The sequence below is a fragment of the Rattus norvegicus genome, chromosome 4, assembly GCF_021556685.1.
Source record: "Rattus norvegicus strain SHRSP/BbbUtx chromosome 4, alternate assembly SHRSP_T2T, whole genome shotgun sequence".
Lineage (NCBI taxonomy): Eukaryota > Metazoa > Chordata > Mammalia > Rodentia > Muridae > Rattus > Rattus norvegicus.
Window position 1 is genome coordinate 176,766,331 of NC_141537.1, and position 144,179 is coordinate 176,910,509.

The 144,179-nt window shown below is 40.2% G+C and overlaps 1 protein-coding gene, 1 long non-coding RNA gene and 1 pseudogene across 3 annotated transcripts; 1 reads left to right on the forward strand and 2 right to left on the reverse strand.

The window, feature by feature from the left end:
- Positions 1–35,933: 35,933 nt before the first annotated feature.
- Slco1a4 (solute carrier organic anion transporter family, member 1a4) lies at positions 35,934–90,676 on the reverse strand. The gene is given in 15 exon segments (NM_131906.1): positions 35,934–37,647; positions 39,742–39,859; positions 44,493–44,557; positions 47,733–47,905; positions 48,120–48,285; positions 50,503–50,698; positions 52,221–52,385; positions 57,743–57,964; positions 59,069–59,167; positions 64,173–64,319; positions 68,081–68,184; positions 72,263–72,395; positions 74,494–74,635; positions 79,552–79,669; positions 90,617–90,676. Coding segments are annotated over 14 exon segments (1,986 nt in total). The 5' UTR covers positions 79,612–79,669; positions 90,617–90,676; the 3' UTR covers positions 35,934–37,451.
- On the reverse strand, positions 38,807–38,998 carry LOC120102773 (U4 spliceosomal RNA; annotated as a pseudogene).
- Positions 90,677–106,473: 15,797 nt separating the features above from the next.
- On the forward strand, positions 106,474–113,118 carry LOC108350790 (uncharacterized). Of its 2 annotated transcripts, none has more exons than XR_015687139.1 (6): positions 106,474–106,527; positions 107,800–107,895; positions 110,049–110,231; positions 111,140–111,308; positions 111,900–111,998; positions 112,875–113,118. It is a non-coding gene; the product is annotated as an uncharacterized LOC108350790 (long non-coding RNA). The 2 variants fall into 2 exon arrangements; XR_015687138.1 differs by having other exon boundaries at positions 106,491–106,597.
- The last annotated feature ends 31,061 nt before the right edge of the window (positions 113,119–144,179 follow it).

Here is a 144,179-nt window from a genome sequence, read left to right on the forward strand (position 1 = left end):
CAGACGGGTTTAGTGCAGAATTCTATCAAACCTTCATAGAAGACCTCATACCAATATTATCCAAACTATTCCACAAAATTGAAACAGATGGAGCCCTACCGAATTCCTTCTACGAAGCCACAATTACTCTTATACCTAAACCACACAAAGACACAACAAAGAAAGAGAACTTCAGACCAATTTCCCTTATGAATATCGACGCAAAAATACTCAATAAAATTCTGGCAAACCGAATTCAAGAGCACATCAAAACAATCATCCACCATGATCAAGTAGGCTTCATCCCAGGCATGCAGGGATGGTTTAATATACGGAAAACCATCAACGTGATCCATTATATAAACAAACTGAAAGAACAGAACCACATGATCATTTCATTAGATGCTGAGAAAGCATTTGACAAAATTCAACACCCCTTCATGATAAAAGTCCTGGAAAGAATAGGAATTCAAGGCCCATACCTAAACTACATAGTAAAAGCCATATACAGCAAACCAGTTGCTAACATTAAACTAAATGGAGAGAAACTTGAAGCAATCCCACTAAAATCTGGGACTAGACAAGGCTGCCCACTCTCTCCCTACTTATTCAATATAGTTCTTGAAGTTCTAGCCAGAGCAATCAGACAACAAAAGGAGATCAAGGGGATACAGATCGGAAAAGAAGAGGTCAAAATATCACTATTTGCAGATGACATGATAGTATATTTAAGTGATCCCAAAAGTTCCACCAGAGAACTACTAAAGCTGATAAACAACTTCAGCAAAGTGGCTGGGTATAAAATTAACTGAAATAAATCAGTTGCCTTCCTCTATACAAAAGAGAAACAAGCCGAGAAAGAAATTAGGGAAACGACACCCTTCATAATAGACCCAAATAATATAAAGTACCTCGGTGTGACTTTAACCAAGCAAGTAAAAGATCTGTACAATAAGAACTTCAAGACACTGAGGAAAGAAATTGAAGAAGACCTCAGAAGATGGAAAGATCTCCCATGCTCATGGATTGGCAGGATTAATATAGTAAAAATGGCCATTTTACCAAAAGCAATCTACAGATTCAATGCAATCCCCATCAAAATACCAATCCAATTCTTCAAAGAGTTAGACAGAACAATTTGCAAATTCATCTGGAATAACAAAAAACCCAGGATAGCTAAAGCTATCCTCAACAATAAAAGGACTTCAGGGGGAATCACTATCCCTGAACTCAAGCAGTATTACAGAGCAATAGTGATAAAAACTGCATGGTATTGGTACAGAGACAGACAGATAGACCAATGGAATAGAATTGAAGACCCAGAAATGAACCCACACACCTATGGTCACTTGATTTTTGACAAAGGAGCCAAAACCATCCAATGGAAAAAAGATAGCATTTTCAGCAAATGGTGCTGGTTCAACTGGAGGGCAACATGTAGAAGAATGCAGATCGATCCATCCTTATCACCCTGTACAAAGCTTAAGTCCAAGTGGATCAAGGACCTCCACATCAAACCAGACACACTCAAACTAATAGAAGAAAAACTAGGGAAGCATCTGGAACACATGGGCACTGGAAAAAATTTCCTGAACAAAACACCAATGGCTTACGCTCTAAGATCAAGAATCGACAAATTGGATCTCATAAAACTGCAAAGCTTCTGTAAGGCAAAGGACACTGTGGTTAGGACAAAACGGCAACCAACAGATTGGGAAAAGATCTTTACCAATCCTACAACAGATAGAGGCCTTATATCCAAAATATACAAAGAACTCAAGAAGTTAGACCGCAGGGAAACAAATAACCCTATTAAAAAATGGGGTTCAGAGCTAAACAAAGAATTCACAGCTGAGGAATGTCGAATGGCTGAGAAACACCTAAAGAAATGTTCAACATCTTTAGTCATAAGGGAAATGCAAATCAAAACAACCCTGAGATTTCACCTCACACCAGTGAGATTGGCTAAGATCAAAAACTCAGGTGACAGCAGATGCTGGCGAGGATGTGGAGAAAGAGGAACACTCCTCCATTGTTGGTGGGATTGCAGACTGGTAAAACCATTCTGGAAATCAGTCTGGAGGATTCTCAGAAAATTGGACATTGAACTGCCTGAGGATCCAGCTATACCTCTCTTGGGCATATACCCAAAAGATGCCTCAACATATAAAAGAGACACGTGCTCCACTATGTTCATCGCAGCCTTATTTATAATAGCCAGAAAATGGAAAGAACCCAGATGCCCTTCAACAGAGGAATGGATACAGAAAATGTGGTACATCTACACAATGGAATATTACTCAGCTATCAAAAACAACGAATTTATGAAATTTGTAGGCAAATGGTTGGAACTGGAAAATATCATCCTGAGTGAGCTAACCCAATCACAGAAAGACATACATGGTATGTACTCATTGATAAGTGGCTATTAGCCCAAATGCTTGAATTACCCTAGATCCCTGAACAAACGAAACTCAAGACAGATGATCAAAATGTGAATGCTTCACTCCTTCTTTAAATGAGGAAAAAGAATACCCTTGGCAGGGAAGGGAGAGGCAAAGATTAAAACAGAGACTGAAGGAACACCCATTCAGAGCCTGCCCCACATGTGGCCCATACATATACAGCCACCCAATTAGACAAGATGGATGAAGCAAAGAAGTGCAGACCGACAGGAGCCGGATGTAGATCGCTCCTGAGAGACACAGCCAGAATACAGCAAATACAGAGGCGAATGCCAGCAGCAAACCACTGAACTGAGAATAGGTCCCCTATTGAAGGAATCAGAGAAAGAACTGGAAGAGCTTGAAGGGGCTCGAGACCCCAAAAGTACAACAATGCCAAGCAACCAGAGCTTCCAGGGACTAAGCCACTACCTAAAGACTATACATGGACTTACCCTGGACTCTGACCCCATAGGTAGCAATGAATATCCTAGTAAGAGCATCAGTGGAAGGGGAAGCCCTGGGTCCTGCTAAGACTGTACCCCCAGTGAACTAGTTTTGGGGGGAGGGCGGCAATGGGGGGAGGGTTGGGAGGGGAACACCCATAAGGAAGGGGAGGGGGGAGGGGGATGTTTGCCCGGAAACCGGGAAAGGGAATAACACTCGAAATGTATATAAGAAATACTCAAGTTAATAAAAAAAAAAAAAAGAAATACTCAAGTTAATAAAAAAAAAAAAAGAAAACCAGGTTCAATGTTTTAAAGGCATATAGGGGAGCAGTATATTATTTAGCTTGCTAGAGAAAGTATTATTTGCTGATTGGTTCTAAATGAAGCAAGAAGAGTGGTGGATAGGGGATTTATGGTATTTTAAAATAGAGCTTGAGTAATACAGCCATAGCCTTTTCACCTATTAGTAGCATTCTGTTGTGACAGCTTAATAGAAGATGCAGTTGGTTTAATTCTTCTGCACAACATGGAGGTTATAAAGTAATGGTTACAATCAACAAATGGCTACAGTTATATTAGATCATATTGTTCATGCCTCACCCCCATCCCTGACCTTGTACCTGAGCCAAACCATTGATTTTGAATTTTCCTCTATGTCTAAAGGTGCATATTGAGTTTCTTCTCCAGCATCTAGGAAGTCATAGTCAGCCTCATCTCTTGAAGCCAAAGGCTCATAGTGGGTTCTTAAGGACCATGAGTTTAATGGCAGAGATCATTTTATTGATAAAGGACCTAAGAGCATTGAGGAGACATGATCCACAAGGGAGAATTAGTACCAGTATACATAAGGGGCCACTAGAGCAGTAATCAAGGATGTTAGCCAAGGACATGAATTAAATAATTTTTCAAACTAGTTTGTGTCTTGTTTTCTCCCTTGTTCCCTTTTGGGGAAATTAGTTTAACATCAGTCAAAGTGCTTCTAATCATCCCAGAATGACTGGCAGAAAAGCAGCATTGTTCCCCTTTTATAATCCACTTTCCTTGAGGAACAAGTTTAAAGCCTGTCCATATTGCAAAACCATTTTAGCTAAGGAGTCTATTTGTTATTCTAAAAACGAGGTGTCAGAATGTTGTTGGGCCAGATCTGTATCCATTTGTTCACTCAGAAATTTTATTACCCTGTGATCCTACCCTACTGTCCCTCTATACTGACTTTTCCAGTTTTATACCAGTTCATTGAGGTGGCACATGAACAAGCACACATAATTAGGGCTTTTGTTTATTTGTGAAAGTCAAGGGGGAAGGGCCTGTGGTTCATGCAAACCAGGTGCCTTAAGGTGCTGCTAGAAGGATTATCTTTTTAATTCCAAGGGAATTAGATGATATTATCACATGAGTATTAAGAGCATCACCTACATCTGAATAATGTGATATAGGTAATGAATATCTTTGAGACTTAAAGCAAGTTCCACTTCCCTGTATGTCCCCCAGGGAGATCAAAGTCTCCCATGGACAGGAAAGAGTATCATTGGGGAGACTACTTTGAGGAGTTGGAAATGTTCAGGGTTAATGGTAACTGTTCCTATATAATAAGGTGGTCTGCAATCCAAATAGAACCAATAATCATTGGTCATGTTTTGCCTAGAAGCATTAAGAAACTTAAAGGTGGCTTCTATTGCATTGACTAGGGAAGAGCCATAATAAAGGGGGCTCAGGGACCTCTTAAGAAGGAAGCACAGAATGGTTGAGAGAATACAGCAAATACGTAATGCGAATGCCAGCAGCAAACCACTGAACTGAGAACGAGACCCCCGTTGAAGGAATCAGAGAAAGGAATCAGAGAAGAGCTTGAAGGGGCTCGAGACCCCATATGTACAACAATGCCAAGCAACCAGAGCTTCCAGGGACTAGGCCAGTACCCAAAGACTATACATGGACTGACCCTGGGCTCCGACCTCATAGGTAGCAATGAATAGCCTAGTAAGAGCACCAGTGGAAGGGGACGCCCTTGGCCCTGCCAAGACTGAACCCCGAGTGAACGTGATTGTTGGGGGGAGGGTGGTAATGGGGGTGGGGTGGGGAGGGGAACACCCATATAGAAGGGGAGGGGAGTGGTTAGGGGGATATTGGCCAGGAAACCAGGAAAGGGAATATCAATCAAAATGTAAATAAGAAATACTCAAGATAATAAAGAAAAAAATCCACTAAAAGAAGAAGAAGAAAAAGAAGAAGAAGGAGGAGGAGGAGGAGGAGGAGGAGGAGGAGGAGGAGAAGAAGAAGAAGAAGAAGAAGAGGAGGAGGAGGAGGAGGAGGAGGAGGAGGAGGAGGAGGAGGAAGCGGAAGAAGAAGAAGAAGAAGAAGAAGAAGGAGGAGGAGGAGGAGGAGGAGGAGGAGGAGGAGGAGGAGGAGGAGGAGGAGGAGGAGGAGGAGGAGGAAGCAAAGTCTGAGGTGGTGGCATAGTTTGAGGAAATGCCCCGGAAGTGTTTACATTTCTCCCTGAATTTTCCCCTGAGACTTGGGTGTGTTTTAGGTTACTTTTGTCAAAGTACTTTGTTTTGGAACTTTTGCTAGAGGTCCCATTGGATGTAGGACCTTGGGTTTTGCTAGTTGCTAGATTTTAAAGGTATTCTAGAATCTGGTCTTGTCACAGAAACTCTGAATCCCCAGGTATGTCCAACCTCTCACTCAGAAAATCAAAGAGTCCCAAGATTTGAGAGTTATAACCAAGGGATTGTAAGTGTGAGGAATTTTACAACCTCAATTACAAGCCAGTTTCATTTCAATATAAGGAGCACATTCCATTTTCCATCCTGTGGGCCAGGTTTCACATCTCCAATGATGGCAATTGTAATTAGCAGGAGACTGAGTAAGTACATGTGAACTCTGTTTCTGTTAGACATGCATAAAATTGATCTTGTCCTAAGTGTTCTTCTAACACATTGTTAGCCCTATACCTAGTACCTTTATGTCCAGGCATATGTGGCCTAGCCATGAAATCATAAGGCAAAGGCTGGTAAATGTGAGCTTCTTGAGGCTTGTTGCCTAGTTTTGACCTTAAGTAACAAAGGTCCGTAACAATTCTTCAAGGTTGAGGGTAATCATCATGGCATAGATCAGTTATGACTCTCCCTGTTTTAGTATCAGACAGCTTCATAGCTAAGTGTTTTCCTTATAATTATTAGGTCTGATTAGCCCTAGGATTAGACAAGAGTTATCATAAGTATGAAACAAAAGGTAATGGTCAGTTTGTAATAAGTCTTATCTTTAGAGGGTCCTCTGTGTATTGTCATACATTTCATCATCACTCTGGATCTTAATGTCTTTTGGCTACAACTCTTAATTCAGTGGGTTCTGTTGATGAGGCTGGATGATCCATAGTTGTTCTGTGTCCTGATGTTCTTGAGGAACAGGCTTCAGATGGAATGGTGAACCCATGACTACTATGGGGATCATCAGGATTATAGTGTAAGGTCCCTTTGAGGGAGAGGACAGGGGTTCTTTGTAGTGTCTTTGAACCAGAACCAAATGTCCAGGCCAGAATCAATGAGGGTTGGTTGGTGGTGGGTTCCTGTAGGTGCCAAACATAGGTGTGCAGGCCAGTTTGGACCCTCTGGGGTACCTGGATTGACTTAAGGACATCATGATTAGAAATTTCTGCTAATAAGTCTGCCGTACAAGAGGATTATTAATTCTGCCCTTTGGGCCAAAGTCCTGCTCAGGAGAGGAGATGCCCACAATGATTTTTCCAAATCTATCACTGCTACCCTTACACACTGGTGCTATCTTCCATGAAGCTGCTTCCGTCTGTGCACATGGTGAGATCTGCAGATCTGCATTAGGTCAGGGATGGTCAAAGAGGTCTGGAGAAGGGTGTGAGGGGGTTTTCCATACATTATCTCTTAGAGAGTTATCCCACCTATATAAGGAGTATTTCTGACCACAAGGAGATAGAAGGGAAGGATGGATACCCAGTCGTCACAAGTTTCTAAGGTTAATTTATTAAGGTCTCTTTAGGAGTCCAATTCATCCTCTCTTCCTGATCTGAAATTTGGGCACAGTATGTACAATGAAGTATCTACTTGATTCCCAATGTTTTTGCTAAAGTTTGACTAACCTTAGAGAAAAGGTCTGGTCCATTGTCAGATCCAGGATTCACTGACAAATGTGGGAGAGGCAATTTGGCTGCCTCTTTAGCCATCAGATCTGCATCATGATTACTAATGGCCTCTGGGGTCTGTCCCTGTTGGTGCCCAGGACAATGCATAATGGCCAATTTCTTTGGGAACTATAGAACACCTAGGTGTACAGGATCTTGTGTTGGTTTTCAACTTTTTCCTTCTTCAATCAATAGTCCTCTTTCATAATATATCATCCCATGTACATGTGAAGTTGCAAATATGTACTGTCTATCAATATAGATGTTAACTACTTTGTCCTTGCCCAATTTGAGTGCCTCAGTGAAAGTTATTAATTCTGCCCTATGGGCCAAAGTCTTGCTCAGGAGAGGAGATGCCCATAATGTCTTTTTCAAATATCACTGGTGCCATCTTCTATGAAACTGCTTCTATCTGTGTACATGGTGAGACCTATGCTAGGCCAGGGATGGTCAAACAGATCTGACTGGGTCCCCTTTACATACTGCAGGGTTTCTAACAGTAATGTATCAGTGGGCTTTCAAGTCCAGATCAGGTAGCAGTGTAGCAGCTTTCAATGAGGTACAAGGGGTGGGGAGCAATGGAAACTCCAGAGTGGAAAAGCAACGTTGGGGGTACTTTTGAGAAATCAGTCTATAGAATGAGGAATCCTGTATGGGTTATTGTCACAGGCTAAAATTAATTTGCATCTTTGTGAGCAGGGTGGTAGCCACTATAATTCTCAGGTAGTTGGGTCATCCTGCCACCAGTGGGTCGAATTTCATGGACAGGGAAGCCACTAATAATTACTAGGGACCCAAGATTTGTACCCAGTACCCAGGTGGCAGTGACTTGCCTGTTGTCCACAAACAGATGAAAAGGCTTTGTCATGTCAGGCAGAGCCAGGGCAAGGGCAGATTTTAAACCTTAGAAAGCTTTGGCATTTTCCTCAATCCATGTGAAAGTTTCTCCTGCCATCTGATGGTCTTGTAGACTGATTTAACTATGTCAGCAAACACCAGTATTTAGACTCTGCAGAAACTAGCTGACCCCAGAAATTCCCATACTTGGTGACTGGTCTTAGGTATCAAGCTTGAGAGGCTTTGTTGACCTCCCTTGGGCTAAAATCCCGAGTATGTTGCTTTAGATACACAAATCTGAGTCTTCTTGACTGAGACTCTATATCTTGGTCTTTGCAATGTTTCTAGAAGAGACCTGTTGTTTTCATGCACATGTCAACTTTTGTGGCAGCCAACAGTAAATCATCCACACACTGGAACACTGAAACAGTTTCTTCTATTGTATCTTCTATACCTTGGACTCTTTTCTACTTCTGTATTCTGTTTGTGATGCTTGTATCTGTTGTTCATGTTCTCTTCCCTAGGTTTTCCATCTCCAATATTTCCTCACTTTGTGTTTCTTTAATGCTTATACTTTCACTTTCAGGTCTTGCCCAGTCTTATTTATTTACTTCACTTGTTTAATTTTCCTGTGTATATTTAAGAAATTAGTTTGCTTTCTATTTAAAGTTTTCTACCTGTGTGATTGTATTTCCCTATATTTCTTAAGGGGTTTACTCATTTCCTTTTTAAAAATCCTCTACCATCTTTATAAGATTGGATTTAAGGTCATTTTCCTGTGCTTCAGCTGTGTTAGGGGGTCATATGTTGGAATGAGGTTGTTTGCTAACATATGTTGAAAGTTTGGATTTGTTTTTATATGTTTTTTTAATAAGAAATATTCTGGAGGATAGAATCCAAATTGGTGGATGAGATAGGAGTAGTCCATAGGTTAGGAGTTAAGAGAGTTGTATGAATGGACCATGATGGGGGATATTTTATTGAGGGCAGAAATAAGGAGTGGAGATTAAAAACAAGTTCTAAAATAAGGTATTTATGGTTTGGGATGAGAGAGAATCCAAGCTAGGTGACTTGGGGAGAGCAAGGTGGAATTTCAAAAGGTGAGTTATGGTAACCTTTGAAATGGAAGAAATTAAGGAATGAGTTACTGTTAGATTGTGTATCAGAGAGAAGACCGTGACTGAGGAAGGAATTCATCTACTTACTGAAGCATTAGGGAGTGGGGCAGTAAGGCAGGCCAGGTACATAGGGCCTTGAAGGGGACCATACCATATGCGAGGAGATCATAGGGTATATTAGGAGAGTATCAGTGTTCATGGAGTGATGGTTTTAAACTAGGCCAAAGGTTTGGTTAGGTGTCTGGCTGTCAATATGTGAGCATTGTATGACGTTATGTGGGTCACAGGAACTGCTTAGATAAAAATGATTAAATGCTGGCTTTAAGGTCTCTGAGGCTGGTTAAGGGTAGGGAGTTTGGAGATGAAGGCAGAGGGGTCTTTGAGTGTGATAGAAGGGGATTCAAGATGTATAGCAAGGGAAAGAATAGGATTGACCACAGCCAGAGACAGAGAATAAATAAGAGTACTTGGGGAATTTTTGGAGATTAATAGATGTTACACCCACATGAAAATCAAGAACGATGACCAAAATGCGAATGCTTCACTACTTCTTTAAAAGGGGAACAAGAATACCCTTGGGAGGGAATAGGGAGGCAAAGTTTAGAACAGAGGCAGAAGGAACATCCATTCAGAGCCTGCCCCACATGTGGCCCATACATATACAGCCACCAAACTAGATAAGATGGATGAAGCAAAGTGCAGGCTGACAGGAACCAGATATAGATCTCTCCTGAGAGACACAGCCAGAATGCAGCAAATACATAGGTGAATGCCATCATTAAACCACTGAACTGAGAATGGGACTCCCTGTTGAAGGAATCTTAGAAAGGACTGAAAGAACTTGAAGGGGCTTAAGACCCCATATGAACAACAATGCCAACCAACTAGAGCTTCCAGGGACTAAGCCACTACCCAAACACTATACATGGACTGATCCTGGGCTCCAACCTCATAGGTAGCAATGGATAGCCTAGTAAGAGCACCAGTGGAAGGGGAGGCCCTTGGTTCTGCCAGGACTGAACCCCCAGTGAACGGGATTGTTGCGGGGGAGGGCGGTAATGGGGGGAGGATGGGGAGGGGAACACCCATAGAGAAGGGGACAGGGAAGGGTTAGGGGGATGTTGGCCCAGAAACTGGGAAAGGGAATAACAATCGAAATGTAAATAAGAAATACCCAAGTTAATAAAGATGGGAAAAAAGGAGATGTTACAGCATATTTGATTATTATACATAGAAAACCTAATTGTTAGCAAAATATAAAAGCTTAAATAGATCTTGCATCTGTCAGATGTATTTAAAAAGATGCAGTTTGGTGTGCCTCTAAAAGTCTCTGTAGAAAATAATGCTAAAGAATGGAACATTCTTTCCTTTTTTAAGGCAAGTTGCTTGGGAGAAGCCTTGTAGTAAATCTTTGCTCCATGACTCAAGGCAAAGTTCGCTCAGTGACCCACTGTAAAGGTAAAATGCTTTGGACTCCTACTAACTTGTCTTGGATCCCTACCCCCACTCATGATGAGGACATGATTCAGCCTGCCAAGAATGTAGTTGAAAAACTAGAAATGTCTTTTATAAGCAATTAGATATTTGATAGAGCTCTTTCTCTCTTGTTATCTTCCTTTTGGCTAGGAAGAGCCTTATGGAAGAAGCTACTGATTTCCTACTTGGACTTGCAGGAATAACAGAGAAGCAGCTAGCAGAACACAGGTAAAAGTGTATTCTAAGAAAAAGTGCTAAGAAGCCTTTGCTGGTTTGGAGGAGCTCAAAAGAAAGGCAAACAACTTCGGTGGAATGACTCATACAGAAATTTCTAAAAGAGACAGTTTACTTGTAGAATCAAGGTTATAAAAGATATTTTGTATATAGTTTAGAAAATATAGTTACCACACTGAGCTAGCAAGTATTAAATTTGGTTTATGCTTCCTGTAGAAATATGATTTATTCCTGTAGAAATATGATATAAAAATAAGTAGAAATAATATTTCCTGTAGAAATATTGGTAGAAATATGAGATAATTTAAATGGTTACAGAGATAGAACATATAAATAAAGGCTGAGGAAAGGAGGAAGAGGAATGTAGGGGTATTTGAAATTTGCTTAGCATTGAGAAAAATGTCTTTGCAAATGAATCATATGCTGCTTAAGACCAATGCTTATACCATCATAAAACTCTGAACAGACTTTATATGGAGAATTCAATCCACTGATAAATTAAGTTCATTTAATAATCCTTTGTCTCTTTGGGTTCCACATCTCACTAGCCCTTTGGTTTAGGTTGTGTTCTATTTTAATCCTTGTTTGATCAAATTTTTTAAATGACATATAAGTAACATCGCAAAGATCACTGCTAATCAGATTCTGGCTCAATACCAAGCCATCCTTACCATAGAGAGGCTGAGGGGTATGATTATTCTTTACCATTATAAAATAAATCATGGGGAGATGTGGGAAACTATGATAATTAAGTTTGAAGTCTACTATTGTCCAGATATCATTCTGCACTTGGTGCGTAGTGGAGGACTCCCTTCATTCACAGGGCTTCTCTATCTCTGAGCTTGTCTGGGGATTTTAACACCCTATCCCACATATCTCTACCTACAAAATGTTCATAGACTTAGTTAGATTACAGTTTCAACATTCTCTCAACAAGAGCATTTTTAGCTAGCACCTAAGATTTTTGAAATGCTTCCCCATTTAATGAGTCATCTCAGAACCCTAAGCCTTCAGCCAATGACCTATGCCCATCCTGTATGTTTCTATCCCCATCCTCGAAATTATATAAACCTTGAATCACCACAACAAAAGTTGATCTCCCTTACTGCAAATGGTCCTGGTTTATCTTCATCACTGTACTTACTCACAGGGCATCTGAATTCCTGTCCATCATCTATGCTCCCTTTGCCCTCTTGGACTCATATTGGCCAATGATGCCTAAAGGTAGGGAGCATCACAGCCAGTGTCCAAAGTGGGGCTCAAATCCACAACCCTGAGTTTAAGATTTTTGAAGTGTGCCAGCAGAGCAAAACAGCTATTAGCTTGCTTATGCAGACATTCAAAGTATTCTTGTGGTTTCACCTTTAAAAATCTTTTCCTCAGGGACAGCAGGCTGCTCAAGGTAGGTGGGTATGCTCCAGAGGATTCAGTGGACAAGAAAGATGGCTGTAGAAAGGGACTCTAACCTGTATGGATAAGCAGACCTGATGAAGGTGAGTAGAGAGGTGGTGGGACAATGGAGGTGATGCAGGGATAACAGACTGCTCAGGGAAGCTAGGCATGTTCCAGAGGACTCAGTGGACAGGGAAAATGAGTTCAGAAAGGGAATCTAATCTGTCATACCTCACACATGCATTGCTCATCTACCTTTCTACCTGTCCCCCACTCTTTTCCTGAGGTGCCTCCAGGGGCATTAAAGGCTGGGAGACTTGCACTGTCCCCTAAGTACCATTGTCCAACCCAAGGATACCTAGAAGATTCCTGCCACATCAGGATCATGGAAGTTATGTCTCCTTCCAATACCGACTATAACAGGAACATCCAGGGCAAACAGATAGCTAAAGGCCCGTGAAAGAACACAAAAGCCAGGCCAAATATAACACCTCCAGAGTTCAGCTATCATACTGCAGCAAACCCTGGATTTAAACAAAAAGAAAAAAAAGAACAAATTTTCAGAATTACAGCAACTTCTCTACTGAAACTCTAAAAGCTAGAAGGGCCTAGACAGGTATCTCACAACCTCTAAAATCCACAGGTGCCAACCTAGAGTTCCCCCCAGCAAAACTCTCCATCACCATAGATGGAGAAAAAAATATTTCAGGAAAAAAAAAACAAGTTTAAACAATATCTATCCACAAATCCAACCCTACAGAAAATACTAGAAGGAATAACCCAACCCAAGAATGTTAACGACATCCAAGAAAACACAGGAAATAAGTAATCCCATATGCGAAGAAACAAGGGAAGCACAAGACACTAACACTAAGAACACTATACAAACACTAACATCACTAATACCAAAAGAACAGGAATTAACAATAACTAGTCATCAATTCCTCTCAACAACAATGGAATCAATTCCCTAATAAAAAGACATGGGCTATGTCCATCATTCTGCTGCATACAAGAAACACCTCAGCAAGAGAAATAGACATTAACTGAGAGTAAAGAGCTAGCAAAATGTTTTTCAAGCAAATGAACCTAAGAAAGAAGCTGGAGTAACAGCTTTAGATATTAGTAACTCTAATATCTAAAAAAGTAGACTTTCAACCAAAATTAATAAAAAAAAAGACAGGGAAGGATATTTAATATTCATCAAAGGAAAAATCTACCAAGACTATATCTTAATACTGAGCATCTAGGCCCTAAACTCAAGAGCACCCACAGTCGTAAAAGAAACATTGCTAAAACTCAAATCACACATTGAACACCACATGTTAACAGGAGACTCCCGCTTCCCATACTCACCAACTGAAATGTCATCCAGACAAAATCTAAACAGAGAAATAATGAAACTTATGCTATAAATCAAATGGGCCAAACAGATTACTCAAACACAAAAGAATATATCTTCTTCTCAGAACCTCATAGATCCTTATCCAAATTTGACCATATAGTCCATCACAAAGGAAGCCTCAATAGATACAAGAGAATTAAAATAATGCCTTGAATCTTATCAGACCACCATGATTAAAGCTGGACTTCAACAACAATGGAAACTCCAAAAGAAACATACTCATGGAAACTGAAAAGCTTTCCACGCAATGATCTCTGGGCCAGGGAATATATAAAGATAGAAATTAAGGATTTTCTAGAATTCAATGACAATGAAGGCACAATGAAAGTGGTGCTAGAGGAAAGCTCACAGTACTAAGTGCCTCCATATTTATATTAGGATGTTCTCATACCAACAACTTTAATGCACACATGAAAACTTTAGGAAAAAAATGAAGCAAGTACATAGAAGAGGATTAGAAGACAGGAAATAATAAAAAATCAAGGCTGAAATGAATAAATTAAAAAGAAAACAGTGGAAGGAATCATTGAAATGAAGAACTGGTGCTTTGGTAAAATAAACATGCTAGAGAAACTTTTAGCTAATTACCAAAAAGTTAGCCAGACCGTATCCAAATGAACAAAATCAGAAAAAAGGGAGAGACAACTAGGAAATTCAAACAATTATTAGGTCTTACTTCAAAAGTATGTGCTCCAAAAAAAAAGGCAAATCTTAATAAAATGCATGATTTTCTAGACAGATACCACTTACCAAAGTTAAATTAAGATCAGATAAACTATTTAAACAGCCTTGTAATCCGTAAGAAGTCACTATTAAACCTCTCTCAGCCTAAACAAACAAACAACAACAAAAAGCCCAGGGCCAGAGAGTTTTAGTGCAAAATTCTACCAGTTTTTCAAAGAAGAAATTATACCAAGATTACTCAAAGTATTTCACAAAATAAAAACAGACTGAACTAATACTATGAATTCAAAGTTACCTGATACCTAAACCTTACAAAGCCTCAACAAAGAAAGAGAATTTCACAAAATTTCTCCTATGAATATTGATGCAAAAATGCTCACAAAACTGACTATGTAAGATATTCATAAACTGAATCCAGGAACACATCAAAAGCATCATCCATCATGATCAAGTAGGCTTCATCCCAGGGATGCAGGGATGGTTCAATATATGAAAATTCATCAATATAATCCACCATATAAACAAACTGAAAGAAAAGAATCATTTAATTATATCATTAGATGCTAGAAAAGCCCTTAATACAATTCAATAGCCCCCTCATGTTAAAGGTTTTATAGAGATCAGGGATACACACCTACCTAAACATACCTAAACATAATCAAAGTAACAAACAGCAAAGCAATAATAGCCAACATCAAATTAAATGGAGAGAAACAAAAAGCAATTCCACTAAAATCAGGGACAATACAAGGTTACCCATTCTTTAACTATCTATTCTATGTAGTACTTGACATTTTAGCTAGAGCAAGGAGACAACTAAAAGCAGTTTAAGTGGATACAATTTAGAAAGAAAAAAGTCAAATTATTGCTATTTGTGGATGATATGATACTATACATAAGGAACCACCAAAATTCTACTGTATAACTCTTACAGCTACTAAACACCTTCAGCAAAGTAGCTGGATACAATATTAACCAACAAGAATCAGGAGCTTCTTTATACAAATTTTACACAGGCCATAAAAATATAAGGGAAAGAACAACTTTCTCAATAACAACAAACATTATTAAATACCTTGAGGTAACTCTAGCCAAGCAAGTAAAAGGCCTATATGATAAGAACCTCACTTTACTGAAGAGAAAAATAATGAGCAAGATACCAGAAGATAAAAAGATCATTCATACTTATAGATCTCTAGGATTAGAACAGTGAAAATGGACATCTTACCAAAATCAATCTATAGATTCAATGCAATTCCCATCAAAATATCCCAACACAATTCCATACAGACCTTAAAAGGGCAATTCTGAGCAATTTGGAACTTCATATGGAAAAATAAAAAACCTGGGATAACAAAACAATTCTGAACAATAAGAGAACTCCTGGAGGTATCATCATCCATGATTTGGAGCTAAACTACAGAACAGTAGTAATAAAAAACTGCATGATATTGGTATAGGAACAGACAGGTTGATCAATTGAATTGAAACAAAAATGGTGAAATAAGTCCATACACCTATGGACAGTTGAATTTGAAAAAGTAGGCAAAACCATACAATGGAATAAAAGAAAGCATCTTGGAAAAAACCTGTGCTGGTCATATAGAAGAAAGCAAATAGTTCCATATCTGTCACCCTACAGAAATCTTATATACAAGTAAGTCAAACACCTCACCATAAAACTGGATATACTAAATCTAATAGATTAGAGAGTGAGGAATAGCCTTGAACTCATTGATATAGGCGACAACTTCCAGAACAGAGCACCAGCGGCTTAGGATCTCATGAAACTCCAAAGGCAAAAGACACTATCAATAGGACAAAATGGCAGCCTACACATTGGGAAATGATCTTTACCAGCTCTACATACAACAGAGGGCTAATATCAAAGTTTATAAAGAACCCAAGAAATTACAATTCAACCACCCAAGTGACCCAATTTTTAAAATGGCATACAGAGATAGACAGAGAATTCTCACCAAAAAATCTTGAATGACTGAGAAGCACGTAAAAAATATTCAATGACCTTAGCCACCAGGGGAAATGCAGATAAAAATGACCCTAAGATTCCATCTTAGACACGTCAGAATGGCTAGGATCAAAATCTTAAGTGAAAGTACATGCTGGTGAGGAGAGTAAGGGGGATATTCTTCCACTTCTGGTGGGAGTGCAAACTTGTATAACCACTTTTGAAAACAATTTGGCATTTCTCAGATAACTGGGATTGACTACCTTAAGACCCAGGTATACCACTCCTGGACATATACCAAAAGCTAATCCGTTAGACCACAGAACACTTGCTCAACTGTGTTCATAACAGCTTTATTCATGGAAACAACCTAGATATCCCTCGGCTGAAGACTTGGTAAAGAAAACATGGTACATCTACATAAGGGGTTACTATTCAGTGATTAAAAACAAAGACATGAGGGCCCAGGAGCGGCAGGACCCCTGCCACAGACACCGCCGGACCCTGAAGGAAACAGACCGGATAAACAGTTCTCTGCACCCAAATCCCGTGGGAGGGAGAGCTAAACCTTCAGAGAGGCAGACAGGCCTGGGAAACCAGAAGAGACTGCTCCCTGCACACACATCTCGGACGCCAGAGGAAAAAGCCAAAGACCATCTGGAACCCTGGTGCACTGAAGCTCCCGGAAGGGGCGGCACAGGTCTTCCTGGTTGCTGCCGCTGCAGAGAGCCCCTGGACAGCACCCCACGAGCAAACCTGAGCCTCGGGACCACAGGTAAGACCAAATTATCTGCTGCAAGAAAGCTGCCTGGTGAGCTTGGGACACACGGAAGCAGAATTTCTCTAGAACCGGGCACGTTCTGTGTTTACCGGAAGTCCCACACCCGCGGATCCCGGCCCGCAGCAGCTCTCTGCTCCCAGACCCGGTGAGAGAGAGACCCAACCGCCTGGTCAGGTGGGCACTCCTGAGGCTGCAGAGCGGAGGAGACCACCAACACTGCTCACCCCTGCCCACATCCCTGGCCCAAGAGGAAACTGTATAAGGCCTCTGGGCTCCCGTGGGGGAGGGCCCAGGAGCGGCAGGACCCCTGCCACAGACACCGCCGGACCCTGAAGGAAACAGACCGGATAAACAGTTCTCTGCACCCAAATCCCGTGGGAGGGAGAGCTAAACCTTCAGAGAGGCAGACAGGCCTGGGAAACCAGAAGAGACTGCTCCCTGCACACACATCTCGGACACCAGAGGAAAAAGCCAAAGACCATCTGGAACCCTGGTGCACTGAAGCTCCCGGAAGGGGCGGCACAGGTCTTCCTGGTTGCTGCCGCTGCAGAGAGCCCCTGGACAGCACCCCACGAGCAAACCTGAGCCTCGGGACCACAGGTAAGACCAAATTTTCTGCTGCAAGAAAGCTGCCTGGTGAACTCAAGACACAGGCCCACAGGAACAGCTGAAGACCTGTAGAGAGGAAAAACTACACGCCCGAAAGCAGAACACTCTGTCCCCATAACTGACTGAAAGAGAGGAAAACAGGTATACAGCACTCCTGACACACAGGCTTACAGGACAGTCTAGCCACTGTCAGAAATAGCAGAACAAAGTAACACTAGAGATAATCTGATGGCGAGAGGCAAGCGCAGGAACCCAAGCAACAGAAACCAAGACTACATGCCATCATCGGAGCCCAATTCTCCCACCAAAACAAACATGGAATATCCAAACACACCAGAAAAGCAAGATCTAGTTTCAAAATCATATTTGATCATGATGCTGGAGGACTTCAGGAAAGACCTGAACACACTTAGGGAAGCACAGGAAAACATTAATAAACAAGTAAAAGCCTACAGAGAGGAATTGCAAAAATCCCTGAAAGAATTCCAGGAAAACACAATCAAACAGTTGAAGGAATTAAAAATGGAAATAGAAGCAATCAAGAAAGAACACATGGAAACAACCCTGGATATAGAAAACCAAAAGAAGAGACAAGGAGCTGTAGATACAAGCTTCACCAACAGAATACAAGAGATGGAAGAGAGAATCTCAGGAGCAGAAGATTCCATAGAAATCATTGACTCAACTGTCAAAGATAATGTAAAGCAGAAAAAGCTACTGGTCCAAAACATACAGGAAATCCAGGACTCAATGAGAAGATCAAACCTAAGGATAATAGGTATAGAAGAGAGTGAAGACTCCCAGCTCAAAGGACCAGTAAATATCTTCAACAAAATCATAGAAGAAAACTTCCCTAACCTAAAAAAAGAGATACCCATAGACATACAGGAAGCCTACAGAACTCCAAATAGATTGGACCAGAAAAGAAACACCTCCCGTCACATAATTGTCAAAACACCAAACGCACAAAATAAAGAAAGAATATTAAAAGCAGTAAGGGAAAAAGGTCAAGTAACATATAAAGGGAGACCTATCAGAATCACACCAGACTTCTCGCCAGAAACTATGAAGGCCAGAAGATCCTGGACTGATGTTATACAGACCCTAAGAGAACACAAATGCCAGCCCAGATTACTGTATCCAGCAAAACTCTCAATTAACATTGATGGAGAAACCAAGATATTCCATGACAAAACCAAATTTACACAATATCTTTCTACAAATCCAGCACTACAAAGGATAATAAATGGTAAAGCCCAACATAAGGAGGCAAGCTATACCCTAGAAGAAGCAAGAAACTAATCGTCTTGGCAACAAAACAAAGAGAATGAAAGCACACAAACATAACCTCACATCAAATATGAATATAACGGGAAGCAATAATCACTATTCCTTAATATCTCTCAATATCAATGGCCTCAACTCCCCAATAAAAAGACATAGATTAACAAACTGGATACGCAACGAGGACCCTGCATTCTGCTGCCTACAGGAAACACACCTCAGAGACAAAGACAGACACTACCTCAGAGTGAAAGGCTGGAAAACAACTTTCCAAGCAAATGGTCAGAAGAAGCAAGCTGGAGTAGCCATTCTAATATCAAATAAAATCAATTTCCAACTAAAAGTCATCAAAAAAGATAAGGAAGGACACTACATATTCATCAAAGGAAAAATCAACCAAGATGAACTCTCAATCCTAAATATCTATGCCCCAAATACAAGGGCACCTACATATGTAAAAGAAACCTTACTAAAGCTCAAAACACACATTGCACCTCACACAATAATAGTGGGAGATTTCAACACCCCACTCTCATCAATGGACAGATCATGGAAACAGAAATTAAACAGTGATGTAGACAGACTAAGAGAAGTCATGAGCCAAATGGACTTAACGGATATTTATAGAACATTCTATCCTAAAGCAAAAGGATATACCTTCTTCTCAGCTCCTCATGGTACTTTCTCCAAAATTGACCATATAATTGGTCAAAAAACGGGCCTCAACAGGTACAGAAAGATAGAAATAATCCCATGCGTGCTATCGGACCACCACGGCCTAAAACTGGTCTTCAATAACAATAAGGGAAGAATGCCCACATATACGTGGAAATTGAACAATGCTCTACTCAATGATAACCTGGTCAAGGAAGAAATAAAGAAAGAAATTAAAAACTTTTTAGAATTTAATGAAAATGAAGATACAACATACTCAAACTTATGGGACACAATGAAAGCTGTGCTAAGAGGAAAACTCATAGCGCTGAGTGCCTGCAGAAAGAAACAGGAAAGAGCATATGTCAGCAGCTTGACAGCACACCTAAAAGCTCTAGAACAAAAAGAAGCACATACACCCAGGAGGAGTAGAAGGCAGGAAATAATCAAACTCAGAGCGGAAATCAACCAAGTAGAAACAAAAAGGACCATAGAAAGAATCAACAGAACCAAAAGTTGGTTCTTTGAGAAAATCAACAAGATAGATAAACCCTTAGCCAGACTAACGAGAGGACACAGAGAGTGTGTCCAAATTAACAAAATCAGAAATGAAAAGGGAGACATAACTACAGATTCAGAGGAAATTCAAAAAATCATCAGATCTTACTATAAAAACCTATATTCAACAAAATTTGAAAATCTTCCGGAAATGGACAATTTCCTAGACAGATACCAGGTATCGAAGTTAAATCAGGAACAGATAAACCAGTTAAACAACCCCATAACTCCTAAGGAAATAGAAGCAGTCATTAAAGGTCTCCCAACCAAAAAGAGCCCAGGTCCAGACGGGTTTAGTGCAGAATTCTATCAAACCTTCATAGAAGACCTCATACCAATATTATCCAAACTATTCCACAAAATTGAAACAGATGGAGCCCTACCGAATTCCTTCTACGAAGCCACAATTACTCTTATACCTAAACCACACAAAGACACAACAAAGAAAGAGAACTTCAGACCAATTTCCCTTATGAATATCGACGCAAAAATACTCAATAAAATTCTGGCAAACCGAATTCAAGAGCACATCAAAACAATCATCCACCATGATCAAGTAGGCTTCATCCCAGGCATGCAGGGATGGTTTAATATACGGAAAACCATCAACGTGATCCATTATATAAACAAACTGAAAGAACAGAACCACATGATCATTTCATTAGATGCTGAGAAAGCATTTGACAAAATTCAACACCCCTTCATGATAAAAGTCCTGGAAAGAATAGGAATTCAAGGCCCATACCTAAACATAGTAAAAGCCATATACAGCAAACCAGTTGCTAACATTAAACTAAATGGAGAGAAACTTGAAGCAATCCCACTAAAATCAGGGACTAGACAAGGCTGCCCACTCTCTCCCTACTTATTCAATATAGTTCTTGAAGTTCTAGCCAGAGCAATCAGACAACAAAAGGAGATCAAAGGGATACATATTGGAAAAGAAGAGGTCAAAATATCACTATTTGCAGATGACATGATAGTATATTTAAGTGATCCCAAAAGTTCCACCAGAGAACTACTAAAGCTGATAAACAACTTCAGCAAAGTGGCTGGGTATAAAATTAACTCAAATAAATCAGTTGCCTTCCTCTATACAAAAGAGAAACAAGCCAAGAAAGAAATTAGGGAAACGACACCCTTCATAATAGACCCAAATAATATAAAGTACCTCGGTGTGACTTTAACCAAGCAAGTAAAAGATCTGTACAATAAGAACTTCAAGACACTGAGGAAAGAAATTGAAGAAGACCTCAGAAGATGGAAAGATCTCCCATGCTCATGGATTGGCAGGATTAATATGGTAAAAATGGCCATTTTACCAAAAGCAATCTACAGATTCAATGCAATCCCCATCAAAATACCAATCCAATTCTTCAAAGAGTTAGACAGAACAATTTGCAAATTCATCTGGAATAACAAAAAACCCAGGATAGCTAAAGCTATCCTCAACAATAAAAGGACTTCAGGGGGAATCACTATCCCTGAACTCAAGCAGTATTACAGAGCAATAGTGATAAAAACTGCATGGTATTGGTACAGAGACAGACAGATAGACCAATGGAATAGAATTGAAGACCCAGAAATGAACCCACACACCTATGGTCACTTGATTTTTGACAAAGGAGCCAAAACCATCCAATGGAAAAAAGATAGCATTTTCAGCAAATGGTGCTGGTTCAACTGGAGGGCAACATGTAGAAGAATGCAGATCGATCCATGCTTATCACCCTGTACAAAGCTTAAGTCCAAGTGGATCAAGGACCTCCACATCAAACCAGACACACTCAAACTAATAGAAGAAAAACTAGGGAAGCATCTGGAACACATGGGCACTGGAAAAAATTTCCTGAACAAAACACCAATGGCTTATGCTCTAAGATCAAGAATCAACAAATGGGATCTCATAAAACTGCAAAGCTTCTGTAAGGCAAAGGACACTGTGGTTAGGACAAAACGGCAACCAACAGATTGGGAAAAGATCTTTACCAATCCTACAACAGATAGAGGCCTTATATCCAAAATATACAAAGAACTCAAGAAGTTAGACCGCAGGGAAACAAATAACCCTATTAAAAAATGGGGTTCAGAGCTAAACAAAGAATTCACAGCTGAGGAATGCCGAATGGCTGAGAAACACCTAAAGAAATGTTCAACATCTTTAGTCATAAGGGAAATGCAAATCAAAACAACCCTGAGATTTCACCTCACACCAGTGCGATTGGCTAAGATCAAAAACTCAGGTGACAGCAGATGCTGGCGAGGATGTGGAGAAAGAGGAACACTCCTCCATTGTTGGTGGGATTGCAGACTGGTAAAACCATTCTGGAAATCAGTCTGGAGGTTCCTCAGAAAATTGGACATTGAACTGCCTGAGGATCCAGCTATACCTCTCTTGGGCATATACCCAAAAGATGCCTCAACATATAAAAGAGACACGTGCTCCACTATGTTCATCGCAGCCTTATTTATAATAGCCAGAAGCTGGAAAGAACCCAGATGCCCTTCAACAGAGGAATGGATACAGAAAATGTGGTACATCTACACAATGGAATATTACTCAGCTATCAAAAACAACGAGTTTATGAAATTCGTAGGCAAATGGTTGGAACTGGAAAATATCATCCTGAGTGAGCTAACCCAATCACAGAAAGACATACATGGTATGCACTCATTGATAAGTGACTATTAGCCCAAATGCTTGAATTACCCTAGATCCCTAGAACAAACGAAACTCAAGACGGATGATCAAAATGTGAATGCTTCACTCCTTCTTTAAATGAGGAAAAAGAATACCCTTGGCAGGGAAGGGAGAGGCAAAGATTAAAACAGAGACTGAAGGAACACCCATTCAGAGCCTGCCCCACATGTGGCCCATACATATACAGCCACCCAATTAGACAAGATGAATGAAGCAAAGAAGTGCAGACCGACAGGAGCCGGATGTAGATCGCTCCTGAGAGACACAGCCAGAATACAGCAAATATAGAGGCGAATGCCAGCAGCAAACCACTGAACTGAGAATAGGTCCCCTATTGAAGGAATCAGAGAAAGAACTGGAAGAGCTTGAAGGGGCTCGAGACCCCAAAAGTACAACAATGCCAAGCAACCAGAGCTTCCAGGGACTAAGCCACTACCTAAAGACTATACATGGACTGACCCTGGACTCTGACCCCATAGGTAGCAATGAATATCCTAGTAAGAGCACCAGTGGAAGGGGAAGCCCTGGGTCCTGCTAAGACTGAACCCACAGTGAACTAGTCTATGGTGGGAGGGCGGCAATGGGGGGAGGGTTGGGAGGGGAACACCCATAAGGAAGGGGAGGGGGGAGGGGGATGTTTGCCCGGAAACAGGGAAAGGGAATAACACTCGAAATGTATATAAGAAATACTCAAGTTAATAAAAAAAAAAAAAAAAAAAAAAAAAAACAAAGACATAATAAATTTTGCAGGCAAATGGGTGGAACTTGAGAATATCATCCTGGTTGGAGTAACCCAACCCAAAGGCAGAAAGACACATAGGGCATATACTCACGTATAAGTGGACATTAGCCATAAAATGCATTACAACCATGCTACAAGTCATAGACTCAAAGAAACTGTGTAATAAGGATGTCCCAACGGAGGATGTATGAGTCTTACTCAGAATGGGGAACTAAATAGTTACTTGAGGTAGATAGAGGGAACTGGGTAGCAGAATGGGTGAGGAGGGGAATGGGGAAGGTAATTGGGTGTGGGGAGAAGTGCAGCAAGAGAAGCCTGGGATTGGGAATGGATATGGGGTGGGGACATCTCTAGTGACTAGCTAGAGGCTTAGGATGGGAGAGGATATGGGGAGTGTACAGGGTGACCCTAGCTTAGATTCCTAACAGAGGGGGATATAGAGACTGAAATGGCTACCTCTTGTAGCCAGGAAAGATTTCCAGAGAAGGGTGTGGGACCTTGATCCATCCTTAGAACCCTTGACTCAAAATTTGTCTTGCCTACAAAATGTGCATAGATAAAGATGCAGCAGATACAACCTACCTGTGACTTGCTCAATTTGAGATCCATTCCATTTGAGAGAATGTAATGGCTATTCCTGGTTGTCAACTTGACTTTATCTGAAATGATCTACAATTCAGAACTGGGGGACTCACCTGTGATACAGATCTTGAGCCTGAAGACTTGGATCTTGGCATGGATATCTTAAGGCATAGTTGCCATGAAAAGCTTTGTCCCAGGCAAGGTAGTAAATTTCTTTAATCCCCAGAGACTGAGGCAAGGGGATCTCTGTTCAAAGTCAGCCTGGGATAAAGCAAGTTTCAGATCCAGGCATAGTACACACCTTTAATCTAGGCCACACTTTCTGCTGGAGGCCTACATAAGGACATTAGGAGAAGGGAGATTCACTCTTCTTTACATGCTTGCACTTACTTGCCAACTCGTTTGTTTGAACCACTTCTACAAAAGACCAGCTGAAACAACTAGCCTTGTGGGACTGAGCAACTACCAAATTCTTGGACTTCCTTTTCACAACTGACCATTGTTAGACTACAGACTGTAAGTCATCACAAAAAAATCCCTCAATATAGAACAATATTCCATAAGTTCTGTGACTCTAGAGAACCCTGAGTAAGACAGAGTCAACTCCTGGCATTATTAATGATACTCTGCTATGCATATCTGTCTCCTGAGAGGTTTCATCTAGCAGCAGACAGATGCAAATGCAGAAATACACAGACAAATTTCAGGTGGAACCAAAGTAATCTTGTGGTAGAGTAGGGGATAGAGATGAGGGAGAGTCAAGGACACCACAAGTAGAGCCACAGAGTCAAATAACCTATGCCAATTAGTTCCCATGCAGGGAGCACACAGGAGCTGGAGTTAGACCACTACGCATTTGTAGCAAATGTGCAGCTCGGCATTTATCTGGTTCCCCTAACAAGTGGAATTGGGGTTTTTTTGGTCTCTGCTCCCTGCCATTGGATCCTATTTTGTCCTACTTGGACTACTTTGTTGGTCTTCAGTGGAAGAGAGTATGCCCAGATCTGCTGGGAATAGATTCCCCAAGGTGGGAATGGTACCCAAAGGGGATGTACCTTCTGTATGCTTAGATTTTTCACATCCGACCTATGATAAAGATTCTTCAATGCTTTAGCAACCCTTCTAGTCCAGCACCCACCAAAGGTAGTGGGAAGGAAAGGTTAATAGAGCAAAAGTAGATGTAGATCTGTTTAGAAATAGTTCTTTGGAACAAATCCAATCTGCTCAAGAAATCAGCAGCTGAGTTCATATGAGTCAGCAGTGGCAGCTTGATCCACTTTCAAACACCATTCACTAATCAGGAATGGTAGGTCGATTCAGAAGAAACTTTGAGGCTCTGCCAATTGGCTGCATCTGAGGTAGTGGCAAGAACCTGCCAGACCACCACCAGAAGTCCTTTGATGGTGTTTCTTTCTACAAAGTCAAGACAAACAATGACCCACAAAGAATGGCAAGGCGAACCAATATCATACAGTGTCATCAGCGAAGACAATGATGACCAGCAAAGGACGGTAAGGTGTACCAATGCCACACCAAGTAACCCACAGTCTGTTGGATTATACTTATATCCTTTCCAAACGTCACAAGTTCTCTCAAGCATCCACACATGTACATTATGTACCCTTTATCCAGGCTACTTCCGGAAAAACAACACATGTCTGTTCTCAGCAAAACATCCTCTCATAAGAGTTTCCAGAAAAACAACACATGACACAAATGAGGTCTGCAAAAGAAACCATATATTTCCACTTCACCCTTCTCCAAGGAGAAAGGTGTGTTATGAGCCCATAAAAGAAATTAAATTGAGGGGTTGGGGATTTAGCTCAGTGGTAGAGCGCTTGCCTAGCGAGCGCAAGGCCCTGGGTTCGGTCCCCAGCTCCGAAAAAAAGAAAAAAAAAAAAAGAAGAAGAAATTAAATTGAAAGACCAATGTATAGGCCTTTGTTCTTCCTGCCTTTTCTCACAATGGCCCAGACAACCACTTGTGAGCTTGTAAACTTCTCATTGATTCCTTTGTAGTGAACTGAACTGTGCTAACAAACCCATGTGATAGTGAGATTCTATCATGCATGTTAAACGAGACACAATTATTGCTTCTCCTTCCCTTCCCATTTCTTTTTCCATCTTTCGTGTTTGACAAAGGTGACTTTTTCACTTGTAGTGTTGGTTACATTGGGATTACCAATGACAAACTATTAGGTACTCTGTTGAGTTAAAATACATAACAATGCTAAATGGAAAACTTTTCACCAGCAGGTCTCTATCCCTCTTCCCTCTTCCCTCTTCCTCTCCTTTACATCTATCTGCTGAGCTATCAGACCCAGATGAGAATAAAGCTCAGAATAATGACCTACCTCCTCAGACCTCAGGGACACCAGGAGGACATCCCCAAGCACTCTACTGTCTATGTTTTTGGTCTGCATTCCCTACTAAGAAATATAAACAAAGGACACTTGCCCTTAGACTGCAAAATAACCTCCTTCACAAGGGTGAATCCCAGGCACTGGAATGTGCACATGAGCACAGGTATCTGGGAGGACAGAGGCATCAGATCACCCAAAACTGGGGTGGTGTTGTGGTTTGCCTTGGAGTTCTCTCTGAATTTGTAAAATAAAGGCAAGAGCTGGAGATTTGGGCAGAGGGAGGAGTCGGGAGCGAGAGGGGAGGAGTCAGGAGAGGGGAGGAGTCAGGAGAGGGGAGGAGTCAGGAGGGGAAGGAGTCAGGGGAGGAGAAAGGAAAGAAGCGAGGAGAGAGTTGTCGTGGGAGAAGGAGAAGCTGGAGATCTGGCAAATGAAAGGTGCAAGGGATGAGGGATTTGGGAGCTAGGAATAGGACAGTGTAGGGTGGATCTGCCCAATCTAGACGCTAGATTGTTTTCATATTAATTGAGTTGCATTTTCTTTGTACTGGCTGATTCGGGTTGGAGAGGAAACTGCAATAAATTGCAACAAAATGGTGCCCAACGTATCCATTAGAACTCAATTAACCTGAGATAAAAGTTTACTTACCTCTCACCCCCAGAATAGGGCTCTGATAGAGATCTAGGCAGGAGTACTGGTGGATTGGGAGTTGACTGGGTCTGAGGGGTCTACAGAGAACTGCAGAGAGGCTCCCTGCCCCAAACCCCAGACAGAGAGCTACAGCCGAGGGCATCATCTAGAATCGAGGAAAGGGATAGGAGAACCTAGAGCACAACTGCCTGTGAGGGAGTTTTCTGGCCGGCACATTGAACAGGATACCTGAGATCACCACACGACCAAGCAAAGCCAGAGACAACCCAAAGAGGCCCCTCCCTGGGAACAAAGAATCGAGAGGACTGCATGTGTTCTGAGGCGGAAGGAGAAAAAGGTATAAAGGACTTCAGATCAGGTACTACTTTGATGTAAGAGAGATATATAACCTTTTGATACTTAAAGATGATAAACACAATGAATATCTTTTGGGCCTTATGGAATGATATTTTGAATGGTCTGACGGTTTTGAATTTTGAGGAAATAGACACTTTATCATTTACCAGTATTGCAATATTCATTCTTCTGATTTACTATATCTTCTCAAAAGACAGGGCCCTAAATAGCAAATTTCTAGCCTTAGAAAAGAAATTACAAGTAATGCTAGAACAGAAATTTCTGAAATTTATAGATGACTCTGAACAACAAAGAGATAAGCTTAAGTCTTGGCAACAGGAGCTAGAAGAGACACTAGAAAAAAGAATTTGACAATTCATAGATCAAATTGAACAGCAGGGAGATAGAGCTAGAATCTGGAAGCAAAGTCTAGAGGATAACTTACTAAAACTAGCAAATTAAAATAAGGCAGAGGGTGCAATGTCAGAATTACAACATAAAGAGAAGCTAAGATTATGGAAGCAGGACTTAGAACAGAAGATACAAGTAATTATGGAACAACATGAACAACAGAAAGAAAATTAAGTCTTGGCAATGTAGCCTAGAAGGAACACTAGAATTGAAGACACAGGAAATTATAGATCAGAATAAGAGACAGAAAGATGAAAATGAAGGTGGTAGACAGGAACTAGAAAGGATGTTAGAACAGAACATACAACAGCTCACAGGTCATACGGAACAGCAGAGAGAAAGTAATGAGGTTTGGAAGCAAGACTTGGAGAATAACTTTTTTAAATTAATCAATCAAAAGATAATGGATAGCAGATTATTAGAAGTACAACATAAAGAAAAATTCAAAGTGTGGAAGCAAAGCCTTGAACAGAGAATTCAGGAACTCAAGGAACAGGGGGAAAGACAGAAGGAGAGATATGAAGCATGGGTACAGACTTTAAGAGAGGAATTTAAAATTACAACTAAAGAAAAAACTCAGGTAGAGACAGAAGATAAAATTAGGGAAAGCCAACCTAAGGTTATTAGGAAACAAACTTTAGTCTATCCAGTTAGTGTACAACAAAGGCCTCCAGATGATGATCATCCACAGGGTTATGAAGAATTTGAATGGCAACCCATGGATGTGTTAGAATTGAGGAAATTTAAGGAATGTGTAACTAATTTTGGAATGCATTCACCATTTGTAAAACAAATCTTGATTTCTTGGGCTATTAAAAATAGAGTAATCCCCCAAGACTGGAAAGATATGGTAAGAGCAATTCTAGAGCCTGCTGAAAATTTACAATGGATTTTGTGGTGGAGAGAAGAAGTGAGGGAGATAGCACGACAAAATAGAGCTAGGGGCAGAGAGATTTCCACAGATCAACTGCTTGGTGAAGTCCAAGGCCGCTTTGCTGAAGTAGAGGTGCAGGCTGTATATGATGAAGAAACTCTGGCATGGTGTTGATTGTCAGCCTTAAAGGCCTGGGACAAAGTCGCAGAATCAGGGAAAAGACTTGAAACATTCACTCAAGTCATACAAGGTCCTAAAGAAACCTTCCCTGACTTTTTACAAAGACTTACCTCAGCTGTGGAAAGGAATGTATCAGATTCAGCAGCAAGAAAGGTGATAATTGAGTCTTTAGCCTTTGAAAATGCAAATACCGAATGCAGGGAAGTAATCAGACCACTGAAGGCGAGGTCCGCACCAATAGATGAGTGGATTAGATATACAGCTATTGTTGGATCTTGTTCTCCTGATATGACTGTGATAGGAGAAGCTGCCGTTGGGCAGCTAGAGATGACCCAAGATTTCAAATGTTTTAATTGTAGTGAGCAGGGTCATCTCAGATATTACTGCAAGAAAAACCAAGGTAATGCCAAAAGGGGGACTATGCCTCCTAGAATGTGTCAAAGATGTGGCAGAGGTGGACATTTGACTAAGGAATGTAGAGCAATAACAGACAGATGGGGTCGCAACCTGCCAAAAAACTCCCAGGGGGGCCTCTCGCAGGCCCCATTGCCAGACAGGGAGAGTTCTCTTCCTCAGAACAATTAAACGGCACGACTTCAAAAATAGATGTTCTGGGACCAGAGGAGGCTGAGGGAAGTCCTATGGACAATTCCAAAAGCCTCAAAGGGAGCGAAAAATGAATATTTTGGCAAATGTCTATAGAGGACCAAAGGCCAAAACTAAAAATACTGGTAAACAATATTGAAATTGAAGCAATGGTTGACACTGGAGCAGATGTTACCATCATCTCTCCAAAATCTTGGCCCACTAGTTGGCCACTTCAAGGAGTGGATATGCAGTTTCAAGGTGTTGGCACTTTATCCCAAATAAAACAAAGCACCAGGTGGCTTAAATGTATAGGACCAGAAGGTCAGGTAGGAAAATTGAGGCCATAGGTGGCTGATATAGCCATTAACTTATGGGGAAGAGATCTACTACAGCAGTGGAAAACTCAAATTAATATCCCCTCAGTTTCAGGGTCTGGCCCTGAAATTCATCAGGCTCCTAATAAAAACTTTAAATCAGTCAGGGAATGTTATCAAGGACAGTTAGAGACTGTCCAAGCTGTCCATAAGCAAGATACAGCAGAGGCTGACAATTTAGTGCTACCCCAAGGAGCCACTGCTGTTAAGACAACAACAGCCTTGCCACTAAGGTGGCTGACTGACCAACCCATCTGGATTGATCAGTGGTCTATGACAAAAGAAAAACTACAGGCATTAGAACAGCTAGTCCAGGAGCAGCTGGAGGCTCAGCATATAGAGGAGTCCACCAGCCCTTGGAATTCTCCAGTATTTGTCATTAAAAAAAGGTCTGGCAAATGGAGGGTGATGACAGATCTCAGAGCAATTAATAAGACTATTCAGCTGATGGGTTCCCTTTAGCCTGGGATCCCACTGCCTTCTTTGTTGCCTAAGGAGTGGCCTATTATAGTGATTGACTTAAAAGATTGTTTTTTCACTATTCCTCTACATGAAGGCGATAAGGAAAGGTTTGCCTTTTCAGTGCCTACCCTCAATAGAGGTCGCCTCATAAAAAGATATCAATGGAAAGTCCTGCCACAAGGAATGTTGAATAGCCCTACCTTGGGTCAATATTTTGTACAGCAGCCATTGGAGATGATTCGCAAACAATTTCCCCAATCTATTATTTATCATTACATGGATGACATTTTATTGTCTGATTCAGATATAAATATCCTGGAAAGAATGTTTGATGAAGTGAAAAAAACCTTACCTTGCTGGGGATTACGAATCACCCCTGAGAAAATACAAAGAGGGGATTCTATTAATTATCTAGAGTATAAAATAAGTCTACAAAGGATTAGGCCACAAAAGGTGCAAATCAAAAGAAATCAATTAAGGACACTTAATGATTTTCAGAAACTATTGGGAGATATTAACTGGTTGAGGCCTGTGATTGGCTTGACCACTCAAGAGTTGAGCAATTTATTTCAAACGTTACAAGGTGATAAAGATTTAAATAGCCCAAGGAAACTCTCAGCTGAGGCTGAGAAAGAGCTAGCTTTGGTAGAAAGGAAATTGCAGGACACACATCTAGATCGTATTGATCCAAAGATGGCCTGCATATTAGTCATCTTACCCTCTACTCATTCCCCTACAGGAATTCTCATGCAGAAGGAAGATTATATCTTAGAATGGATATTTTTAGCACATAAACAGAGTAAGAAACTGAAAACCTACATTGAGAAGGTCTCTCAATTGATACTTAAAGGAAAATTGAGACTTTGACAATTAGTTGGAATGGATCCGGCTGAAATTGTGGTACCTTTTACTAATGCAGAAATCGCCTCTTTGTGGGTACAAAATGAACATTGGCAAAGAGCATGCAGTAACTTCTTAGGAGAGATTAACAACAGATACCCTAAAAGCAAGCAACTTTAGTTCATAAAACGAACTAACTGGATCCTCCCTCGAATAATAAAGGGAACTCAAATATCTGGAGCCCCTACATTTTACACTGATGCCAGTAAGTCAGGAAAGGCAGGATATAAATCAGAAAATGTAAGCAAGGTGACTGAGAGTCCCTATAAGTCAGTTCAAAAATCTGAATTGTATGCAATACTCATGGTGTTGTCAGATTTTCAAGAGCCTCTTAATATAGTAACTGACTCTCAATATGCAGAAAGGGTTGTTTTACACATACAGCTGAACTTATTCAGGATTATTCTGAATTGACATCACTATTTATTCAGCTACAACAAAAGATCAGAAATAGGAGTTACCCACTATATATAACACACATAAGATCCCATACAGGTCTGCCAGGCCAGGCCCTCTGGCACAAGGTAATAATGAAATTGACCAGCTACTGATAGGAAGTGTACTAGAGGCTTCAGAATTCCATAAAAAAACACCATGTTAACAGCAAAGGCTTAAAGAAAGAATTCTCTATCACTTGGCAACAAGTCAAGGAGATTGTGAGGCAATGTCCTACTTGCTCGTTATATAATCAAACTCCATTGCCTACAGGAACTAACCCTAAGGGCACCCAAAGAAATGAAATTTGGCAAATGGATGTTCTCCATTTTACAGAGTTTGGTAAGCTGAAATACATACACCATACTATAGATACATATTCAGGATTTCAATGGGCAACTGCCTTAGCGTCAGAAAAGGCCGATTCTGTTATTACACATTTGTTAGAAGTTATGGCTATAATGGGAATACCCATACAAATTAAAACGGACAATGGTCCAGCATATATCTCTAACAAGATTAAGCGCTTCTTTGAATATTATAATATAAAACATGTTACAGGTATACCACACAATCCTACAGGACAAGCGATTGTGGAGAGATCTAATCGAAGTCTAAAGGAGATGCTTAACAGGCAAAAAGGGGCAACAAAAACTCCCAGAGTTAGGCTACATAGAGCTTTGTTAACCTTAAATTTTTTAAATGCTGATGAACAAAACAGCACAGCTGCTGAAAGACATTGGATTGTGGAAAAGACTACTGAACTAAACCAGCCTGCTTATATTAAGGATATTCTGACGTCAGAATGGAAAATGGGAAATGTGTTACGCTGGGGAAGGGGTTATGCCTATGTTTCTACAGGAGAAGAAAAGCTGTGGGTTCCTTCCTAGCTGATAAAGATCAGACATGACAAGGGGAGACCTCCTGAAGTCCTTGGCAACACAGAAGAAAAGGGAGACTAAGACAATCAACAAATAGGTGATGTATATATGAGGATGTTTAGGTCTCCGTGTATGAACTGGCTGAGACTAAAATGTCTATGAACAGCCAGTAACATTTTGAGTACGAATTTCTCATAACTTGTTATTACATGCATCCTGTAAAATGGCATGTATTACAAAATTATGTTACGGTTTGATTATATGATCAAACTGACCTGAAGAAAGGCAGTCACCTTCCTTTGTTGATCTTTATTAACTAAGCTGTGCACCCTGCTTACTCCATGTGGATGCGCTTACAGAACTATCTGATGCTTGTAAGTCTTGTGTGCTGCAGGATGAAAGAAGAGAAAGACAGCCCTGAAATGATCCACACTCTGGGATGCTGAGATTCCGGGACCTTCCAGTCCAACTTCGTGTTTGATTCTCCCTCAATTACACTGAAGCTGCTTCATTTAAAGGCTTGCTTTCAGAACTTTCCCAGAATGGCCAGCTTACTTATCCAGCCCTTCAGACTGTCTTAGTCAAGAGGTCAGCTAAGCGAGGAACTTTCTCAGCACAGAGTGACTGGCAGGCAAATCCCAGCTAGCTCTACTTCGACAAAGCCAACTCTTCCTAATTCCCCTTGGGCCCCAGAAGGGAATTCTTCGCCCCAATTCAGCTGGAAGCAGACGAGGAAGATCATCGTCCCCGTTCCTTCTGTTGGGGTGGATGGCTCTGGTTATTCTAAGAACTGTGGATATGTTTTCTTTTAAGGGATACTATACAAATGTAGCTTTGGGCAGGGGGAACTAGAGAATTTAAACTCAGGGATTGCTACCTTTCCTTTCCTCTTTTCTATCCTTCTTAGTTTAAAAAAGGGGGGGGTGATATAGTAATACATAGAAGTTAGAGAAATAGACAAACAGGGATAGATTAGCTTACTCTTAAACACAATTTTACAGCTATATCTTACATTGATAGAAATGTTTGTAATTGATACAAAGTTGAAGCTGCAATCTTTTCATTGGTATAGAATGCATTTTACACAAATGCGAGGTTTTCATTGGTATATTTTCTTATTGATTTATAATTGAGATTAATATTGCTACTTTAACATAAGCATTGTGCCTCCACTATGCATCTAAGAATACAAGTCTTAGACCCAGTCCTATAACTGCTATTATACATTATTTTTAGTTGATTAACCAGTACCAGCTAAAGACCAGATAGCAAAGTCATGGTTCTGATTCAGTTTAGATGGGTTTTGGAAATACTTCGATTAGAGAGGGCCAACGGTAGTCTATGCTTAACAGTTCAGAAACGCCTATGTAGATAGGAAATCTTCAAGGGCGTCAGAAGTCCACAAAATAACCCATTTATGGACATTTCTTCATCTAGATCATTTGACTAGAGACCTGTCTGCCCCTGACAGGACCCCTTAGACTCGAAGAAGAAATTGAGCATCAATGGAGTTGCTCAAATAGTGGTTACACAGCCGCTGAGCAAATTGCTTCAATTCATCTACAGACAAAACACTGTCCAGAAAAGGACAAATTATGCAGAATAGTCGATTGATAATCTCTGCCAAGGCAGGGTGATCAGCCCTTCAAAATCTGCATTACAAAGGTCTGTCAGATGATCCTGGGCCAGAAGGCTGAAGACTGATGCTCCGACATATTAAGGAATAGGGGGACTGTCCAGGTGATCAGCAGTCTCTATAAATTGGCTAAGCTTGGAAGCCATGTTTTGTGCTTCCCATATTTTCAGGTAATATTAATCATTCTTGGATTTCTGATGTGGTTGGAGACTGGTAGTCTCATAGACAACCCAAGCGGTTTAGTATTGAGAAAGATGATAAATCTGTTAGGGTGGTTTTCAGGTGGCATAGGATCTAGAACCAGGATATAGTCAGGTATAGTTTTTAGTATAGATGACATGGTTAATGAACAAAATTGATGGACTGGGTGATGAGTGTATTGTTGGTTTTATAAATTGCAGAATGGTAATAATACTTAGTTCACATATGTATATGGAAAAGGTTTTTTAACTGGACAAAAAGGGGGAAATGTTGTGGTTTGCCTTGGAGTTCTCTCTGAATTTGTACAATAAAGGCAAGAGCTTGAGATTTGGGCAGAGGGAGGAGTCAGGAGAGGGGAGGAGTCAGGAGGGGGAGGAGCCAGGAGGGGGAGGAGTCAGGGGACGAGAAAGGAAAGAAGCGAGGAGTTGTCGTGGGAGAAGGAGAAGCTGGAGATCTGGCAAATGAAAGGTGCAAGGGATGAGGGATTTGGGAGCTAGGAATAGGACAGTGTAGGGTGGATCTGCCCAATCTAGACGCTAGATTGTTTTCATATTAATTGAGTTGCGTTTTCTTTGTACTGGCCGATTCGGGTTGGAGAGGAAACTACAACAAATTGCAACAGGGTGGCAAGTGCTTGTGAGACTCTTGATGTGGGCGATGGGAACCAAACTCAGACTCTGAGCAAGAGCAGCACATGCTCATAACTGCCGAGACATCTCTCCATCCCCATGACACTTTTCTTTTATAATACACATTAGCTAATTCAGGAAACTGTAACAACCTTGAAGATAGCTGTAGAAAGCCTTTCAGTTATGCTGTCTTCTTTCTCTTTGTTGTTATTTGGATTTACACCCCAACAGCTCCTGTGTTAAAATATTAGCCTTCAGCAAGGTGCCATTAAAGGAAATAATAAAATATGCGGTCTATGGGGGAATGTAGGTGCAGGGTGATTAACCCTTGGAAGAGATAATAGTCCCCTAGCCCCTCCAATACCTTTCTCTTTGTTCTCCACCACTGTAACAGCAGCAGCTTCCCTCCTGAGTTTCTTCCCCAAAGTGCTGTACAGGCACAGGTGCAAAGCAGCAAGGACAAATGATCGTAGCCTGAGACCTCTGGAAGCTTGAACAAAATATTAACTTCCTTCTTGAAAGTGGGTTGGCCTCAGTTCAAGTAACAGAAAGCTGTTGATATAACTCTCCCGCAAACAATCTGGTTCCCATAAAGAGCTATTGAGATTGTACCTGCCTTTATTCTGCTCTGGCCTACAGATATTCTCACTTCACTACGCATAAATAACCATATGTGTGTGTGCGTGTGTGTGTGTGCGTGTGTGTGTGTGCGTGTGTGTGTGTGTGCGTGTGTGTGCGTGTGTGTGCGTGTGCGTGTGTGTGTGTGCGTGTGTGTGTGTGTGTGTGTGTGTGTGTGTGTGTGTGTGTATATATATATACAACCTATTCTCTTGAGCCACAGCTCTAAAACAACAGAAATGCTTGTTTTTCCTTAAAACACTTTGTTTTATCAACCGCAAAATAAGACGACTTCTGTATCAGTTACTTTTCACTGCTGCAATAAATAAAACACCACAACGTAGCACATTAAAAAAAGGAGTTTATTTTAACGCATGACTCCAGGGATGGAAGTTCATGAAGGCAAGCACCAGGCATGGTGGCTGGAGCAGGAAACCATGATTTCATATCATCAACCAAAGCACAAAGCAGAGAGTGTACTGGAAGTAGGTGAGGCTTTTAACTTTCAACCCATCTCAGTGATTCACCTTTTGTCTTAGGGATGCACATCCAATCTTCCCTAAGCAGAGTCATTCATTAGAAACCAAATATCCAAATGCCTATGCCTAGGAGGGATATTTCTCATTAAAACAACCACAACTTGATTTTATTTTTGATGTGTACCTTCACGTTTATGAGCTATAATTTTACAGCAAATGTCGGTCTTAAACCTTTTAATGCTTTTTTTATTAATTGATTTGCAATGGGGCATGCACAATTAAAAAGAGATATAGCACAACTTGTGAGAGTTTGTTCTCTCCTTCACGTTGGTCCCAAGGATCACAACAACCTTTTCAGGTTCGGTGGCAAACAGTTCTTTCTATCGAACTTTCTATCTGGTCCCTCTTTAAAGGTTTTACTCTAAGTTTATTATGAATGTTAATAACTATGTGCTCCATGGCCCTTGAATAGAATGAACACTAAGCCATTGAAGCCCCCTGAATATGAGAATAGCCTTTTAGAATATCTGATGATGCATCTGGACTTACGTTATTTTTATTACTTTATTGGTTTACCCTACGTTGTGGTTGAACCTGGGGCCTCACATACATTAGGTAATAACTATTCCACTGAGATACAGCCCATCTCTACAAGGAGCCTTTGAAAGGACTAGTTTTCCCCTACTCTTGATTTTTAAAAAAGAGTTTCATGACCAGCTTTGAATTGTTAGAGAAAAAGAGTCCCAATCATCTTTGCTACATGACTGGTTAACAACCTGATTAAAGTTTTCAGTGATGTATGTGAAATGATCAACTGTGTGACAGAAGTAATGATAGAAGGGACTGAAAACAGGAGATGGCACACTCTGAAGAGTCTAATCTTAGAAGTAAAAGAGAGTTACCACTCCTAAGTACACAAGACAGATGCAGAAGTTTTGCACATGCAGAGGATAAATCAAAACAAACTAACGCAATCTGGCTTAACCAAGATGTATATTTTGATCTCCAGCATCAGTATATAAATTAAAAACATCTAAATGATATTTCTGCAATAGGAAAGTTTCAAAGATATTTGAGAATGTGTGGGAAACATCCACTTCCCTTGATTGAGTTAAAAGAGAACATGCTGGTTGAAAATGAAGGCAGCTTTAAGGTTAAGGGTGAAGGCCACTATAGAAGTTTTCCCTGGGAAAATCTTGAGTACTATGTCAGCCTTCTGAAAATGCTATCAGTAAATAATTTTATCATGAATGAAGTAACTTTGACGGCCTTATGGATAACCTAAGAGTTCCAATTGTATCTCTCATGATTCAAAACTAGTGAAGTGTACATTCTCTTCATGGCCTTGCATAGGGCAGTAGAAAACTCATTACAGCTTCGTTTTCAGTCCTCCGTCACTTTCGACCTTAGGACTTCTGTGCACTCACTTTCCTTCAAGGTGAGCTTCATCTCCGCATGATCAGTTTTTGAAGACTCAATGTCCCCAGGGAACTGGAATGTCCTCGTAAGTCTTAGAATGAAGAAGGCGGGGACAAAGCTTGCTCCTCTTAGTGCAGCCGGCAATCCAAGGTAAAGACGTCTACAGAAAATAACTAATCTGTATTAAATCTTAGTGTGTTCAGTGAAGGTCAGTTTGGAATATTCTTACAGATCATCATTTATGCTTCAAGGAAAAAATTACGTGATTATTTTCCCATGTACTTTATACAGTCTGTTTTGGTGAGTTATTAATTCTGTTTGTGAAAATGTTGAAAACATTATCTGTCATAGAAGTTTAAATGTATTTTCTTTTCGGGGGGGGCGGGTGATGGCTGGTATTGTTGTCAACTTGACAGGATTTAGGAACATTATAGAGACACTTCCCTGGGTGTGTCTGTGAGGATATTTTTCAGAAAGTTTTAGCTGACAATGGATTTCTACCATGAACGTGAGCACCGTGCTCTGAACTTCTAATAACTGGAGCTTCTGGACAGAGCATTTACAGCATGACCAGGCTTCTCCACTCCAGTACCATGCCTCTGCTGTCGTTATTGCATGTTCTCTTATATACTGAGCCAGCGAAGCTCTACAGCAGGTTAAGGCAACTCTTCTATTCTATTGGCTCAACATTTGATCACACATGCATAAAAGATTGCAAAGTCACTTTTCAAGTTTGCTTTTCTTTTCAGCACTTGTATGTTGTGTTACAACAGTGAGTTTTTTGTGCTATTGAAATCCTTGTGTATCTAAAATTAGTCATATTCATCATTTTATATACTAGTAGATAGTTTTCACACTTAGTTTTGCATATATAGTGATCAACTTATAGTATTTTGTATTCTTTTTATCTATGTATATGTGTTGGGTCTCGGGAGTAGGTATGTGTTAATGAATATTGGATATCTGTGAACTTGGAGTAAAGGAAGTTCTGATTTCCATAATTTGGGTTATGGGAAACAAACTCATGCCCTACACAGGAGCAATATGTGCTCATAACCCCTCAGCCATCATCTCTTTAGCCTTTTTATTCTTTTATTTGATGATCTTGTTCAGTTAAAGTATGAAGTCTGCACAAGCTTCCAGAAATAGATTAGCTAATTTTCCCTTTCCCCCTTCTTAGAATAACTTATAGAATAACTTGTATACAGTTATAAACACATTTTCTTTGTAAATTGGATAAAATATACCTTAAAATCTCTGTACCTAATATGAGTAGGTTAATATATATATATATATATATATATATATATATATATATATATATATATATATTTCTTTTTTGGAGCTGGGGACCGAACCCAGGGCCTTGCACTTCCTAGGTAAGCGCTCTACCACTGAGCTAGATCCCCAGCCCCAGATATTTTGACATATGCACATTTATAGTTTTCAATTAGCAATAATCGTGCCTCGGATAAACCTCATTGGCTACGATACTGCCACTGCGCAAAGCTATATGCACATTTATAAATAACTATGAATGTATTCCAAAATCATTCTACTGAGCCAATATTGTGTTTCTGAGGCAAGTAACCACTAAGTGAAGTTGGGAATTACAGGTTTCCTAAAATGATACTGGCAGTCAAATTTAGACAGCAGGTCCCATCTCAAGATAGCTTCTGGCTACAGCACTCAGCATGATTTTTTACCTGAGTGGGTGCTACAAATATTTGAGGCTTCACATCTAGTCAGGTTGCAAGCAGGAGAGAGTTATGAAGTTTGCAGGAGGTAGAATGACAGATATCATGCTGACTCTGTTGTCCCAACCCCTGAATAAGGGAAGAGTCCCTACTCTCTGTCTATAGATATAAGTTGGTAGGAGCTGAGAGATTTGTTCCCATTTACAGCATCATTGTCCCATGTCTTTGTGTCGAGCTGTCATTTTCTTTTTAATCTCTGTTTTTCTGCCATTCTAGGTCAGCTGAAGATGAAGGTCTCCTCTACTGCTCTGGAGCCTCTACACGGAGACCCTAATTTCATGCATGCACACACACACACACACACACACACACACACACACACACACACAAGTTCCTTTGAAATAATGGAAGATATTAAAGTATAAAAATAAGAGAGTTGTACCATCCATACCCATTCTGAAAATGAAGCCAAATGTAATCTTATCACTAAAGAGCATGTTATATATGAACAGAGACATTTTATACACTATAAGATTAGATCTCAAAGTTATATTTACCTGAAGCTGTTTATGTCATACATCCTGCATGCCCCGGGCTCACCACATTTCAGGGTTCCCCAATGTAAACAGGTTCTGTCTATCAAAGCTCCAAAGTAAATGGGTGCAGGAATGCCAGCTGCAGTGAAAAGAGAAAGAAAAACAGCTCATTGACAGGAAGAAAGAAATGTTTTTCACTTTATTTGGAAGTACTTTAATTTCCCTATTTTTTTCAAAAAAGAACACATAAATTATGAATCAAATGCTCTAAATATACTTTTATTAATTATAAACTAATGTAAAGTTTCTAGATTTAAAAACAAGAAGTGCAAACTATGTGCAAGATAAGAAGAATGTATTCATTGAGCTCATAATCATGAACCTCATGAATTTTCATAAATGTCTTAGTTGGTTTTTGGTATGTCCTTCTAACATAACCATTTACTTCGCATTTTGTTCTTGAGTCTACTAAAAGATGAAAAGTGTAGCTAAGTTCAGGTAAGTTCTTTAAAGTTCATCTCTAAAGTTACTTCGTTCTCAAACTAATTACAAGTGGTCAGTTCCAAACATAAGTGCTTCAAACAGAAATTCAGGTAACGCCTACAGAGCATTCTTTTTTTTTTTTTGTTTATTAACTTGAGTATTTCTTATATACATTTCGAGTGTTATTCCCTTTCCCGGTATCCGGGCAAACATCTCCCTCCCCCCTCCCCTTCCTTATGGGTGTTCCCCTCCCAACCCTCCCCCCATTGCCGCCCTCCCCCCACCAGTCTAGTTCACTGGGGGTTCAGTCTTAGCAGGACCCAGGGCTTCCCCTTCCACTGGTGCTCTTACTAGGATATTCATTGCTACCTATGAGGTCAGAGTCCAGGGTCAGTCCATGTATAGTCTTTAGGTAGTGGCTTAGTCCCTGGAAGCTCTGGTTGCTTGGCATTGTTGTACATATGGGGTCTCGAGCCCCTTCAAGCTCTTCCAGTTCTTTCTCTGATTCCTTCAACGGGGGTCCTATTCTCAGTTCAGTGGTTTGCTGCTGGCATTCGCCTCTGTATTTGCTGTATTCTGGCTGTGTCTCTCAGGAGCGATCTACATCCGGCTCCTGTCGGTCTGCACTTCTTTGCTTCATCCATCTTGTCTAATTGGGTGGCTGTATATGTATGGGCCACATGTGGGGCAGGCTCTGAATGGGTGTTCCTTCAGTCTCTGTTTTAATCTTTGCCTCTCTCTTTCCTGCCAAGGGTATTCTTGTTCCCCTTTTAAAGAAGGAGTGAAGCATTCACATTTTGATCATCTGTCTTGAGATTCACTTGTTCTACACATCTAGGGTAATTCAAGCATTTCCGCTAATAGCCACTTATCAGTGAGTGCATACCATGTATGTCTTTCTGTGTTTGGGTTAGCTCACTCAGGATGATATTTTCCAGTTCCAACCATTTGCATACGAATTTCATAAAGCTGTTGTTTTTGATAGCTGAGTAATATTCCATTGTGTAGATGTACCACATTTTCTGTATCCATTCCTCTGTTGAAGGGCATCTGGGTTCTTTCCAGGTTCTGGCTATTATAAATAAGGCTGCGATGAACATAGTGGAGCACGTGTCTTTTTTATATGTTGGGGCATCTTTTGGGTATATGCCCAAGAGAGGTATAGCTGGATCCCCAGGCAGTTCAATGGCCAATTTTCTGAGGAACCTCCAGACTGATTTCTAGAATGGTTGTACCAGTCTGCAATCCCACCAACAATTGAGGAGTGTTTCTCTTTCTTCGCATCCTCGCCAGCATCTGCTGTCACCTGAGTTTTTGATCTTAGCCATTCTCACTGGTGTGAGGTGAAATCTCAGGGTTGTTTTGATTTGCATTTCCCTTATGACTAAAGATGTTGAACATTTCTTTAGGTGTTTCTCAGCCATTCAGCATTCCTCAGCTGTGAATTCTTTGTTTAGCTCTGAACCCCATTTTTTAATAGGGTTATTTGTTTCCCTGCGGTCTAACTTCTTGAGTTCTTTGTATATTTTGGATATAAGGCCTCTATCTGTTGTAGGATTGGTAAAGATCTTTTCCCAATCTGTTGTTGCCCTTTTGTCCTAACCACAGTGTCCTTTGCCTTACAGAAGCTTTGCAGTTTTATGAGATCCCATTTGTCGATTCTTGATCTTAGAGCGTAAGCCATTGGTGTTTTGTTTAGGAAATTTTTTCCAGTGCCCATGTGTTCCAGATGCTTCCCTAGTTTTTCTTCTGTTAGTTTGAGTGTGTCTGGTTTGATGTGGAGGTCCTTGATCCACTTGGACTTAAGCTTTGTACAGGGTGATAAGCATGGATCGATCTGCATTCTTCTACATGTTGACCTCCAGTTGAACCAGCACCATTTGCTGAAAATGCTATCTTTTTTCCATTGGATGGTTTTGGCCCCTTTGTCAAAAATCCAGTGACCATAGGTGTGTGGGTTCATTTCTGGGTCTTCAATTCTATTCCATTGGTCTATCTGTCTGTCTCTGTACCAATACCATGCAGTTTTTATCACTATTGCTCTGTAATACTGCTTGAGTTCAGGGATAGTGATTCCCCCTGAAGTCCGTTCATTGTTGAGGATAGTTTTAGCTATCCTGGGTTTTTTGTTATTCCAGATGAATTTGCAAATTGTTCTGTCTAACTCTTTGAAGAATTGGATTGGTATTTTGATGGGGATTGCATTGAATCTGTAGATTGCTTTTGGTAAAATGGCCATTTTTACTATATTAATCCTGCCAATCCATGAGCATGGGAGATCTTTCCATCTTCTGAGGTCTTCTTCAATTTCTTTCTTCAGTGTCTTGATGTTCTTATTATACAAATCTTTTACTTGCTTTGTTAAACTCACACCGAGGTACTTTATATTATCTGGGTCTATTATGAAGGGTGCCGTTTCCCTAATTTCTTTCTCGGCTTGTTTCTCTTTTGTGTAGAGGAAGGCTACTGATTTATTTGAGTTAATTTTATACCCAGCCACTTTGCTGAAGTTGTTTATCAGCTTTAGTAGTTCTCTGGTGGAACTTTTGGGATCACTTAAATATACTATCATATCATCTGCAAATAGTGATATTTTGACTTCTTCTTTTCCGATCTGTATCCCCTTGACCTCCTTTTGTTGTCTGATTGCTCTGGCTAGAACTTCAAGAACTATATTCAATAAGTAGGGAGAGAGTGGGCAGCCTTGTCTAGTCCCTGATTTTAGTGGGATTGCTTCAAGTTTCTCTCCATTTAGTTTAATGTTAGCAACTGGTTTGCTGTATATGGCTTTTACTATGTAGTTTAGGTATGGGCCTTGAATTCCTATTCTTTCCAGGACTTTTATCATGAAGGGGTGTTGAATTTTGTCAAATGCTTTCTCAGAATCTAATGAAATGATCATGTGGTTTTGTTCTTTCAGTTTGTTTATATAATGGATCACGTTGATGGTTTTCCGTATATTTAACCATCCCTGCATGCCTGGGATGAAGCCTACTTGATCATGGTGGATGATTGTTTTTGATGTGCTCTTGGATTCACTTTGCCAGAATTTTATTGAGTATTTTTGCGTCGATATTCATAAGGGAAATTGGTCTGAAGTTCTCTTTCTTTGTTGTGTCTTTGTGTGGTTTAGGTATAAGAGTAATTGTGGCTTCGTAGAAGGAATTCGGTAGTGCTCCATCTGTTTCAATTTTGTGGAATAGTTTGGATAAAATTGGTACGAGGTCTTCTATGAAGGTCTGATAGAATTCTGCACTAAACCCATCTGGACCTGGGCTCTTTTTGGTTGGGAGACCTTTAATGACTGTTTCTATTTCCTTAGGAGTTATGGGGTTGTTTAACTGGTTTATCTGTTCCTGATTTAACTTTGGTACCTGGTATCTGTCTAGGAAGTTGTCCATTTCCTGTAGATTTTCAAGTTTTGTTGAATATAGGCTTTTATAGTAAGATCTGATGATTTTTTGAATTTCCTCTGAATCTGTAGTTATGTCTCCCTTTTCATTTCTGATTTTGTTAATTTGCACACACTCTCTGTGTCCTCTCGTTAGTCTGGCTAAGGGTTTATCTATCTTGTTGATTTTCTCAAAGAACCAACTTTTGGTTCTGTTGATTCTTTCTATGGTCCTTTTTGTTTCTACTTGGTTGATTTCAGCTCTGAGTTTGATTATTTCCTGCCTTCTACTCCTCCTGGGTGTATTTGCTTCTTTTTGTTCTAGAGCTTTTAGGTGTGCTGTCAAGCTGCTGACATATGCTCTTTCCTGTTTCTTTCACCTGCAGAGCATTCTTATGCTAATCGTGTTACCAAGTCCTTGGACTTCCTGAATGTGGTCAGTTGGGACATTGCAGATCCAGAGAGAAGCTATCTCTCTCATTGATTATTCATTACCCATCCATGTGTCTGAGTTATTTCCATAACTTCTACCCTCCCAAACACTAGAAATGCTATCAGATATCATCTGAGCCTACAGTATAGAACTCCACATTCTGCTGTAACCAACCTATCAGATGCTTTCAAAGATATATTTGAGAAGTGCTTTATTGATGACTCTGTTCTCCAACTACAAACATCAACATCTGTTACTGTATTGGAACCTGAAATTGTATGACACAAAACTGTTCCCATGCCATGTTGACTCATATTTGATTTAAGAATAAGCCCCCTTATTCCCTTTCATATTAGATCTGTGTTTTTGGCTAATAATATAGATGTTATTCTTTTATTCAAAGAAAAGTAATTGATTTACTAAGGATTCAATCTCCATCTAATGTATGGGGGAAACTTTTCATACCTAATATTCTTATGCAAAATGCATGTAACCCAACTCCAAGTGACTTCTCTTCAGACTTGATACACCTGAAAAATAAATAAATACATACATACATATATAAAAGTTTATCATGCCAGTCCATATCTGCCTTAGCACCCTTCCAATGACACAATTCTAATAGTTAAAACTTTTCATCCTGAAGTAAGAATGATACTGCCTTACCTTTATAAAGTCTACACAGAAAAAGGAGAGTAAGGACTTCTGAAAGCTGGTCCCTGCCTTCACACATCTAAAGCAGGGCTAAGCCCTTTAACAGTTAGTTATTGTCTACTCACCTAGGTAAATCATTTTTCTGGCTACCGTGGCAACCACCACGCTATACTCACTTTAATGGACCCCAAACTCTAAAACCACAAACAAATTAAATATTTATATTCTTAAGTTGTTGGCCAGGCATTTTTTATGCTGATAAAAAGTGCTAAAAAATGTTATATAAAAATTAAAAATAATTGTAGAAGTGATTCCATAGATAAGCAGAGAAAAAAATCATTGTGGAGGCTATGACATTCAGAAAAAGACTTGTTTATACAGAGCTGACAACTTTAGATAATTGTCTCTCCTCTGCAGAAAAAGACAAGATTATTTCAGTAATTTAACATGAAAGAGAGGGCTATAAAGCAGTCAGGATAAAAAATATTCTTATAAATTAGAAATATGGGAAGCTCTTTTAAAATATGGTCTTTTCCCACCAAATATACCTTTAGTTAAAAATAGCATAAGTATTGAGATTTCCTTTTGGATGCAATTCCATGAAAGAGTCCATGAAAACAGAATAGACTAGAAGAGCAATGACAGCTTCCAAATAGCAGCATTATATCATCCATTATTCATATCACAATCATTGAATTCGACAAAGAAAAAAAGAACAAGTAAAAAACACAATTTCAATAGACCTTAACCTTGTTACAAGAACTTACATTAGGGCCTACAAGATGGCTCAGTGGATAAAGTTGCTTGCCACCAAGCTTGAAACACTGAGTTCAATACCCGGAACCCACATACTGGAAATAAAACCAACTCCTGTGATCTGTCTCTTCATTTTAACAGGCATGTCTGGGCATGTGAATACACACACATGAACACACACACACACACACACACACACACACACACACACACACCCCACTCATGCACATGAACAAAGACACTAACTTATACACAAACTGTTTTAAGTAAACATACTTTAAAACATTGATGAGCCATGTTTTTTACACGCAGTGGGAACTTCAGAAAGTTAGACAATTGTGAACATGAGTGAGGGACTGAAGTGTGAACAGGCATTCAGATCTGAGAACATCTCTACAGAGTGTGTTTGGATATTCTAACAGGAGAGTTCAGCTGCTCATGTGCCCTTCACCTATGACCCTCATCCTCTATGAAGAAAAGACCTCATCAACTGAGCCTGCAGCTTTGCCGCTGAGGCACCTGAAGTAGTGAGGGAGAAAGGAGACATCATTTAGCCCCATCAGCTGAATCTGTCTGGCAGGTGATGGGGTGACTTATGTCACAGCCAAATGTCCCTCATTTGTAAGTCTAAGTCTTAAGCCTTATTCACTAGCAAGACTTGGTTCCTTTTTCTAGCCATGAACCCATGAACAAGAACAAAGCATATACCGCATCTCCGTTTCTAGGAATCGAGAATATAACAGCTTACACTGGAAAATGAATACATAAGGTCATGTTTATTTTACTGAGTTGTATATTGGGTAGAATCTGGGGAGAAAGGAAGAATAAACAAGGAAAAGGAGGGGACAGGAGAAGAGAGGAGAAGAAAGAAGAGAAGAACAGAAGTGAAGCAAAGAAGACAGGAGGAAGGGATTTGAATAAAGTGGAGATGAGAAGGGGTTCAAGGTGGGTAGGGAATGTGGGCAAGAAAATGGAAAAACACAGGGAAAGGGAATGAAAAGTGAGAAGCTTGGTCCAGTCTACAAGGATAAACTGTTATGAATGACACATGCAGACTAACTCAACTTTGCTTCTAAATTCCAATAAGACCAGAAAAGGGGGACTGAACCCTTTCACATTGTAAGTGAGTATGAAGTTTTTAGAACTGGAAGAAACACCTCCTTATAACAGAAAACTGTGAAACATATCTCTCAGACTTCCTTGCTTTTTGGCAAGGAGTTGAGTGTCAATCATTGCCTTCACATACCTCCTTTTTAGAGAGTATGTTACTGCATTCTGCTATTGTTTTGTTGTTGCTGCTGCTGCTGCTGCCCCTGCTGTTGTTAATGATAGATTGAGAGCAGGATGTCAAAGGAACCTAGAGCTTTCACACACACAGAGTTTTACTCTCTGCAAGTCAGTTAGCTGGGCCCTAGGAAATGAGTGCCAGGTAACTACTCTCAGAGTTCAGAACAAGACATCCATTCAGTCATCCTTAATAATGGGAGAAGGCAGGAAATGACAGTAGAGAACGATACAGTGAACCTTAAGCTATTGTTAAATTTAGCAGTGCCTTGTAAAGCAGTGCTTAGAGTCTTCATAAATGTACTTTAAGGCATTAAGGCTCTAGGAACCATGGCTCCAGGGGCCTTTTTTGGGAAAAGGAATTTAATAATGATTAAAAACATCTAAATGACATTGATGGGGTAGCTCAGGGGGTAAGGGAAATTTTAATGACACAAGTTCAATCCCCAGAAGCCAGGAACATATGGAAAAATACATTTCAGTGGCATGCATCTGTGGCAGCATTCTCACAGTGAAATAGGAGCAGCCAACAGAATTGCTTGGACACCAAGTATACTGGAGTGCACAGGATTGCTTAAGGTAAAAAGAAGTCTTGATGACTCAAGTTCAGTATTGAGAGCCCAGGAATATACATTAAAAAGTTAAAACATAAAAGGCCAATTTAGTGGCAGGCATCTATAATCCAAGCATTCCTTCAGGGGAACAGAAAGAGCAAACAGGATTGTTTGGGACCTTGGGATCTAGGGATGCTGGAATACACAGGCAGCACAGCAGCAGAAATAAAAAGAGAGATCCTGCCTCAAATACAAGGTAAAAGTAGAGAATGGATTCCCCAACATTGTCTTCTGACCTCCCTGAATTCTTTGTGTCACAAAAGAGCTCACATTGTACAAGCACACCACACATCACACTACACACACACACACACACACACACACACACACACACACACACACACACTGCACACATACTAAGAAGGACAGAGAGAAATATAAATGAGTTATTTGTTACCTCAGAAGAACCATATACCCTGGAATGCCTGCCAGCGAGTATATGAAACAGCCAAATATTGCTATGATTAAGAAGTACTGCAGCTTGTTGGCACAGTCAGGGCCTTTGTTACACAGGCCCAGGACTGCAGATGAGTTTCCCGATGACTGAATGCAGCTGCAATTCTGAAACACCTGTCACAAAAACCAAACCAAACAAAATAAAACATAAATCTAGGAATTCTAAGGTGAAGTATGTGTATACAGAGTAGACTGAGCTGTTCACAAAAAATAGTAATCTATTTTAAGGTCAGATTACATTTTTCTTTTCAGCAGATGAAGGCTTGGGTCATAGCACATATTAATTCAGTACACAAAACACTAGCCCAAACACTGAAAGGACGTTTACCATGTTGGTTCCTGTTCCAACAGACTTCTCACAGCCTGCAAGGCAGGCTGACATGTATGCCAGGCCATTGTCTCCACACACTGGATCCCATGTGTTCGTTGAGCAGTTACACCTTGTGTTACAGTCAGCAAGGACCTTGTTCTCCACATATAGTTGGTGCTGAACCCTAAAGTGAATTCAAATAATGTTATGGATACTAAAGAACTGCCCAAATACTTTAAATTTTCTCTTCATCTCAGCATTTGCATGTGTGCATGTGAGCGCATGCACACACACACACACACACACACACACACACTCACTCAGGCAGAGACATAGAGAGACAGAGACCTAGACAGAGAGAGAGAGAGAGAGAGAGAGAGAGAGAGAGAGAGGAGGAGGAGGAGGAGGAGGAGGAGGAGGAGGAGGAGGAGGAGGAGGAGGAGGAGGAGGAGGCGAAGAAGGAGAAGGAGAAGGAGAAGAAGAAGGAGAAGGAGAAGGAGAAGGAGAAGGAGAAGGAGAAGGAGAAGGAGAAGGAGAAGAAGAAGAAGAAGAAGAAGAAGAAGAAGAAGAAGAAGAAGAAGAAGAAGAAGAAGAAGAAGAAGAAGAAGAAGAAGAAGAAACATATTATCATGCTTCATCTTTATCTCCCAGAAACAAAAATCATCCATATATCAACATGTGGTCTCTATACTATGTTTTTGGCCCAAAGTTATCTGCTCCAGTGGTTGCATGACTGCTTTTTAAAATTACTTCCAAAACAAACATTAAGTGCTTATCTTATGAGAAAATACAGTGCTTTTAGAGCTGAATTGAGGAGGGCTAATCTCTTATTGATCTGCATGGTGGGAAATAATGAAAGAGTGTTAGCTTGAACAAAACCTGCAATTTTCATTTATAAGATAGATGCTGTATTTAGCTCCCAAAACAGAGTCATTTGAATAACCAAGATGCTCTTATAAGAAAGTGTCCAACAGTGACAATGAGATTTAAACAGGTAAATGTGGGAGTCCAAAGGCTGAATTTAAATCTTTTTCCTAAAACACAGTGTGGAGCCAGCATGATTTGGAGATGGACTCAGTATGTACAACTCTACATTGGGGGTCTTGGAGCCATTTTATTTCAATACACTAATCCCTATTGCATTTCAATTTGTATCTCTTCAAAGTCAATGGAAAAATCCATATCTTAAAGGAGATCCAAATCCAAATCATGTATATGTATATGGTGTATACGCATATGATGTATATGTATATATACATCTATATCAGATATAAATATATATGTATTTACTCATGATTTTATATTAGAAATTATTCTAATCTTATAATTCTTAAGAATTTTGAAAGGAATTTTAGTTTTTACTTTTAATTCAATTTAGTTTTAATCTCTTTTTCTGTGTCTGTGTCTCTGCTTCTGTTTCTCTGTTTCTGTCTCTCTGTCTCTGTCACTTTCTGTCATGTGGGGTGTGTGTGTGTGTGTGTGTGTGTGTGTGTGTGTGTGTGTGTGTGTGTGTATTGTACAGCAACATGAATGAGGATGTCAGAAAATAATCTTTCACCTTGTTGGAGACCAAGTCCCCTGTTGGTCACTGCCACAAATAGCAGACTAGTAGGCTCATGACCTTTCAGGCTTTTGTGCCTGTGCCACTTAGCTCACTGTAGGAACAGTGGGATTACAGATATTCTACCATCAAGCATTACATGGATTCTGGGCATCTAAGCTCAGGTCCTCCTGCATACTCAGAAAACCCTTGATTATTGAATCATCTCCCTAGTTCTTTGAAAGGAACGTACAGGTATATGTTCTATTTCATTTTAACTGATTGGTTGAGTATATAACTGTGTCCTAAAATAAGGTTTAAAATTCTCATGCTAATACACAGTATGACCAGACATCCCTTGAAATCCAAAATCTAGAACCACAGAGTACATGAAATATAACTATCCCAGTGCCATACAAAAATGCATATATTAATTGACTTACCATGAGTTACATTTAATTATGCTAAATTTGAGACTACTGTAGAAACCATAAAGGCTTACTAACTCAGATAGTTAACTTTAATGCTATCTGTTTATGGGAGTATAAAATATGTAGATAATTGAGGCTACAAAGCTCCAGGTTATTTTCCTTCATTACACTTTAAAGTAGACTAGGATACCACCATTGGAACCACCATATACCTATTGAATCAAAAACTTACTGGTAGTCCTCAGACATCTTTAATGAGCTTACTTCTGCAGGTTTCTATAGACTTGATGGGTTGATGGAAGGAAAATGCAAAATAATCAAGAATCACTGCTATTAAGTCATAATAAAATGATCTGGTTATATTCAATCCATGAAAATATGTACTAGCAATTTGTCAAAACATTATGATCTTCATTAGGAAACAACATACCCTTCATAAGAGGTTGTTAAGCCTGCCACTGGAAAATTATCACAGGTCATCACATAGCTAAGGAAAGACAGAAGGTACTCAGACAGGCAGAGCCAGAATGCTAAGTGTGCAGCTTTCTTGACAGTAACCTTGAACTTCTTCATAATCAAACCACCAATTAAATATCCGAGGCATATTGGAGGTAACATATAAAGACCTGAAATTGCAAGTAAAATGGTATGCATAAAAGAGCAGATAAAAAATATTATGAATTTATCTAGTACGTCTTAGTTAAGAACAAGTTTAACTCCAATATACAGTGATCCTAACCACTATTCACTCACATGCTATATAAAAAGAGGTCTTTATATGTGTATCAAGTCACTTTTAAAAAACTACTAGTGTTTATTCAATCATTTGCAGCAGGTTATAAATATCCTGTAAACATTGCACACACACACACACACACACACACACTCTCACTCAAACACGTACATTTGTTTATGGTATTAGATGTTTCATGTATTTCTTTTGACTCTGTATATTGGGAATTTCACTCAGCTGTGGGTGATTTTGAAGGTTGCTGCTCAGTCCATGTTTTCCGAGTTTAGAACATTTTGTACATTGTTTATGTTGTCCAGGAGTTTTACCCCCTGACTTTCTTTCTCTATATAAAAACCAAATCAAAAAGAATGAAAGAAAAAGAAAGAATGAAAATGAAAGGGGAAGAGAAAATCCTGCTTTGGGTGGATTTGCACGACAACAGCCCCAGGCTTAGAAGAATGCAACCATTCTTTACAACTCCACACCACTGCATTTAATTTATATATGATAGTGAGTGCTTGGATTTGGACTTTCAGAGGACCCTAGATAAAGTGGATAGGTGTCAGACTATGATCCTCACTTTTCAAGAGCAAATTAAGATCCTTGGGTTTAGTGGACTAACAAGAAAAGCAGAATGTGGCTGGACAGATTTGTTAGACCAACATGGTCCAAGCAACTGAACTAGGAGTACTGTGGAGAGCAAAGAAATGTGGAAGTAAAATACAGAATTCCAGTGACTTAAGTATTCCTCTTTGAATTAACATATTGGTGTCTGAAAATGTACTGATAGGAGTTTTTACGAAGATGTCCATAACTATGCTAAGACTTCGTTCTAATTAGAGAGATATCAGAGAGCATATCTATGCCCACTTTCTTTCCCGATTCTTTCTTGATTTCCATGGATACTGGAAAGAAGAAATTTATAAAAAATATCCTAACAGATTTCATTTTATTGTAGTCTCCTTGTGCTATTATCTTACTCTTTATTGTGCTCTTGAGGATAGATATCGTTTATCATGTCTGTGGTGGTTTGAACGTGCTTGGCCCATATGAAATGTTACTATTAGGAAGTGTGGTCTTGTTTGAATAGGAGTGGCCTTTGTTGGATGAAGTACATCATGAAGGGAGTGGGCTTTGAAGCTCTGTCCAGAGTTGAACAGTTAGTTTCTCCTGACTGCAGTCAGATGGACATGCAGAACTCTCAGCTCCTTCTCTAGCATCGCATCTATTGGGATGCTGCCATGTTTCCTGACATGATGAAAATGGACTACGTGTCTGAAATTGTCAGCCAGCTCTAACTAAATGTATGCCTTTTAAGAGTTGCTTAGGACATGGCGTCTCATCACAGCAGTAAAACTAAGAGAATGTACATATGGGAAGGGGGATGCTACTAAAGAAATAACAAAACTACATACCCATAAGGAAGACTACCTCAGCAGTGGATTTTCCATATTGCTGTTCCAGATACTTAGGCATGAAGGTAAATGAATTGATAAATGCATTGAACTGGAGAACACTTATAAGGATGAAAAGCATGTAAATTGGATTGCAGGAGAGGCTCTTCATGAACACAAAGAAATCTGAAATAAGAGAGTGTCGAGTTACCAAGATAACTTAGCCTGGTATTTTGTATCCAATTCTCCTAAAATTTTCTCACAGATTCTGTGTGGTGACAAAAATGCATTTGATCAATCTTTACTCCTATTAGGCTAAACATTGTTTAAGTCACATCTGGAAGGTAATGAGACAACTGGCTATACAAGAACCAGATCACAACTGCACAATCAAACATAACTATAAGGAGATACGATTGCTTCTGTGGTCATACTCTTTCATTTAATATCCTGTGTTCACTAGAGCTGGCTAGTCTGTTCTTTGGAATCTGCCTGAGACTCGATTTGATGAAGTTTTAGTTCAGAATGTAATACTATCAGTACTTTATGCCAGAATGTATAAACTAAGAGCTTAGAAAGGTTCTGGAAATTATGCTACAGCCCAGACAACATCATCATCTCTCCAGTGCTTTGCAGCAGTACATGCATTAGAAGCTTTATCAGCACCTCGCAGAGCCTCCCTCCAAACTAACCATATACTTGATCACAAAGTGAGCCTCAACAGATACAAGAAAATTAAAATAAATCTTTGCATATTATCAGATCGCCATGCATTAAACCTTGACATTAACAAAAACTGAAACAACAGAAAGCCCACAAACCCATGATAACTGAACAACTCTATATTCAATGACCACTGGGTCAGGGAAGAAATAAATAAAGAAATTAGAGGCTTTCTATAATTCAATGAAAATGTAGGCACAATATACCCAAACTTATGGGACACAACAAAAGCAGTGCTAAGAGAAAAGTTTATAACACTAAGTGCTTTCCTAAAGAAATCGGAATGCTCTCATACTAGCATATTAACGGCACACCTGAAAGCTGTAGAACAAAAGAAACAAAAACACAAGAGGATCAAACAGCCAGAAATAACCAAACTCAAGGCTGAAATCAATAAAATAGAAACAAAGAAAACAATTCAAAGATTCACCCAGGGGTTGGGGATTTAGCTCAGTGGTAGAGCACTTGCCTAGCAAGTGCAAGGCCCTGGGTTCGGTCCTCAGCTCCAGGAAAAAAAAAAAAGATTCATCAAAACCAAGAGCTGGTCCCTTGAGAAGATCAACACGATAAACCCTTATTCAAACTGAATAAGAGGTAGAGAGACAATATCCAAATTAATAAAATCAGAAATGAAAAGTGGTCATAATGACACCAGGGAAATCCAAGGAATTATTAAGTCTTACTTAAGATTATACTCCACAAACTTGGAGGATGTAAATGGAGCACATGATTTTCTCGATGGATTCCACTTACCGAAGTTACATCAAGATCAGGTAAACTATTTAAACAGTCCTATATCCTCGAAGGAAATAGAAACAGCCATTAGCAGTCTCCCAACTGAAAAGAAAAATCCCAAGGCCAGATAGTTTTAGCACAGAATTCTACTAAACAATAAAAGAATTTCAGAAGTTACCACCATTCCTGACTTCAAGCTGTCATACAGATAATTATTAGTAAAACTGCACGGTATTGGCATAGAAACAGATAGGTTGATCAATTATATCAAAACAAACACCCAGAAATGAACCCAAACATTTATGGACACTGGATATTTAACAAAGAAGTCAAAACCATACAATGGGGAAAAAGACAAAAACAGAAAACATTATCAACACATGGGTCTATTTTAACTGAATGTCTGCAGTAGATCCATATTTATCACATTGCCCAAACCTTAAGGCTAAGTAGATCAAAGGAATCAGTGTAAAAGCAGGCACAGTAAATCTAAGGGAACAAAAAGCGGGAAACAGCCTTGAATGCATTTGTACAGGAGACAACTTCCTGTCCAGAACGCCAAAAGCTCAGGCAATAAGAACAATAAGATGCTGTAAAGCAAAAAACACTATCCATAGGACAAAGTAGCAACCTAAAGATTGGGAAGAGATCTTCACCAACCCTACCTCCTACTGAGGACTAATATCCAAAGTATGTAAATAACTCAAGAAATTAGATACCAATAAAGCCACATAATCCAACTAAACACGGGGTACAGAGTTAAACAGACAATTCTCAGCAGAGAAATCTTGAATGGCCAAGAAGCATTTAACATCATTAGTCAGAAGAGAAATACAAATTAATATGACTCTAAGATTCCACTTTACACCCATCAGAATGGCTAAGTTTGAAACCCCAAGAGACAGTGCTGGAAAGATAAAGCACTCTGACTGCTCTTCCAGAGGTCCTGAGTTCAATTCCCAGCAACCACAAGATGGCGCACAACCATGTATAATGGAATCCAATGACCACTTCTGGTGTGTCTGAAGATATCAACAGTGTACTAACATACATAAAATAAGTAAAAACAAAAACAAAAACAAAACAACAAAAACCAAACAACTTCAATTGACAGCATAAGCTGGAGAGGATGTGGAGCAGGGGGAACAAGGCAAACTTGTACAACCACTCTGCAAATCAATCATGACTAGTCTTACCTGAAGACCCAGCAATACCGCTCTTGACCATATACTAAGACGCTCCCACCATACCACAAAGATCCGTTCTCTATTATATTCATAGCAGCTTTATCAGCAATAGCCAGAAACTGGAACAAACCCAGATGCCCCTCAGCCAAGGAACGGATAAAGAAAATGTGGTTCATTTATACAATGGAATACTGCTCAACTATTAAAAACAAGAGCACCATAAAAATTTGCAGTCGAATGGATAGAACTAGAAAATATTCTGAGTGAAGTAACTCAGAATCAAAGGAGATGCATGCTATGTACTCTCTTATAAGTTGATATTTTCCATAAATCCAGATACTATCCTCAGATTCAAACAAGCTAATAATGAGTATCCAGGAGGGGAAGCTTGAATCTCCCTCAGAAGGGAAAAATTAAATTGTCATTGGAGGTGTATGGATGGAGGGGAAATGATGGGAGAGGGGGGTCTGAAGGGGACTAGAAGGGGGCATCAGGTACAGGAAGAGCTGGGGAGAGAGAACAAGGTAAGTGAACTGAAAAAGGTAGTAGTGGGGGGAAGGGAGGTATCTCAAGGACTTGCTAGAAGCCTGGGATAGAGAAGACTCCAGAAAGCTTATGAGGATGACTCCACCTGAGAGTCCTAGCAGCTGGAATAGGGAACCTGAGTGGCCACTTCCTGTAGCCAGGCAGGACCCCCACTGGAGGAATAACAATACCCACCCACCCATGAAACCTTGTGATCCAAAATTTGTCCTGCCTTCAAGCACTGCAGGGACAAAGAAGGAGCAGAGATTTGAAGGAATGGCCAATGAATGGCTTGTCCACCTTAAGAACCATCCTGTGGGCAAGCATCAATCCCTAACACTATTAAAATAATCCGTTATGCTTGTCCATAAGAGCCCATCATAACTGTCCTCTGAGAGGATCCATATAGCAGCTGACTGAACCCCTGCAGAAACCTTCAACTAAACATTAGACTGAACTCAGGGAGTCTTACAGAAGAGAGCGGGGAAAGTTTGAAGGACCTGAGGTGGTAGGGACTCCACAAAATAGCAACAGATTCAATTAGCCTTGACCCTTGGGGCACTTCTAGAGACTAAATCATCAAATCATCAACCAAAGAGCACACAAGGGCTGGACCTAGGATACCTGCACAAATGTAGCAGATCTGTACCCTGGTCTTCATGGGCATTGCCAACAACTGGAATGGAGGCTTAAATGGATTCTGTTGCCTACCTGTGGATCCTATTCCCTTAACTTGGTTGTATTGTCTCACCTCAGTGGCAGAGGATATATGTCTAGTCCTGCAGTGACATGAGATGCCTCCCCATTCTCAGAGATGAAAGGGAAGGGGAATAGAGGCAAGGACCATGAGAGGGGGACCACGAGGAGGGGGCTGTGGTTAGGAAGTGAAGTGAATAAACATATATATTAATGAAAAAAGAAGCAGTAATGATATTTTAAACATCTCAACATGAAGGTCTCTCTATGAGGAATGCTGACTCGTTGGTGCATTACCAAGCACTTTCCAAGTGACTAAGCCAAGACTGTTCCCTTGTTTAAGAAGTGAGAGTCAAATTTGTAGCACCTGTTTCTAGGAAATGGATTGGATCTCACTGGAGAGGATTTGGCTGAAATTCACAGCAAACAGCCTCTTTCCTTCTCATGCCTTCATGTCTCTGTCTTGATTTTCTAATTTTACACTATCCTTCATAAATTGCCCAGAATTCATTGAGAGAAAATTATCAGGAAGATACCATTTCGAAGCAGAGGCAGAGCAGTTTAATGAAAAGAAATGGACTCTAGTGGCAAAAGCCATCTTTATGAGTGAGCTGGTTGCAGTTTGTATTCCTGGGAGCTCTGGAACTCATTCATGTTTGTTGACATCCCTGACCTCCTGAACGAGTCTCCACAGTTCACAGTAACTTTCTGTATGTCCTATTCTCTGCTAAACACTTTCCTTGTTTTGAAAATGCGATTGTTCTGGCAGACCACAAAGTTGCACAAAAACAGTCAGTATTTGCCCTTTCTGGAGAATCTTTAACATGGCTCTAATCCTAAGAACATTCACACCTCTACACTAACTCCAAGTGTCACTGGCTCCTCAGCCCTAGTGTTTAAGGCTATTCAGAGCACGACAGTGTTGGAGGTTATAAGTAATAGAAAAGAGCAGTATCATCAATAAGGTACCCACCACAGTAGTCTGTGCCAGAACGAAACAGAAACCCAGGAATATAATCCACTCTTACCCTCATTTGATAGGTAGAGCACTGGCTGGCCCTTCCTAACTTCCAATGATACACTCTCAGAATTCCAGAGCCCAAGCCGCACCCCTTATGCATGAAGCCCTATTGTAGCTTCTCACAGGAGCATCTCTACTCTGCATTGTTGATTAGCAACATTCCTGCTTGTCTTAAAACAGTCTGTTCTAAGAGAACAATTCTCCTTTAAACTATCACACACTTCCAAACATAAAGGATTATGTCACCTATCCTGTTTTCTCCTTCAGCCTTGACTTCAAGAATGCTCACAACTAAACTATAATTTTCTTTATCAAACAGGTTTTCCTCTACCACTATCTGTGGCTTGGATTTCTGCTCATTTCTGTTTTTGTGTTTTTCTCAACTTAGTCTAACATTCTGCAATTTCAAAACAGATGGTAAAATACATTTTCTCATTGAATGTTCAGACTGACTTGAATTTTTCATAAGTCTAATATAAGTAATGTAAGTCAGGTTCCCTATCGTGTCAGTTGTTTCCAAGTGGTGACTGTGGAAGACATCTAACACAGCTGAGTAGTGATGACTAGTGACAAACTGTCTCAACTCAGCACAAGAGTCAAGTGCCCACTGATCCCAGACACAGCTAAACCAAACAGAGTTTAGTTTCCATCATTGCCTTTAGTGATTCCTCGTTTTTCTTCCTTGGCCTTTTTTCTGTGTTTCTTCTCTTTGGCATTTTCAGTTCCATCCACATTCTCCTGTAATCCTTCCTTTGGAAGTGTTTTGGGAAAAAAGAAAAAGGGAAAGCTGGTCAGGATATTCACTCCTGCACAGACCAAAAAGCCGATCCACCAAGCTCCGACCCAGCGTGTATCTGTGGGAGTTATGGTCAGGTCATCTGTGAAGAAATACAGATACTGCGTTAGCTTCAGTCTTTCCTGTGTAGACTGTAGAAAATTATTAGTCATCATAATTCCATAAAGCATAAATTTGTATATAATTTGTAATCAATTCACAATTTGTTCTTGATATTCTTCGGGATTTGACTTTGAGATTCTTTTCTTCTACCTCTTAAATCCTGGGATTTCTAGCATCTGCCATTTCACTGTGATCTTTAGAAAGAGTGTATGAGTTTGATCAATTGGGTGAAATTAAAATCAAGTGAGAAGAAAAGGATCTAAGGTCCTTTGTGGCATAACAGTTAAAACTAAATTTCAAAAAGAGAGAAACAGGATTCGAGACATATTTAAGGAATTAGCTTCAACCTGATATAGCCATTTCTCAAAACACCACAGTGGGTGAGGGAGAGGGGTAGAAGAAACAGTTCAGTGGCTAAGAGTTAGTGTTGATCTTGCGGAAGTCCTGAGTTCTATTCCTGGCACCCATATGGAAATTCACCACTGTCTGTAACTCTGATATCAGGAGATTAGATACCCTCTTCTGACACAGCAGACACACACACACACACACACACACACACACACACACATGCACACGGGGAGGGGGAGAGAGAGAGAGAGAGAGAGAGAGAGAGAGAGAGAGAGAGAGAGAGAGAGAGAGAGAGAGGAGAGAGAATAAAATACATGGTATCCAATTACTTTTTATGGTTTGTGTATTTATTCAGAAAATTAATTTTATCAGGCAATATATGGTGATATATTTTAACAGCAATACATAAGTATTTCTGTCACATGAAATCTTTGTAAATCAGTGTTTACCAAATAACAGAAAGATTTGTTTCTTTATCCACTGTGACAGCCTCATTGAGAAATAAACCTTTATGGGTAATTGTTTGAAATCAAACATGGGGCTGAAACATTGAAGAATGGTGGACTTGGAATCAGAAGGTGACATTTTATCTTTTCCTCTGTTCCTTTAGGTCTATCATCTCAAATGTGATAACCTACCCAACAGGATCAAAGGAGGAGGCAGTGGTATAGTATTCCCAAGCATTCTCCCACACTCTGGGACTGGGCTGTATAAATAAAATGCATTGTGTTACCTGTATTCACAGACTCAATGTCTACATAAATGTTTGCACAGGAAGAAGCCAACAGAAGTCCAATCAAAGGGCCAATGGTCATTCCTGTTTCTAAAATCCCTGGAAGAAAACAAAGATAGGAAGTTACACAAATACACAAAGGATTTGTTTTTAAAAATAAAAGGGTTGAGACTGAAAAAAATTTAATCTTAGATTTATTTTCCTTACTTCGCAGAGCTGGGTATCAAATGTAGGATTCTAGTAAAGAACTCTTACTGAGCCACACACTTCACTAGCTTACATTTTTTTACATAGTCAACATATGTCTATGTTACCTGTTCATAAATGCCACATGTACATGTGTATGTTATCTGTAAATGTGCTAGTTTTCTATAAATATTGAGAAAGGAGTTCCCATTGCTTTAATATGGGATGTTTTCTAGAACCTCCACTTACAGAATTGTTTCTGGTAGGGGGCCACCACTGGAATCTGCTGGATGTCTTCTCATTCAGGGCATAGTAGTGGGGCTTCCAGTCATCTGGAGTAGGGTCACAACACCTTCCTGATTCTGTATTACTTTCCAGTCATAAAATGAATGGTTTGACTCCACCAATATTTCCACCATAATGAGGTGTCTCATGACAGGACACCAAACTATACTGTCCAGCAACAGAGACCAAAACTTCCAAGGATGTGAGCCAAATGAATTCTTTCTGTTTATAAGCCACTAACTCTGATTTATTATTACAAAAGTCTCATTATTTAAAAACCACCATTCAAATCCTCTTCTACTCTGAGATAACAACAAGACTGTACTATCACAGACAGTCCCATCAAAGCCATGATGTGAGTAAGGCCCTTTGATACTTCCATAGCCATGTTTTCAGAGGGTTTCTGTGATGGCTGACTTCTATTGTCAACTTGATACAACACAGAATAATCTGGGAGGAGGGTCTTAATAAAGCATTGCCTACATTGTGTTTACCTGTGGACATGGGAGTAGAAGATTGTCTTAATTCAGTTAATATGGGAAGACCCAGTCCACTGTGGGCAGTACCATTCCCCAGGAAGATTCTGAACTGTATAAGAGTGACAAATCAGTTGAGCACAACCATGTAAGCAAAAGCATAAAATGCATACGTTCACCCTCTCTGCTTTTGTGGGTGTGACCAGTAGTTTCCAACTCCTGCTACTCTGACTTCCCTGTTGTGATAAAATCCTAAACAGAATTTAACCCTTTTCTTGAAATGGAATCCTTTATCTCCAAAGGCGCACTTTCTCACAGTGACAGAAATTAAACTAACCCTGTTTATAGAGCACTGTGTGTTGTAATGAACACCTTGTACTGCAGCTTCATCAAAGCTCCACTCTGGAAGCTTCCTTCCATAGAAAGAATGTGCCCTCATAACACCACTTCTCTTTGATCTTATCCTGGTCACCTTTCTTATCTCATAGTTATTTTCACTTCCTTGGTCCTTTCCAACCACACCTGCCTTCTTTGAAACTATGTCTACTATCTCCCAATATATCTGTAGTTTAGAATCTCTCCTGAGCCATCCCTACCCACAGAAAATCCATATTTGAACAATGTCAACTTCCTTCTCTTCACTTTAGATTCTACCTTTCTCTCCTTCTCTGTGGTTCTATGGGTTTTGACTTCTCAATACCAAACCTTTCTGTCTGCTATGTTCTCTCAAACACTTCCTTCTGTTTGATGCTTCATATGAAAAGATTCTCACAAGATCTTCAACATTTCCTGCCCTACACTGCCTACCTCTCATTCTACTCAGATGCTACTTGATTATAAGATTCTTTCTTGGTATCACATGGATCACTTTGTCCACTACTGTCGTTATTTTATTGATTATTTGAGAGTTTTACATAATGAACTTCACTAACATTTACTTCTCAGTCTTCTCAGGTCCATCTTCCTCTCATATTCTCCCACAAATGGGAAGAAAAAGAAGAGGAAAATCCAAATCCAATCCATTTACTCACGGGGATATGGCCAAACTCCCAGTGTCCAGCACTTTAAACAAGAACCTTCTTCACCCACACCCCTGCTAGCAGCCATTAACCCTGGAGAGCTACACTTCTGAATCCCTATCACAATTTTTAAGACTTCCTCTTACTGGATTCCAGTCTAGACTGCTTCTTTTTGTGGAGTTGAGAGGATAGCGATAGGGGAAAAAGGTTTAAAAGCATCTTCCTTCTAGACCTTACTTTTCAAGTTGTTCTGAAAACACTGCAAGCTCTGCAGGTTGCAGACTCCTTGCAGCACAGCAGCACTCTGGCTTGGACTAAAAATCCAATATACAGGCTCCTTCATGGAGGCTACAGGGCTGACACTGAAGTGGAGAGAGGGCACGAGCTTGTTGAGGGCATCTCTCATTCATGCACTGAACCCTCCTAACCGCTGCAGGTATCAGCTGTGGCTTTGTGCTGGTTACCAGAGTCAGGGATTGCTGGGAAGATTTGCTTTGATTTTTGTCTAGTCTGTGGCAGGAACTGTATGCCTCAGCCATTTTGGCTCCTGTACACTTTTGACTTTTATCCTAACTTGCTTGATATTGTTGGCCAACTCCTGTTCTGTCTGTTTCCTCCTTCATTAAACTGTGTATTTATCATTTACTATGTTCCCATGGATACTCCTTGTTGAAGTTTCCTCCTCTCACTCCACACATAAGTAGAAATATCTCCAAGTATGTGGACCTAGGGATTCTCAGTACATATGTGCCTTTCCAAGGCAACCTGATCTCTTCTTGTTTCACATATTGTCAACATCAATAACTTTCAGTTTTTACATTTGGCTATAATATCTCTTCAGTTACAAAGCCATATACAAAACTATATTTCTAATTTGTTATTTATTTACAGTTATTTAATTATATATGCATATACATAATATTTATATAATAATATACTTATTATTTAGGAAACTTAAATATTTTTGTATTAAACATAAGATATGTAAATTATATTATTATATTTTATATATTTTTGTATATAATTTGTCTCTGGAGTTTTTATAAAGAGATCCATAATATAACAATTTATTGTAGGATAGTACTTGTATTTTATTTTTTAGATGTCTGTGGAGGGATGTAAAGAGAATGACTAGATTAACACTGGAAAATTTTATTGTCAAATTAATAAGTCTCTAAAATGTGACAAAAGTTATTTTTTAATTTAATTCATCTCAATTAACACTCAGCCTATTTCTGTCATCTCTTCCACTCTTTCTTTTCTAAGTGATGTGTCTACAAGTTCCAGATGCCAGGAAAGCAAGAAGCTCCCAGGACCTAATGGGGATGACATTAGCTGAAATTTGCAACAAAGGAGAGAGAGAACCTGTAGAGACCATATCCAGAGGTGAAACACAGCCCCTGGTTGAGGGTTGGGGCTACCCACCCATCTCAAAAATATTAACCTAGAATCGCTCCTGTTGACAGGTAATACAAGGTCAAAGAGAACAGAGGCTAAAGGAAAGGCCATCCAAAAACTGCCCTACGTGGCGATCCATCCCATATGCAGACATCAAACCCAAATACCATTGCTAATGCCAGGAAGCCTGCTGACAGGAGCCTGCTATAGCCGTCTCTTGAGAGGCTCTGCCAAAGCTTGACCAATACAGATGTGGATGCTTCCAGTCAACTGTTGGACTGAGCACAGTGTCCCCAATGGAGGAGTTAGAGAAAGGAGCAATGGAACTGAAGGGGTTTGCAACCCCATAGGAAGAACAGCAATATCACTAACCAGATCCCCCCAAACATCTCAGGGACTAAAACACCAACCAAAAAGTAAAAATGGAGTGACTGATGGCTCCAGCTGCATATGTAGCAGAGAATGAGCCTTGTTGGGCATCAAGGGAAGGAGAGACCCTTGGTCCTATGAAGGCTAGATGCCCCAACATAGGGAAATGCTAGGGTTGTGAGGCAGAAGTGGGTAGGTGGGTGAGTGGGGGAGCATCCTCACAGAAGCATGGGTGAGGGGAGATGGAATAGGGGATTGGGGATGGTAAACTGGAAATAGAGATAGCATTTGAAATGTAAATAAATAGAATAACTAATTAAGAAAACCCTGTATACAAAGCTCTGGGTTTATAATCAAGTACAGATGGATTTACTTAAGAACATAAGCAAATTATTCATAGTAAACTCAAATCAACTAGCAGACAATTCAAGGAAATGGATAGTAAATTTGCTCTTGCCTAAGAGATGCATACAGTTTTTTCTTTTTAAGATAATTTAAAAGGAATACAATCAAGAGAATGAACGTGGATATTAGATAAAGAAATGAAGAAACCCTTCTGGGCTGAGGGGTTACAAGGAAGGAAACTGTGTCATTAGCATCATGGAGATCATGGTGTAGAGCCTGGAGTAGTAAAAGATCAGCTGGTAAGTAAGGAACCAGTGGGTATGGTGAACATGATAGACAAGACATTATTAACAGTGTTTGGTAAGCCTTCCTCTGCAAGAGAACATGACAAGAGGAAACACAGCAGGAAGTCAGATGATTCAGCAAGTAAAGGCACTTGCCTGCCAAACATGACCCCAAAACAACAGTTTGATCCCTGGACTAACTCCTACAAAAAAGCTGGTTTCTGACTACCACACTGGCTTGTATGTGCATAACATGCACACACACACACACACACACACACACACACACACACACACACATATGCACAAACAGGCACACACATACACACATGTATGTACAGAGAGAGTAGAAAATGAACTATATTTTAAAATACTACAGACACAAAATGGCCAATAATGAAACTGCAATAACTTATAGATGAAAAACTAAAAGCAGCAAAATAGAAAAAAACAAACAATTGAATCTATTTTCCAGGAAATGTTGGAGAATCCGTTAATAGTTCAGAGACAGTGTGGTGGGATTAGAGGACTGTAGGTTCAGCAGATCAGAGGACTCTCCAACAGCGAGAAGCAGCTGGATGAAGGCCTTGTCTGGAGCTACTGGTCAACCCCACAATCTTATTACCTACAGAGTGGTAGGACTCTGCCCATACCCTGGAAACCACCCAAATCGATTATCAATTCCTACATTCCAAGAACTTGCTATCCAAGAAATGATACTAAGAATGATTTTCAAACTTACCAATGTATAAAGGAGAGTTTTCAGATTTGGCAAAGTCTTCAATGTAGGAAATACCCAAGGGCATGATGGGAGTTTCACCAATTCCACGTATTATGTTTCCTACCAGTACATATATCCACATTAATGATTTCATTTCTTTCACACACTCTGCATTAAAATAAGAGAAAACTGCATGAGTATTTGACAGTCAAGACTTATTGGAAGAAACTGAAAGTGTTACAAAAGAATTAAAATTTTTCTGAAAGCCTTCTTTCAGTCCTAAGCTCATGATAACCATAACGATTTACATTACTATTCTGGCTCTAAATCAGTGAGTCACCTTTACTGTGTACTCAGAAAGAATACTCAGCAATGGAGTACAAGTGCTAGACTGGAGCCAATTCCCACTTGGGTAAGAGAGATAACTACAGATAAATACCTCTTCCCCACTAAGATTTTAGTGGCAACACATTGATCATAAGACTATACACCAAAGAAATAAACAAACACTATAAACTAGGACTCTCCCTCAGCTATATGGACTCAGTTTTACATCAATCAGAGGACCCAGTTACTTAGTAAGTGTGTTGCCTCATTCAATCCCTCTACAACTTTGAGGAAGGGAAAACAAACATGCATGTGTACTCTGAAAATTCATGCTGTACTTACACAACGCAGACAGAAGGGTGGAAGTTTGAAATTATTTACAGCATAAATTACTTTTTAGAAACTAAATGTTGAAGCAAATAGTAAATGTCTATTTTTTCTATACATTTCATCATTTATTATCAATAAAGTACTCCAACAGTTTCTGTATCAGAAAATCATTTGGGTATCAAAAACTAGGCCAAAGGGAACTGAAAGGCAAAAGAAAAAAATCTTTGAAGGTTTGCATGCAGCTCCCAAGTTTATTCTCAGCTAAATAAACTACTGTCACTCCAGAAGCAAACTATGACATCATGTTTTAAGGGAACTGAAGAAGAATGAATCCGCTCCTGTGGACTGGTCAGGGGGATTGCCTGCACGTGTCCTAAGCACAGCTAGGCCATAAAGTATGATTGTTATTCATTCCTAGTACAGTAAAATCAGTTTGCATATCTAGGAATTCAGATTCTTATCTTTAAGAAACAAGATTTCTATCTAGAGGTCACTGGGAGATGCTCAACTTACTTCTAAGGCAAGTGTCAGACACTAGAAGAATCAAGTGCTTTTCTGGGGCTTTGAACATGGGGAGATATCAATTTTAACTGAAATGCAAGAAGGACAAAGGGAAGATTTTCCAAAGTCAGTTCAGGAGGTGAGAATGGTGGTGTGGAGGTTACTGTCTTACATTGTAGGCATAATGTTTATATGCCCTCTGTGAAGTTATGCCCCTGCCCATCCTTGCTGTTTAATGCAGTCTGTGACTGGGCAAAATAAAAAAAAAAATATGATGGTTAAAGCAAAGGCAGGAAGTAGAAGGTAGAAATTCTGGAAGGAGATATGCTGGGAAAAAAGATCCCCACAAAGACTCAGAGGAAGTCAGATGTATGAAACATAGAGGAGGTAATAAATAGCCATGCGGCAGACATAGACTAGAATAAATGGGTGAAAATAAATTCAGAGCTACTTGGGGAACAAGCCAAGTTAAGGTCAAAAGCATTGTTAATAAAAATAATCTTCCTGTCCTTATTCAGGAACTGGGACTGACTTAGAAAAACACACGCCATTTCATCACATTCCTGAGCTTATAAGGTTTCTGTGGCTGGGAGCTTCAGACATGGCTGCTCTTTGACGCTCAAGTTTGTTTGAGCTCCACAGATTTCCTGAGGCAGTATCATTCAAGCTTTGGAGACTACTGCAATTTCTGTGGTATTAAAATCCAGCATAAAATGGAGATGTTCTGGACTGAATCACCTCCAGACAAAATGTTCAGGAAATGTGCTGGGTCTTTACCATATGTGACTTTAAAAACACTTTGTCAAATGGATAAGTAAGTGTGTGCACCTTCATGAGTATATTTGAATCACATGTGTGCAGATACCCAGAGGGTCAGAAGAGGGCACCCAATTCCCCAGGACTAGACTTCCAGGTGCTTGTGAGCAACCTGATGTTAGTTCTGGAACCAAAGCAGGCCCTCTGTGTAAATACTGTGGAGGTTTGAGTGGAAATGCCCAGAGGCTCTGGTGTTAAATTCATAGTCTCTAGTTGATGATGCTGTTAGGGGAGGTTTAGAAAGAATGCCACTGGAGACAGGCTTCAAGAGCTAACAGCCTCATTCTACTTCCAGATAGCTCTATCTCTGTCCTATGCTCACAGTAGAGATGTGAGCCCTTGGATTCCTGTTCTTCCTACCATGCCTCCCTGTCCTGATTGCTTCCCATCCCTCTAAGTCACTTAAGTGGGTGACCTAAGATCATCAGAAATATCAGATATTTACACTATGATTCATAACAGTAGGAAAATTATAGCTATGAAGTAGCAAGAAAATATTTTTTGGTTGGGGTCAACACAACATAAGGGACTATATTAGAGGGCTGCAGCATAGGGAATGCTGAGAATCTCTGATTTAGAACTAGCGACACGAATGAACTCATCCTTGTATAAGTTCCTTTCATCATGGTGTCTATCAGAGTAAAATAGAAGCAGTAATACATGAAGTACATTTACACAGAATTTTGCTGTATTTGGGAGGGCTTATCCAGAGCAGACCATTAGGGCTGGGACATAATCAATGGACTAATTGTTGATGCAATCATGAGACTTATATCATTGAGCAATACTGAAAGGTTAGAGGTGGGCCAATTTGGAGAAAGTTGGTCCTGGGGAGTTGCATGTTCACAGAGATTATATCTCACCACTTCCTGTATCTTGTTTATATTCTTCCTGCCCACCAAGAAGGTAAAGACCAGTATCAGCCAATACTCATGCACTATGATTCTCTGTCCATAAATATGGGGCCAAGTGACCACAGGCTAAACCCTGTAAAACTGTCAGAGAAAATAAAGACTTTCTCCCTTGAGTTCTTCCCTTCGATTTTAATCACCGTGAACATAACTAATAGAGCATATGCTTGTACTTGAGCCAGTATCACAGGGCCTGGGCCAAGAGGAAATAAAGGAAGCACCACCGTTTGGTTTAACTGCACAGTAATGTCTCTGTTAACGAGGGAAAGGGAGACTAAAAGGCAAGTTCTTGGGTAAGAATGAAACTTGGTACACAGCACAGGTCCAGATAAGCTGCTTTCTGTCTCTATTTCTTATTTGTATAATCATTGTGATATATAACTTTTTGTCAACTTGACTCAAATTAGGCACCCAAGAAGAACTCTCAGGTGAGGAATTACCTCCATCGAATTGGCCTGTGGGCATGTCTAGGATGTGTTTTATTTCTTGGCTAAGTGATGAGAGATGACATAGACTACTGTGGGTGGCACTACCTCTGGGCACGTGGGCCTAAGCTGTAGAATAGATGTAGCTGAGCAAGACAGAGAAGCCAGCTAGGATACAGCATTCCCCAATGGTCTCTGCTTTGGTCTGTAACTGCAGGTTCCTGCACTGGCTTCCCTCATGGTGGACTATAGTTGGTAACTAGATAAACTCTCCTCTTTGAGTTGCTTTTAGTCAATGTCTTATTACAGCAACAGAAAAACAAACTAGACCAGTCACGGAGATTCAGAGTTTGTCTAAATCCATTCTTCTAAATCATTTTCTCATGTGGAATTAACTCTACAATGTTGCCTAAGGAACAAAGGATTCTTAATAAGTATATTCAGACTCAGGATGGAGAATATGATAGATTATTAGACAGCTCCCTTCCCTGAAGAGGGAAATAAATTTTGTTCATTTGTCCTACATTTCTACTAAATCCAGTGCCATATTAAAGCCCTTCATAAAAAAGCATTCTGTTTTCATGTCTCTGACCCAAAAGAATTAGAAGCACAAGCCAACCTGAGGGGTCTTGTGTTGGATTTAAGGTCTGGGATCTGTTTTCCACACAGAAGAAGCTGTTTGAGGACACGTTGCTTGTAGGTAAAATCGTTTCATATTCATATCTGTGTGGACACAGGAAACATTCACAGTGAGGAGTTGACCACAAGGAGAGCATTTGCAGATTACTGACTCCTTCTTCCCTGAAAACAGGGTGTCAAGAGCCAATGAAGACATTTCCACAGCATTCAGTCTGATAATCATGAATCCTATGGCAGGCCAAGCAAGATGACACAGTAGATAAAGTACTTGATACAAAAGCCTAATAATCTCAGTTCAGTACTTGGAACCCTCATGGGCATGCACGTGTGCACATACACACACACATGTACATAAATGCAGGTATACAAATAAATAAGTGAGCAAATAAATAATTAAAACACTAAATTGGTCAGGTAACTCTAGATGCAAATTCCAGAGCTGCACAAAATTGGTGTGGTGGCCCATGTCTGCCACCAAAGCACTTGAAAGGTGAACACATCAGAAGCAGAAACACAAAGCCACTTCAGCTATATACCTAGTTTGAGGCCAGCCTGGGATGTATTTTACTTTTCTCAAAGAAATAAAATAGGCAAGCAAGCAAACAAACAAAAACAAATGAATAAAAGTAAGTAGGAAATATCATCAAAAGGGATTGATAAAAAAAGTGAGACTTATTTATAGTTAGCATTCAAGTCCCTCTGTTTATGTGACATTGCTTTCAGATTCTCTAATGTCATTTCTCTGTGGTTTCTAAATGACAATTATCTAGAAATAATTGTTGTGAGATAAATGAACAAAAAGCAAGAAAAAATGAGACACAATAAAGTAGAATGAAGACAAAATCTTTAGAGAGACACCAACAATACAAAATAAGAAACATGGTCTGGGTTCTCTGAGCTATGTTCCTATCCTTCTTTTCTGAGAATTCAAACGATCATCCTTTCATATGTTCAATAACTCCAACAGAAGAAAAATCTACATATTATAACTAGATATGACAGAATCCATCACCTGACAACAGTGTCATGGGACCAAAAGTGCCAATAAAATGTGGACATTTAACTTGAGCACATCACCAAGAATCATTGTCCAAGAAAGAAAATAACAGAATGTAAACATAGAGGAAAATGTGTTCATCTATCTCCATTGGAGAGTACATTGGATCATCATTTCTTAGGTGAAAGAAAACAAGAGGAAAACATGGGCTGCTGACTTCAGCATTAGTGTGGAGCTATACTTGCCAACAGTATAACTTCTATGCTACATACTATAACTCAGAAATGAGAATAACTTTCCCCTAGAACAACTGCCTGGACATGCCAACAGAGGTTGTCAGTGAATTTGTAGAGACATGCCTGTGTCTATCTCCTCATGATCCCATGAAGACAGGTCAGTTTCAAAGAATTATCACCTTCAGCAGAAGGTGAGGAAACACAAGAATAGCCAACTATTTATTGACATTGATTTGAATAGAATAGAAAGTAAAAAAAAACAAATTTAATTCCATTCACAAACTTTCAGTTCCCTTCAAAATCACCCAAGAAGATCAAATGACCTTCATTTAGTTAATTATCCATTTAAAATTCAGTTGTGCTTTCGAGGTCCAGTGACTCCCCTAATTGGCAACAAAAGAGCAGTAAAGGGTTTCAAAATGAAGTGAGGGAAGGCCAATACCTCAAAAACAAGGTGATATAGATATAGAGATATAGCTCAATTTGTCACTGGGGTCTGGCAAACACCAATCCAGGATTTGATCTGGAGCAATCAGTAAAATTAGGTATAGTGAGAAACACCTGTATTCCCAGCACTCAGAGGATGGAGGCCAGGGAATCCAAAGTTCATGAAGATTTTTAACTGCAGAGCAATTAATGTGACAGTGAAGTTGCACATAAGGGGTAACTAGGTCCTCAGACTTTTCCTCCACCTCTCCATGTGGAATGCCAACAGATGCAAGAGGATGCAAGCTGGTACTCTGAGGACACAGATGCCAAAAAGGAGAGTCATTATGTTTTAAAAACTTGTGCAAAAAGTGATCTTCCCATTCTTTTCTGGCTGGTAACCAAGTTTCTACCCCTATGACAAGTGCAAAGAATTCCTCCCTAGATATATAAACTATCTATACAGGTTTCAGAGAAAACTCACAATCATCCAGTCCATGTTCAATCACACATTGACTTATCCTTCTGAAAAAGAGACAATGATGACAAAAGGAGAAAGTCACACAGGAAAAGTCACTAAATTATTGACAAAATAATATGTTCCCCAAAATAATAAGAATATAATAATAATAATAATAATAATAAGAAGAAGAAGAAGAAGAAGAAGAAGAAGAAGAAGAAGACAAGGTAAAGAGGTGTCCTTGACAACAAAATGTCAACGATATGACAAGCCCACGCAAGAGACTGCATGACAAAGTTAAATCTTCCAGGAATCAACAAGGAGATGAGAAATCATGAAGTTAAAAAGTGAAGATGCCAAAATATGAATAAAACATATGGTGCCATTGTTCAAATAGCAGCTGCAGAAAAAGGAGTTGAGGTGGGAAAAATATAGTATGGAGGAGAAAAGACTACAAGAAACTTCACAAAATGATCTGAGCGCAGGCATCTGATAGAGCTGGCAAAGGACTCATATCAATAATTATCAAGTTCAGACAATGGAGCTAAAAACAAAAAAAAAGGGAAAGAAAACAGGCACAGGAATTAGAATACTAATTCTGATTCCAAAATTTACAAATTTGTGACAATATGCTTAAATTGTGAAAGGAATTTTCTTTTCTTCTGCAGAATAAAGAGAAGGAGAATAAGCAGCAAACAGGGATTAGGGTGCTCCTCCAGTGACTAGTTAAGAGCCAGACAGAGGAGAAGCAGGGCACTTGTTAGGGCTCAGCCTTGGAATAGCAGCCTTTGGAAATCTGAAGCAAGGGGTTCACCGAAAGTCTGTGGTAAACCTGAGCTACATAGTAAATTTTAGGCAAGCTTGGGCTACACACTAAGGCCATGTTTTTAAAAAGATAATGTGTGGCTGGAGAGATAGCTCAGTGGTTAAGGGTCCTTAAAGAGGACCTGGGTTCATTTTCCAGTACCCACATGGTAGTTGACAACCATCTGGAGCTCCAGTTCCAGGGGTCCAACACCCTCTTCTCATCTTTGTATGTACCAGTTACACACATGGTGCGCACGCGTGCACACACACACACACACACACACACACACACACACACACACACACTAGATAAAAGATCTTAAAAGGAAAGAAATAAGAAAATGAATGAAGAAAGGGAGGCAGGGGGAAGTAGATGAAGGAAAGAAAAAGAACATCATGGTGGAGAGTTCCAAGGAGATGGCACTGAGCTGACCTATAAGTTTGTAGTTCACAAGCAGGAGGAGTATAGGAGACAATAGATCCCATGACAACAGTGTATGTGCCTAGAGACGTTCGTTCCCTCTGCCAGCTGCTGATGGACTTGTCTAATATTCAGTGATACAAAGTCAATCAAGTAGAAGAAAAGTGAACTAAGTTGTAAATCCGAGTTTTTTTTTTTTTAAAGAATGAGTTCTATAACAAAATTAGCAAAGTTCGATGGTAGAAAACATTTTTAGTCATGTCAACGAAAATGGTAACTTTTATATTAATGAACACCTAAGTACTAAAAACTACCAGGACACTCAGGCAAACAAAAGAAAAAACTGAAAACTATCCCCAGAAATCAGGAACTGAGGCAAGAAATAACATAATTTCAATTTGACAATTTTCCATGTAGCTGCTTTAAAAAACATGAAAATAATCAGGCTTTCCAGTTAATTTTTCTTGGTGACCCATAATTATGTCATATTGTAGACATCTTGTAACCAACATTTCTAAATAGTCCTTAGGAAGGACTCAGCATGTGCATTAGCAGATTCTGAGAATCTCTTCATGAGCTTGAACTTCATGAAAGACTTGCCTCAAGTTCCCACTTCACAAATAGACTAGTTGGGAGTTCAAATAGACCCAAGGCCACAGAATTCATAACTCATACTGGCAGACCAAAGACTTTAACTTCCATATTAGATTTCTGTATTTTGGGGGAGTACTGTTCCTCCCAGAGTGGAAATTCTGAGCCTTTTTTCCTGTAGGTGAAAGTTGAACTTAGAATATCATCAAAACTAGAATACTCACTGGCCCATGAGGAAATGGGGTAGCGAGATTAAGAAACACCCCAGGCCCATAACTGCACATCCAACACCAATCATGATAGGTCTGTGAAGTTTTGTTCCAAAATAACTCACAAATATAATCAACAAAAGGTTTCCTGGGAGGGAAGAATGAGAATGCATGTTTCAGTAAAGTATTAGCAGCTCTTTGTCAACATCCTCTCCAACATTTGGACTCCAGGGTTCATTGTTTCACAGCCACATTAAGAAAACAGGGATGGGTGCTTAGGATGTTTTATCTATATTTTTAAGATTTAAAGAAATTGGGATCATAACAGAGATATATCTATTATTCTGCAGTATGCTAATTTCTCTATTCACTATTATCTCACCCTTGTAATTAGGTACAAAAACAAGTGTAGACCTGAATGAATGCCATCTCTGATCTCTCCTCTCATGCCTGCTCTATGCAGACTCAAATGGGTTCATGTTTTAAACATAATATTTTAAAATACCTTTATTGCTCAACCTGACCAAGACAGATGTCTATTTCTAGTTGTCACTTTTTCCCTAAGACCAGGTAATGCTGTTCAGAGTCCTAATGCTCCAACTAGGGCTTATTATCCAACTTATGGCTACACTGCAGAAATCAAAAGTCAAAATAAAAACTCATCTTTTTGATTTAAGAGAAAGATTAGTCTAAAAAATGGTTGGGAAGCTTTGTGCTGACAAAGAGTCCTTTGATTAACATGTTTGGGAGTTGAAAGAACAAATAGGACCTGGTAGCACAGACTCTCTGTCCCCAGCTACCTGAAGGCCAGAAGAGGAAGGCTTCAAGATCAAAGTCAGCCTGGGTTACAGAGTGAATTCAGGACTAGCCTGGGCAACTTAGTGAAAATTTTCTTTGCTTATTTAAATACATTAAGGACAATTTCATGAGGAGAAAAGGAAAACCTATGAATTAATTCAAGACAAGAGGCACCAAGAATTCTATGTCACTTGGTTTATAAAGGGAATCTTTTCCTTTCTGTACTTTTTTTTTCATTTTTTATTGGTTATTTATTTACATTTCAAATGTTATCGCCATTCTCAGTTTCCCCTCTCTTCTCCCTCTCCCCCTGCCTCTATGAGGGTGCTACCGCACCCACACACTCACTCCTGCCTCAGAGCTCTAGCATTCCCCTATCCTGGGTCATCAAGTCTCCATAGGACCAAGGAGCTCCCCTCCCAGTGATGCCATATATGGCAATTCTTTGCTACATGTACACCTGGAGTCATGCCCCTACCTCCTGTGTACCCTTTGGTTGGTGGCTTAGGCCCTGGGAGATTTGGGGGATCTGGTTGGTTGATATTGTTGTTCTTCTTATGGGGTTGCAAGAAAATCCTTAGACAGACTAACCAGAGGGCACAAAGACAGTATCCTAATTAACAAAATCAGAAATGAAAATGGATACATAACAACAGAAACTGAAGAAATTAAAAAAAAACATCAGATCCTACTACAAAAGCCTATACTCAACAAAACTGAAAAATCTAGATGTAGTGGATGATTTTCTAGACAGATACCAAGTACCAAAGATAAATCGGGATCAGATAAACCATCTAAATAACCCCATAACCCCTAAGGAAATAGAATAAGTCACTAAAAGTCTCCCAACCAGAAAAATCCCCAGGACCAGATGGGTTTAGTGCAGAATTTTATCAGACCTTCAAAGACCAAATACCAATACTGCACAAAGTACTCTCCTATCCTAGTTTATGACCCCAAATCAGGAGCTTGAGTTCATCCTATCTTCTTAAGAATTGTATCTTGTAGAACTCAAACCCAGGAAAGAGTTCCCATCTTCCCTACTGACTAGGAGTAGAGAGCCATCTACTTCAAAGACACAGATGTGGAAGAGAAACATTTGCTCTCTCTTTAAAAATATAAATTTCCCCAGGCTCCCACAGTCATCTCCTAAATTGACCACAAAAATTCCTTACCTTCTCTTTGAATTATCAAATGACAGAATTAGATATTAATACTCTAAATCTGCTGTACTCCTCAGGGTGGGGGGTGAACTGTCAGAGTATGTGGCAATCATGAGTAGACATCATGAGAATAATTAAATAAGTGGCTACCAATCAATTTCACAGCAAACAAGGCTATCAATAAATTTCAGAAAGCACAGATCTCAGCCAGATTAAATGATCTAATGTAGGAAATAAGGAGAAAATACCAACATGTAAAGATAAGTAAACATAAAAATAACTTACCTATTTCAAAGCTCCCATTGATAAGCCCAACTATAGATGTGGGGATACCGAATTGTCTCTCTATTTGTGTGAGCATGGAATTCATATAAGTTCCTGATAATGATTTGGATACATATGCACATGTTAATGCCAACAGAAACATCTAGGAAAAATGTTTAAGAAAAAAAAGAAATTATTTTCAGATTATGAATTTGTCATTTACTGATCAAAGAGCCTCCACCTGAGGCTACCAATTGTATTCGATATAAACAGCCCTTGATTACACAAGAAACTTTAAAGTATAATCTCTCCTCTGCCATGCTGTCCTTTCTCTGGACATGCAGTTAGAACAGTCAGTTAGTAGCTGGGTTGTTGATAGGTATGGCTTTGTGTATTTATCAGTGTACCTCATTGATACAGAAAGATATGGAGTTGTTCTATGTAAGACACAGGTATTGATGGGGCTTCAACACTAGACTGTTATCCACAGGACAAATGTTGTCCTATTAAGGAAGGGAAGGAAGAGAACCCAGAACAAGGCATTGTGTCTACAGCAAGACTACTCTGTTTCTTCCTCATGCAATATTCTTTGTAACACTTTATCTCAGCAGTGCTAGTGGTGTTCATGGCATATAAATCCAAGGCAGAACATTTTGGGGGTCCCATGGTGCAGGATAATGGGTGGTTATATATTCAATTTACAATGTGTTAGATTAATACTTTCTGCTTATGAATTTATTATCACAATCACCAATTAATTTGGATAATCCTTAGCAGAAACATATGCAGAAATAAATAAGAAGAATTGGGGAATGAGAATACCCAATTCAGTATAGTTCAAAAGGATAGATGTTTGTCTTCTAATTTCAAATGCTCTTTTCAGAGATGTTCTGTGCCCCCACTGCAAATATTTCAGAGGATGTGACTGAGGCTTGTTAATTTTCTTAGGAGTTTTTTATTTCAGATCTTATATTAAAGTGAGATCTACCAAATTAAAAAAAAAACAGAATTGGGATGATTTACTCTTTTTTTTAATGTTTTGATGAAGAAAGCTAAATACTTGGTGAGACCACTGGTATTTCTCAGAAGTATTTGGTTCCATGCAGAAAGAAAATAGACCTGCAGACATACACATTCAGGTCTACTATTACATAACGCCTGTTTTTATGAAGCTAATACTTCTGGCTCTTAAACTCAGCACTCTAGAGTATAATGCAAAATCTTTTAGGGCAGTCTTTTCCGGCTCTCTAAGGGGCTTTTATTTTGTATCCTTTTTTCTTTCATAACTTCTTTATGTGTATTTGTGTATATGTATATGTTTGGGTAGAATTAGTTCATGTATGTATATATACATGGGGAGACAACTTCAAGTGTAATTCCTCGAGAATTATACCTTTTTTTCTTTTAAATAGGGACTCTCATTTGTCTGCAACTCAGCCAGGAGGCAAGGCTGGCTCAACAGTGAGCCCTAAGCATCTGTCTGACTCCATCTCTCCATGCTGAAATTATGCTCATACATCACTATGCCTAGTTTTTATGTAGGCTGTGAGGACTGAAGTAGGCTCCCTTGCTTCCTAAGCAAATACTTTGTCGATCAAGGCATCTCTTCAGCTCCCTTGAGAAGTTGTTCTTCCTTCTCTTTAAGAGTTTATAAAGATTAAATTTACTTTTTGGTAATTTCATACATATATGAAATATTTAGATTATTATTTTCTTCCTCTCTTTTCCTCCAGTCTTCCCTATTAATATCCAAATTGCTAGCAGTACTCTTTTTAAGGTCTATGAGTTTTGATTTGGTTTTTATGGGGTAGCTTAATCTGTGTAGCCACTAGATTACAACTAAGCATTGATACTTGATGAATTTACCAGTGTGTGCACAGCTGAAGGCCTTAAGGCACATCAAGTCATTGCAAGACTAAGCATATCATCTTCCACTTGATGCTAGACAAAGTAGGCCAGCGAGGGGAAGAGGATCTATAAGTAAGCAACAGAATGAGGGACAGCTCATGCTCCACTTGTTGGGGAATCTTCATGAAGACTAGGCTGTACTTCTGCTACATATGTACAGGTCCAGCCTATGCTTGCTATTTTGTTGGTGATTCAGTCTCTAGGAGCCACCAAGAATCCACCTATTTGGCTTTGTTGTTCTTCTTGTGGAGTCCCTATCATGTCCTGGTCCTTCCCCCAAGTCTTTCACAAAACTTCCTAAGATGAATCTAATGGTTGGCTATGGGTCTCCGCATCTGTTTCAGTCAGTTGCTGGGTATAGCCTCTCAGAGGAAGTTATGCTAGGCTCCTGTCTGTAAGCATAACATTATCATTAATAGTGTCAAGGATTGATTCTTGCCTATGGAATGAGTCTCAATCTGGGCCAGTCATTGCTTGGCTCTTCCCTCATTCTCTGCTTCATATTTGGCCCTGTACTTCATGTAAGCAGGACCAATTTGGGGTGGGTTTTGTGGGTGGGTTAGTGTCCTTGTCCCTCTACTAGGAATCCTGCCTGGTTACAGGAGGTGGCTATTCCAGGCTCCAGATTCCCCACTGCTAGGAGTCTCAGCTAGAGTTGCCTTCATAGATGGTGCCTCCACCATCCCAGGTCTCTGACACACCCTAGAGATGTTTTCCCAAGGAAGACTTTTCTTAATGATTCTATTTCTAGACTTAAGAATCAGGACCTTCAGTGTGGACCTTTTGACCATGCAAATATTTTAGATGTTTCTAAACTCAGAGGACATAAATCTAATTATTTTAAAACAATCCTATAAGTTTTTTTCTTGAAAACCCATGGTTTTAATATTTCCCCATACTATTTACACCAATATCTACTGTCATTGAACTCCCAGTTAAAGTAACTGTGGTGGCTTGAGTAGAAGTGGCTTCTATACACTCATAGATTTGAATGCTTGGCCACTGAGGAGTATAGTACTAGGAGGTGTGGATTTGTTCCAGTATGTGTGACCTTATTGGTTGAAGTATGTCACTAGGAATAAACTTTGAAGTTTCAGAAGCTACAGCCAGGACCAGTTTCCCTCACTTCCTGATACCTGCCAATCTGCATGTAGAACTCTAGGCTTCTTCTCTAGCACCAGGTCTGCCCACAGGCTACCATGGTTCCTACCATGACAATAACAAAATAAACTGATGAAACTATACGCCATCCACGATTAAATATTTTTCTTGTTAGTGTTGCACTGGTTATGGTGTCTCTTTGTGGCAATAGAAATCCTACGATGGTAACCAAAGATAAACTCGAGAAGTAGTGCTTATAATGAAACCTCATGATGTCTTTCTACAAATGCTATTAGTAGTAGAAACTAATAGTTATAATACTCATCATTACCCTAACTTTTAAGGTGAAATTGCAGATCAGTAGATAAAAGCACTGGCTGCTTTTTCTGAGGACCTGGGTTAAGTTCTCAGCAGCCTCATGGTGGTTCAAAAACACCTGTATCCTCATGGAGACTGGGGGCAGGGGGTGGAGATATGGGATTTGGAATAGTTTGGGGGTGGACTGGGAGGGGAATAAATCTGGAATGTAAAAGTAAATAAAAAATTAAAAACAAAACAAAAAACACCTGTATCTACAATTCCAGAAGATCCAATATCTTCTGGTCTCCAAGGATATCAGACATACAACTGGTCCACCAACACACCTAAGGGCAAAGTACCCATATACATAAAATAATGCACAAATTTAGAGAAGTTAAAGGATCTTAACAATGGAGGAGCAGGTGGAGATTAGGGACAGAGGAGTTGCTTGGCATGTGTGAGCGCCTGAATTTAATCCCTCATACCACTAGGATTAGATATCCCAGATAATTAAACACAGACACACAGAGAGAGCAGGAGGGGGGGGAAGGGAGGGAGGGAGAAAGAGAGAGAGAGAGAGAGAGAGAGAGAGAGAGAGAGAGAGAGAGAGAGAGAGAAACAGTGAGAGATACAGAGAGATGTGAATAGATTGTACAAAATGACACATGTAGAAAGCATCTGGGGAAGGTAAGGAGCCGGGGAGTCTGAGCTCCTCAGTGACTGTGAGAACTGAAGGATACCTTGAAGGGCTTTGGATTCTAATAATTTGTACATCATTAGAGATAATCACTTTCCAGGGGCTGAGCCTGAAGCCTCTTTTATATTAATACATGGATTCTACTACATGTGAATAAAGGTTAAGTGAGCATTTGATAGGATGGCTTAGGCAGCAGAAGCTTAGAGAGGCATGATGAGGACTCTGCAGAAATTGATCAGCACTCAAATTTCCTGGGTTAATGTAAGTTCACATTTGGTGATGCAAACATGCCTTTGGAAGAATAAGAACAATAATTGTATCTAAAATACTGAAAACCACTAAAGCAGCTAATAGAATGATCTGTTTTCTTATAAATAGTAATTATTACATTGCCAATGCTTGAAGAAAATATTTATCTGACTGGATCACAAAGCCATTTTTTCCATATTAATCAACAGAGTGCTTCTGCTAGGAAAGTCTTTCCTAGCTGTGGTCCCTGATTTTATGTCAGGAACCCTTGAAGGCTGAGCATTGATTGACCTCTGACCTCATGCTAAATTACACAACATAATACACATCTAATGCATTTTAAACCCCACTCTCCTTTAAGACCCTCTAAATCAGTGATTCTCAACCTTCTTAATGCTCATTTCTTTTTTTTTTATATACAGTTCCTCCAGTTCTGTTGACCCCAACCATAAAATTATTTTTGTTACTACTTCATAATTGTGATTTTGATGATGATATAGACTCTAATATAGTATCTATGATTTCTCATAACCTTAGGTGACCCCCTTGAAAGGATCATTTGACACCTGCAAAGAGGCATGACCCACATGTTTAGAACCCCTGTTCTAAATCATTTTGATAAATTTTCCTGGACGAATAATCATGACTAAGCATCTATAATTAGAAAACCAATGTCTTTAAGGGGAGGAATTAAGGCCATACTTGGTAAATGACTTTTGTGCTGGAAAACTTCATGCAAACTGAGAAATATTACAAGCACTTTCAATGATTGTTTAAAAAAACTTCCATGACTATAAACATGCATATATAGAAATAATCCATACCTTGATCTTGGCAAAACATCTGACCCCATGGGTTGCAACCCTTTTCTCAGATTTTCCCATGTTGTTCTTCTGATTGTTTCCAGATATCTATTCTTTAAATAATCTTACTGCTGTTTTTCTGAGAGAACAAACAGTTAATAGTTAAATTATTTACTAAAGTGTAATAAGTCATTCTTTAAAACAATGACAGCCCAAACTCTCTTAGGGCTAGGGTGTTTTATTCAGTTTATTTTATTTCAATTTATTTGTTTCTGTTGTTATTATGAAATACCAGGACCAAAAGCAAGTAAGAAAGAGGAGGGTTTATGGTAGTTTACAGGTTCTATATCTCAGTTCATCACTGAGAGAAGTCAGGGTAGAAACTTAGGGCAGCAACCTGGATGTAAAAGCCAATGTGGAGGCCATGGAGGAACTCTGCTTCCTGCTTTGATCTTTAAGACAATCTCAGCCTGCTTACTTATACAACCCAAAACTTCCTGCCCAGGGTTTGCACCACCCACAGTGATCTAGGCCCTCACACATCAAACACCAATCAAGTTAATATACCACAGGGTATATCGTTAGTAAATTTCATTGGAACACTTTCTCAATTGAGGTTTCCTCTTCCAAAATGACTCTAGCCTGTGTAGAATTGATAATTAAACACAGGTGCATTAGTGGGTAAAAAAAGTGATTGAGGATCTTAGTTTGAATTCTTGGTAACCAAGCAAAATAGCTGGGCTTCTTTGCAATGTAACCTCAACACTGGGAGGACTCAGGCATCAGGAACATAGCACTGTGCCAACCTGCTATGATCTTGCCTTCAGGCCTTCGTAATATGTACATGTGTGAAGCCAGAAAACCACCTGACTTGTGGAAGCAGTCCCTTAGCAAGAAGGAGTTTGAGTGTCAAGGACCGTCCTTGATACCCAGCTACTTTTTGGGGCCAGAACTGATAGTTTCTCACAATTAATATTCTTTTGTTATTCTCAGGGCCAGAGCTGGTGGCTTCTGGCAATTGACTCCTGCTGATAGCAGCAGAAGGTTAGGAAAATAAACTTAGTTACTTGAGCTCTTTAACTCAGGGATCTATTTCTGGTTAAGTAACAGGCAGGCTTGGAGCAAGTCAACTCTTCATGAACCAGAGAGAAAGGAAAAGAGAGAAACTCAGGCATGCATATGTACACTGGATGAAGCAGAAAAGGGCTTCTTCACCATTTTATGTTTGCTCTCAGCTTTTATACCCTGTAAGACAGAAGTTCTTTATCTAAATAAATTACCTCACAGCTATGAAAGTGATTATCATATAGACAGAGAAAATTGCTACTGCAGAGTAACTGATTACATGGTTTTCAAAGCAATTTTACATTTCACAAGTTCACAGTAAGTTTAAAGCAATGGTTCATGTCATAAGTCAATAATGTTTAAGAAGTTACAGCAGAATTGTTTACATGTCTTTCCATTAAGAGTCATATCTGACTAAACATTCCTTATCTATTTTCTAGCTCCACAAGTTCATTATAAGTTTAGATCAATAGTTTTTAATGTTACAAGTTAACGAGGCTTTGTCAAGAGGCTGGTCATCTGCCTGGTATCTATTTTTTTTAAAGTCTTATAGAGATAAACTAGTCAATCATTTATTTTCACTCATTTTACCCTTAATAAATTGCACATTCCCAGTTTATGACCTTCAGTTACTGAGGTTAGTAGCCTCATTTTTAACCTAGAAGGACTAATTTCCTTGATCATAAATTTGTTCCAAGCCTATTTTCTTGGAATTATCTCATGACATGGAAGTCTATTTGCAGGTCCTCCCTCCCCCGCCCCCAGGAAGTTTAAAATTACTTGAATCGATCCAGCAGTTCTATGAGATTATTATCAAAAATGATGAAATCATCAATGTGTCTAAACAGCATCATTACATAAAAGTTCATCTTCATATTGATTCTGCAGGAAAGCTACCCAACAGAGTGATTATAGACCCAGGAAGCAAACTAGGCCATTTCGGATATTTGAGGAACACATCAGTGGGCAGCATGGAAGACATATCAGCAAGGAGCAATACTGGGATGAATTCTCTGGAGCCCTTTCCTCACAGAGCACTCTTATCACAGCCATGCAAAATGGTGGGCCATCTCCAAGAAGCTCAATTGCTTGCCACAGCCTACCCTGCATGACTTCTGCCAGCTGAGATATATCTCAACCCTAAAGATATTATCCTGAGACTAGCAAGAGCTAGGACTCTTCCCTCCTTGCTCTGGGCCTGCATCTCCAGGTGCATGTAGCCTGTACAACCCCGACTTCTGTACCATAGATGTAGTCACATAGTCCAGTGGCCAAATTACAGGTTTAAATTCCTCTTTTCATGTAAGGACATGTCCTTTTCCTACAAACAAAGCATTCTCAGCACCTTGACACCAGCTAATAATGTGCATTCATCCCATCCCTTACTATTCCTCATGGTTTACATAGCTCTTTTTACCCTCAATAAAGGAGATCTGTTTCACTGAAAACCTGCTGCCCCTGTGGATTCAACAGGACCTAAGATTTAAGCAGGGAAGAGTGAATGACACTCCACCACCACCTTTGGCATCAACTCAAAAGCCCAAGTGTCCACAAGGATTGGTAGTCTATTTTTTCCTCCTTTTTTTTTTTTTTTTTTTTTTTTTTTTTTTGGTTTACACTAATCAAATTTGGTTCAGAAACACTGAAAGGTTAACTGGCCAGGGTGTTCTCTGGTATTAGGTAAAGGTCTCTAAGTCTCTTCCCTGAACCCTGACATCAAAAACTCCCTATATTTTCTTCTCAAAAAAGAAAAAAAAGCAAAAACTGGCAACACAGTGAGTGACCAGTAAATACCATATAAGGTAGTCGCTGGAACGCTTAAAGCTTGCAAGCAGGTTGATGTCTTGGTGCTGTTGGAGAATCCCCTGAGTACTGTCAGTCTGCAGAAATGTTCTTCTTTGGAGCAGAAGTTTCCTTTCCATTTCTATTATGAGGATCACATAGATAGATAGATAGATAGATAGATAGATAGATAGATAGATAGATAGATAGATAGTAATTGATTAATTAATTAATATAAAAATTAATTAATTTGAATTAATTGAATGAATGAATGAATGAATGAATAATAAACCAACCAACTAACAGAAAACAAAACAAAAACCTCTCAGATTAGAAAAATATGGGCCTTCGTAAAATCCCCCAAAATGAAGCTGCACGGCCCCATCAACTTCCCCTCCTGCCAGCTAATAGTCCTGCACTCTGCAGGACTCCTTTACAAAGGCAGATGAACCACATCTCCAACTCCAAGTTGTGGCTTTCCCCTTCCCTTCTCCACTGGCCAGCAAAGCTTCACTTTTCACAATTCTGTCAAAAATAAATAGATAGATAGATAGACAGACAGACAGATAGATAGACTGATAGATAGGAGGAAATGCCACATAGCCCTTGGCTTCCCTTCCCTATCCCAAAGCAGAGAAAAATCCAATTAACCCCCTAGTTAGCTCCACCACTCCTTCTACTCATGGTTCTGTCAGGAGTCTTGATTTTCAGGCATTCCCAGTTCATGCCCATCCCACCAGGGCTGGACTCCCTGCAAACTCAGATCACCAATTTAAATAGGCAGCTTTCCCACAGTTTGCAGCTGAGCAAGCCTCAGCCAGCTTGAAGATAGTCTTCCCACCCTCTGGCTCACAAGATCACACCCTGACCCCACTCACACCCTCCCCCTGCATCTTTCTTCCTTGCTTGATCTACTTTCTGGGGGGTGGTAAACAAACAAACAAACAAACAAACAAACAAACAAACAAACAGCTATTAGCTGGCAATGTCAGGGTGGGCCCAGACCCCAAAAGTCCTTTCTCCCAAGCCAAGAATGAATGGTGGAAGAATGGAAAGGATCTTCCTCATATGCTCACTGCCAAGTTAAACTCTGTGCGTAGACAGAGCAAACATGTTACTTAGCAGCTTTTCAGCTAAGGGTCACAGAGCTGCAAATCCTAAATTATATAAGAATGATGGGTGGAGATTTGCTGCTAAAGCTGCAGCTTGTGATGCCTTAGCTTGAAACAATGCCACTTGGACCAGATGACCGACTTTGAATTTTCCTGTTGCTTCTTTTTGTGTTTCTTCCTCCCTAATAGCAGAAATAACTGATTGCCAATGTTCCCTTCATGGGACACATTGAAGGACAAGCTACAACCCACTATTAGATTAACCACTCAAAAAATAAGTTATGTATTTAAAAATTTACATAATGATTTGAACTTAAGTAGTCGATGAAAATTATCAGCTGAGGCTAAAAGAGAATTGACTCTGACTAAAAGTAGCTTACAGGTATCACAGATGGATCGCTTGGATACCAAACTCAATTGTACTTTGGTTGTTTTGTCTCCTGAAACTTATGGTTATGCTCTATGCCTTTACTCGTAAAAACTACTTTATTTTAATATTACAAAACCACAATAGGGTGATTTTAAATTTCTTTACCATTTTTAAAAGATTTACAGCATTAGAATTAAAGTCGATGGTTTAAATGATATTGTATCTCCTTTCAGACTAATAAAGCAACGCCTTAATATGGATTTGGTATGGATTTTGAGGTGATGATCATAGGAATCCAGAGGTATTCGCTACAACGTACTAGATAAAGTTCAGGGTCTTTACGTGAACAATGAAGTTCTGATAACATCCAGCCACAGTTAAGGATTGTTAAGTTTCCTTTGGCTTTCTTTTAAGTGTAGACTCAAAATGTAAAATTTATATACACCCACTCTTCCAGATAAGGAAAAGAAGCCCCATTTGATGGATTTAAGTCAAACTAAAGAATGTTTGTGCTTTAAATGCAAAGCCATTTCCCAAGGTTCTAGTGTAATACAAAGGTGTGCATCTATTGCCTTCTCTAAAACATAGGTTTCAATATCCCTAAAAATTTTTGTAAGCCACAGAAAATCATCTTGGATCCACCTCTCCCAGGTAAAGGGGACTTTAGATTATTGATCTGTAGAAATTTTATATATTGACAACTATAGATTTAGGTCTGTCTTTAAGAAAAGATTGATTTGTACTCATGCTAATTTGATCAATATACCTTGGTTAACATTAAAATAACATTTTACCATTTGGATCTAAAATTACTAAGGTCCATGTAGCTAGCTCATATTTTACCTTTTTTTTTTACAAATGCAGTCTTTAATTACTAAATAAATAAAAACACAGAATTATGATTGATAATGGCTGCCAATATGCTAATCTATTTTATATTGCTCTTGAGAAATTCCCTGTAGGCATGCTGTCATAAATAGGTTTGCTGCTGGTATCAATCAACCTAATTAAAGTCTATGCTCTTAAAAGGCACCATTTAATAGAAATAAAATATAAACTATGGATAATCCTATGTTTTTCAGTAACCACATTAAAAGCTAACAAAATAGGTGAAAGTTACTTTAGTATATTTTGATTTTATTTACTGATATATTTAACAGGTTGTTTCAATATGAAATATGTACAAAAACTTATACAGAGATATTTTGTCCTCCTTTATTTTGTTTCTATTATTTAATCTTTAATTAATGTAATAGAAGTAAGACTATTCATTTGAGCCAGTTTATTTTACATAGACAAGCTATTACTGATTATGACAAAAATATTGTATTTTGGCATCATGTCATCTCTTGTAATGTACAGAATTTTTCTAATAACTAAGCTGCCTATGATACATCCTAGTAGTTAGCAATCTCCAAACTGATGTATTTTCTTCGTGGGAGTAAAATTAATTCTAGGTACATAATTTCTAAGCTTTTTGAGGTTTTCTTTGCATTACATTTTAAAGGATCACCAAGACACATCCTCATTCTCCAAAATATTGCCTCTCCATGCTTCTGTATACAGGTCACATAGGTTAGCATAGGTTTCCTTTCTCAGCTGCACTAAGAAGGTGGGATAAATGATGCTTTATTGAATTCAAATTTCTTGAATATTAATGAGAAAGATAACACAGATGCTAAAACGTACTAGATTTTGTAAAGGACTGATGAATTAAGTCAGCTTATATATCTTAAGGATGTATTAAGAACTGTGTGGAAGAAGTTTTTCTCTTGTTTCAAAAGGAAGCAAAAACTTGTAGCTTCAAATCTAATAACACTTAGATTTGGTTAGGAAAGACTTCCTAAAAATCTTGGTTGCAGACACAAAGATAGAAACATATAAAAACAACAAAACATGTTATGTAAATGCTGTTTCCACTATATGGGAACAGCTCAAGAGATCACCTGAGACATGTATGTCTCTGTATAGCCAAACATCTTCTGTTCCTCATTACTTATTATTACATGCCATTGTTTCATAAGGCATGGATGAAAGTTTATATTACGGTCTGGTCAGGCAGTCCCAACAGACTCATAAAGTTAACAGACTCACCTGCTCAAGCACAGAGCAGAGAATCATTATTAGATAGATTGTGCATGCCCCCCCATTCCATACATGTGCTAAAGAAGAAATGTACCTACAGTGTGATGTTCAAAAGTCTGTGTGTTTTCAGAACAAAAGGACAAGACACAATACCTGGATGAAGACTTCAGAATAAGCGTAACAGGTTATGGAAGTCTTTAGTCCCTCCAATGACAGGTCAAGTTCCTAATGGGGATTGTTCTCCAAAACCAGAGAGTTCTGGCCTTAATGATTGCAGAACAGGGAGGGACATGCATTGTATTGGTGAAGGAATGCTGCTTCTATGTCAATGCATATGAGCTGGTGAAACAAAATGTACAAGTGTTCAAAGATCTTGAGGAAAATCACCAAGCACCTACTTGGCCCCTTATTGGCCATTGGAGCACCACTTCACCTGGCATCCTGCCTCATCTAATTTCTAAAATGACAGATAAGTAGCACTGTTAAATCACTGGCAATTGGGTTCTGGTTCAGTACTAAACCATTCCCATCATAAGGAACAATGATCACGACACCCCCCCCCTTTATAAAACAAAAAGGGGGAGATGTGGGGTTAGCCAGCTTTATGACACGAGGAGCTAGTCTGCAGTAAGAATGAGGTCAAGACATGTCCCAACCCTGAAATACCTCACCCCAGGACCAGCAGGAGTTAGGAATGTTCCCTCCTTGCTCTGTGACTGCATGTCCCCGCAATATAACCTGCACAACACCCAACTCTGCTACTCTCTCTTTTTAATTGGATATTTTTTATTTACCTTTCAAATGTTATCCCCTTTCCCAGTTTCCCATCCATGAACTCCCTATCCCATCCCTCTCCCCTGTTTCTATGAGGGTGTTCTCCCCACCACCCACTCACTCCTTCCTTCCTTGTTACCCTGATATTCCTCTACACTGGGGCATTGAACCTTGGAAGGACCAAGGGCTTCTCCTCCCACTGATGCCCAACAAGGCCATCCTCTGCTGTATACGTAACTCTACTACTCTTGACACAGTCACATAGCCTGGTACACCAATCAAACGTTTAACTTTCTCCCTTGTCTTGCTTGTCTAGCAAGCGCCTGGAACTCCTCTTCATGCAAGTGAAGCATTCCTAGCACCTCAGCCCCGGGCAATAATGTCCATTTATCCCCCTACCCCACCCCCACACAAACCACTAAACTCTCCCCAAGGTTTTAATAGTCTTTGTAACCCCCAATAAAGGAGAGCTGTTTCACTGAAAACCATCTGTGAGAAGGCTATATTTTTTTGGGGGGGGGTACTCTTGTCAGCCATGGTCCTGTAGAATTCACCAACTCATCTAAGCTTCATTACTTTGTGTCCAACCTATACACCAAGAGGCCAGAACTGGACCTGACTGGCAAATATATGTGCACACATACATATTCTTAAACCCAAATCCATAAATTCACTTATAGCAAAGAGAGAGAGAGAGAGAGAGAGAGAGAGAGAGAGAGAGAGAGGGAGGGAGAGAGAGAGAGAGAGAGAGAGAGAGAGAGAGAGAGAGAGAAGAATTTCTTGAATAGGAACAATTTAATCAATACCTTGAATGTTATAAAGTTATTTATGAAAGTTTTGACTGTCATTATAAACACATCCATAGGAGAAGATTGAAGTTGATTGATTTCTAATGAAAAAGCCAGTGCAAATAACTATACTTATTCTTTGAAAATACTAAAGATAGCCTTGGAACTTGTTAGGCTCTGACTGTAAACGAATGATCTGGATAAAATGAAGCTTCCTATTCTTTAGTCAAAGCATATGAGACTCAGGAGTTGCCCTTTGAACTCAATGGAAAGCTACTGCCTTTAAGAATGCAAAGACATTAATTTTTTGTTTTCCTTTGCAATTGTAGTACTGAGTCTGTGGCTTTCACAGTGAATGTCATTTAGATTTCTTAGTTCTTAGAGAACCTCAGACCTGGCCATGTGACCCTCACACAAATTGCAATTAAAGGAGTTTATTTCTTCCAATCCCATAGGAGGAACTCCTGTTAAGGATTGTGAATGAATGCCTATCCCAACGCAGTGCACTATAATGGAGTCTAACACTAGAACAACGCCTTCCCATTGAATTGTGCATTTGTCATTGGCTCCACAAAGTCAAAGAACGATGCAGTCCACTTATGATGACATTGAGGCTTTGCGGTATCACAAGTTCTGAGAAAATATGCTCAGCTTCTGCTCCATGGAAACCCCAAACAAATTCATTCCATATTGATCTATTAATGTGATTAAATACAACAAAAAAGAAAGCAAGGACATCCATTGTGTTTGTAGTAAATCTCTGCCTCGCTGAGCCAACAAAATCTGTGTGACCAGGCTTACTCCCTGAGTTCCTTGCATTCCAAGACTTCCCTGGAGTCTCAGAAAGAGAAACACTCAGAGACGCTGTTGTTTCAAAGAAACCTGAGGAGACACTGAATTTTAATTGTTAAAAACAAGCTAAGAAAAACAATAAATAAGTCTACCATCTGTGGAGGAATTCAACAATGCTAGGATTAAAAATGTAGAGTTTAGGAAAAAGACCAGACACCTAAAAAGAGAACTAGATGTGATTATTTACGACCTACATATTATGTATAGGTGAACATGTTCCTCTCTGTATAGGCAATATGTCAGTACAAGCATTTATATGCCACGCAGAAAGGTGACTTGAACTCTATTCAACTCTTCCAGTCTTATCAAACTTTATCTATCTTGTGTCTTTAAAGTGGAATAATTTTTGTCACCATCAAAGTACTTTAATTTCATAATTAATCTACAAAATTTATTTTAACATATCCATATGATTTCTCAGCAGTGTCCACAGCAGTGAAAATTCTCTGAATAATGTTTATTTTATAATTAATACAGAATTTATAAATAATTTTAAACATTTATCAGAGCTCTGAGCCATGCTGCATGACTCTAGTTCTCATCACTGCCTTTCAACTACAACAAATCCTTATCGAGCACTTGGTCTGTGCTATTAACTTCATGAAACACAAGTACTCATCAAGTAATAAGACAAGCCTGCTGTTCTATAGAAGGCTGAATTGCTCAAGACTGATCAAACACCAGAGAAAGTTGCTTGGACCTATATCCCCAGGATCCTATTGTTCTCCTGGGAAAGTTAAAATTTGTTATAAATAAATGAATAATAAAATAAATAAACACACTATGATTGAACCAGGCCTTGTAGGCTGAGGTTCAACTTACTTATGTAAATAGGGTTGAAAATTTACAATATATGCATGAACATTACATAAACTATCTTGGCAGTCCCAAGCAAAAACTTGAATGAAAACCCCAGACTCAAGGCTCCCACATAAAACTTCAGGAGCACTTAACTTCTTGAGAGGAGCCGAATGGTAGAAAGGGGAAGATTTCCATTAGAGAGGAAACTCATAATTCAAATCTACTTCGAATATAGCTGAAATATCACATTCTCAACTCTGCCCACCTGCCTCATTTTGTCATCCATAGAGCAATTTGTCATCAGTCTTTCTTCTGTTTCTCCTTGTCCTTGTCTGAGGCCTCACTGGTCTCCCTACTCAACAGTAAGAGTGAACTTTTCTCCCCTTCCATGTCAAAGCTACTTTCACATTCTTTAGTGGTTTAAAATATAACTATTCTGAATACCTATTTTTCATCTTTTGGCCAAGAGAAAGTGGGTCTAGGCTCTAGAAGACCACTGGATAGTGGGAGTTTCTATCACCACCTTAAAGATTTCTTTCAAAAACACTTTTGCTGTCTCAGAAATTTTACAAAGAAGTGTCTTGAGTGTAGATACATCATACAAAGTCAGGCCCTTGAAAACAGTTTAATGTTAGTAAATTAATCTCTACTTTCTTCTAATGTGCCAACCTTTTCTCTGAAAAATATATATTTTAGATGCATTTTAAACTTGTCTATAGAGAAAAAGAGGTAAGGGAATATCTGTTTTATTGACTCAGTGAAGCCAGTATAACCAAATTCTGAATCATGCCATATTCCCCTGGAGAGTTCTTTGATCCTAAATGAGAGATGTGAACAGAGTGACAGCCATGTAAACAGCGTCCTTTGTTAGCACAGGGTTGTTTAAACAATGACTCCTGCTCCCAGGATCACACAGTATCACCAATAAATCCAAGTCAATCATGAATGCTAATGAAAGCAGGACATTGCACTTGTAATTAAGCAGTTAGCTATGCGATGTGCCCCCCTCTTTAGCATCCACATGAGAAATAGGAGTTCATCGCACCCATTCTCAGGCAAACCTGGGCACAAATATGAAACGTTTTGCATTGCTTTGTTTTAAAGATATCTGGTGGAGCATCTATCTGCCCTATTCTTTTGAGAATGCAGTGTAGTTTCCTGGGTGAGCATCCTGGAAAGCAGACCTCTAGAACTGTCACTACCTGGCAGTACTGGCACTCTCCCCTCCCTAAGCAGAAACTCTTAGGGGTCAGCAGCACCCTCTGGTTGGTGGCCTTAATAACATCTCAGTCACAGGAGAATACGGCATTGTCCAACGTGAACAAACAAGCTCACTCACACTCAGTATCCACACACTCAGCATCAGAAAATGCGTGCCGTCCTTTTCATTTACTCTGCACTACTGAATTAAGGAAGCAAAGGCTTTGCTTTACCATGGCCAAGTGAGAAGTACATACATGAAGAAGCTTTAGAAGACGGTCCTCTCCATGCTGAGACTAAAAGAAAGTCAGAGCAGCAAAAGTCCTACGAAAAGCACTTATTTTCAGAATCCTCAGATTGCCTCTAACTGGGAGAGACAGCCTCTTGGGTGCCTTCCAGCTAAAATGCTTTCAACCAATACCAAGCCAAGGAAGGACTTGCCAAGAAAGGACTTGGGGAAATACAATGAATTGTTTGATTCCTAGCGAGTGATTTTATTTTGGTTAGCTCCTTCTGATCAGAAACCAAAGGAGACAATGCAAAATTCCACGTGTGTGTGCATGTGTGTGTGTGTGTGTGTGTGTGTGTGTGTGTCTGTGTGTGTGTCTCTGTGTGTGTGTCTCTGTGTATGTGTCTCTGTGTGTGTGTCTCTGTGTGTATGTGTGCGTGTGTGTGTCTCTGTGCGTGTGTGTCTGTGTGTGTGTGTGTATATACATATGTATATACATATATATGTATATGTGTGTATATATATATATGTACATTTTATTTTCTATATTCCAGGTACCTCAGAAATCTTATCAGATATCAAGAAAATTCCCATTCATGTGGTTTTACCATGCAAAATAATCCTGGAACATAGACCGTTCCTTCACCAGCAATCTAACCAGTTTGTCAGCTTAGGCATGTTCTAAATCTAAACTGAGAAACAGAAGAGGAAATTCAAAATATGAGTTCTGCCTTTAGTAGAGCCAGATGTTAATGGCATCAATGTCACTTCCTGTGCCAAACTTATCTAGAAAAAGAGGAGACAGTTTCAGGAGAAGCCAGTTTCCACATTTTTTACCTAAGTCTTACCAGGCAGCTTTAGGCTCCCTAATGCACTGTCCTGCTGGTAGTGATTAATATTCATTACACAAATTTTTATTGAGGGCCTACTAAGTTCTAAGCACAGTAGTAGATGTTAGGGAACTGAAGACAAACAGCTTGTGCTTGCTTTCAAGAGGTTTCAGCAGCTATTGGGAAGACTGGATTACTCAGTGACAATGGGTAGGTAGCATTTGCCCTGATACAGTCAATTTCGCAGAGAAAAAGAGATTGATGAAAGCCAGTCCGGTCTTTCATTTGGGTGCAGCGAACTAATTTAACCGCACCTGTTTAAAATTAGCACAAATTTGAAGATCTGCTTGCCACCTATCTGTGTGCATTTAGACAGGCCACTCAGTTCTCTACCTGTAAATGAAAACAACATCTCTCTTTCTCAAAGTACAAGGAAGGAGAAGGAATCATGATAGACAGCAGAAATGCGGGAAAACAGTCACCAAGGTGTTAAAAAGGTTAAAGGTAGTATCAGAGAGAGAAAGAGCTGAGATGTTCAGGCTGGTCTCCCCAAGGACACAAAGGCATCATTGGAAGCTAGGAAGGCCCTGTTTGTTTTTTTTTTTTTTGTTGTTGTTGTTGTTGTTGTTTTGTTTTTTGTTTTTTTTGTTTTTTTGTTTTTTGTTTTTTACTAATTTTCCATAATCCCAATGTCAGGCAAATATTTCCCAGCAACAACAATCTTAGGAGAGTCTGATGAAAAAGTAACATAACAAACTTAAGCTTCATATGTCAGTCTCTGAGGCAGAGAATGAGGAGGGCATGGTGAAAACTGATGGAAGACACGTGAACACTGATCAAGGCAGCCATAATCCTCACTGCATAATTAAATAGGCTTAATTCCTATTATAAAACGAGTGCACAAGCAACATTCAGCTAATGGTAGCTATTTGCTCCTGCGTAATAGACTTTGGTCCTCAGTGCTGTTTTGATTTCAATCAGGGGAGAGCACCTTGCTTATTTAAGCAGCTCTCAGTTCCTATACACACACCTCTGAGTGACACGAAACATAAACGTTTGTCATTGCTTCAACTGGGTTCTTTACGGAGTGGGATGCGTGAACTCATCCCTTCAGTAGTGCTGTAAAAAGGCCGCAGTCATCAGAGCACAGAGCACAGTCTATCCTCAAGGAAAAGACCAAGTGTTTGGAGGCTTACTGCTAGGCAGTAAGTAGATGTACTTGCCAAAAGAGACTAGCCACCACACTCTGAAACGCCTGCTTATTTACAGCGCAGAGTGATATGGCCTCTGTCTGGGATGTGTGCTTTTCAGTTGAGTGATTAACAAACAAGAAATGTCTAAAAGAGTCTTTGTTTCTGACACGGACTGCTGCAACACTGGAAAGAAAGCTCTGATCTCATTTAGAGAACATATTATTATAATAAAGTTGGACATCACAGGAGATTATAGCTAATAAAAATAAACGTTAACCTGACGTGCTTCACCTTTTTTTTTCCATTATTCTGGAAACTTCTGTCACATCAGAGCATTCAATTCTAAAGCCTTGTGGCTGGAGTATTGTCACCCAATTTTAAAGACGTAGGATTTAAAGTAGAGAGGGGTTGAATCACTGTCCAGTGTCACATAGGTTATAAGTGCCAAAGACAATGTTTACCCCTGAAGACTTTGACTAACTGTAGGAATCTGACCCTTCTCTTGTGTCTGTGTATGTGGCAAGCCAGACTCTTCTGAATGGGTTTACATTTAGTTTTAATTCTTCTTGATAATTTCTATGCTGTTATCTGTAAGTATCAGTGAAGATTTGATTTTAGTTAAATGTGGCACAGGAGCTAGAGAGCTACTCCCTAACAACTCTTGCTCCTTGGCCAGAGTACTGCACACGAGACCCCAGCATCTGCATCAGGTTGCACTCAAACACTGGGAAGTCCAGAAAGGAATGCTGAAATCCTGCTTCTGACTTCCATGCGCATCTGCACACAGGTGCACAGGCACGTAAAAAAAATAACTTAAAAAAAATGACAAAAGGAGCATGAGCCTATAACCCCTAATTTTTATACTGCAGAAGAAGAAGCAGGAAGATGCTTGTAAGTTCAAAGTAAGCCTGGAGTTCATGGTGGTATAGAAGCTGATCCTCAAAAAGAAAAAAAAATTAAACAATTGTAAAATTAATCAGTGTTTGTGGAATTAAATCTTTAATATTAAGAGGAATAGTAGCTGAGCCAGACTAATGTTGAACCTTAATTCTTTTTGTGAATTCTTATCTAATTGCTTTTACTTCACTCAGGTGTCTGTTAATTCTCATTTGCTCTCTTATTTTGCTTTACAGAGATTTCAGCTTAAAGAGCAAGTCCAGATTCCTCTTCCCTACTGAGAGCCACATGACCAACAGGTGTCTCGAGTCACTGCTTAGAATGCCTCCCTGCCTGTGCATACCATTAACATCAGAGCAGGGTTGTCCAGATTTCCATGTGGGAGATGGAAAACAAACTACTTGTGTACATTTCCCAAAAGGAACTTCCTGGGATTCTGAAACAATGTCGGAGATAACCAAGGCCTGGCTTCCTCAAAGGTATGTGTATGTGTAACTTGTCATTTGCCAGGCATTCGCTCCAGACCGTCAGACAACTTTCAGTGTTCATTTGTGGCCAGGTGCCCTTGTGTTTATTAGATAAAGAAGGTATGTATGAGGAGTACCAACGTGTTATTTTTGCAACCATGTATAGAAACTATCCATTACATATCACCTATCTTTGGTCTCAGAGAGACTTGCCAGGTCCATTAGCCTAAGAAAATAATGAAATAATGAATATTGATAGAAAATGTGTTAGAAGCCAAAATCCCTTAAAAAAAAACACCGTGTTAATGATAAATATTTAAAGGAAAATGTTTCTATAGGTTGGAAACCAGCCAAGGAAATTATAAGAAAATATCTTACTTGTTCTTCGTGTAACCAAACTCCATCACCTGCTGAAAGTGGCCCTAGTAGTACCAAAAGAAAAAATCTGGCAGAGGGATGTGTTTCCTTCTGCAGAACTCGGAAAACTAGAGTTTATACACCACACCATTGATATATATTTGGAATTTCAATGGGAAAGTGCTTTGAATTTTGAAAGGCTGACCTGTAATTACATGTGGACTGACATCAATGGCTATGATAGGGATACCTGTATAAGTTAAGACTCTCAATGACCCCTATATATGTCTGCAGTCAGTTGAAGAAAGTCTTTGCATATTATAATATAAAGTAAATTATAGCTATAAAACACAATTCTACAGGACAAGCAGTTGTAGGAAGATCAAATTGCACCTTAAAGGTAATGCTTATAAAACAAAAAAAGAAGAAAAAAGATGCACCTCCTCTCCCTCAGAGACTGAATAAATCGTGCTGTTTCTTTCTGCTTTCTGGATGGCAATGGAAAAGGAACAACAGCAGCCAAGAGACACTGGGCTGTAGAAAATGCTGTGGCCTTCAGTCAGCCGACATTCTATAAGGATGTGAACATCAGAACGGAAGTCTGCAAAAGTATTGCACTGGGAACTTGAATATATATATATATATATATATATATATATATATATATATATATATATATATATATATATTTCCACAAGAAATGAAAAGCTGTTGATACCACTGAAACTGATATTAGAATCTTGCAGAAGTTTCCTGAAAACCTTGGTCATTGACCCCAAAATCGCTTAGTTCACTGAGAATGTCTCTATTTATAATTTCCCTCTATACACAGTCCAGTTAATAGTTTTAATCAGTTGGCAGGGAAAGGGGAATGTGGTGAGAATTTTGGAATTTTAGTTTCTTTAGAAAACACAGAAATATTACAAGAATGCACTTTTGTTTTAGTCCCAGGTGTGGGATGTGGGGCTGCCTCAGAAAGACTGGAGCAGCTGATTGTTACTTGACTTGTGCTCTAGCCAAGAAATAGTTTTGCCAGCTGCAGATGGTTTCTACGGTTGTGTGACATTGGGAATTCTGGAAACTTTTCAGAGGGTATAAAAATACTAGGGCCTGGAGAGGTGGTTGGTGCTTGTTAATAGTTCAGGGAGATTGGTTGTGGTATCTTAGTAGTCATGCTCAAAGAAGAAACAAAAAGGAAAAAGAAATTAGATTTAGGGGACTCTTCGTTTTCCCCTTCTCCCTTCTCTTTTTCTCCCCTGTCTAGTGTTAGAGGATTGAAGGAGTAGAGAAAGAATGAAGAAGAGTGGAGGAAAGAAAAACCCACAAGGTAGCAAAAAACAAACAAACAAAAACCAGCTATACTGATGAACTTCTTGAGCTTAAAAATGGTTAGATAAATTACTTTCCCTTGATTCTCAAATTTAATTTTTGACTAAAACATTTTATGTAGTCCCTCTTTATGTGGGCTTACTGCTCAAAAGAACACTGTTTTGATAGAAATTAGTAAGGGAAATTAAATCTACCTGGGTGCTTTAGACTTGGAAAAAATCTGACAATAAAGTTTAAAAATAATTCTCTTACGTCCTCCATTTAAAAAAAAGAACATCATAAAAGTTTACTGATTCTTTAAAAATCATGTTAAGTCCTTCGGTTTGAAATCTGAAACATCGCCATACCAGCGTCTATGGATTGTAGTAACTTAATGCAAAGCCGCAGCATGCCACCTTTGGATTTAGTCAACAGCTTATTTTCACTACCACCATGACTACGAAAAGCGTATATCACACGTTAATGACGTCATATATAAGAAGCAAGATGTTTGTATTAATTATCTCCAGATATCATAATAAGCTTCATGCATTTTTCTCTATGTTAACTTAAATAAAATTACCTTTGGTGGAGTCATCTATTTTAAAACCTTTTAGAAGTCCAATTAATAATACCAGTAACACCAGCAATACCAGTAACACCAACCCCTGGGGATGGACTTACATCAGGAAGAAAGGGCAAAGGTCAAAGAGAAACTACAGGCTGTTTACTGCCTCAGTCAGTCTGATAAGTAATATATAGAATATAGGGAGAGGGGGAAAGGAAGAAGTTCAGATTTTAGTATTAGGAGTGTTCCACAGACAGGAGAATCTGTCCAGCGGGGTATGGAACACAAATCACAGAAGTAGGGAATCATGACACCCCAGTTCAGAAAAACAGAGCACTGGATCTGAAGAGGAGACTTGGTTGCCCTGCTGCATCTAAATCTTAGCTTCAATCTTTTTATTATTTTTTTTAAATATTTGAGTTATTGTTGGTGTGAATAGGTGAATGGTTTCTGTGCATGAATGCAAGCACAGGAGTGACATTGCACACATGTGGGGTGATCAGAGGACAAGTGTCAAGAATCCGTTCTCTCTTTTCATCCTATGATTTCTGAGATTGGATTCAGGTCCTCAGGGTTAGTGACAAGAGCTTTTACTCACCGAATAATCTTACTAAGTCAAACTGTTTCCTCCCCTCCCCCCTGCCAAATTCTTATTTTCCTGGCTCATGTTTTTCTCGTGTCTCCTTAAAATGTCTGCAACACTAGTTATTTCCAGTCCTGTGCTGATTTCTTCCTGGTATGAGAACTAGCTACACAGAGCACGTGCTATGTCCTACTCACCATAGCTATGGCATGGTCCTGTGTACAGCAGGTGGTCAATAAATATATATCTCTATTGCCTATAGCATATAAATATCTCTGTAAAAATTTACTCCTTTTCTTGTTAAGAACCTTCTGTTTCTTAATTTCAACACCTAACAAACTTCAGACTACTTCACGACTGACTTTGAAATATAAGTGGACTCCCCTGATCAAGGGAATATCTCCCATTGGACACTACATTGAACACCACTGTCTTCCACTCACTGAAGAAAATGGAAACATCAATTTACTTATCATTTCAGGGAAGACCATGAGATTTACGGTGGTGAGATTCCATAGACAGTTAGGGTGACATTATTCCAGTATGATGAAACTGACTTCAGTTGGTATTGGAGGTTGAATTTTACATCTTGTTTTACTAAGGAAAAATATGTTCGAAATGTGTTATTGACTAAGAATAAGAACCAACTATACGATCTTGGGTATTTTGGCCATTTTCTTTGACAAGAAGCTTTAGGTAAGACACAGAAGATTTCAGTTCAGTTTGCTCAGGATGGGTAAGTGATATTCTTCTTAATGTCATTTATATTTTGAGATCTCTCTAGAACAATCACATTGGTAAAGTTTGTGTTATATTCAAAGACAAGCACATTTTCTTAAAGACCCATGACATTCCCTTAGGTTCTATAAGGGTAGTGGACTCTCTTGCTGGAATTCCTCAATTGTGTTGTATAATGGATTTTCATTATCATATTATAAAGTCATGCACCTTACTGACAGATGCCCTTGTTTGATCTGTGTCTCTAATGAAATTTTGTTACCATTCCAGAGGTTTCCCCTTATGTGTATATTTGCAGCATTGCAACACCAATGAATTTTACAAATAATGGGGTCAAATGTAACTGTGCTCCATTTGGTGTTCCATTTTGTGTGAATACCAAGTATCTGGCTGTAACTCCATCAGGATATTTACTTGGCTTTCATACTATTGTCTTTTCTTTATGAACTTCTCGATGTGTTTGTTTGTATATGGGTGTCTGTATGTGTGTGTGTGTGTGTGTGTGTGTGTGTGTGTGTGCGCGCGCGCGCGCACACGTCTCTGTGTGAGAGCTAGTACTACAGACACATTCAGCTATACTTGGGTCCCTTGTATTTGATCTCAGATCCTTATGATTCCATAGCTGCGCTTGACCAGCTAAACAATTGCCCTAGTCTCCCATCATAGAGCTTCCTGCATCATGGGTTCATGTGCTATGTTGAGAAACACACCATCAGAGTGGCTATTGCTTAGAAAACAATGTCTCTGTTGCTAAAACACTATTTCCAAAGGGTAGCAAGGGTAATTCCAAATATCAACTATGGATCACAGAGGGGACAAATGCTTCTGACACTCTCCACTCCTTAACTACCAAAATTTTGAGTTTCTCTAATACATTTCTAACGTTGGGGCATTTTCACTTAAGTGTTTACGATGATCAATTTTCTCTGTTGTTAATAAAATAAGTTTTGGGTAGATTGTAATCCGTGTTCACATATATGCATTTCATATCATTAAAGCATGTTAAGTATGAAAGTGATGTTGACCACATTTTGATTTTGGAATCTATCCTCATGTTTGATTGCAAGACATTCGACCAGCTGAAGCAATAGTCTCATTTCAATGTGTAATTGGCAAATATTTAAATTCTAGAATCCGAACTCTGAGATCCTTTGGAAGCCACCTCAAAACAAGAAACTACCTGCTCCTTGATTAGCCACAGAGGCACAAAGTTGAAAGTAAAAAATTAATCAGTGGACTCAGTGCACCCATGTCTTTTGGAATGGCAAGCATTCTGAAGGGCATAAAGGTCAAAAGGGATTGACAGTATTAGTTCAATCAGATCCTCCTTCAGCAACCATGGAAATAGCAATGTCATAGTAGTCCCTGCACACAGAGGCCTACTACAGTCCCCAACACACACGCTAAAATCTAAAATTCCCATTGCTTTTATGTATTCACTACTTGGTTGCTTTCAGTCCGCTCCACCTGTTCACATAGGACACTTTGTCACAGATGACTTTTCCAGTGTGTGTGTGTGTGTGTGTGTGTGTGTGTGTGTGTGTTTCACGTGTATATATTGTGGCATGTGTATACAAGTTTGAAGAGAACTCACAGGAGTCCATTCTCTACTTCCACCACATGAATTTAGGGATCTGATTAATGTCCTCATGCTTGGCAGCAAGTAATGTTTACCCACTGAACCATCCCACAGGCCATTTTAAAGGTTTTAAAAAAACGTTATCCCAAGATTCAATCCAATCTCGACATTGTTGATGATCATCTGTAGTTTCTTGGGATACAAACAGTCTCTCATCATTTTCTTGGAAAGAGGGTAATTCTGGCCATTTACATGGAATATCATGGGGATGGAGAGAAGGTTTACTGCTTAAGAGCTCTTGCTGCTCTTCCAAGAATACACATCAGATGGTTCAGACTCATTTCTAACTCCAGCTCCAGGATATCTAACACATCCTTCTAGCTTCCTTTGGCACCAACACACATGTGACAGATATACATACACATGTATGTAAAGATTTTAATTAAATCCTCTAAGAACGTCAGCTTTCCAAAATACCTGTTAATACAAATCTGTCTAAAGTCGCTTCATGAAAAGGTTCTCATTACACAGTTTGAGTGAGAATCTATGGGAATGATATATGATGCCTTTCCAAAGTTTCAAGTGTATGATCTCCATTTTATCTCAGTATTGGTAATATGAACTTTGGTCTATGTGGATCTTCCATTTCTATTAATTTTTCATTTGTTTCATAGGACATTTGTGTGCAATGCTCTAGATCATACAGTTATGGTAGATTTCTGCTTTAGGGCAAGGCTTCCCTTATGTCCCAATATAGACTAATTAAGACAGCATGGACTTACATATTTGATCCTACTCAGTGGGTTACAGTCTGCTTCCCTGATCATTGCAATAGTTACTTTTTCCATTTCTGAGGCAAAATATTTGACAGAAGCAATTTGAGGCAGAAATTATTTGGGTGAGACCTTGAGGGTGTAGTCCATCATGGCAGGGTGTCTGTAAGAGGACTGAGAAGCTGCTGTCTCATTACATTCACAGTCGGAAAGTTAAGTGGAGCTTTCTGGCTGTGTCATGTGATACAGAATCACGTGATGCTTTGCCGAAGTAGACCCATGATAGGACACATGTTGTTTGGATGACGTATAAGTTGGATTTAATGGACAGTGCAAACACACTTGCATAGCTAGACAGACAATACTTATGTGGTCTTCTGTCTTCAGTGATCTTTATGTTGCTGAGAGATGTGTGGCAGAGAATGTCTTCTCACATTCCAGCTGATTTGGGCTGCTTCTGCTGACTCTTGACAATTCAGCAGAGGCCTGACCATCTCTGCTAGATAGTTCTTCCACTGCTAATTCATGTTTGGTGACACTCTCTGAACTGGACTGCTGCTATCCTGAAAATGGAGATCAATATTGCTCACAAAGAACTAAACAGTCCACATCCTTTTGTCCCGTTTACCATCTTTCCTCCCCTACCTTTAGACAGTGGGCTAGAAAAGAGAGTCAAAGCATTTAGGAACCCTTATTAAAATTGGTTTTGAAAAATCTAAACCTACAGTGAAGCAGAGAGAGATGGATGCTAGTGATCCACTCACTTTATCCTTTTCACTCAGTCTGGAAACCCCTAACCCATGGTACTACCTATATCATAGTCATTTTAGTTAAATTTTCAGTATATTCTCAATATCTCTCTGTCTCTCCGTGTGTGTGTGTGTGTGTGTGTGCGCGCGCACGCAATGAGGAGCCACTGACACTGACAGTTCTGGTCAGTGTGGTCCTCCATTCTGTAGTCCTATCCTTCACTTTCATCCAAGAAAATAGATTCCTATTATACTACAAACTACTCACTCAATTAGTTAAAACAAGTTTAAAAGAAGATTAAGATATTATTTCTCCAGAAAACAAAAGAAATATATACAAGGAAGAACTAAGTCCTTAGCCAAAATGTCTCATTATGTCTTTTCCTTGATCCTCATGGAGTTTGTTTTACTTCTTATTCCATAACTCACACTGGTTTGCATTTAAATAAACTTTTTCCCATTACAAAAAAAAATAATTTCCTTCTTATTATCCAATTTAGGTAACCTTAAAAAACTTAGCTTCTTATTTCAAGATTTGGGTTTCCTCTAACATATTTGACTGAAATTCAAAATGACACTAAACTACTTTTTTCATCCATCTATCAATAAGTTTCTGACCTCTCCTACTTCACTGAAGTAAAAATGAACTTTCAAATGAATTTGTGCCACATTTTTAAAATTATTAACCAAGGACAGTTGTTATATCTATTTGTAATTCCCTTTGGTTTGACCCTGTTTGCCTCCTCTTAGCACTTTGTCCTCTGGCTGCCTGTTTACTAGACTGTAGGGAAGGAGAAATACTGTTTGAACTTCTTGTTTGGTGTTTGCTTGGATTTGGTCATGTTTTCCTATTTGCTTTTGGCCAGAACTTTACCTAGATTGGCTTAAACAGTACATTGTCCTTCCATTTAGTAGAAACATGAGACTCTTACATTTTACTCCAGCTATTAAACACCTCTTCTGGGAACATATATAGATAATTTGTTTTTTATCTCTTTCACCTCCTACTAAGATATTTTATACAAACACAGCTCTTTATATGTTTGCATGCATAATTCTTGTATAAGGAGAGGGAGCAGTTAGGTTCTCTCACTGAAAGAAAAGTTGGGACTAGAGAGAGATCGTTGGTTAAGAGCATAGCTGTGTTTGCAGAAGACATATGTTCAAGTCCCGACATAGTGGCTCATAACCACCTATATCTCCAGGTCAAAGGTATCCTGTTCTCATTTCTGAGGTCACAATACACACATGACACACACATTTATCCAAGCAAACATATACACACATGTAGAGGGCCGCTTTAACATTCGCCACCACAAGATGGCTCTGGCTTCCACTGCGCCCCACATGGAAGGCCAGGATAGCCTCCACCATTACAAGTTGGCGCTGGCCTCCGCCGCGCCAGCCGACTTCCTTTCAGGAAGTTAACTGTGTGCGCATGTGCAAGAGTGTCTTCGTGCCAGGTCTTTGCCCACTCCGGGGCGTGCCTTATAAGATCATGGGTGAGCGACCAATCAGGTGTGGATGCGCCGCACTAGGGTGTATATAAGCTGCGCCATGCGGGCGCGCGGGGCGCTCTCTTTAAGATTTAATAAAAGGTTTTGGCTGCCGCAAGGATTCGTATGTCCCCGTGTGTTTTCTTGCTGGCGAGGTCGCGCGTGGGACATTTGGTGCCGAGAACCCGGGATAAAAAATGCCACACCATCGCCAGGCGCCGGGAGGGAGTCCTCCGTCCGTGGAGAGAATCCAGAAGTGGCAGGAATTGAGGTAAGCTCCGACAGTCATGATGATTTCCGAATTGTTTGGTCTTGACCTATCGTATCTTTCTCCTTCTGCTGAGGGTGCTGTTGAGGCCTCTATTACATGGTAGTCTGAGGCTGGGAACGTTAGGAATTTGGCAGATGGTTAAGGATTGTTTAGGTAAAGACATTTTTCATCCTATAATAGCGGCAGGCCAAGAGGCCCTGGACGAAATTCAGGAAAGCATGTCAGAAACGGAGCGTAGTGAAAGGTTGCAACGAAAAAATGATACTGATCGATCTCAAGCACCAGGCCCCTCTGCGGTCTTACCACCGATAGAGGTGATAGAGTGGGAAAAAATGCCCTGGGAGAGAAAAAGGGAGGAGATAAAAGGAACACAGTATTTGGGGAGAAAACTTTTGTCTTTGTGCTTGTAAAAGGTGTGATCAGGCTCTATAAGCTTTGCAGAATCATACTGATTAGGCTTGATAGAGGCAGACTGCCTGAAAATTTATTCAGGAGAATCAAACAAAAGGACATCTCAAAGCCCATGCACAGCTTGATGGAGTTAATGTAATTGGGTTGTGAGTGGAAATACTCAGGACTGTGTTTCACTTCCATACCATTGGCGAATGTCAGTCGTGCTGCTCAGATAATATATCTCAGTATCTTACAGGAATTGGGTTTCAACACGTTGATGGACTAGTCCAGGAATTGAGACAATCCATCGTCCATATCGACTCCACTCGAGTTGATAGTCACTGTGAACACCATCTGGTTTTTTCCCTCTTTGTCTATTGTCTGTCCCTGGTGCACCAGGATGTCCCCATGTCTGTCAGTTTATGTCTGTGGTTCTTGCTTCTCCTTGTTTAAATGTTTTATGTTTCATGTTCAAAAGAAAAAATGGTAAAAACTTTTTCTGCTGGTCGTTCACACCTTGACTTGGTTTTAACTCGTTTCAAAAAGGAACAAATGAATAAAAAACAGTTTTAATCAGGCCTTTAGAGCCCTGCACCTGTAGCTAGGAACATAGGTCAGCTGGAGAAGCTGCCCAGAAGCTAAGCGTCTGCACGAGCTGATCTTAAAGGCGCCAGCAGCTTCTCAGCTTCTTTGGTACAAGAGTTGAGAGCTGTTTTTCTTAGAGAAATCCCTGACTTACTATTTGACTCAACAGGTGACAAGATGCTCCTCTTAAAATCATAGCTAAAAAGGTAAAAATGGTCTTTGGTCTAAATATTAAAGATATGTGTAGCCAATTCAAATTTGTTTCTCACTGGTTTTAAATGTGTAAATATGCTCTACTTGCCTTGGTCATAGATTGTTGGCCTTTTTAGTTATTGGATATGGTTAAAATGGTATAATATTGGTAACAGAAAGTTGACATAAAACTCGTAATTTGGATGGAGTCATTTCTAGACAACATGTGGCATGAGCCAACCCAGGGAAACAGGTCTAAATTGAGATAATATTTTTATGGAATTCTTATCCTAGAAACCAGGCTTCTAAAAGAATTTAGGACAATGTCTCTTTGTTGAGGTACTAGAGACTACGCCATCGTGCGTTCATATATAGGAATTGGCAGTCAAGCTTTGTACTAGATTGTTGGAGGTCGAGTTTTGCTTTCCAAAGTTGTGGTTTGCCCTGAAGCTATCTGTATTTTAATGCTAATTCCACTGCCCCAAGGACAGCTGCCTAGTCATGTACTCAGAACTCAGGTGACCTTGTGGTTGTGCTCTGGTGTTACAAAGAAAACTTAAAGATTGTGATTAAGGTTTGCCAGTGTTACATTGACTAACTCAAACTTATTTTTAATTAAGAAAAAATCAAACAGGTAGAGATTGTTACAAGATTTATGAAAGATTGATGAGGTTTTGGAACTTGTGAGAACATTACAGCCAGTTTACTTACTCCAACTGCCATTTCAAGATAGATTTAGAGGATTGATTTTGAGTTTTCATTTCGTGAGCCTGCTTATAATTTTAGAGAGCCCATAGAGTGATATCATTAAGAATGGCTAATAGCCTTATATTATGCAATTTTGTTGCTTCTTCGATGTAAGAAGTTATAACTTTAAATCTTTCAGTGCATATGGAAATTTTTACTACAAACCTTTGCTCTCAAAATGAGCTTTAATATTTGGGGAGTAGCTGTTGCACTACTCCAGAAAAGAATATTTGAAACTAATTTCAAGCTTCTAAGGATATGTTAATTGGCTAAGTACCTCACCCTACCAGAGGACTTAGGTCTTTGTTATGCACATTGGAGATAAAGCTTCAGCTGTGTTAATACAGAATTGTAGACTAGAGTCATGGAAGTATTTTAAAAAGAAACCTGGTGAAACATATCTTATTCTAAACAACAGTTAATGGGTTATTACAAAATACTGATATTTGGCCTATTACATATACAAATTTTTCAGGCAAAATTGATAATTTTACTCTTTGCATGCTTTTGTACTTCCTGTATATTTGTGCATACAACCCATAGGAAATGCGCTTACTGTATTTATAGGTGGTTCATCTAATGAAAAGGCTACATGTATGATTGGATCACTTGTTTATTCTCTTGAGTTTCTGTTGCTTCAGTACATTATTAAATTCCGTGCTTTAGCCACTGTTTTTAAATCAAGCTTTCAATTCATATACTGATAGCCAATGTTTGGCTTGTGGTTTACAATTGATTTCAATTACTTAATGCTTTATTAGAGACAAGTTTTCTACATGAAATCAGTGAGTGATGATTTCAGTATAAATTGTCTGACAACTCACTGCCCTTTCAGTGCTCTGGCTCAGACAACTATACAAAACCATAGAAAATGGCGATAGAGTTGATAGGAAAAGAGGAAGACTCCATTTGCTTACTTTAAATTCCCAGCCTCACCCTGCCACCTCAGGGATTTCTAGTACGACTAAATCTAGACAATATTTACAGGATTTGACATTTCTAATTAATGCTTATGTTTAGGTAAATAAAGTTTGTGAGGTGCTAGAGAAATGGCTTAGTGGTTAAGAGCACTAAGTACTGTTCCTTTATAGGATATTTAAGAACTCAAACTGGATTGCCTGGGCTCTTTAGCAAGGTAGCAATGATACCAGACAGACTATAGGCCTTACATAGGAACAATTAGTCAAAAAAATCTCATTCTTTATATATCCAAAACAATAATGCTGGAGACAATAATTTGGTATACAAGTCAATTTATAAATACAAGTGCTCAGTGTCCTCAATTTAATCCTTGAGGATTTACCTTAATAAATAATATCTTTACTATATCTTTATAAATAAAAAGGGGGAGTTATCCCTGTATGCTAAATAATGCTCCTTTTATTTCAGTTTTAAAATTTGGATGCCAAAGTTTATGGCACCCTACAACTAGGCATACTTCTGCCTAGGTGAAATAGAGAGATCCACATAGTGACATGATCCTGTCCAGATATTTTATATGGGGAAGAGGGAATGTTTGTGTTTTTTCTACAGGATGCTACAAGAGTGTGCCAGCTGCCTGAGTGGTTGCTGAGACTTGCTGATCCTGGTTACATGAAGATTCAGCTCTCGTGGTTCGGGTCCTTGGAGTCATCCCTCTGCCCTGAGAGGAAGATGAAAGATTCCCCTTCATCCTTTGTCATCACAGAGATTTTGCCGTTACTGCAGTCAGTGTTACCGCTGCGTGTGTCCCGTCCCACTATGGCCCACTCTCTGACCCTCTGTGCACTGCTGCTTTCTGGAGAAGACTGGACTCCAGCCGTTGCTGCCCCCTTCATTCCCTGGTGACTCTTGCTGCCTTAACTGGTCATTTTACAGACTGTAGCTTCACAGGAATGCCACCTGCGTAAAGCTGCTGTGGACTGGGGAACTCTGCCCTGGTTGTACAGATCTCAGAAATGGTTCCATTGTCTGCTGGTTGTTCCAGAGAAAAATGACTGATCCTGAACTGTCCTGGAAAAGACCTTGACACTTTCACTGCTATTGTAGCAGCCATTACTGCTGCAGACATTGTGTCTGCAGTGTCTGGAGTTGTCCTCCCCCAATCTATTGTTAGACAAGCACAGTGGGTAAACTTTCTGGAGTAGTTACTAACAATTGGGAATTCTAAATTCTATTATAGGAGTGGCTTGACTACGGCCCTTGGTGGTAACAGCTGAGATGAACCAGATGAGGTGCCCGCTACTTATCAGGAGTGACTCTGTTTGGTGCAGCCCTATGCTGTGGATTAGTGTTCATGCTATGGTTGGTTTGCAAACTCAGATCTCAACAGACCAGTCACTGATCAGCCTCTCCTACAGCTTCTATGTCACCTTTACTAGCACATCTAGAGCATTGGGGCAGGAGTGGGTGGGTGGGTAGGGGAGAACCCACATAGAGACAAAGGGGAAAGCAGATGGGATGGCGGTGGTTATGGAGGGACAAATTGTAGGTCAAAGTTTTTGTGGCTGAGTTGGTGTTCCAATCGCTCCACTAGAAGTCTTGCCTGGTTATAGGAGATGGCTGGTTCAGGCTTTGCATCCCCTGTTACTTGGAATCTTAGCTATGGTCACCCTAATAGATTCCTGACAGTTTCCACTACACTTGGTTTTTATTTTGCCCCTGAATGGATCCCCAGTTCCAGTTGTCTCTCCTAATACTCTCTCCCTCTATACTTTTCCCACCTGATCCCTCTTGTTGCCATGCCCCCAAGTCTACCTACAATATTTATTCTAGTAGTATTTCACAGGGAAATCCAGGCATCCTTTCACCTGCCACTCCTGGAGCCCCTCTTGTTACTTAGCTTCTGTGGGTCTGTAGATTACAGCATGGTTATTCTTTACATTGTAGTTACTATTCACTTGAGTGCATACCATGTTTGTCTTTCATGGTCTGGGGTACCTCACTCATGATGATATTTTCTAGCTCCATCCATTTGCCTGCAAATTTTGTGATGTCACTGTTTCTCATAGCTGAGTAATATAAAATTGCATAAATGTACCACTACATTAAATCCAATCTTTGGTTGAAGGATATCTAAGTAATTTTCAGTTTCTGGCTATTATGTCTAGATCTGCTAGGAACGTAGTTGAGCAAGTTTTATAAGATGGTGGAATATCTTTTGCATATATGCCCAGATATAGCTGGGACTTGTTGATCACGTCCCAATTTTCTGAGAAACAGACATTGATTTTCAAAGTGTCTGTACAAGTTTGTACTTTCGTGGAGGAGTATTCTTGTTCCACATCATCATGAGCATGAGCTGTCACTTATGTTTTGGATCTTCGCCATTCTGACAGCTGTAACATGGAACTCAGAGTCTTCTGGTTTGAATTGCCCCATAGCTAAGAATATTGAATATTTCTTCAAGTTCTTCTTGGCCATTTGTGATTCTTCTCTTGAGAAGTCTCTATCTATATATGTACCCCATTTTAATTAATGCTGTGTATATTTTCTTAACTTGAAAGGAGGACAAACACAGATGCAGGTTTCCAACTCAAATTACAAACTGATGATTTGGTTTAATATGGATGCACATATGAAAGAATCCATGCATACACCCAGTAAGTAAAATTTTAAAACTTTGACTATAAAGACAACTGCTAATGCAGGAATAAAAGAGGAAAAAAAGAAGTTATTTTAAAATGAGAGGGAAGGTCATATATTGAATGATATTATTCATATGAGAAGCTGATTACTTAAGGATATTCAAGATATTAAAAATACAGAAGATATTAATACCATGGGATCTTATGAAAAATATAGGAGTTATGAGAAGTAAGGACTAAGTCAATAGTGTGTGTGTGTGTGTGTATGTATGTGTGTGTGTGTATGTATGTGTGTGTGTGTGTGTGTGTGTGTGTGTGTGTGTAGCTGTTTGTGTCTGAATGAACCTGGGTAGCATGTGCATATGGAGGGCTATTGATTGATGTTGGGATTTTTCCTTGATCATTCATACCTTGCTTATTGAGGAAGATTCTCAAAAGCAAATCCCACTTCTAGTCTAGCTAGCCAGTTTGCCCAGAGACTCCTCTGTATCCAGGGATTGTGTGCCGCCATACAGGTCCTGGTTTTATGAGGACTTTGGGGATTAAACTCCAAGTCTTCATGGTTGCTTGGCAATCACTTTAACTAATTTACTGAGTTGTCTTCCCAACCCACAACTAGTAATTGCTTAAGACGAGAGGGCAGGCCAACTCAATTGCAAACACGAGAGCTGTTTGTGAGTGTCAGTGACTAGTCACAGTAGTGGAAAACTTTGGCATTGTTAGCAAATGAACACCTGCTTCACAAGGTGTAGAATCTTTTCAGGCAAAGCAAACGGTTTACCAAATGGGCCTTCTGGAAACTTTTACATTATAGAGGTAGCATTTTACAAATATGCTTACCCTTTGACAAGCTGTGTGCTCATCTCACATTTACAACTGTCTTTACAATTACCTTTACATTTAAACTGCCCTTATATTTCTCCTTTCCTTTGCCCCTCTGTCTGCATACATGGGTCAACCAAAGTTTAATATTCAGCCATGGAGAAGTAAAAATGCTTCTGGAATAACTGTTGAGATTTCAGAGAGTACAAGTTCACACTCTGTAGAATAAAACAGTCAGATTTCCCAAGGGAGATAAGAAAAGAGAACTTTATAAGAACTTAAAGAAGAAAGCCTGCTCCAGAGGACATAGAATCAAGGTCTACAACCATTCCCTCCACCAGTCTATCACTGTAGAATTCCAAACATACCTTGTTGTGGTATGTACTTTGAGAAGCTCCATGACTTTGCCCTTGATGGCCACAGATGGCTCTGAGAGTTATCATCATAGGGGGCTGAAGTGATAGCTCAACTTTAGAGCACCTGCTGCTCTTGGATGGGACTTGGATTTGGTTGCTAGCACCCACATGGTGGCTCATAATAGTCAGTAACTCCATTTCTGAGGATTATTTCCCTCTTTAGGCCTCCATGGGTACTGCACACACATGGTACTTAGCCACACATTCAGGCAAATCACATATACATAAATAAAATTAAGTAAATCTTTGAACAAAAAGGAAAGCATATTTTAGAACAAGACTCTTTGAGACTCAAATGGAGATTTAACTCTGAAAAACAACTGAGGATAGTAGATAGCTGGTAGCATGTAGGTAGCACATGTAACTTGGTAGAACTGTAACAAGCATCAGGGTTAGCATGTTTGTTTGCTCATTTTTTTTCTTTTTTTCTGCTGCCAATGAAACAATGCTAAACACAGCTCAGGTTACTATTTTAAAGATGTTACTTGGGCTTAATATCTCTTCCAAGAATGATGTATCCAAGACAAGACCATGGATTTGTGGAGTGCTAGCAGCACAGGAGAACATGTGAGGCATAGTAGACCTAGGCTTTTATAACACAGTCACTCAAAATAACTTTCTTTAATTAGATGCCTGAATTGATCCATTCAAAGGGCAGAACCCCCATGTAATGACCTCTCCCCAATCTGACCTGCTAACCCATGATCTCTCTTACCAATTCATGATATAGATTAAGTTTCCATATCAGATATAAAAGGGACAAATCCTGTTGAAGCATGAGCAGTCAGTGTGTTCACCAGTGCTCCTGTCTAACAAAGTCTGCTTAAGTCTAAACTGAAGAGTTTCAGATTAACTTCACTGGCAGAAAAATCTCAAAACAGCCTAATATTGACTTTGTAGCATGGTTATTAGTGTTCATTCTGTATGCAGATCTACAATGAAAAGGAAAAAGCTGAGTAAAGAAAAACACAAAATGTACCATCTAAGGAGAAAAGAAGAATCAAGAAGAAGAATTCAGTTAAGTCCTGAGTTCAGAAAGATAAACAGGTTAAAGAACAGTCTGATATCAAATGATATAAAGGAACTGGTGACCTTGGGGAAAGATCCCACCAGGTGAGCTCCCAATTTCTGAAATTAAAACAGTTCAAATCCAAGAATGGTGATATTCCTTTAGTAGCAGCACTCTGGAGACAAGACAAAGGAAAGCAGATCTCTGATTTGGAGGCTAACCTGATCTACAGATTGAGTTTCAGGACAACCAAGCTTTGGCAGTGAAGAAAACCATTGAACACAGAAAGCTGCCCCACCTGGGGATCTACCCCATATACAGACACCAAACATAGCCACTATTGCCATGCCAAGAAGTGCTTGCTGACAGGAGCCTGATATAGCTGTCTCCTGAGAGGCTCTGCCAGAGCCTGACAAATACAGAGGCAGGTGCTCAGCCACTGCACTGAGCACCGGGTCCCCAATAGAGGAGTTAGAGAAACGACTGAAGGAGCTGAAGGGGTTTGCAACCTTTAAGAAGAACAACAGTATTAACCAACTAGAATCCCCAGAGCTCCCAGGGACTAAACCACCAACCAAAGAGTATACATGGTGGGGACCCATGGCTCCAGCCACATATGTAGCAGAGGATGACCGTGTCAGGAATCAATAGGAGGAGAGGCCCTTGGTCCTGTGAAGACTAGATGCCCCAGTGTAGGGGAATTCCAGGGAGGGGAGGGGGGAAGCAGTAGGTGGGTGGGTGTGGGAGCACCCTCATGGAAGCAGGGGGAAAGAGGATGGTATATGGTTTTCCAGAGGGGAAACTGGGAAAGAGATAACATTTGAAATGTAAATAAATGAAATATCCAATAACAAAAAAATGCTGATAAGATATAATTAAAAAAGGGGGCCATGTTCTAGCCGCAGAAAGCAGGGGAATGTGTCATCTTTGGCTATGAGGTTCTGGCTTTAGAGCTAAGGATAGGGGAAAGGGTTATGGAATCTCCCTCTGCAACTAAGCAACTCCACTGCAGGAGACAGTTGTGCAGCTGACCCTGTGTAGAGGCTTGGAAGGTCATTGTGTGAAGCTATGGAGGTGAAGCCTGAATTGCCTTGGAATCACCAACATGGTGGAGACAACACAGCCATGAGACACCTGCCCAATAAAGCTGCTAATGGAATGAAAACAACTGGAAGAGAGAGGTATGTTTAGGTCAACAAAGCAGAAAGCAGCTGGAGACTTGAACTGCATTTTAACATGACAGAAGTTAGAGTTTGACTGGCCTCTCTCTCTCTCTCTCTCTCTCTCTCTCTCTCTCTCTGTTTTGGTTTAAGTATCTCCTTGCTATGCTCCTTTTCCTCCATTTTGAAAGAGTAATAATATATCCTGTGCCATCCTATATTAGAATTATGTGTGATCTGATTTTCAGTTTGATTTTACAGGGGATGATTAGAAGAGACTTTGGACTTTTAAACACGTTTAAAACTTTTATAGACTATGAGGACTTTTGAAATTGAACTGAATGCAATTTTACATTATAATATGGCTACAAGTCTATGGGAGCCAAGGAGTGAAATGTGGCAGTTTGAATAGAAATAACCCCTATAGACTCAAGTGTTTGAATGCTTCTAAGTGTTGAGTGGTTTTGTTAGGAAGTGTGGTCTCGGAGGTGGCATGGCTTTGGACGAGGTGTGGCTTTCTTGGAGGAAGTCTGTTAGTTACTCTGGGGAGGATTTTTAGTTCTGAGACGCTCATGCTATACTTAGAGTGGCATTCACTTCTGCTGCTTGCAGATGAGGATGCAGGACCCTCAGCTACTTCTCTAGGACCATGTCTGCCTGCATACCAGCATGCTTCCCACCACGAAGACAATGGACTAAACCTTTGAAAGTGTAAGCCAGCCCTAATTATTTGTTCTTCTTTATAAGAGTTTCTGCGATCATGCTGCCTCTTCACAGTGAAAGACAATGAGGTACACAGGGTATCTTGAATTAATGCTGTCATCACTCCCACCAAAAATCTTGTCTCCATTTTGTAAACCACTTTGATGTCTGCAACCCCAGACAGATGCTGGTAGACTGCCAAAAGCTCAAGCTCAGGAGTTCCCTTTGCATTGATGGGTCAAGAGCTGATATTCCTCTATGGGAAATCAGCACAACGGTGACTACACTTTCTACAACTTCCATGTGGACCTTCTATTCGCTTCTGCCACAATCAGAAAACTGTAATTGCCTTTATGTGGGGTATGGGAAATAAAATACCATTTACAAGGATATGAATGATGGAGAAAGACAATACGTGTAGTTTGTGGCAAATTTCAGTATGAAGATCACGATGGAGGGCACTGGGATTTTTTTTTTTATTAGAGAGATTTTTTCACAATTTATTTAAATTAAGATAATGTACAACTTACTTTTCCAATAAAATGAACTACAGATTCACATTAAAAAAAATCCCAAATACGGCCAAAACAATATGGCCCAAAAACAAGAAGGTATTGTTTCTCAGCCCTAGTGAAGAAACCTTGTCTAACACTGAGATTCGAAATTATATTTTACATATAGTCAAGATAAAATTTTTTAAGTATTACTCCAGGCACTGAACACATATTTGATTTTACTATGCTCTTTTTGCAATAAAAATAAAAATAAAAATAATGATAATGCTTATTGAGAATTTACTATATTCTAAGCAAGCTTATACATTTATTTCACACAGAGACATATGTCTGATTGCACAAAATAATAATTGTTTCCCATATTTTCCAGCAGGAAACAGGTGCAGTGAAGTCAATCCTCAGTAACTGGAGAATTGAGTAAGAATTCAGGGCTGGGCTGGAGAGATAGCTCATCAGTTAAGAGAACTGGCTGCTCTTCAAGAGGTCGTGAGTTCAATTTTCAGCAACCTCATGATGGCTCACAACCATCTGTAATGGGATCCAATGTCCTCTTCTGGAATGTCTGAAGACACCAACAGTGTATACATAAAATAAATAATAACCTTAAAAAAGAATTCATGGTCACATGTTCTACCTATGTCACACAGCGAACATGTACTAACTTTAATTTTCCCGTAATTAAAAACATTCTTATCCAAACAAACACTTCATCTGATACAAGTTATTTTATCTTAAAAATGGAGATTGTTAATGTCCCAAATATTTAAAAATATTAAGTTCCATCTTTTTTTTTTAATTTTTATTTATTTTTTTCCATCTTTATTAACTTGAGTATTTCTTATTTACATTTCGATTGTTATTCCCCTTCCCGGTTTCACGGCCAACATCCCCCTAACCCCCCTTCCCCTTTTATATGGGTGTACCCCTCCGCATCCTCCCCCATTACCGCCCTCCCCCCAACAAACACGTTCACTGGGGGTTCAGTCCTGGCAGGACCAAGGGCTTCCCCTTCCACTGGTACCCTTACTAGGCTATTCATTGCTACCTATGAGGATGGAGCCCAGGGTCAGTCCATGTATAGTCTTTGGATAGTGGCTTAGTCCTGGAAGCTCTGGTTGGTTGGCATTGTTGTTCATATGGGGTCTCAAGTCCTTTCAAGCTCTTTCAGTCCTTTCTAAGATTCCTTCAACAGGGGTCCCGTTCTCAGTTCAGTGGTTTGCTGCTGGCATTCACCTATGTATTTGCTGTATTCTGGCTATGTCTCTCAGGAGAGATCTACATCCGGTTCCTGTTGACCTACACTTCTTTGCTTCATCCATCTTATCTAATTGGGTGGCTGTATATGTATGGGCCACATGTGGGGCAGGCTCTGAATGGGTGTTCCTTCAGCCTCTGTTCTAAACTTTGCCTCCCGATTCCCTCCCAAGGGTATTCTTGTTCCCCTTTTAAAGAAGGAGTGAAGCATTCGCATTTTGGTCATCCTTTTTGAGTTTCATTTGTCATAGGCATCTAGGGTAATTCAAGCATTTGGGCTAATAGCCACTTATCAATGAGTGCATACCATGTGTGTTTTCCTGTGATTGGGTTATCTCACTCAGGATGATATTTTCCAGTTCCATCCATTTGCCTATAAATTTCATAAAGTCATTGTTTTTGATAGCTGAGTAATATTCCACTGTGTAGATGTACCATATTTTCTGTATCCATTCCTCTGTTGAAGGGCATCTGGGTTCTTTCCAGCTTCTGGCTATTATAAATAAGGTTGCTATGAACATAGTAGAGCATGTGTTTTTGTTATATGTTGGGGCATCTTTTGGGTATATGCCCAAGAGAGGTATAGCTGGGTCCTCAGGTAGTACAATGTCCAGTTTTCTGAAGAATCTCCAAACTGATTTCCAGAATGGTTGTACCAGTCTGCAATGCCACCAACAATGGAGGAGTGTTCTTCTTTCTCCACATCCTCGCCAGCAGTTGCTGTCACCTGTGCTTTTGATCTTAGCCATTCTCACTGGTGTGAGGTGAAATCTCAGGGTTGTTTTGATTTGCATTTCCCTTATGACTAAAGATGTTGAACATTTCTTTAGGTGTTTCTCCGCCATTCGGCATTCCTCAGCTGTGAATTCTTTGTTTAGCTCTGAACTCCATTTTTAATAGGGTTATTTGTCTCCCTGTGGTCTAACTTCTTGAGTTCTTTGTATATTTTGGATATAAGCCCTCTATCAGTTGTAGGATTGGTAAAGATCTTTTCCCAATCTGTTGGTTGCCATGTTGTCCTAACAACAGTGTCCTTTGCCTTACAGTAGCGTTGCAGTTTTATGAGATCCCATTTGTTGATTCTTGATCTTAGAGCATAAGCCATTGGTGTTTTTTTCAGTGTTTTGTTCAGGAAATTTTCTCCAGTTCCCATGTGTTCGAGATTCTTCCCTGCTTTTTCTTCCATAATTATGAATTTGTGGAAATGCATCTGTTTTCAGTTTCATCTCTACACTACCTGAAATAGTCTTGGTTAGGCAATTTGGCAAATATGAAATGTATTCAGATTTCTCTTCTTTGAAATCCCATTGGCCCTATTAGGATGCAGGAAAGCAGTGACTGCTTTCCTTTCTTCTGGATCACATTGTCTCTCTATCTGATTCAATGATAAGTAAATTGATATCAATCCACCATTTTGAGGTTGCTGAAGTTTCCCATGCTTTTCTATGAAGAAGCATTGAGGACTTCATCTTTAACATGTACTTTTGGATGTGAAGGGAATCTGACTGTGAGATCTGTTATGCCATTGATCCCCAGGGTTAATTCAGCTGATCTGGCTGCCTACGTATATTTCCTTTCCACTCATCCATTGCAGGAACCCTGCCTAGGAATGGTGTTATTCCCAGGGAACTGGTTCTTTCAATATCAAAGTAAAACCTTCCCACTCAGACCTACCTACAGGCCAACCAATATAAACAATTTCTCATTGAGCCTCTTCTCCAGATTATTCTACAATGCATCAAATTGACAATTACTTAATAGCCATGGTGCCAGTATAAGCTACATAGGTATGTTCCAGGCCATCCTGGATACATAGGAAGACCCTGTCACAATCCAACCAAAAGGAAAAAAAGAAAAGAAATGAGAATACTAAGAAAGGGGAATGATTTGGGTCAAATTTATTCCTTTCCCAAGAAGTAACACCCTTTGACTCTGAGAGAATTACAGCTGAATACTGAGAATTGGTACTTTTATAAATGACTCCATGTATTTTCCAAATTTAGATACATATCACTCACCAAATTACTGATGGACTAAATATTATAGGAACTGGCTTTGGGGAAATTATGCCCATCAATAAGAGGGAAATGAACATAATATCACAGTTTTACCCACCATTCCACAGAGCTCAGTGGATCTGAGCAGCACAACAACACGAGACACAGTGCCCTCCACCTGACCTAAGACCCACAGCCTTTCCTGCCAACTTCTTGTCTACCTGCTAGCAAGACCACCTAATTAGTAAATTCTTACAAATGCATTACTACCATCAGCTTTTTGGTTTTGTGTTTCTCACAGGCAGATACATATTTGAATAAGGGTCCCTTTGTTGTTTTTCTTTTTTAATGAAGAAGACTTAGTTCATCTCCGTTCAGAATTTTAACACGCTCAAAGCCTAGGAAGTACAGTACATAAGCCTAGAGGACCTTTTGAGATCTTATAATAAAATATAACTTATCATTAAAACAAATACCACAGGGAAATTTTAATAAAAGAAATAAAATGAATAGGTTAATCACAGACTCACTCAATGCAAAACTCATAATGCATTCAAATCATTAACTTTGTGCTCATATATACAGGACATCCTACTGAATATGAAGTAGTTTCCCTACTTCATATTCATATGAAGATAAAGATACTGTTTATTTCTGGAATGTTCATAGGAGAGAGAACTTCACACAAGTCTAACCTCTGGCTAGTAAAGAGCTTTTCTTTTGGGCTGATGGGCTGCATGCTGGCTTCCTAATTTGGCTGACATTGGTATCCCCATGTCTTCATACTGACCTTGGCTGAATTTTTTTTTACCATCACTCTCTCCATTGCTGCCTGCTGAAGTCTCTACACCAGATAGACATGAAGCTCCATAAGCAGGAACTTAATCCACCTTCAACTCACCTCTCCATCCCCTATTCATTTCAGCAGCTGGAGCAGATGCTGTGGGCTTGGACTATCACTTGGTGCTTGAGTGCTGCCTCATGCACAAGGAGCCTAGCATTCAATCCAAGAATGGGAGGGTGCAACTTTATATGTATGCATGCAGTTTTTTGAGATAGGATTATTTGGTGTGATTTGGCTGTCCTGGAACTTACTCAGTAGACCCTTGTGGCCTCAAGCTCATACACATGTACCTATTTCTGCCACCTGAATGCTGATATTAAAGGTCTATGGCACTACTGCTTTGTTGCAAGATATTTGATCATTAAGCAAATCTGGAGATTATATGATTTACTGAAAAAAAGTTTCTAGCTGTGGTGTGGCTCAGTGCTTAGCATACACCTTTAATTCCTCTGTCTGGAATATGGACACACCCTTAGCACCTAACTTTAATCCCAAACAATGAAGGCAAAGACAGTTTGTAGAAAGAAGCACTTGAGTTGGAAATTGATATTTAATTGAGTGACAGACAAAGTAATTAATAAGACCAAGATTTGACTGAGTAAGATATGCACAGCAATCAGAAGAGAGGAGTAGGAAGCTTCTTAAGAGCGCAGTGCAGAGAGAAAAAGGGAAGAGAGAGCTGTTTTACCAGGAGAGTTTTATGGAGAGACGGGCAGAAGAGAGAATAAGATAGATAGGTAAAGACAGGATGAGCACAGTCTAGAAGCTTTGAGAAGGACTAGGCCAAGGTTAGCAAATGCAGGCAGTAAGTCTTGGAGATGACAGTTAAATGACTTAATGACTTCAGGCAAATAAAGTATAGCTTTACCCTGCTTGGGTAAATAATAGGGCCTTTTCAATATTGGGCAGAAAAATATAGCCCAAAACAAACTGTGAAGAGCTGGTAATTAAGAATGAAAATCTATTTTGATTTCTCCCCTTACAATTTGTATACCTTTGACCTCCTTTCACTGTCTGATTGCTCTGGCTAGGACTTCGAGTATTATAGTGAATAAGTAGGGAGAGAGTGGGCAGTCTTGTCTAGTCGCTGATTTTAGTGGGATTGCTTCAAGTTTCTCTCCATTTAGTTTGATGTTAGCTACTGGTTTGCTGTATATGGCTTTTACTATGTTTAGCTATGGGCCCTGAATTCCTGATCTTTCCAGGACTTTTATCATGAAGGAGTGTTGAATTTTGTCAAATGCTTTCTCAGCATCTAATGAAATGATCATGTGGTTTTTATCTTTCAGTCTGTTTGTATTGAAAAGCTCTCAGAGAGAACTTTCCCTCGGGAAGGAGACCCTCCAGCCCAATGACCAGATCGAGACCACAGGATGCAATCAGCAAGAGGATTTGGTTTATTGTCAGGATACATAGGCACCTGTGGGCACTTCAGTCAACTCGGGGGACTGGCGCGCCCAGCAGAACCAAGGATGGGTTTTTTATAGGGTTCTGGGGAGCAGAAGCAAGCATACAGAAGCAGATGCATGGTTACAGGGATATAATTGGTGAATTCTAATGAGGCGAGGGTTCAGCCCGGGGGCAAGTTCCCTAGCCGCCTTCCAGGAACATAACTGCTGACTCGGCCCCCCACCAGGGTGTGGGACCTCTCCTGGGGCTTTCCACATTCCTCTTTTTCATTGTCAGGTGCCTAACCACAATCCTCCTGTCGCCAGGTGCTCAACCACTCACATCCTGCTTGGCAGCTGCTGTGTTCTCAGTGTTCTGACCTTTCCCTGAACCATTCATCTTAAGTACAGCCTTGCAAAATGGCGTTACTGCTGCTAAGCCAGGGTCTTTCAGTATAATGAATTATGTTGATGGTTTTCTGTATATTAAACCTTTCATTCCCCCATTTTTTTTTGCTAACTTTGAGTGGAATCTTTCACTCGACTTGGTTAAGAAATCTCTGTCTCCTGTTGTCTCAGCCTATGGTACTGCTCTGTCAGTACGAGAGTCTGAATGACTGAAAGTCTATCCCTCATGAACTGTACCAGCCTATTAAGGATACAGGCTCCAAAAAGGAGAATTAGGAGAAGAATAAGTAGGGGTCCCATCAGGGTAGTCAGGAGGGTAGCAAACCAAGGGGATCGGTTAAACCACCCCTCGAACCACCCTTGTTGGGAATCAAACAACTTTTGTCTCTGGGCCAAGCGTTCTCGAAGCTTAGCCATATTATCTCTTACTATTCCAGTATGGTCTGCATAGAAACAACACTCTTCTTTTAGAGCAGCACACAATCCACCCTCGCGGAGGAACAACATATCTAACCCCCGTCTGTTTTGGAGGACCACCTCAGACAACGATGTCAAGGATTTTTCTAATGCACTCACAGAATCTTCTATAGCTTTAAGATCTGCATTCATGGCTGCTTGTAGCTGACGGAAATGACCAGTTTCTATGAGTGCAGTGGTCCCGGTCCCTATACCCGCAGCCACTCCCCCCAAGGTGATTCCTCCTAGGAGTAAAGCTAAGGTCAGGGTGGCAGGCCCTCGTCGGAATCGAGTCTGTCTCTCGAAAACCGAGTATATATATTCAGGTTCATGGTAGGTGACTTTGGGCCAAATTTCTACTAATACACAATAGTCAGAGGATTGATTGAGGACTGTGGCCGAGATGCAGGGTGTTAGTCCGGTGTTGCAGGCCCAGTACGTGCCTCTTGGGGCTGTCAGGAAGTAGTTCCCAGTGGGAACCCTCTGAGTGGTGTTGCAGAGGGTCTGGTGTGTGTGGGGTACATTCCCCAAGCAGAGCCCTCGTCCTGAGACCTCGGGCAGAGTTAGTTTGTGGCTAGGGGTATTGGCACAGCTGTCCGGGGCAGTGGTCAGGTTGGTATAGTTTCCAATGACTGCCACCCCTTCATAATAGGGCGGGCCGGAAACGAGGCACAACCAGCACTCCTGAGTCCTAGAAGGGTCTGAATAATTGAGAGCCAGATATGCACCAGTCACCAAATTGAATAGTCAATCCCTGGTGCCTGGCGATGGGGAGGTCAGAATGGTGGAGCCCCCCGTCGTGTAAGAGGGGTTTGTAGGGGTGCTACCAGGGGCCTGAGTGACTTTAGGCAATGACGGGGGTTGGGCCTGTGATGGGAGCGAGGGAGGTCTCTGATCTTGTAGAACTAGGTTGGGTCCAATGGGTCGAGTGGCCAGGGGAGACACCTGTCTATTTAGAGAGAACAGGCCCACCGGGTCAGTCCCTGTGACATATAAGCGCAGGCCCCAAGATTTGGGCCCGTCCCAAGTCGCTCTCCTACCTGAGTCAGTGAAGTGGAGGACGAGGGGATTGCATTTCCCGCCCCGTTTACACGAGGTACAAGGAGAACGACCGTCTCGTTTCAGAGTTATCAGGTCCCAAGAGGAGGATGGCTTCCAATACGCATCCCCAGTGGTCTGGTCTCACATCCCCACTGGGCACAGTATCCACTCCCCGGCCCTCCACACTCCCGGCTCACTCTGTGTCCAGGGCAAACATAGATCTCCTTGCTGTGGGACGCCGGGCCACAACCATAGTAGGTAGTTGAGGGATGCCAATTATGGGTAGTGCCAGGCTCCCACTTGTAGTCCACCACATCACAAAGGTCAAAGTATAAGGGAGGGAAGACGTCGGCCAGTGTCCCCCTAACAGAGGTAGCATTTGCCATCCCTCCTGTCATGAGATTAGTGACTGTCCAGGTAATGTTATAAATGTGGTGGGGGCTTATTCCCCCACAGACTCCGGGCCACAAAAGGGCTAGGAGGAGCCACGTAGGAGCTTTAACTTTAAGGGGTTTGGGGTGTGCTGAACTTTCCATGTCTGGTGTGTAGTGTTGTGATTAGTCGATTCCTCAGACCGGGCTGCCTTGACGTGTGACACGTGGATCTAGGCCGCGATCCTCTCTACCTTTAGGGCTGTCGGGGTAGTCAGGAGGACGGTGTAGGGTCCTTTCCACCGTGACTGAGATTCTTAGTCTGATGTCTGCGCACCCACTTGGTGTCTCCAATCTGGAACGGGTGTGGCACCACCGGATGCTCAAGCTTGTCCTGGTAAGCAGCGGCCAGAGGTTTCCAGACGTCTCTCTGCACGATCTGTAGGGCCTGCAGATGGGCCTTCAGAGAAGGGCTCTCAGCAAAATCAGCAATGTTTGAATCAAAGAAATGGACAAATGGGGGTGGTGCTCCAGACATTATTTCAAAGGGAGTTAGACCATGGGGGCCCCGGGGTGTTCTGGGCCCGATATAGAACTAGGGGAAGGAGGGCCACCCAGTCCTTTGAGCCAGTTGCAAGCGTAAGTTTGAATAAAGTCTCCTTAATTGTTCTATTCATGCGTTCTACCTGACCTGAACTCTGGGGTCTATAGGCACAATGTAATTTCCAATCAATCCCCAGTAATTTGGCCACCAACTGACTTACTTGGAAGATGAAAGCGGGTCCGTTGTCCGACCCCAACGCTTGAGGCATGCCATACCTGGGAAAGATTTCTTCGAGGACCATCTTTGCAGTCTCGTGCTTTGTGGGGAAGGCTTCGACCCATCCTGAGAAGGTGTCTACAAACACTAGAAGATACTTGTATCCATACATACCTGGTTTAATTTCAGTAAAATCAATTTCCCAATGGATGCTGGGGCGGTGTCCCCTAGGACGAACTCCTTGTCCAATCATGGTCCTTCCAGGGTTAACCTGAGCGCATGCTTTGCAACCCTCAGTCACTTTTTGTATTGCTTTGTCCCGATTCAAAAAACACAGGTTTATCTCTTCTCGATCTAGTAAGGTTTTCATCTTCTTAAACCCCAAATGGGTCAATTTATGTAGAAAGGAGATCAATTCAAAAGTCATATTTATTGGCATAACTCTCTTTCCTTTGAAGACCCACTGTTTTAGTTGAGGATAGTAGGTGGCCCCCATTTTTAATAGGAGCCCTATGTCCTCATGGGTATAAACCCAACTGGTTTGTCCCACCAGTGGGGACGTGGGTTGGTCTGGGCTATTTAAGGACAGAATTTGTTTGCTCATGGCCGCTTCTTGCGCCATGGCATCGGCCAGCCGGTTTCCTCGTGCCTCTGGGTTGTGCCCTTTCTAGTGTCCTGGACAATGCATAATACTCAGTCTTTTGGGCAAGAATAGGGCTTCAAAGAGGGCCAGAATTTCAGCCTTATTTTTGATATCCTTACCCTCAGATGTGAGCAGCCTCCGCCTCCAGTAGATCTCCCCGTGGATGTGTGCCATGGCAAAGGCGTAACGGCTGTCTGTATACACATTTAGCCTCTTACCTTTTGCCATCTTGAGTGCCTGAGTCAAGGCGATGAGTTCAGCCCATTGTGTGGAGGTACCAGCAGGCAGGGCTCTTGCCCAAATCACTTTGTCCTCCATAGTGACCGTGGCTCCAGCCTTTCGCTCCCCATCTGCCAAGAAGCTGCTGCCATCCGTGTACCATGTGTGGTCAGCATTCTGAAGAGGCTGTTCCGATAGGTCCGGCCTGGTTCCATGTACTTCTGTGAGGATTTGTAGGCAATCATGCTGTTCTGCCTCCTCTGGTAGAGGAAGCAAGGTGGCAGGATTGAGAACAACTACGGGCCCAAACTGAACTCGCTCTGCATCCAGTAACAAGGCTTGATAGTGGGTCATGCAGGAATTAGAGAGCCAGCGGTCCGGGGGCTGCTTTATCAAGGCCTCCACTGCATGGGGTGCCAGGATGGTGAGTGGCTGTTCCAAGGTCAATTTTCCAGCGTCTTTGCCATCCTCAGGCACGGTGGCCAGCTGGAGGCCACAGGGTCCAATTTCTTAGACAGGTAGGCTATAGGGTGCTTCCAGGGTCCCAACCTTTGTGTTAGGACCCCTTTAGTATACCCCTGTTTCCCGTCTACGAACAGTTCAAAGGGTTTGGTAATATCAGGGAGACCCAAGGCAGGGGAGGACAATAAGGCCTGTTTGATGTTATCAAATGCTTTTTGTTGCTCTGGTCCCCACAGGAAGAGCACCCTCGGTTTAGTGAGGGGGTACAAAGGGGCTGCCATCTCAGCAAACCCAGGAATCCAGAGGCGGCAGAATCCCGCCGTCCCCAACAACTCGCTTAGCTGTCAGCCATTCTTGGGGGCAGGGATGCCGGCCACAGTCTGTTTCCTGGCCGGGGTCAGCCATCGCTGTCCATCCCGTAGCTGATATCCTAAATAAGTAACCTGGGTCTGGCAAATTTGAGCCTTTTTGGCAGAGGCTCGTTAGCCCAATCGTCCCAAAGTCTGTAAAAGGGATTCGGTTCCCTGGTGGCATGCAGTTTCAGAAGTGGCCGCTAGGAGGAGGTCATCTACGTACTGCAAGAGTATGAGGGTCGGGTGCTGAACTTGAAAGTCAGCTAAGTCCCGATGTAAGGCCTCATCAAAGAGCGTTGGGCTGTTTTTAAAGCCTTGAGGCAGTCTTGTCCAAGTTAATTGTCCTGAAAGCCCTATTTCAGGGTCTTTCCACTCAAAGGCAAATAAGGGTTGGCTTATCAGGCTCAGCCAGAGGCAAAAGAAGGCATCCTTCAGGTCTAAAACCATATACCAAGTATGTGTAGGGGGCAGTGTACTGAGCAAATTATAAGGGTTTGGGACAGTCAGATGGATATCTTCTACCCTCTTGTTGACCTCTCTCAAATCTTGTACTGGCCTATAATCTCCAGTGCCGGGTTTCTTAACAGGCAGAAGAGGCGTATTCCAAGGCGACCGGCAGGGGACTAGGATGCCTTGATCCAGGAGGCTCGTGATGTGAGACCTTATGCCTTGATAAGCTTCGTGTGACAGGGGGTTTTGTTTTATGGAGACTGGAGTTGCAGTGGCCTTTAACGGGATAATTAAGGGGGGCTGTTGGAGTGCCAACCCCATTCCGTTAGTCTCTGCCCAAGCCAGTAGAAAATTCGTGACCCAAGTGTCTATTTCTAGGGATTGTGGCTTGTCCTGTCCCGGTTCATATAGTCTATATTCATCCTCTAATTGAAGGGTTAGAACTTGAAGAGGAGTTCCGTGGGGGCCAGTTATTCGGGCCCCTCCTTCGTCAAAATGGATTTGTGCTTTTAATTTGGTGAGCAGGTCACGGCCCAGCAGAGGGTATGGGCAGTCCGGAACATGTAAGAAGGAGTGGGTCACCTTACCGGTAGCCAGCTGAACCCGGCGGTCTGTAGTCCATCGGTATTGTTTCCCGCCAGTGGCTCCTTGTACCCAGGCCGTCCAGTCACTGAGTTGTCCTGAAGCTCGGGTGAGGACTGAATGCTGGGCTCCTGTGTCTACCAGGAAGGTAACAGGTTGCCCCCCAACTTTAAGCATTACCCTGGGCTCAGGGGGAGGCTCCTGGCCCTGACCTCCCTAATCTTCGTCTAGGGCCAGAAGGGAGGTTCGTGGTCGAGGCTTTCGGGGTCCGCCAGGCTTCTTGGGGTACTCTCTGGCTCAGTGCCCTCTCTCTTTGCAATAGGCACATTGATCTTTATCCAGCTTCGGCCCCTTTCGAGCTCCCACCCTATCTCCCTTCCTTTCCTGGCCCTGAACTACAGCAGCCAAGATTCGGCTCAACTCTTTGTTTCTTTTTTGATCTCTCTCTTCCCTCTTTCTGCGAACTCTATCTTCTTTTTCTTCTTGTGTCTCCCTCTTATTAAAAATCCTTTCAGCTTCTTTAAGTAAATCCTGTAACATATAGCCCTGCAAATTCTCTAATCTCTGTAACTTAGTCCTGATGTCTGGTGCGGCCTGCCAGATGAAGGACATAGAGACACTTGTCATTTGTCCTGCGTCATCTGGGTCATAGGGGGTATACATATGGTAGGCCTCCTTGAGTCTCTAGAAAGGCAGAGGGAGTTTCCCCAGCTTCCTGTAAAAGCTGCTTTACCTGAACCAAATTGGTAGGGCGTCGTATAGCCCCTTGGAGACCCGTTAGGAGCTACTGGCGATAAAGGCGTAGGTGTCCCTTACCTTCAGCCGTATTGAAATCCCAGTTTGGTCTCTTGAGTGGGAATGCAGCATCAATTTCCTCAGGCAGCTGGGTGGGGCGCCCACCATCCCCCAGAACATGCTTTTTGGCCTCTAGGAACACTCTCTGTTTTTCTTCTGAGGTTAAGAGGGCCTGTAAGAGCTGTTGGCAGTCATCCCAAGTGGGCTGGTGGGTAAGTAAAACAGATTCTATTAGGTCAGTGAGGGCCACCGGATCTTTGGAGAAAGAGGGGTTGTGTTGTTTCCAGTTGTAAATGTTGGCTGCTGAAAACGGCCAGTATTGGGTCTGGCCAATGGTTCCCTGTCTAAGTGGGAAAGCCTGGGAAGTTGAATCAGGCATCACCTCGCGCCTACTGCGAAATCTGATGAGAAAACCTCATCAGACTGTGGCCCGGCAACTGATCTGGCAGGTGGCTCTGCCTCCTCCGCTTCAGCCGGGCCTGTAGGTAAATGATATGGGGGAGGGTCTTCAGAGAGAAGATCTATAAGAGGGGAATTTGAATCTGCCGGGAGGACAGGTTTCTTAGAAGGCTCTGATTTAGTTAGAGTGGGGTAGAGGAAGATGTGGCCAGAGGGCCGGGTGGGGCCAAGGGGACAGGATGGGGGTTGAGGGGAGGCCAATTCGGGTCTACGAAGTGTTCTGCCCAAGTTGAGGGTCCAAGGCGAGACTCTCCCAAGTGATGACATCTGATCAGGATGTCCGTGGAAGACCTGATCTTTAACCTGTAAAATAATGGTTTTATTAAACGTGCCGTTCACTGGCCATCCTGCTCCGAAAGTGGGCCACTCAGAGGTGCAGAGGGTCTGCCATTTTCCTTTTTTGACCTCAATGGACTGATTGTTTGCCCGGTCGTGGATGTCCTTCCAATGGTCAAGAGTGAGACTTAGGGGTGTTGTTAGAGACTGTCCCATGTTAGTTCTAAAGAAGATTAGGACACAGAGAAAACAAACAATTCCAACAGTTAAACAGGCAACAGACAGGCGTGCTGCGAGGCTTTGGTACCAAACTGAAAGCAAAAAGTCAGATGGAGGTGGCGAAGGTCCAGGGCCCTCTGAAAGCAAAAATGCAGACAGAGGTGCCGTACCTCCAGATCCTTCTCCTCCAACCAGAGTCTCAGATTGAGCCCCGAAAAGCCGGACTCCTAGCACCCTTGGAACGTCTTGCCGGGCTGCGGGGCAAGAAGTTCGAGCTCGTCAGCTCCTTCTCTGTCCCGCCCAGGTTCAAAACAACCCAGATCAGAGTCAGACTAGCTGAGCGCTTACAGAACAGACAGAATAGGGCAGAACGAGACAGAATCAGACAAACGCTGGCCGGCTTACCTCCCGGTGGGTGGTTGGTGGTCTCTGGGTGGAGGACCTCCTATCCCAGACAAGCCCCCAAATGAAAAGCTCTCAGAGAGAACTTTACCTTGGGAAGGAGATCCTCCAGCCCAATGACCAGACCGAAATCACAGGATGCAATCAGCAAGAGGATTTGGTTTATTGTCAGGATACACAGGCACCTGTGGGCGCTTCAGTCAACTCGGGGGACTGGCGCGCCCAGCAGAACCAAGGATGGGTTTTTTATAGGGTTCTAGGGAGCAGAAGCAAGCATACAGAAGCAGATGCATGGTTACAGGGATATAATTGGTGAATTCTAATGAGGCGAGGGTTCAGCCCGGGGGCAAGTTCCCTAGCCGCCTTCCAGGAACATAACTGCCGACTCGGCCCCCAACCAGGATGTGGGACCTCTCCTGGGGCTTTCCACATTCCTCTTTTTCATTGTCAGGTGCCTAACCACAATCCTCCTGTCGCCAGGTGCTCAACCACTCACATCCTGCTTGGCAGCTGCTGTGTTCTCAGTTTTCTGACCCTTCCCTGAACCATTTATCTTAAGTACAGCCTTGCAAAATGGCGTTACTGCTGCTAAGCCGGGGTCTTTCAGTATAATGAATTATGTTGATGGTTTTCTGTATATTAAACCATCCCTGCATACCTTGGATGAAGCCTACGCGATCATGACGGATGATCATTTGATGTGTTCTGGGATTTGGTTTGCAAAAATTTTATTGAGTATTTTTATGTCAATATTCATAAGTGAAATTGGTCTGTAGTTCTCTTTCTTTCTTGTGTCTTTGTGTGGTTTTGGTATAAGAGTAATTGTGGCTTCATAGAAGGAATTTGGTAGGGCCCTGTCTCTATTTTGTGGACTAGTTTGGACAGTATTGGTATGAGGTCTTCTATGAAGATCTGATAGAATTCCACACTGAACCCATCTGGACCTGGGCTATTTTCGGTTGGGAGACTTTTAAAACTGCTTCTATTTCTTTAGAAGTTATGGCGTTGTTTAGATGGTTTATTTGTTCCTGATTTAACTTTGGTGCCTGTTATCTGTCTAGACAATTGTCCATTTCCTCCACATTTTCCTGTTTTGTTGAGTATAGACTTTTGTAGTAGGATCTGATGATTTTTTTTTAAAATTTCATCAGATTTTGTTGTTATGTCTCCATTTTTATTTCTGATTTTGTTAATTTGGATACACTCTCTGTTACCTCTGGTTAATCTGACTAAGGGTTTATCTATCTTGTAGATTTTCTCAAAGAACCAGCTCCTGGTTTTGTTGATTCTTTGTACAATCCTTTTCATTTCTACTTGATTGATTTCAGCTCTGAGTTTGATTATTTCCTGCCTTCTACTCCTCTTGGGTTTGTTTATTTCTTTTTATTCTAGAGCTTTCAGGTCTGCTGTCAAGGTGCTGACATATGCTCTCTCCTGTTTCTTTTTGCAGACACTCAGAGCTATAAGTGTTCCTCTTAGTACCATATTTCATTGTGTTCCATAAGTTTGGGAATGTTGTGTTTTCATTTTCATTAAATTCTAAGAAGTCTTTAATTTCTTTCTTCATTTGTTCCTTGGCCAAGTTGTCATTGAGTAGAGCATTGTTCATCTTCCATGTATATGTGAACTTTCTGTCATTATTGTTGTTATTTAAGACCAGTCTTAGTGTGTGGTGATAGGATAGGACGCATGGGATTACTTCTATCTTCCTATATCTGTTGAGGACTGTTTTGTGACTGATTATATGGTCAATTTCAGAGAAGGGTCGATGAGGTGCTGAGAAGAAGGTATATCCTTTGTTTTAGGATGGAATGTTCTATACATATCTATTAAATCCATTTGGTTCATAACTTCTGCTAGTTTCTCTTTGTCTCTGTTTAATTTCTGTTTCCATGATCTGTCCATTGATGAGAGTGGGGTGTTGAGATCTCCTACTAATATTGTGGGAGGTGCAATGTGTGCTTTGAGCTTTAGTAAAGTTTCTTTTATGAATGTAGTTGCCCTTGCATTTGGAGCATAGATATTTAGGATTGAGAGTGCATCTTGGTGGATTTTTCCTTTGATGAATATGAAGTGTCCTTCCTTTTTAATGACTTTTGGTTGCAGGTCAATTTTATTTGATATAGAATGGCAATTCCATTATGTTTCTTCAGGGCATTTGCTTGGAAAGTTGTTTTCCAGCCACTTACTCTGAGGTAGTGTCTGTCTTTGTCTCAGAGATGTGTTTGCTGCAAGCAGCAAAATGCTGGGTCCTCTTTACGTATCCATTCTTTTAGTCTATGTCTTGTATTGGGGAATTGAGTCCATTGATGTTGAGAGACATTAAAGAATAGTGATTGTCACTTCCTGTTATTTTCGTTGTTAGAAGTGGAATTATGTTTGTTTGTCTATCTTTTGGTTTCAGTGCAAGGAAATTATATTCTTGCTTTCTTTATGGTGTAGTCTCTCTCCTTGTGTTAGAATTTTCCATCTATTATGCTTTGTAGGGCTGGATATGTAGAAAGATATTGTACAAATTTGGTTTTATCATGGATTATCTTAGTTTCTTCGTCTATGTTAACTGAAAGTTTTGCTGTATACAGTAACTTGGGCAAAGGCAAGAACCACATGATCGTTTCATTAGATGCTAAGAAAGCATTTGACAAAATTCAACACCCCTTCATGATAAAAGTCCTTGAAAGATCAGGAATTCAAGGCCCATATCTAAACATAGTAGGTAACATCAAACTAAATGGAGAGAAATGAAGCAATCCCACTAAAATCAGGAACTAGACAAGGCTGCTCACTCTCTCCCTACTTATTCAATATAGTACTTGAAATCCTAGCCAGAGAAATCAGACAACGAATGGAGGGCAAAGGGATAGAATTTGGAAGGGAAGAAATATAAATATCACTATTTGCAGATGGCATGATAGTGTATGTAAGTGAGCCCAAAAGTTCCACCAGAGAACTACTTAACCTGAAAAACAAATTTAGCAAAATGTCGGGCTATAAAACTAACTCAAACAAATCAGTAGCCTTCCTCTACTCAAAGAATAAACAGGCTAAGAAAGAAATTAAGGAAATGACACCCTTCACAATAGTCCCAAATGACATAAAATATCTTGGTGTGACTTTAACCAAGCAAGTGAAAGATCTATATGACAAGAACTTCAAGTCTCTGAAGAAAGAAATTGAAGAAAATCTCAGAAGATGGAAAGATCATGCTCATAGATTGGCAGGATTAATATAGTAAAGATGGCCATTTTGCCAAAAACAATCTACCGATTCAATGCAATCCCCATCAAAATTCCTACTCAATTCTTTATAGAGATAGAAAGAGCAATTTGCAAATTCATTTGAAATAACAAAAAAAAGCCCAGGATAGGGAAAACTATACTCAACAATAAAAGAACTTCTGGGGGAATCACCATCCCTGACTTCAAGCAGTATTACAGAGCAATAGTCATAAAAACTTAGTAGTATTGGTACAGAGACAGACAGATAGGCCAGTAGAACAGAATTGAAGACCCAGAAATGAACCTACACACCTATAGTCACTTGATCTTTGACAAAGGAGCTAAAACCATGCTATGCAAGAAAGATAGCATTTTCAACAAATGGTGCTGGTTCAACTGGAGGTCAGCATGTAGAAGAATGCAAATCGATCACCATGTACAATGCTTAAGTACAAGTGGATCAAGGACCTCCACATCAAACCAGATACTCTCAAACTAATAGAAGAAGAAGTGGAGAAGTGTCTCAAACACATGGGCACTGTGGAAAATTTCCTGAACAGAACACCAATGGCTCATGCTCTAAGATCAAGAATCGAAAAATGGGACCTCATAAAACTGCAAACTTTTGTAAAGCAAAAGATACTGTCGTTAGGACAAAATAGCAACCAACAGATTGGGAAAACATCTTTACCAATCTTACATCTGATAGCAGGCTAATATCCAAAATATACGAAGAACACAAGGAGTTAGACCACAGAGAGCCAAATAACCCTATTAGAAAGGGGATACAGAGCTAAAAAAAATTCTCAGCTGAGGATTATTTAATGGCCAAAAAGCATCTAAAGAAATGTTCAACATTCTTAGTAATCAGGGAAATGCAAATCAAAGCAACCCTGAGATTCCACCTCACGCCAGTCAAAATGGCTAAGATCAAAAACCCAGAATGACAGCAGATGCTGGTGAGAATGTGAAGAAAGAGGAACACTCCTCCATTGTTGGTGAGATTGCAAACTGGTACAATCACTCTGGAAATCAGTCTGGAGGTTCCTTATATAATTGAACATAGTAATACCTGAGGACCTATCTCTACCACTTCGGGGCATGTACCCAAAAGATGCTCCACCATACAACAGAGACACATGCTCCACTATGTTCATAGCAGCAGCCTTATTTATAATAGCCAGCAGTTGGAAAAGAACCCAGATTCCCTTTAACGGAGGAATGGATGCAAAAAATGTGGTACCTCTACACAATGGAGTACTACACAGCTATCACAAACAATGACTTCATGAAATTCATATGCAAATGGAATGAACTAGAAAATATCATCCTGAGTGAGATTACTCAACCACAGAAAAACACACTTGATATGCACTCATTGGTAAGTGGATATTACCCAAAGGCTCAAATTAACCTAGATGCAATCTACAGACAACACAAGAAGGATGACCAAAATGTGGATGCTCCAACTCCTTCTTTTTTTTTTTAATTAACTTGAGTATTTCTTATATACATTTCGAGTGTTATTCCCTTTCCCGGTTTCCGGGCAAACATCCCCTTCCCCACTCCCCTTCCTTATGGGTGTTCCCCTCCCAACCCTCCCCCCATTGCTGCCCTCCCCCCATAGTATAGTTCACTGGGGGTTCAGTCTTAGCAGGACCCAGGGCTTCCCCTTCCACTGGTGCTCTTACTAGGATATTCATTGCTACCTATGGGGTCAGAGTCCAGGGTCAGTCCATGTATAATCTTTAGGTAGTGGCTTAGTCCCTGGAAGCTCTGGTTGCCTGACATTGTTGTACATATGGGGTCTCGAGCCCCTTCAAGCTCTTCCAGTTCTTTCTCTGATTCCTTCAAAGGGGGACCTACTCTCAGTTCAGTGGTTTGCTGCTGGCATTCGTCTCTGTATTTGCTGTATTCTGGCTGTGTCTCTCAGGAGCGATCTATATCTGGCTCCTGTCGGTCTGCAATTCTTTGCTTCATCCAACTTGTCTAATTGGGTGGGTGTATATGTATGGGCCACATGTAGGGCAGGCTCTGAATGGGTGTTCCTTCAGTCTCTGTTTTAATCTTTGCCTCTCTCTTCCCTGCCAAGGGTATTCTTTTTCCTCATTTAAAGAAGGAGTGAAGCATTCACATTTTGATCATCTGTCTTGAGTTTCGTTTGTTCTAGGGATCTAGGGTAATTCAAGCATTTGGGCTAATAGCCACTTATCAATGAGTGCATACCATGTATGTCTTTCTGTGATTGCGTTAGGTCACTCAGGATGATAATTTCCAGTTCCAACCATTTGCCTACGAATTTAATAAACTCGTTGTTTTTGATAGCTGAGTAATATTCCATTGTGTAGATGTACCACATTTTCTGTATCCATTCCTCTGTTGAAGGGCATCTGGGTTCTTTCCAGCTTCTGGCTATTATAAATAAGGCTGCGATGAACATAGTGGAGCACGTGTCTCTTTTATATGTTGAGGCATCTTTTGGGTATATGCCCAAGAGAGGTATAGCTGGATCCTCAGGCAGTTCAATGTCCAATTTTCTGAGGAACCTCCAGACTGATTTCCAGAATGGTTGTACCAGTCTGCAATCCCACCAACAATGGAGGAGTGTTCCTCTTTCTCCGCATCCTCGCCAGCATCTACTGTCACCTGAGTTTTTGATCTTAGCCATTCTCACTGGTGTGAGGTGAAATCTCAGGGTTGTTTTGATTTGCATTTCCCTTATGACTAAAGATGTTGAACATTTCTTTAGGTGTTTCTCAGCCATTCGGCATTCCTCAGCTGTGAATTCTTTGTTTAGCTCTGAACCCCATTTTTTAATAGGGTTATTTGTCTCCCTGCGCTCTAACTTCTTGAGTTCTTTGTATATTTTGGATATAAGGCCTCTATCTGTTGTAGGATTGGTAAAGATCTTTTCCCAATCTGTTGGTTGCCGTTTTGTCCTAACCACAGTGTCCTTTGCCTTACAGAAGCTTTGTAGTTTTATGAGATCCCATTTGTCGATTCTTGATCTTAGAGCATAAGCCATTGGTGTTTTGTTTAGGAAATTTTTTCCAGTGCCCATGTGTTCCAGATGCTTCCCTAGTTTTTCTTCTATTAGTTTGAGTGTGTCTGGTTTGATGTGGAGGTCCTTGATACACTTGGACTTAAGCTTTCTACACGGTGATAAGCATGGATTGATCTGCATTCTTCTACATGTTGACCTCCAGTTGAACCAGCACCATTTGCTGAAAATGCTATCTTTTTTCCATTGGATGGTTTTAGCTCCTTTGTCAAAAATCAAGTGACCATAGGTGTGTGGGTTCATTTCTGGGTCTTCAATTCTATTTCATTGGTCTATCTGTCTGTCTCTGTACCAATACCATGCAGTTTTTATCACTATTGCTCTGTAATACTGCTTGAGTTCAGGGATAGTGATTCCCCCTGAAGTCCTTTTATTGTTGAGGATAATTTTAGCTATCCTGGGTTTTTTGTTATTCCAGATGAATTTGCAAATTGTTCTGTCTAACTCTTTGAAGAATTGGATTGGTATTTTGATGGGGATTGCATTGAATCTGTAGATTGCTTTTGGTAAAATGGCCATTTTTACTATATTAATCCTGCCAATCCATGAGCATGGGAGATCTTTCCATCGTCTGAGGTCTTCTTCAATTTCTTTCCTCAGTGTCTTGAAGTTCCTATTGTACAGATCTTTTACTTGCTTGGTTAAAGTCACACCGAGGTACTTTATATTATTTGGGTCTATTATGAAGGGTTTCGCTTCCCTAATTTCTTTCTCTTCTTGTTTCTCTTTTGTATAGAGGAAGGCAACTGATTTATTTGAGTTAATTTTATACCCAGCCACTTTGCTGAAGTTGTTTATCAGCTTTAGTAGTTCTCTGGTGGAACTTTTGGGATCACTTAAATATACTATCATATCATCTGCAAATAGTGACCTTTTGACCTCTTCTTTTCCGATCTGTATCCCCTTGACCTACTTTTGTTGTCTGCTTGCTCTGGCTAGAACTTCAAGAACTATATTGAATAAGTAGGAAGAGAGTGGGCAGCCTTGTCTAGTCCCTGATTTTAGTGGGATTGCTTCAAGTTTCTCTCCATTAAGTTTAATGTTAGCAACTGGTTTGCTGTATATGGCTTTTACTGTGTTTAGGTATGGGCCTTGACTTCCTATTCTTTCCAGGACTTTTACCATGAAGGGGTGTTGAATTTTGTCAAATGCTTTCTCAGCATCTAATGAAATGATCATGTGGTTCTGTTCTTTCAGTTTGTTTATATAATGGATCACGTTGATGGTTTTCCGTATATTAAACCATCCCTGCATGCCTGGGATGAAGCCTACTTGATCATGGTGTATGATTGTTTTGATGTGCTCTTGGATTCGGTTTGCCAGAATTTTATTGAGTATTTTTGCGTCGATATTCATAAGGGAAATTGGTCTGAAGTTCTCTTTCTTTGTTGTGTCTTTGTGTGGTTTAGGTATAAGAGTAATTGTGGCTTCGTAGAAGGAATTCGGTAGGGCTCCATCTGTTTCAATTTTGTGGAATAGTTTGGATAATATTGGTATGAGGTCTTCTATGAAGGTTTGATAGAATTCTGCACTAAACCCGTCTGGACCTGGGCTCTTTTTGGTTGGGAGACCTTTAATGACTGCTTCTATTTCCTTAGGAGTTATGGGGTTGTTTAACTGGTTTATCTGTTCCTGATTTACCTTCAATACCTGGTATCTGTCTAGGAAATTGTCCATTTCCTGAAGATTTTCAAGTTTTGTTGAATATAGGTTTTTATAGTAAGATCTGATGATTTTTGAATTTCCTCTGAATCTGTAGTTATGTCTCCCTTTTCATTTCTTTTTTTGTCTGTTTCTTATTTTTATTTTTTTATTTTTTTATTTTTTTTTTACATTTTCTTTTTATTTTTTATATTTTTTTATTTTTTTTTCCTTTATTTAATACTTAATAATAATTCTTTGGTTTCCGGGCAAACATCCCCTCCCCCCTCCCCTTCCTTATGGGTGTTCCCCTCCCAACCCTCCCCCCATTGCCACCCTCCCCCCAACAGTCTAGTTCACTGCGGGTTCAGTCTTAGCAGGACCCAGGGCTTCCCCTTCCACTGGTGCTCTTACTAGGATATTCATTGCTACCTATGAGGTCAGAGTCCAGGGTCAGTCCATGTATAGTCTTTAGGTAGTGGCTTAGTCCCTGGAAGCTCTGGTTGCTTGGCATTGTTGTACATATGGGGTCTCGAGCCCCTTCAAGCTCTTCCAGTTCTTTCTCTGATTCCTTCAACGGGGTCCTATTCTCAGTTCAGTGGTTTGCTGCTGGCATTCGCCTCTGTATTTGCTGTATTCTGGCTGTGTCTCTCAGGAGAGATCAACATCCGGCTCCTGTCGGTCTGCACTTCTTTGCTTCATCCAACTTGTCTAATTGGGTGGGTGTATATGTATGGGCCACATGTAGGGCAGGCTCTGAATGGGAGTTCCTTCAGTCTCTGTTTTAATCTTTGCCTCTCTCTTCCCTGCCAAGGGTATTCTTGTTCTCCTTTTAGAGAAGGAGTGAAACATTCACATTTTGATCATCTGTCTTGAGATTCACTTGTTCTACACATCTAGGGTAATTCAAGCATTTCCGCTAATAGCCACTTATCAGTGAGTGCATACCATGTATGTCTTTCTGTGTTTGGGTTAGCTCACTCAGGATGATATTTTCCAGTTCCAACCATTTGCATACGAATTTCATAAAGCTGTTGTTTTTGATAGCTGAGTAATATTCCATTGTGTAGATGTACCACATTTTCTGTATCCATTCCTCTGTTGAAGGGCATCTGGGTTCTTTCCAGGTTCTGGCTATTATAAATAAGGCTGCGATGAACATAGTGGAGCACGTGTCTTTTTTATATGTTGGGGCATCTTTTGGGTATATGCCCAAGAGAGGTATAGCTGGATCCCCAGGCAGTTCAATGGCCAATTTTCTAAGGAACCTCCAGACTGATTTCTAGAATGGTTGTACCAGTCTGCAATCCCACCAACAATTGAGGAGTGTTTCTCTTTCTTCGCATCCTCGCCAGCATCTACTGTCACCTGAGTTTTTGATCTTAGCCATTCTCACTGGTGTGAGGTGAAATCTCAGGGTTGTTTTGATTTGCATTTCCCTTATGACTAAAGATGTTGAACATTTCTTTAGGTGTTTCTCAGCCATTCGGCATTCCTCAGCTGTGAATTCTTTGTTTAGCTCTGAACCCCATTTTTTAATAGGGTTATTTGTCTCCCTGCGCTCTAACTTCTTGAGTTCTTTGTATATTTTGGATATAAGGCCTCTATCTGTTGTAGGATTGGTAAAGATCTTTTCCCAATCTGTTGGTTGCCGTTTTGTCCTAACCACAGTGTCCTTTGCCTTACAGAAGCTTTGCAGTTTTATGAGATCCCATTTGTCAATTCTTGATCTTAGAGCATAAGCCATTGGTGTTTTGTTCAGGAATTTTTTTCCAGTGCCCATGTGTTCCAGATGCTTCCCTAGTTTTTCTTCTATTAGTTCGAGTGTATCAGGTTTGATGTGGAGGTCCTTGATCCACTTGGACTTAAGCTTTCTACACGGTGATAAGCATGGATCGATCTGCATTCTTCTACATGTTGACCTCCAGTTGAACCAGCACCATTTGCTGAAAATGCTATCTTTTTTCCATTGGATGGTTTTGGCTCCTTTGTCAAAAATCAAGTGACCATAGGTGTGTGGGTTCATTTCTGGGTATTCAATTCTATTTCATTTGTCTATCTGTCTGTCTCTGTACCAATACCATGCAGTTTTTATCACTATTGCTCTGTAATACTGCTTGAGTTCAGGGATAGTGATTCCCCCTGAAATCCTTTTATTGTTGAGGATAATTTTAGCTATCCTGGGTTTTTTGTTATTCCAGATGAATTTGCAAATTGTTCTGTCTAACTCTTTGAAGAATTGGATTGGTATTTTGATGGGGATTGCATTGAATCTGTAGATTGCTTTTGGTAAAATGGCTATTTTTACTATATTAATCCTGCCAATCCATGACCATGGGAGATCTTTCCATCGTCTGAGGTCTTCTTCAGTTTCTTTCTTCAGTGTCTTGAAGTTCTTATTGTACAGATCTTTTACTTGCTTGGTTAAAGTCACACCGAGGTACTTTATATTATTTGGGTCTATTATGAAGGGTGTCGCTTCCCTAATTTCTTTCTCGGCTTGTTTCTCTTTTGTGTAGAGGAAGGCAACTGATTTATTTGAGTTAATTTTATACCCAGCCACTTTGCTGAAGTTGTTTATCAGCTTTAGTAGTTCTCTGGTGGAACTTTTGGGATCACTTAAATAAACTATCATATCATCTGCAAATAGTGATATTTTGACTTCTTTTTCGATCTGTATCCCCTTGACCTCCGTTTGTTGTCTGATTGCTCTGGCTAGAACTTCAAGAACTATATTGAGTAAGTAGGGAGAGAGTGGGCAGCCTTGTCTAGTCCCTGATTTTAGTGGGATTGCTTCAAGTTTCTCTCCATTAAGTTTAATGTTAGCAACTGGTTTGCTGTATATGGCTTTTACTATGTTTAGGTATGGGCCTTGACTTCCTATTCTTTCCAGGACTTTTATCATGAAGGGGTGTTAAATTTTGTCAAATGCTTTCTCAGCATCTAATGAAATGATCATGTGGTTTTGTTCTTTCAGTTTGTTTATATAATGGATCACGTTGATGGTTTTCCGTATATTAAACCATCCCTGCATGCCTGGGATGAAGCCTACTTGATCATGGTGTATGATTGTTTTGATGTGCTCTTGAATTCGGTTTGCCAGAATTTTGTTGAGTATTTTTGCGTCGATATACATAAGGGAAATTGGTCTGAAGTTCTCTTTCTTTGTTGTGTCTCTGTGTGGTTTAGGTATAAGAGTAATTGTGGCTTCGTAGAAGGAATTCGGTAGGGCTCCATCTGTTTCAATTTTGTGGAATAGTTTGGATAATATTGGTATGAGGTCTTCTATGAAGGTTTGATAGAATTCTGCACTAAACCCGTCTGGACCTGGGCTCTTTTTGGTTGGGAGACCTTTAATGACTGCTTCTATTTCCTTAGGAGTTTGGGGTTGTTTAACTGGTTTATCTGTTCCTGAATTAACATCGATACCTGGTATCTGTCTAGGAAATTGTCCATTTCCTGAAGATTTTCAAGTTTTGTTGAATATAGGTTTTTATAGTAAGATCTGATGATTTTTTGAATTTCCTCTTAATCTGTAGTTATGTCTCCCTTTTCATTTCTTTTTTTTGTCTGTTTCTTATTTTTATTTTTTTATTTTTTTTATTTTTTTTTACATTTTCTTTTTATTTATTTTTTATTTTTTTCCCTTATTTTTTTTTAGTTTCTTTCATTCATTTTCATGTGTTAAGAATAACTTATAAAGTTCTCATAAGAGACCAGAAGTATAAATGAAAATTTCAGAATATTATCGGAATGAGTACATTTACAAAACCATGAAACATTTTTAAAACATGATGATATAAATTTGTTTTCTAAAGCCATGTATAGTGGTGTATGCCTATCTTTTCCTTTTCTTTCTTTCTTTCTTTCTTTCTTTTTCTTTCTTCCTTTCTTTTTCATTTCTTTTTTTTTTTATTAACTTGAGTATTTCTTATATACATTTCGAGTGTTATTCCCTTTCCCAGTTTCCGGGCAAACATCCCCCTCCCCCCTCCCCTTCCTTATGGGTGTTCCCCTCCCAACCCTCCCCCCATTGCCGCCCTCCCCCCATAGACTAGTTCACTGGGGGTTCAGTCTTAGCAGGACCCAGGGCTTCCCCTTCCACTGGTGCTCTTACTAGGATATTCATTGCTACCTATGAGGTCAGAGTCCAGGGTCAGTCCATGTATAGTCTTTAGGTAGTGGCTTAGTCCCTGGAAGCTATGGTTGCTTGGCATTGTTGTACTTTTGGGGTCTCGAGCCCCTTCAAGCTCTTTCAGTTCTTTCTCTGATTCCTTCAATAGGGGACCTATTCTCAGTTCAGTGGTTTGCTGCTGGCATTCGCCTCTGTATTTGCTGTATTCTGGCTGTGTCTCTCAGGAGCGATCTACATCCGGCTCCTGTCGGTCTGCACTTCTTTGCTTCATCCATCTTGTCTAATTGGGTGGCTGTATATGTATGGGCCACATGTGGGGCAGGCTCTGAATGGGTGTTCCTTCAGTCTCTGTTTTAATCTTTGCCTCTCCCTTCCCTGACAAGGGTATTCTTTTTCCTCATTTAAAGAAGGAGTGAAGCATTCACATTTTGATCATCCGTCTTGAGTTTCGTTTGTTCTAGGGATCTAGGGTAATTCAAGCATTTGGGCTAATAGCCACTTATCAATGAGTGCATACCATGTATGTCTTTCTGTGATTGGGTTAGCTCACTCAGGATGATATTTTCCAGTTCCAACCATTTGCCTACGAATTTCATAAACTCATTGTTTTTGATAGCTGAGTAATATTCCATTGTGTAGATGTACCACATTTTCTGTATCCATTCCTCTGTTGAAGGGCATCTGGGTTCTTTCCATTTTCTGGCTATTACAAATAAGGCTGCGATGAACATAGTGGAGCACGTGTCTCTTTTATATGTTGAGGCAACTTTTGGGTATATGCCCAAGAGAGGTATAGCTGGATCCTCAGGCAGTTCAATGTCCAATTTTCTGAGGAACCTCCAGACTGATTTCCAGAATGGTTTTACCAGTCTGCAATCCCACCAACAATGGAGGAGTGTTCCTCTTTCTCCACATCCTCGCCAGCATCTGCTGTCACCTGAGTTTTAGATCTTAGCCAATCGCACTGGTGTGAGGTGAAATCTCAGGGTTGTTTTGATTTGCATTTCCCTTATGACTAAAGATGTTGAACATTTCTTTAGGTGTTTCTCAGCCATTCGGCATTCCTCAGCTGTGAATTCTTTGTTTAGCTCTGAACCCCATTTTTTAATAGGGTTATTTGTCTCCCTGCGCTCTAACTTCTTGAGTTCTTTGTATATTTTGGATATAAGGCCTCTATCTGTTGTAGGATTGGTAAAGATCTTTTCCCAATCTGTTGGTTGCCGTTTTGTCCTAACCACCGTGTCCTTTGCCTTACAGAAGCTTTGCAGTTTTATGAGATCCCATTTGTCGATTCTTGATCTTAGAGCATAAGCCATTGTTGTTTTGTTCAAGAAATTTTTTCCAGTGCCCATGTGTTCCAGATGCTTCCCTAGTTTTTCTTCTATTAGTTTGAGTGTGTCTGGTTTGATGTGGAGGTCCTTGATCCACTTGGACTTAAGTTTTGTACAGGGTGATAAGCATGGATCGATCTGCATTCTTCTACATGTTGACCTCCAGTTGAACCAGCACCATTTGCTGAAAATGCTATCTTTTTTCCATTGGATGGTTTTGGCTCCTTTGTCAAAAATCAAGTGACCATAGGTGTGTGGGTTCATTTCTGGGTCTTCAATTCTATTCCATTTGTCTATCTGTCTGTCTCTGTACCAATACCATGCAGTTTTTATCACTATTGCTCTGTAATACTGCTTGAGTTCAGGGATAGTGATTCCCCCTGAAGTCCTTTTATTGTTGAGGATAGCTTTAGCTATCCTGGGTTTTTTGTTATTCCAGATGAATTTGCAAATTGTTCTGTCTAACTCTTTGAAGAATTGGATTAGTATTTTGATGGGGATTGCATTGAATCTGTAGATTGCTTTTGGTAAAATGGCCATTTTTACTATATTAATCCTGCCAATCCATGAGCATGGGAGATCTTTCCATTTTCTGAGGTCTTCTTCAATTTCTTTCCTCAGTGTCTTGAAGTTCTTATTGTACAGATCTTTTACTTGCTTGGTTAAAGTCACACCGAGGTACTTTATATTATTTGGGTCTATTATGAAGGGTGTCGTTTCCCTAATTTCTTTCTCGTCTTGTTTCTCTTTTGTATAGAGGAAGGCAACTGATTTATTTGAGTTAATTTTATACCCAGCCACTTTGCTGAAGTTGTTTATCAGCTTTAGTAGTTCTCTGGTGGAACTTTTGGGATCACTTAAATATACTATCATGTCATCTGCAAATAGTGATATTTTGACCTCTTCTTTTCCGATCTGTATCCCTTTGATCTCCGTTTGTTGTCTGATTGCTCTGGCTAGAACTTCAAGAACTATATTGAATAAGTAGGGAGAGAGTGGGCAGCCTTGTCTAGTCCCTGATTTTAGTGGGATTGCTTCAAGTTTCTCTCCATTTAGTTTAATGTTAGCAACTGGTTTGCTGTATATGGCTTTTACTATGTTTAGGTATGGGCCTTGAATTCCTATTCTTTCCAGGACTTTTATGATGAAGGGGTGTTCAATTTTGTCAAATGCTTTCTCAGCATCTAATGAAATGATCATGTGGTTCTGTTCTTTCAGTTTGTTTATATAATGGATCACGTTGATGGTTTTCCGTATATTAAACCATCCCTGCATGCCTGGGTTGAAGCCTACTTGATCATGGTGTATGATTGTTTTGATGTGCTCTTGAATTCGGTTTGCCAGAATTTTATTGAGTATTTTTGCGTCGATATTCATAAGGGAAATTGGTCTGAAGTTCTCTTTCTTTGTTGTGTCTTTGTGTGGTTTAGGTATAAGAGTAATTGTGGCTTCGTAGAAGGAATTCGGTAGGGCTCCATCTGTTTCAATTTTGTGGAATAGTTTGGATAATATTGGTATGAGGTCTTCTATGAAGGTTTGATAGAATTCTGCACTAAACCCGTCTGGACCTGGGCTCTTTTTGGTTGGGAGACCTTTAATGACTGCTTCTATTTCCTTAGGAGTTATGGGGTTGTTCAACTGGTTTATCTGTTCCTGATTTAACTTCGATACCTGGTATCTGTCTAGGAAATTGTCCATTTCCTGAAGATTTTCAAATTTTGTTGAATATAGGTTTTTATAGTAAGATCTGATGATTTTTTGAATGTCCTCCGAATCTGTAGTTATGTCTCCCTTTTCATTTCTGATTTTGTTAATTTGGACACACTCTCTGTGTCCTCTCGTTAGTCTGGCTAATGGTTTATCTATCTTGTTGATTTTCTCAAAGAACCAACTTTTGGTTCTGTTGATTCTTTCTATGGTCCTTTTTGTTTCTACTTGGTTGATTTCAGCTCTGAGTTTGATTATTTCCTGCCTTCTACTCCTCCTGGGTGTATTTGCTTCTTTTTGTTCTAGAGCTTTTAGGTGTGCTGTCAAGCTGCTGACATATGCTCTTTCCTGTTTCTTTCTGCAGGCACTCAGCGCTATGAGTTTTCCTCTTAGCACAACTTTCATTGTGTCCCAAAAGTTTGGGTATGTTGTACCTTCATTTTCATTGAATTCTAAAAAGTTTTTAATTTCTTTCTTTTTTTCTTCCTTGACTAGGTTATCATTGAGTAGAGCATTGTTCAATTTCCACGTATATGTGGGCATTCTTCCCTTATTGTTATTGAAGACCAGTTTTAGGCCGTAGTGGTCCGATAGCACGCATATTAATATTTCTATCTTTCTGTACCTGTTGAGGCCCGTTTTTTGACCAATTATATGGTCAATTTTGGAGAAAGTACCATGAGGAGCTGAGAAGAAGGTATATCCTTTTGCTTTAGTATAGAATGTTCTATAAATATCAGTTAAGTCCATTTGGCTCATGACTTCTCTTAGTCTGTTGACATCACTGTTTAATTTCTGTTTCCATGATCTGTCCATCGATGAGAGTGGGGTGTTGAAATCTCCCACTATTATTGTGTGAGTTGCAATGTGTGTTTTGAGCTTTAGTAAGGTTTTTTTTTACGTATGTATGTGCCCTTGTATTTGGGGCATAGATATTTAGGATTGAGAGTTCATCTTGGTGGATTTTTCCTTTGATGAATATGAAGTGGCCTTCCTTATCTTTTTTGATGACTTTTAGTTGAAAATTGATTTTATTTGATATTAGAATGGCTACTCCAGCTTGCTTCTTCTGACCATTTGCTTGGAAAGTTGTTTTCCAGCCTTTCACTCTGAGGTAGTGTCTGTCTTTGTCTCTGAGGTGTGTTTCCTGTAGGCAGCAGAATGCAGGGTCCTCGTTGCGTATCCAGTTTGTTAATCTATGTCTTTTTATTGGGGAGTTGAGGCCATTGATGTTGAGAGATATTAAGGAATAGTGATTATTGCTTCCCGTTATATTCATATTTGGATGTGAGGTTATGTTTGTGTGCTTTCATTCTCTTTGTTTTGTTGCCAAGACGATTAGTTTCTTGCTTCTTCTAGGGTATAGCTTGCCTCCTTATGTTGGGCTTTACCCTTTATTATCCTTTGTAGTGCTGGATTTGTAGAAAGATATTGTGTAAATTTGGTTTTGTCATGGAATATCTTGGTTTCTCCATCAATGTTAATTGAGAGTTTTGCAGGATACAGTAACCTGGGCTGGCACTTGTGTTCTCTTAGGGTCTGTATGACATCAGTCCAGGATCTTCTGGCCTTCATAGTTTCTGGTGAGAAGTCTGGTATTATTCTGATAGGTCTGCCTTTATATGTTACTTGACCTTTTTCCCTTACTGCTTTTAATATTCTTTCTTTATTTTGTGCGTTTGGTGTTTTGACATTAATGTGACGGGAGGTGTTTCTTTTCTGGTCCAATCTATTTGGAGTTCTGTAGGCTTCTTGTATGTCTATGGGTATCTGTATTTTTAGGTTAGGGAAGTTTTCTTCTATGATTTTGTTCAAGATATTTACTGGTCCTTTGAGCTGGGAGTCTTCACTCTCTTCTATACCTATTATCCTTAGGTTTGATCTTCTCATTGAGTCCTGGATTTCCTGTATGTTTTGGACCAGTAGCTTTTTCTGCTTTACATTATCTTTGACAGTTGAGTCAATGATTTCTATGGAATCTTCTGCTCCTGAGATTCTCTCTTCCATCTCTTGTATTCTGTTGGTGAAGCTTGTATCCACAGCTCCTTGTCTCTTCTTTTGGTTTTCTATATCCAGGGTTGTTTCCATGTTTTCTTTCTTGATTGCTTCTATTTCCATTTTTAATTCCTTCAACTGTTTGATTGTGTTTTCCTGGAATTCTTTTAGGGATTTTTTCAATTCTTTCAGGGATTTTTGCGATTCCTCTCTGTAGGCTTCTACTTGTTTATTAATGTTTTCCTGTGTTTCCCTAAGGGAGTTCTTCACGTCTTTCTTGAAGTCCTCCAGCATCATGATCAAATATGATTTTGAAATTAGATCTTGCTTTTCTGGTGTGTTTGGATATTCCATGTTTGTTTTGGTGGGAGAATTGGGCTCCGATGATGCCATGTAGTCTTGGTTTCAGTTGCTTGGGTTCCTGTGCTTGCCTCTCGCCATCAGATTATCTCTAGTGTTACTTTGTTCTGCTATTTCTGACAGTGGCTAGACTGTCCTATAAGCCTGTGTGTCAGGAGTGCTGTAGACCTGTTTTCCTCTCTTTCAGTCAGTTATGGGGACAGAGTGTTCTGCTTTCGGGCGTGTAGTTTTTCCTCTCTACAGGTCTTCAGCTGTTCCTGTGGGCCTGTGTCTTGAGTTCACCAGGCAGCTTTCTTGCAGCAGAAAAGTTGGTCTTACCTGTGGTCCCGAGGCTCAAGTTCGCTCGGCTCCCACTCCTTCTTATAAGGTGGAAAAATATCCATAGGATGGGATATGGAAGCAAAGTTTAGAGCAGCGACTCAAGAAATGACCATTCAGAGCCTGACCCATATGTGGCCCATACACACACACACACACACACACACACACACACACACACACACATATACAGCCACCAAAACTAGATAAGATTTATGAAACTAAAAAATGCATGCTGAAAGGAACGGGATATAGATTTCTCCTGAAAGACACATCCAGAGCATGTCCAATACAGAGGTCAATGCTAGCAGCAAACCACCAAACTGAGAATAGGACCCCATTGGGAAAATTAGAAAGAATTGAAGGAGCTTGCAACCACATAAACACAACAATGCCAACCAACCAGAGCTTCCAGGGACTAAACCACTACAGAAAGACTATACATGGACTGACCCAGGGCTCCAACTGCATATGTAGCGGAGAATAGCCTTGTTTGGGCACCAGTAGAAGGGAAAGCCCTTGGTCTTGCC